The sequence below is a fragment of the Pleurodeles waltl genome, chromosome 7 (assembly GCF_031143425.1).
Source record: "Pleurodeles waltl isolate 20211129_DDA chromosome 7, aPleWal1.hap1.20221129, whole genome shotgun sequence".
Taxonomy (NCBI): Eukaryota; Metazoa; Chordata; class Amphibia; order Caudata; family Salamandridae; genus Pleurodeles; species Pleurodeles waltl.
Genome location: NC_090446.1, coordinates 1,469,184,360 through 1,469,328,538, shown reverse-complemented (window position 1 = coordinate 1,469,328,538; position 144,179 = coordinate 1,469,184,360). Strand labels below are relative to the sequence as shown.

General features: G+C 46.1%; 1 long non-coding RNA gene across 1 annotated transcript; it reads right to left on the bottom strand.

Annotated features, from left to right (window-relative positions):
• Positions 1-72,180: 72,180 nt before the first annotated feature.
• Positions 72,181-121,056, bottom strand: LOC138247439 (uncharacterized). The gene is made up of 2 exons (XR_011194507.1): positions 120,508-121,056; positions 72,181-72,509 (listed from the first exon to the last, which is right to left on the bottom strand). It is a non-coding gene; the product is annotated as an uncharacterized lncRNA (long non-coding RNA).
• Positions 121,057-144,179: the final 23,123 nt, after the last annotated feature.

Sequence of the window (144,179 nt, the reverse complement as noted above, 5' to 3'; positions counted from 1 at the left end):
GCCTAAACTGGTTTCTATTGGGGCCCTTAAAACAATTTTCAAGCTGGTCTGTATCCAGCAGTGTATATTTAGAGACACATGGTCCCAGTAAGAAAGCAACACAGCAGAAGGCAAATGGTGCAATATGTCGATATTTTACAGTATCCACATCTCTATGGCTCTATTTTACATTATTAGTGTTAGTCTACTTAAGGAATAGGTGGACATTTTTGAAAATCATGTAGGGCCTGATTATGACCTTGGTGGAGGGGATTACTCCGCTGCAAATGTGACAGATATCCCATCTACTGTGTTACAAGTTCCATTAAATATATTATGGAAGTTTTGATGCGGCGGGTGGGATAGCCGTCACGTTTGGGATGGAATAATCCCCTCCGCCAAGGTCGTAATCAGGCCCAGAGTTTGAAGCACATTCAACCAATAACTTTGCGCACATCACGATGGGAATTAAAGAAGGGTTAATCACATTTGCAAAGGCAGCTGAACCGTGACTTTGCTCAATTATTATTTTTCAACTATGAACATCGCACAAAATGAACAACTAATTTTACAGAAGGACTTTTAACAGTCCTTCACTCTAGCGAGAAACTGTTCCCACTCTCTTGCCTGAAGTCCCATAATCCTAACTTCCATCAAGCAGCTCCCGTCCAGCCTCACCACTCAACGACCCTCTGCCACTGGATGTCACATGCTCTATGGACAGTAGGAGATCATCACTGCCAGAGCGCCCTTCCAGCTAAACCTCACCCTGGGGGAGTTCAGGAATCTTCAGTTACATTCATAAAGTATTCCCAGTGTTGTGGGTGAATTTATAACTTTGCCTACCAGTATTTTCATGATTTTACAGAGTGTATGTGTATTATGTATTTTTGTATGTATGTCTGCATGTGGTATTTGTATAGCAGAAACCCAACCAAACCAAATCTAATCAAAAAGCACCAGGAGTGCTATGCAGGATCAAAGGCTAACAACAATTAACTCAACAATTCATTCAACGATTAACTGGGGCGGTAGCTGATTTGTCGACTGTCACTGCATCAGGGTTTAGTGTTCTATAAAGAGATGGTTCTTCAACTCTTTCTTGAATTAGAACATGGTGGGGTGATACTGATAGATATAGGAATGTTGGTCCCGAACCTGGGTGAATAGAGAGGTAAAGACACGTTGCCTTGTTTTTTCTCTTTTTTTACACTTCAATGTCTCCATTCTGATGGTAATCTAGTTGCGGGTGTTCTAAGCGCCACCAGAGATGGTGACCTTGTTAGCCAGATAGGTAGGTGTGCAGGTCGTGATGGTTACGTAAATGATGTACCTGGATCGGAGAGCCAGTCAAGTTCCATCAGCATGAGGATGATGTGATTATATTTCTTCTGGCCTTTTAGCTCTTTATGAGACTGCTAAGGCATGTAAGATGCCCTTAACGTGGGCCAGTGTGAAGCCTGGAAGGCCATGGATCTCTGTGTTTCTACCATTCAGATCCAGGAACGGGGCTTGAACAGCAGTACAGATACTGTTTTCTGGTAAGAGTAATTTCACTTTCTTCAAGAGATATAGCTGGTACCAGGCTGTCTTTGCTTTGTTTTTGGCAATGTGTTCTGAGTGAGGTTGCTGCCCAGGAAGAAAACAAGTGGCTTACCTCTAAGTGATGGTTATATTTCGAAGAAGTCGGGGTTTATGTCACTGAGCCATATTTTTTGTAGTCCTGGGTGTAGAACTCTGCTCCATCAGCACATTTTGTGGAATTTGGGCACTTTGTGCTAAAAGGAGTATAGCGGAGTTCCAGAATTCTGCAATCTGGCATGGAGTGGAGTTGGTTCGAGTGCTCAAGATTTGGTTTTAGTGCTCACTCGTCAGCACCACAATACTCTTGGGCCACGAAAATCTCAGCTTCCACGTACCCACCTGCCAGCTCTGCTCCGCCAACCTCGCCCTCGCTACCGTCCCCTGCATCCATCGTACCACAGCCGGCGCCAGATCCTTCTCCCACCTCCCCGCCAAAAACTGGAACTCCCTCCCTGTCAACCTACGTCTAACCCAGGACCTCCTGACCTTCAGAAAAAGACTCAAGACCTGGCTATTGAGACCCTAACGGGGAAGTAGCAAGCTCAACAAGTAATTAATTGATTGATTGATTGACTAGCGAGCACATGCAAGACTTTACATGCGCTGCTTCCAGCCACACGCACTAGACTTCACATTTACCTGCGCTGCTTCTGGCCACGACAGCGGACAAAACAGTTCAGGACATTTGCGCAAAAGCACCTGGAGTAAATTTTCTACTCAAGTGACATCTTAAGATAGTCAAAAAGGTTTTGAGTGCATTTTCTTCACCAATGGACCCTTCAAGTTGTTTTAGTGTGAAAATACTTTTTTCCTTTTTTTTTTTTTTAAAACCCTGCCCAAACAGTGCAGACAGTGTGCATTTCAAGGGTACTTGTGCACCCTGCGTGCCACAGCATTGCGGCTGGAACAATGCTGTGGCACCTTTTCCACTGAGCACCTTGGTTCCCACCCATCATTCCAGTGGGAAAGTTGTAATGAGGCCGGTGGGGTGACTGCCAAGTTCTACAAAGTCTCAGAATCATGTAAGGGGATGATGATGAGGAGGATGATAACGACGAGGCAGTCATTGTGGAAGCTGGCACAGATGAGTCAGATATTACTATTGAACCTACTCCGAGGGATGTGGCACAGAGAGCACCGCCAGCTCCCACATTTGTAAGGCCCCCAGCAGAGACCCGCACCAACCCATAGCTCAGTAAAAGTATGTGCTTCAGGGAAACAATCAACAAACCCACCTAACTTCAGTTCTTCTTCAGGCAATGGCAGTGGCCCAGTAAAAATGTACTTCTCCCCAGTTTGTGACTTTTTTACGATTCAAACAGGAGGAGAACATTATGATATGCTGCATTTGTCACGCAAGTGTTCATCGAGATAAGCCTGGTTCACATTATGCACTGAATGCCAGATGACCCATATGAAGAAATATCACGCAATTTGGTGGGAGGAGTACCTTTAAACATTAGCTGAATGTGGTTGTGGTGGTGAAGGTGAGGAGAGCTGGGAAACATCAGCTACAACTGGTCAAATCATGGAGGAAGGTGAGGAAGAAGAGGGTGACATTCTCACACAAAGCAGCCCTGTCCCCAGCAGTGCATCAGAAACACCACCTCAGCGACCTCACAATGACACAAGAAGACTCAGAGTCAGATGGAGACAACACGGCATACAGTAACTGCATCATTACACACATTGAGTCTACCACCACCTACATCTTAAAAGTCACCTGCATCAGTAGTCTCACAAACAAAGAAAATCCAGGCTACTATTGCAGACGTTTAGACAGGAGGGGCCCTCCGACGGCAACAACTTAATGGCATGTTTGTACGATGGGAAGCTGGCAAAAAGGTCAGCGCTGGTCTACCTCCCTTTTTCTTCTCTGTTTGGACTGGGGTTCTTAGAATTTGTGGCAGCAATCTGCCCGAAATGGAAGGTTCCAAGTGAGACCTATTTTGCCAGAGTTGGTATTCCAACGCTGCATCACAATGTGCTGCAATTGGTTGGACAAGCTTTACAGCAAAGTGTTGTACACAACATCCACCTGACTACAGACCTGTGGACCACTTGTCAGGCTCCTGATTACATGTGCATCACTGCACACTGGATCTCTTTTGCGGGGGTAAAGCAAAAGCTATCTACAAGTCTCGGCTCTGAAGAAATTTATAAGAGTGTTGGGTGGCATGCAATACTAGCTATGTTCACAATGAAGAAATCACATACAGCTGCAAACATCTTGGACAAATTTAATAGCAAGGTGCTGAAATAGTGAATCGCAAAAAAATTGTGATTCGGTATTTGAAAATCGCAAATTGCAAAAACTGCAAATCAGAACAGCCTGATGACATCACATCCAGGAAGTGAGTCAGCCCAGGCTGTTTCCAGGAGCTACACCCACAGGAGCAGGCAGGGAGACACAGCCCAGCACCAGGGAGCCAGCTTTGTGAGCCTGCCAGGATCAAACAGCTACATGGCCAATGATGGGAAGGAGAAGAACAAGGGAGACAGGAAGCACAGGCTCAAATTCAGTGAGCAGGAATTGGAGGTGCTCACTGAGGAGGTTGTCAGGAACCATGACAAACTGTTTGCGAAGAACTCACTACAGGTGCCTGAAAGTGAGAAAAGGAAACTGTGGCTGAAAATCCAGACAAAAATATGCGCAGTGGGTGTTGCACAGTGCCTTGTGGAGGACATACTCAAGAGATGGTATGACCCGCGTTCCTGTGCCAAAGAAAGGGTAGCCAGCAGGCTAAAGGAGGCAAGGAGCACCAGAGGAGGACCACCCACCCAGACATGGTCTACACCACTGGAGGACATGGTGGAGTCCACACTATCCCTGAAGCTGTCAGTGGGGTCACTGACATTGACACATCAGGCACACCCAGCACCAGCAAAGGTAAGGCCAGTAAAGATGTGTGCATCATATGTGCATGTACAAATGCCCCTTAGAAAATAGCTATTAGTACGAAGCATTGTGATAAGTAGTCCATGCCACATCTTGCATACGACGCACCAATGCCTTATGGGAGTGGTAGTCCACAACCCTAACCTGCAAATACCACATATATAGCAAGTAAGTGTACAGCCACAGAGAGGAACAACACACACAACTCACAGTGATACGATGTAAGTGTACATTTATTACTATTGTGCACCAGTGAGTCTTTCAGTATTACACCAACTAGACGCAGGACAAGACTGTTATCTTTCCCAGAGTATAACCTGGACTCAGATGAAATGCCGGATGAAGTCCATACACTACCCCCAGAAGCTATATCCACAGAAAGACAGCAGTCCCTGCCCCAGCGCCAGTCAACTCCTCTCAGGAGGTGTCACAAAGCAGGCAGACAGAGCACAGATGAAGGAGAGGTCCCATCAATCTTTGGCGGCCTTGAAGCTTCCATGCTGAAAGTGCAGCGCCTGCAATGCAAACACATGAGGTCAATGGCAGTTGGTGTCTCACAATGACAATATGGGAGTGCTCCACAAGCAGTTGGAGTCTCTGAATGAGGGACAGCATAAAGCAGCAGGAAACACAAAGCAGTTGACAAATGCCATTAGGGAACGCTGCACTGAGATTCAGCAGGAGCGTGTCAGCCACCGCAGGCGCCATCACCAATTTATGGGAAGGTTTAATGGGTTCTGCAGATCCGTCAATCGGATCAGTTCAACTGCCTTGATATCACAGTGTGCTGTGGCCGTACAGGTGGAGATGGCACATTGCATTCAGGACATTGCACAGGGATTGGTGCAAATAACCAATGTTCTGGATGCAATGCAGACAGCACGCAGTGCTACAACAAGCGAACTTGGTGTTGGGGATAGTGAGAAGCCCTCTAGCCTCAGCAGTCTTACAGCCCCTGTGATGGATCCTAGGCGTCGCAGTACCAGACACAGTACTGCACGTGACCCAGCTACAAGAGGTGCCAGCGAGGGCACTGAGCTCTCAAGTGGAGTGCGTGGACATTAGAAGTGATGTTGAGGGCTACAGGGGACTACCTTAACATGTAGCAATACAGTTATACTATGATGCTAATAGTGTGACACTGTTAATCGTTCATGTCTGCCTATAGTGCATAGCTATGTCCTATTGACACATATGTTACCTGAAGTCAAGGTAATAAAGATGCTAACAACAGAAATACATATTATTGAAGTGGTGTTCTCATTACTTACATCAGAAATGGTTGTGCATGATGTCAGCACGTCTTTGCCTGCCCTCTGCTGCACTGCTCCTGTCTGCTGGTTAAAGGGGTGGTAAGGGATCATCATCCTCATCTGAGTCCGGCTCAGTGATTTCCACTGGTATGCCCCTGGTGGTTGCTATGTTGTGCAAGATAGCACATGTGGCCGCAATTTTGCATGTCGTCTCTGGGCTGTACTGTAGTGCACCTCCACTTTTATGGAAGCACCTGAAGAGGCTCTTCAGCAGCCCGAAAGTGCGCTCCACCACATTGCAGGTTGCCCTGTGTGCAGCATTGTACCTCCTCTCTGCTGGTGTTGCAGGGCTCAGGTAAGGCGTCAGCATATAGGTGTGTACAGCGTAGGCACTGTCTCCTGAATGCACAGAGAGTAAAATGAGTACTTGTGATATCTGACGTCACACTCACATCAATGCAACATTTTAAACTATCAAATTACCTAGTAGATATCCTTCACCAAACTCCCCAGCTAGCAGTCTTGTGTGAATCCCGCTGTGGCGCAAGATGTACGAGTCATGTTTGCTCCCTAGGTATCTGGCCACGAGATCGGTAATGATGTAGGAGGCATTGCATATCACCTGTATGTTCATAGAATAATGGTTTTTACAGTTGCGATACACATCCTCGGTGGCCGCTGGTAGACAGATTGCTAAATGTGTCCCATCAATGGCACCTAGGACATGTGGGAACTGTGCTATCTGGTAGAATTAGATTTTAGTTTGTTGTTATTCCTATGGGGTGTTGGGGAATCTTATGTACTCTGTTGTATTCTGCTCAGCATGGCATTGAGAAATGCGTTGAAAAATCTAGAGAGGGCACTCTGTGATACCCCTCCAGCTGCTGCTGTGACCCCTTGATAGCTCCCTGAGGCTAGTAGGTGCAGGGAGCATAATACGTTTTTTGTGTGTCGCAATCAGCGTATCGCAAATAGCGACCTGATTTTGCGGATCGCTATCTTCGATTCGCAAATCGGTGTCGCAATTTGCGTTTCACAAATAGCGATTCAGTAATTTGTATCGCTAATTTCGATACGCTGTTTGCAACATGCAAAATTATGTTGCATTCGCAAAAAATTGCTATTTTAGCGATTCCTTATTTTTGCACTGCGAACGCCTTTCATACATCGCGAAAGGCATTTTTGCATTCGCAAACGGACGAATTTTGCGATTCGCACCGTTTGCGAATGCAATATCACTTGATACATCTGGCCTATAGTGTCCACACTCAGTGGGTCCAGAGAAAGATCTAAAAGTGTAGACTCTGGAGTTTTAGGCATAGACACAAAATTGTCTCTAGAAGGAGAGGCAAGATACTGAAGATCATGCCCAGAATGACAGATGACTTATAACAAGCGTGTAGTAAACAGATTTACCTAAAAGTTATGTCGGAGGTGGACAGCAAATGATCTTCTGATATGTAACTAGCAGAAATGTGGGAAATAAGGGGAAGATATCTGGGAAAGCTGCATAGCAATTCCCTATGTTAAAAAGTCCTTCCCCCTCAAATCGCTTCCTTTCACCATTTAGAGCAAAGATGTTATGTTTGACTCAAAGATCATTGTTCAATGAACAAATAGCCATTGCTTCCCTGACCGGTGGTTTGGGAGTTGGGTGGTGCACGAACTGGGTTGTCTAAGTCTTGACACCTAATATATATATATAGGGTGTAATGGTGTGGAGATGTTGAAGGTACCAGGTCAAAAGGTATGAGTGGCTTTGTTCTGTGGGACTGAAATCTGAGAATGGGAGCAAGTAGAGAAAACTTAAACAAAAATGTCCATTCTTAAAAAATATAACTCATAACATTGATTGTGAAGGGAATGAGCATGCCCAGAAAAAATGTAAAATTCATGCACACCTACAAGTGAGATGAGCCCTGATTAGGAATAAGCCAGGTATGCATTTTGTAGTCTCAGAGGTCCATATAGACAAGGAGGGTTAGAATGTGATTGCCCTGGGAAAATGTAATGGAAAAGAAACAGTACCAAGTAGTTTATATTCCTCTGGTATAGATTGGCTGAGATATCTAAATGACAGATCCCTGAAACCTGTGAGATGATCGTGCAAACCAGAGGTATTGTAAGGGTATTATAGCTGTCTCTTGGTGACTGATTTAGATAGATCATTTGCACCACTATTCCACATGCAGGGTGAGAGGAATATACAGGGGTACCACATCTGCGGGGAAGAATGGGAGCTTACACATGTTTGGAGACATAGACATTTGGCGGAGATAGAATAGTTATTGTTCGCCCCATTCCATAATTTTCATGTGTGGCTGGACCGATCTTTAAGCTCAAATGGTTCATGTGAATGCAATAAAATACTTGTGAAGGATGCTTTTTGGCCATTATCTGCTCTGAAAAGAGAGCACAAATTCAGAGCCCTCCCTTACCTGGGGTATCTACTGGTCTGGTCACTGGGTCCTCTAATACCACTCGCTCCAAACTACACCTAAAGAAGGAAAAAGAAAACACCAATTACGCTGAGGCCAGGAAGGAAGCAACAACAATATTAATAAGGGACTTCTGATTTCAGGAGCGGGGACGCGTAAGTACTTCCCCACAGAACTACCCACTTTGGAGAGACAAACAGGAAGTGCGGGCCACAAGGGGGACGCTCTGATCAGGGAAAGTAGAGGAGAGGGAGACAAGTGGACCCAAGACATGGAAAGAGACCAGAGACCCCTCTCCAGCTCAACTAGAGACGGCACTGCTGAGCGAGCAAGACGGAGCAGGAGATAGTGACCTGGCTGAGGAGGAGGCCAAAATGTGGATGGAAGAGAGGTGGACTCCGTGGCCACCGGAAGAGACGTGAATGCCCGTCACAACTCATGGAGAGTTGTGGCTGACCCAGTGAGTAGTCAGGTAACTACCTGTTGAACTGTATTTTATTTTTATTTTTTAATTATTTGGAACACTCTTTTTCCCTCGGGTTCCTCACATCCCTACACCGATAAGAAAAGAAAAGAAGGGGGAGGTGAAAAAAGGATGTCACCATTTAAGGTCCTGGAACATAAGTAAATCTCTGGCTGTGGGAAGTATAGTTATCAACCCCGTTTCTCTGTTTTTCATCATATTATTTTTCCCTTCTTCTTTTTTTGTTCTATTGCTCACAGTAAATGGGGGTTTGACCTCTCTGCTCAAAGCAGACCTAAGCCAGACCTAGTTTACATCACAGAGGGTGTCATGGTATTGGCTTAGAAAGAAAAAATAAAAGAATAGAGTACTTACCATGTTGTCTCCTTCATCCGAGGGGGCTGGCGGGTGAAAATCCGTGTGCCTATGAAAATAGAAGAGAACAAGAAGAGTATTACCATCTTATCATCGACCCCCTAGGAAACCTGGCTTCGCACAATAGGGTTGTTTACCCCCCACTGATGTTTGAAGTCTGGAGGAGACAAGGGGCATTCCCAGAACCAGTTGTAACTGGTTGGAACACCCTCTCCTCCTCATTGACAAAGACACTGTAAACTGAGTATAAGTACAGGGGAATTTTCTCCACAATTTGGACATTCATGAGACATTCTTGGAAACTGGACAAAGGACGCTGCTGAATGAACTCACCAGGGACCGCCATGGACTGCTGCTGTTGTGCTGACCTGTGACTTGCTGGGTCACCAGGAGGACTTGCCACTGACCGCATTTTCCTTGTGCTGGCCTGTTGCTGGGCCAAGTCGCCTGTACCTCCCTGTATTGTCCCCAGGGGCTGGGTGCTGTGACCCCTGTTCCCCTGACCCCCTTTACGACTCACGTGCTGGGAGAAGAACTCCTTTTTCCCCCCCAAGCACGAGGACAGTGCTGTGTGGACGAGCCCCTGGGGCTGGGAAATCCTGTTTGTCGTAAGTGGGGGCCCGACTTCACCGCCCCAGTCTGCCCCTGTGCTGTTTGTGCCATGTTCATCACCGCCCCCACCGGGCTGTTGCCAAGGAGAGCGTGCTATCTTTGGTGCCCCCGGATCATCACCAGAAGCACAGACAGGAGCGAGCGTGCTCCTATCGTACCCCCGGGGCGGAGCATGCTTTAAGGAGTGCCCCTGGGGCACCACCAAGCTCCTGTCACGTCACTAGTGCGGCCGGGAAGACTTGTAGACACTCGCGCACCACATCGAGTGTGCGGCAGCGGCCCCAGGAGGGAGAGAGACCTCATCCGAGGTCTCCTCCGGGTCCCAGGGCCGCCCTGAGGAGCAGGACTTGGGGGAGGCAAGGGGAACGTCCCCCCTGCCCCCGGTCACTGCCATAGGAGCGGGACGCTCCTTATATTTATCCAGACATTATTTTCCAGGAACGGGGAAGGGAGGCCTCGCCGGAGGCCCCTTCCTTTCGCCCCCATTGTTTTTGTTGGGTTGCCGTGACCCCTCTCCCCTCTTTGTGGTAGGGCCAGTGGGGGCCCGGGGAGGCCCCACAGAGATCATAGGCCCCATTCTTTTTTTTGTAATGAGACTTTAAAGTACACACTGTCATCGCGCAAACAACGGTGCAAATCTCCAGTCTGGAGAACTGAAGTAAGACCCTGTTTGGGGTCACCTGTGCTCTCTCTGCTTTTAAAATTGTCACTGCAGGCTAGTGACCATTTTTACCAATTCTGATTGGCACACTGGAACACCCTTATGATTCCCTAGTACATGGTACCTAGGTAACCAGGGTATTGGGGTTCCAGGAGATCCCTATGGGCTGCAGCATTTCTTTTGCCACACATAGGGAGTTCAGACCAATATTACACAAGACTGCCATTGCAGCCTGAGTGAAATAATGTCCACGTTATTTCACAGCCATTTTACACTGCACTTAAGTAACTTATAAGTCACCTATATGTCTAACCCTCACTTGGTGAAGGTTAGGTGCAAAGTTACTAAGTGTGAGGGCACCCTCGCACTAGCCAAGGTGCCCCCACATAGTTCAGGGCAAGTTCCCTGAACTTTGTGAGTGCGGGGACACCATTACACATGTGCACTACATATAGGTCAATACCTATATGTAGCTTCACAATGGTAACTCCGAATATGGCCATGTAACATGTCTAAGATCATGGAATTTCCCCCCCATGCCAAATCTGACATTGGGGTACCAATCCCATGCATCCCTGGGGCTCCAGCATGGACCCCAGGTACTGCCAAACTAGCTCTCTGGGGTTTTCACTGCAGCTACTGCTGCTGCCAACCCACAGACAGGCTTCTGCCCTCCTGGGGTCAGGGCAGCCCAGTCCCAGGAAGGCAGAACAAAGGATTTCCTCTGAGAGAGGGTGTTACACCCTCTCCCTTTGGAAATAGGTGTTAAGGGCTGGGGAGGAGTAGCCTCCCCCAGCCTCTGGAAATGCTTTGAAGGGCACAGATGGTGCCCTCCTTGCATAAGCCAGTCTACACTGGTTCAGGGATCCCCCAGCCCCTGCTCTGACGCGATACTGGACAAAGAAAAGGGGAGTGACCACTCCCCTGTCCCTCACCACCCCAGGGGTGGTGCCCAGAGCTCCTCTAGTGTGTCCCAGACCTCTGCCATCTTGAATGCGGAGGTGTGAGGGCACAATGCAGGCCTCTGAGTGGCCAGTGCCAGCAGGTGACGTCAGAGACCCCTCCTGATAGGTGCTTATCTGACTAGGTGGCCAATCCTCCTCTGAGGGCTATTTAGGGTCTCTCCTGTGGGCTTCTCTTCAGATAACGAATGCAAGAGCTCACCAGAGTTCCTCTGCATCTCCCTCTTTGACTTCTGCCAAGGATCGACCGCTGACTGCTCCAGGACGCCTGCAAAACTGCAACAAAGTAGCAAGAAGACTACCAGCGACATTGTAGCACCTAATCCTGCCGGCTTTCTCGACTGTTCCCTCATGGTGCATGCTCTGGGGGCCATCTGCCTTCACCCAGCACTGGAAGCCAAGAAGAAATCTCCTGTGGGTCGACGGACTCTTCCCCCTGCTAACACAGGCACCAAACTTCTGCTTCACCGGTCCTCTGGGTCCCCTCTCATCATGACGAGCGTGGTCCCTGGAACACAGGAGCTGGATCCATGTGACCCCAACAGTCCAGTGGTCCATCTGTCCAAATTTGGTGGAGGTAAGTCCTTGTCTCCCCACGCCAGACAGTAATCCTGTGTACTATGTGAACTATAGCTGCTAGGGCTTTTGTGCACTTTTGCAAGGAATCCTTTATGCACTGCACAGCCCAGGTCCCCAGCAATCCATCCTGCATTGCTCAACTCGCTGAGTTGACCACCGGCTTTGTGGGACCCTCCTTTGTAGTGTTGAGATGATTGCCGTGCTCAGTTTTCTTGAACCCGTGTTCAAGTTCTTCTGCGGGTGCTACCTGCTTCTGCATGGGCTGTCTATGTTGCTGAGCACCCCCTCTGTCTCCGTCTCCAAGGGGGGACCTCCTGGTCCTTCCTGGGCCCGGGCAGCACCCATTTGTTTCATCCGCGACCTTTGCAGCTAGCAAGGCTTGTTTGCAGTCTTTCTGCATGGAAACAACTCTGCATCCTCCAGAACGCCGTGGGACATCTTCTATGCAAAGAAGTTGTTCCTGGTATCTTCCGTTGTTGCAGAATCTTCAGCTTCTTCCACCCAGAGGCAGCCATTTTGCACCTTCATCCGGGGTTTAGTGGGCTCCTGCCCCCCCTAGACACTTTTGTGACTCTTGGACTTGGTCTCCTTCCTTTGCAGGTCCTCAGGTCCAGGAATCCGTCTTCAGTGCCTTGCAGTCAGTTGTGGTCTTTGCAGAATCTCTCTATCAAGACTTTAGTGTGTTTCTGGGGAAGTAGGGTAACTTTACTCCTACATTTCAGCCTAAGCTGCTCTGCTATAGCTATGCTATCAGCCTAAGCTGCTAGAACACTACTAATCTACTAATAAGGGATAACTGGACCTGGCACAAGGTGTAAGTACCATCAGGTACCCACTATAAGTCAGGCCAGCCTCCTACACTTACTCTACTAAATAAGGTACTCTTGAGTACACTGGGAGGGTGGGATGTTCCAGGGTTATCTATCTGCTATAATGTTCCTATTATGGATATTTATGATGTGTTTATGACAAGTGCATACATTTATTCACCGTTATTCCTGACTACTGCTTATGTTACGGAATCCTGAGTACTTACGTGTTCTAATGTGACAACTGCTTATTCATGCAGAGTATTAGTAACTTGTGTAACGTTCTGACAACTGCTAAGGTACCAGGGTATTACTGACGTGTAATGTTTGGTCTAATTATGTTTTGTGCAATACAGTTTATTTTTACATAGCTCAGTGTTGTGTTTACTTTGTGTTGTACATATTGCGTCACATGTGTTGTGTGTGTTGTGCAAACGCTTTACACATTGCCTCCAGGTTAGGCCTGACTGCTCGTGCCAAGCTACCAAGGAGGTGAAAAGTGCTTATCTTGGACGTGGACCTCCCGTGCCCTGACTAGAGTGAGTGGGTTCTGCCTGGCTTAGGTGCATACCCTAGCCAACCAGAAACCCTATTTCTAACAAATGCTTTATCTGTTCTTGTGTTCTTGTGTTTTTTTTCTATTTCTGCTTTACCGTGGCTTTTGATTGGCTGCGTTGTATCCTCCCACTGCTGAGGGCCATGCACTCCGAACTGATGATAGTGTGTGGTCCTTTCTGTTTTCCATGCTCAAGAGTTTACCCTCACTAAGCAAGCAAGAACTCGGAAAATGTAAACCTGGTGCATCCTCCAAATCTGAGTAGCAGAACCACATGTTTGACAGGAAAGGAATACAAACAATTTATGGCATCTCTCCCACTCCATCATACTTTACATTTAGCCCTATATTTGCATATGATCGGATAGTATGAACATGTGGATTATTGCAGATTCAACTACTCAAAAGTGAAATAGAGTCCTGGTTTTATTAAAGATAAAGAAGAAGGAGAATGTTATGCAGTCTCTTTTCCTGTGTTATTTGAGCAGCACATTTAAAGAAACAGTATATTACCCACCTTCCGGCATTTCCAAATCAGGAAACATTACCATAAAAGAAATACAAGATGTGTGTATGTAGAAAGACCTTCTAGCCATAGAGGAAACACTAGCCATGTTTGCAATACTGCTTCCGACACCATTGTAACCATCACTTTAACACATACTTAGAATGGGCTTTGGCTCTGCCCCTTGCACATGACTGGATACCGGTATTAATCATTACAATTCCCTGCTTCTAATTCAATGCTGTTGGACCTGGCATGGTCATTCCCCAGCCTTTTTGCCTTTTGCCTCCTTATTTTTCTGACCTTTGTTGGCTGACGTTATGACTCTGAGCACTACTGACCAGTGCTTAAGCAGTCTCCTTTCCTGTGTTATTTGAGCAGCACATTTAAAGAAACAGTATATTACTCACCTTCCAGCATTCCCAAATCAGGAAACATTACCATAAAAGAAATACAACCAACACTATGAGTAGGCATGGTCTTAAAACAAACTTCTTCTTCTCTTGATGGGCCAACATTACACTCACTGGAGGAATCTAAACATAACAAATAACAACAAAAACCCAGGCAACAGCCAAGGGAACTTCTCCTTCCTTTGCCCCCAATCCTCAGTATAAAAGTCAGGCTTCCAGTTATCATCCTTGTTTATCACTCTGGTCAAGCTTGACCTCTCAGTCTGAGGTTTGATTGGTTAAATCTGGAACTGCAAACAATTCCAGAAACTAAATTAAAACTGGCCACTTAGGGCTTGAAACATATACTCACATATATAATGGCATGACAATATTAGACTCCTTTGTCTTTAATATAATCAGGACTCTTTCACTATTAACCAGAAAAAGTTTTATTTGTATTACAATACACAAGGCTCTTTTATGCAAGTTTAAAGCATCCCTACCACATTCACAGCAACATGCTGAATGGACTGACAGTAAAACCTTTGCCCAATCTGCTGATTTTAGAATATCTTCCAGCCTGGCCCCAGCCAAAAATAAAGGTTTAGAAGCCATAGCCCCCCACATTGAATGTACGCCTAACTGACCTCTGTCTACCCCACCAAAGCTATTACCCCTCCACCCATATACTTACAGAAGTTGAGAAAATGGGAGCAAAAGGTTTTTACAATGCTATAAAGAACCTAGGAGCTGCTGAACACATCCCCTCATTTACCTATCTATACATTTGAAGACATTATCACACATATTTAAAATGTGTAGGGAAAAGCCGGGAACTCAATCAAAATATAATAATGCTTTGCATGCCTTGTAATTGTAAAGCTGGTCCAAAATGCATATCAGTTTAAAGCTATAACTTTAGACATTATTCTAAAAGAAACCACACATAACAATGTCACCAGTTTAGCCGACAGGCACTTGGGTGACAACTTCCCCTTGTCTTCTCGACACTGAAAATGTTGCAAAACCAAACTAGCATCCCATAGCTTACATGGATTCTCATACATAATCCCTTTCAACAATCTACACACCTTAGGATACACACCCACTAGCTTACTCCCAACTTTCTGATGCCCCACTGAAATTGTAGTACTGTAGGTGTTAACCCATCATGAAGGATTTTTTCCCTGCTGACAAGGTTGTCAAGATGTTTAGAACACTTGTGACATATGAACCAGTGGGTTCAATGTTCCTTTCCACACACACCAGATATTCCCGACATCCCAAGCTGATTTATAAGCTCTAGTTGTTCCTTGTGCCCAAGATGCTCTGATGTACTTGGAAGCTGACTCCGAAAGGTCTAGCGTTTCTGCAAATGTGCTGAGATGTTCCAGGCCACCACACTACCTTGTCCTCCAGCACTAGACTGTGGTAGCACCCGTCTAGATCTCTCAATAACCCTGAAAATAATGGTATTAAAAGTGGAAAATCCAATGACAAATCTATAGGGGGGCATGGCTGGGCTCTTCATGGAGGAGTGACGGTTGTCACCCTTGCTAATAAATTTCCAACAGGGCAATCTGCAAAAAAGCATTTATATCCAATGCTTCAAGATCTGACCTCTAACTGTAACATTTGCTCAACTGCATTTTCAATATAGAGGCAAACATATATCTGTCAGGTCATGAAGACCGAAGAGTGCAATTACCAATTGCTACTGTCATATAGACTCCTTGATTATCAGCCCGTCACCATGTTGGACAGTCCACCTTCAATGAAATTCCCTGTTAAAGACGAAATTCCCACAGTGACCTGGCCAGCTCCACCAAAATGTGTGACCTTGTCCCTTCTAGTTTTTTTATATCCCTGCCCATCAGATTGTACATTTTCAAAAGCACTACACCTCGTACCCTGTTCTTTACAAAACTTGTATTGCAAAGGAGCCTGCAAGATCCTATAAACAATTTATGTGCATCAATGACTCGCTCCTGGACCATCTTCCTCCGCTTGAGTACATGGCACATCTTGTGCCACATACCCATAGACTTGTGTCTTTGTGACTCTAATACATGATTTGGTGACGTAGCAAAATTACCATTCTGCACCATGCATCCACAAGTTATAACCACCATTCTATCCCCTGATCCAAATGAAACTCTTTTTGAACATTGCAAACCCCTTCTCAGATGTTTTATCTTTAGTCTCTGAAATGTCCTAAAATAAAGAGCACCTGGAAAAATCTCCTGAATAAATGATGAGAGTAGCCCTACTGGACACAATGTTGAGAGATAACATACTGATTTAAAGCTCTTGGATTTATTACTGACCTGAATTTTTCTTCTTTTTCTGCACTTGAAAAATATTGCTGACAAAACCCTCTGGGTGCAGCACCCAAGGCTCTATTACCCCTTTCCACCACTAACCCTGAGGCTCACCTGAAATCAGATATGCATATTCCTGATAAAACCTCATAGGCAGTATGGCTGTTTCTTGAATTGGAGTAGCAAACTCTGAACTGTCTGGTCTATCGGTGTACCCATAGATCACCTAAAATCATATCCCAACCATTCACAATTTGAACCAATTTGCTTCTCACCTTGACATTGGCAGAGGAAAGTGTTGGGAGAGGAAAGCACTCTTACCTTGCACTCTGTCTCCCCTTGCTTGGCCTCCAATGACATACAAATACCTTCCTCCTCTTCTTTTTGGGGCAACAGTGGACATGGAGTACTGACTTGGTAGATGAAGTTATATGGTTTGTAGATTGTTGCCTGGCTGGCAAAAGGAACCTCCAATCTGTTTGTCCTTGGAGAGGCCCTCACAAAAATCCACCTTGCCAAAGAAGAATGGGCCTTGCACAAAGTTGTGAAAATCTCTACATATCGTCAAATTTCCCTTATTAGCTCACCCCAAAGAGGAATCCCTGATTACTATTAGCCAAATCAGAACTCACAAGATCCCTCAATATTGGGTGTGTGATTAATAACAGACTCCTACACATCTCATAGGGAAATTCTGCTTTAGCATTACCTTAAACACAATTGCTCTTTGATTCCAACCAGATATCACATCAAGATCCAGGGCCTTGTCTGAAGTTTGTTCTTGCTCCGCCAAGCAGAGTACTTTGGCAGCTGGAAGCAAAGCATTCAGTACATTGGACTGGCAGGAGGCCCATTCCTTAATTAATCCTTTTCTGGGATTCATATCCCCTATCAAGGAAGGTCACAGTTTTTAGCTACAGAACTGAAACCATAGCCGCCTTATATGAGATTATTGGTTTAGTACTTTCTGCCCCATTTTCATAGTTTCAGCTCTCTCAACTGAACCCTTAATTGTGATCTTAATGCATTCTTCCCGATAGAGGAGGGGAGGGTGACCTTTCGGAAGAATTCAGATGTTAAATTAGCCCAGGTGCAAACATAGGTGATCTCAATGCATCAAAAATCACAGCCATAGGTTTATCTCTGGGCCTAAACTTCTTCGCAACATTAGTTGCCCATCATCATCATCATCATAGAATGAGTCACTGTAGTGCAACCAAAGTTTTCACTAGCCTAACCCCGGCATGCTGTGTGAGTGTGTCTGAGAGTGGGTGCGTGATAGTCTGACTGGGACTGTGAGTGAGTTCATAAGGGTCTGAGTGGGTCTGTGATAGGGTGTGTCAGTGTCTGAGTGCGTGTGTGAGTGGGAGAAATGGATTGAAAGAGAGACAGAAAGAGAGAAAGTGAGAGGGAGAGAGATAGAGTTTTTTTAGGCGTTGATGTCTGATATATTTAGAATGAGATATCTGTGTCATATTTAAAATAAAAAATGTTATTTATTATTTAAAAAAAATATAATAGTTTGCTTTTGTAAAAAGAAAAAAAAGGAGCTATGGGTTTTCTATGTTTTTTCACCCCTATATGGGCTTTCTGGGACAGCGAGGGAGCCCTCTTGGGCTCCCCCGCGATCCATACACATTTATTTATGAAAATGCCCTATGCAGGCTACCTGGAACCACGAGAGAAGTGTTAAGGTGCCATTATTTCAGCAAGCAGGGAGCTGTGAAAACCCAAAGTGTTTGCCCAGCAAAGAGCTATGTCCTGGGAGTGAGCACCACGGGACATAGCAGGAACCGGCCCTGGAAGGTGGCAGTCCCCAGGGCCATCTGTGGCTCCACAAGAGAGGCTGTGCAGTCCCCCTACAATGTCCACACAGGAGTTGGTGGTTCCCAGGGCTTGGGGGTCCCAAAGGGACCCCCTTTATTTTTTTTCAATATTTCCCCAGGGGGGTTGGTGGTCCCTGCTCATAAGTCAATGTAGCCCCGGGGAGGTGGTGGTCCCCAGGGCTGTGGGGGAGGCCATTAGGCCTCCCCCACTTCCTTAAAACATTTTGTCTCCAGGGGTTGTAGTCCCCAGGGTGCAGAGGGCCATAGGGCCGTAGGGCATCCCCCACTTTAAAAAGCATTTTGAACCAGGGGATGGTGGTCACTGGGACGTGGCCCCCGCTCACATTAGGTCAATCGTCCTGGGGGGGTGGTGGTCCCAGGGACCTATTAAAGCCCAAAGAGGGAAGCCCCAAGTGCCCCCTCCTATATTAACCCCAAATGCCCCCGGGACCTGGCCCATCGGGTGACAAATAAAAAAAATTAAAGCGCTGGAGACTACGTTTTTTTTTAAATCTCAAATAAATCTATGGATCCATCCGTGGATTTTTCCAGTGTTTTTTTTTTTTTATTACTTTTTAGCCTTGGCGTGGCCCTTCAGGGACCCCAGTACAGGGCTAAAGAGTCAGGGTGACTCTACCTGGGCCGCTTTTCTTTTTCTGTCTTTTTTTTTTTTCAGAAGCCAAGTCCCAAAATGGCTGCCATCACTTCCTTGTTGATGTGTTGGCAGCCAAACAGATATCAGCACGGGGACAGTTGGCTCCCTGGGGGATCGGTTTCCCTATATATGTGTATATGTGGGCTTTAAATTACTCTAAATCTACTGAACGGATTCCCACCAAAATACAAAAAGCATAATCTGTGGAACAGCATGTAGCTTCGTGCCTAATTTGATGCAATTGCGTTCAGTGGTTCGGGCTGTAGGCGTGTCTAATGGTCCTATGGAAAAATGAATGGGGAAAAAGCGTTTTGGGATCCCCTTTTTTCTCAGCCCCTGCTTGACAAATCACACTAAAACTTTCAAGACAGAAGCTGAACTGAGCAAAGTATAACCCATACCCATCCTATACTTCAAAAATGCCTTACCACCTAAAAACTCTTACCCTCCCTAAAACCTAAAAATGCCCTTACCACCCAAAACTCCATACCCACCCTAAAAACTACAACCCCCTTATCACCAAAAAACCCACACCCTTCCTATAATTTAAAAATGCCTTACCAACCAAAAACGCATACCCACCCTAAAACCTAAAAATGCCCTTACTGCCTAAAAACCCTATACCCACTCTAAACCCTAAAAATGCCATTACAACCCAAAAACCCATCCCCACCCTAAAACCTAAAAATGCCTTTACCAACCAAAAACCCACGCCCACCCTAAACCCTAAAAATGCCATTACCACCCAAAAACTCTTACCCATCCTAATCCCCCAAAAATACATTTAGCACCAAAACCCTAAATCCTAAAAATGCTGTTGCACCCAAAAACCCATACCCACCCTAAACCCCCAAAAATACATTTACCACCAAAAACCCATACCCACCCTAAATCCTAAAAATACTCTTAACACACAAACCCCTACCCACCCTGAACCCTAAAAAATGACCTTACCACCCAAAACTCACACCCACCCTAAACCCTAAAAATACCTTTTATCACCCAAAAACCCATTCCCATCCTAAACCCTAAAAATGCCTTTGCCACCCAAAACGCCATATCTATTCTAAACCCCAGAAACCCCTTACCACCCTTACCCACCCTAAACCCTAAAAACGACCTTACCACCCAAAACCCATACCCACCCTAAAACATAAAAATGACTTTGCCACTCAAAAACCCATACCTACCCTAAACTCTAGAAAGCTCTTACCACTCAAACAACCTTACCCACCCTAAAACCTAAAAATGGCCTTACCACCCTAAAACCCATACACACCCTAAAACCAAGAAAATGCCCATACCACCTAAAAACCCATACCCACCCTGACACCTCAAAATAGCCATACCACCCAAAAACCAATACCCACCATAAAATCAAAAAATACACTTACCACCCAAAAACCTATACCTACCCTACCCTACCCCCTAAAACCTTAAATATATATATATATATATATATATATTATATTATATTATATTATATACTGGTTGTCTCAGCAGTAGGTAGTTCTAGTTAAGACATAATTTCAATAGAAAAAAGCAGTTTTTTGCTTACCTATATCTGTGGTGTAGCTTGACGAATCTTCATGATATTTTCCCAACAAATTTGACATTCACATGAAAGTTTCAGGGTGATCTGTCAAGCGGGGGCAGAGCTAAAGGGGGCGGGGGGAATTTAGAGCGTTTCCAATGTTTATTCCCGTAAGAAAAGTTGAACAGCGATAGCGCAAAAACCATTAGGCGGAATTACATAAAATTTGGCAGAATGGTAGCTCTTAGTCCCGAAAGAGCCCTTTTTGTTATTTGACATAAATCCCTTCAGTAGTTGTTGAGTAATTTAAGGAAATACAAATTTTTATATATAGGGACGCAAAGGATTCGCGACCCCTCCCGATTTCTTTCTGAAATCTGATTGGCTGTGAACACTTCAAACCAGGAAGTGTTGGCAGCCATCTTGGGAATCGGCTTGAGCAGAGTCCCAGAAAAAAAAAATACAAAAGGGTCTAAAGTATGAACACCCTGACCCCTTAGCTCTGATGCTGGGGTCCCGAAGTGAAGCATTTTTTTAAATTTTACATCCAGAGTCACGATGGATCCATGGATCCACCATAAATACAAAGAAAACAAAGCACAATCTCCTGCACTTCATTATTATAAAGCCTGTGCCACCTCCCTGGGGCTTATGAATATTATGCTTAGGTCTGCGAGCCACCCGTGCCCGGGACCACCACCTCCTGGGGCAAAAATGTTTTTGATATGTGGGGGAAGCTGTCACCCTGGGAACCACCAATCCCCGGGGCTACACTGAATTATGAGCACCCACGCTCCGGGGATCACCACCACCCGGGGGACCCCCTTTAGCCCTGGGATCACTACCTTCTCAGGGCTATGATTGTTGGAGGGGGTCTGCCTGGCCCGCTCGAGAAGCCACTGATGACCATGGGACCTGCTAAGTCCTGGGATGCCTACTCCTGGGACATAGCTGTTTGCTGTGGCTTGGCTGCGAAGCCACAGCAAACAGTCCACTGTGTGACAGTGGGAACCTGTCAAGCAGGTCCCGCTGTCAAACAATGGAGCTTTCATCTCTGTTCCCTGCACGCGTGCAGAGGACAAAGAACGAAATGCTACAGCAAGCACAGAGATGCAGTTAAAACAAGCAATGGAAGCAATGGCACCACAAGGGAAGCCTTAAGAGCGTTTTAAAAAATAAAAAATAAAATAAATAAATAAGGAGTGACTGTGGGGGAACCCTTGAGGGCTCCCTCATGGTCCCAGATAGCCCACAGAGGGCTGAAAAAAAATTGCAGACCTTCACAATGAGCATTCAGGGTTTGAGTTCAGATGAACTTGCTTTTTTGAAATTTTTTAAAGTACACAGTATTTTAAATTTTAAACAACGACAGATGCATGTTTTTATTTTACAATTGTGCAGTAATCTCTCATTCTAAGTATAACATACATCAAAGCCTAAAAATTGCTATCTTTCTCCCTTTCACTTTCTCTCTCTCTGTCAATTTCTCTCACTCACACACCCACTCAAACACTTATGCACCCATTCATAGACCCACTCGGACACTCACGCACCCACTCACAGACCCATTCAGACCCTCGTGCACACAGTCACACCCTAGTCAGACCCTCACACACCCACCCACAGACACAGTCAGACTCTCACACACCCACTGACAGACCCATTGACAGCCTCATGTACCCACTCATAGACCTGCGCACACACTAGCTCACCCACTAAAACATTGATGTACAAACTCTCAGACAGCCACTATCACCCCCATATACACCCTCTCACACCTATACCCACACCTACAGAGGCTGCGGCCAGCTCCCATGGCTCACGCCCAGAGGACCATGCACAGCATGGTGTTGGGTGGTTACAGGGTTGGTCGCAGGGTCTTGCTGCAGACAAGGTCTTGTAGGCAACCTTTGCTGCGCATGGGCGAAGGCTGTGCATGTGCAAGGTTGGGTGCTCATAGGGAGTTGGTTTTTACCACAAATATACCTTTACCTCACATTTCAAATGTACAAAACCATAGAATTTCACCTGTTATAGAGGTGACACTCACGACCTTTGATAACATCATTGATATCAAAATGTAATGTTTGCAGTAACATTTTTGTTGAAAAAACTGTGCATGGTGAGGGCCCAAGTTATAGTTACTTGAGATAACTCTCACTATAACAGGTGCATTTCTATAGTTTTGTACATTTAAAATGTGAGCCTAACTATAACGTTCCTGTAACCTTTGCTTTTTCAGTAAAAAAATAATAATATATATATATATATATATATATATATATAAACATATATATATATATACACACACACATATACAACACATATTACTTACCTAGCTAGAAAATATTTACCACGCATATGCCTTTACCATGCATGCCTTCAGAACAATATTGGTTGTAAAGGCATGTGTGGTAAAGGTATATTTATGGTAAAGGCATGCATGGTAAAGGCATATGCATAGTAATGGCTTCATGGCAACGAACATGCGTGGTTATGACCACATTGTAATGGCTGTTTCCCCCGAGCACCCAGCTCTTGCATTAAAGAAACAAATTAACAATTTAAATGGAGCTGCCCCTTGAACAAAGAGCTAACTCAATCCATATCTTTAACAGTTAAAGAACGCTAATGCTGAAGGGACGTGTACTGCTAAAACCATACAAAGTATCTAACGCAAATGATAGCCAAACACTACAGAACACAAACTCCAAATTAAGCCTACAATATAATCACAGAGTTAAATAATATAAATGCAAAGCACACATATTCAACAGTGACCTAACTTGCAAACAGCTAGAAAAGAGGAAGTTTGTTTGTGACAACACCTATTTATAGTGTTGGTTGTGTTTCATTTCTGCTAGTGTTTCCTGTTTGAGAGTGCAGGATTGTAGGAAACGTACTGTTTCTCTGAATGAGCTGTGTAAATATGTTATGTTATGCTATGTGCTTTTGTATAGTTCACTAATGATCTTGGTCTTGAGCAGGTGTGTAGGTGTTGGTCCCTACGGTGTCACTCGAGGATCCAGGTCTTTAGCTTCTTGCAGAATTCGAGAAGCAAAAGGAACATTCTGATGTGTTGAGGGAGGTTGTTTAGCGCTTAAGGTGTGATGTAGAAGAATGAGTGACCTCTTGCTCTGGTTTTGTGGATGCAGGGGATGTGTGCGAGTGAGAGTGATGTTGAGTGTAGGTGTCTGGTAGTCTGATGAAAGGGTATGTGGCTGTTGAAGTATGCTGGTTACATTTTGAGTAATGTTTTGTATGGATGCATGAGGATTTTGAATTGGCTGCCCTTGTGAATCGGGGGAGGACAGTGGAGTTCCTTGAGGTGCGGTTTGATGTATTAGTGGGAGATCGAGTATGAGTCTTGCTGCAATGTTCTGGATGATCTGGATTCTGTGTAGGAGTTGTTCAGAGATTCCTGTGTAGAGAGAGTTGCCATAGTCCAGTCTGCTAGTAATGAATAGCTGCATGATGGTCATTCTGGTGTTTTGTGGCAACCACTTGAAGTTCTTTCGTGGCAGGTGTAGGAAGTAGAAGCAGGAGGAGCTCACAGTGTTGACTTGTCCCGACTTGTTGAACTTGCCATTGAGGACGATCCCAGGTTAATTGCATGGTCTGTTAGTGTGTGTGTGTGTGTGTTGGTCATAGTTCCGACGGCCACCAGATGGAGCCCCAGGGGAATGTCATGTTTCTGAAGATCATCACTTACATCTTGTCTGTGTTGAGCTTAAGGCAATTGGCAAGCATCCAGTCTTCTACCAGGGTCATTCAGTTAAATAAATTGATTCTGGTGCTGGTTGTTGTGTCCATCAAGGAGAGGATGAGTTGGGTGTCATCAACATAGCAGATGATGGTGATGAGGTTGATTCGGATGATGTTGGCAAGCAGTGTCATATAGACGTTGACAAGGGTGGGGCTGAGACACAATCCTCCGGGGACTCCGCAGATCAGATTCTTGGTCTGTGATATGAAGGGTGACAATTTGACCCTTTAGGATCTTCCTGTGAGGAAAGAGCAGATCCAGTTAAGTCCAGGTCCTTTGTTGCCAGTCTTGTGGAGTCTTCTCATGAGAGTGTTGTGGCAGTGTCAAAGGCTGTGGAGAGGTCGATCAGAATGAGGGCCGCTGTTTCTCCTCGGTCCAGGATGGTTGGGATGCCGTTTGTGGCCATGATGTGCACTTTTCTGGTGCAGTGGTTGTTTCTGAATCTGGATTGTTTGTCATCTAGCAGGTAATGAAGCATTAAGTGGGTTGAGAGTTGTTTGTTGATTGCTTTCTCAATCACTTTAACCAGGTATGGTAGCAGGGAGATAGGCTGAAGTTTGCTGAGTTGGTTAGGGTCACCTCATGATTTCTCTAGGAGAGCATTGCCCTCTGCAATTTCCAGTCATTCAGGAATATGGCAGAGTTAAGGGAGGTATTGATAATGTAGGTAAGGGGGATGCTGATTCTTGATGGTCCTATGTTATAGATGTGGTGGGAACATGGATCCGTTGAGTCCTCTGAGTTGATTGTTCTCATGTTTGCCACTGTGTCTTCTTTGGTGAGGGTTGTTCATTTGGTCAGCTGGCCATCTTGGTTGGTGGTGGGAATGTTGGCAGTGAGTTCGCTAGGTTGAGGTTGGTGTTTGAAGTTACTGTAAATGTTTGAAAGTAAGAGGTTTCCTTAAAGCTGTTGGAGCTTCCATTGATGTGTTCAGTTAGCACTCAAGGAGTGCTATGGCGCAAGAGTCTGTCCTGTCTTCCAGGTGGAAGTTGAGGTCGCCGAGGTGTATGTAAGCTCTGGAGTCAGTGGTGAGAGGGATGAAAAAGTCGGTGATGCGGTTGGTGAAGGTGGTTCACGATCCTGGTGGTTGGTTAGTGAGGGTTTCATTTGGAGTACAATTTGTGAAGAGTTGCATCTTGAATCACAGATGTTCCATGAATATGGTTGCATTTTCTGTGGATGTGGAGCATTTGCTAGATTATTTGCAGATCAGTGTGAGTCCTCCTCATGGACTGTGAAGGCGGTCATTTTGTGTCCATTGTGCTACCAGCCGCGATGTCGGGAGCCGATGCAGGGTTGAGCCAGATTTCCTTGATTAAATGGAGATCCGCTGTGTCGCTATTTAGCAAGTCCCAGATTTCAGTTGCATGCTTGCTGAGTCATCGTATGTTGTGTAGCGTGCATGTGAGTGAGTGTTGTCATGTGAGCTTTCAGTGGTGTGAGGTTGTTTGGGGGGTGTAGTTGGCATTACTGGTGCTTATGTGGGTGAGTGGCCGCAAGAGAACAGCAGTAGGTGCAGCTAAAGGCTCGTACTGTGGCATGCGGTGTGGCCCAGCAGCAGCGGGAGGTCAGAGTCCTGAGTCAAGTAACCTTAGAAGTGCTGTGGAGTATCACTTGAGGTTGTTTGACCAGGATTCCTGGAGCTGCGTGTGGTTCAGGTATAAACAAGTGAAGACAGTCCTACCTTTTCTGTGCCAGTGGCACGCCGCCTGCACACACATAGACTCACACACACACACACACACACTGCACAGACGTCCACACTGCCATTAAGTAGGCCTTGGGAGGGCAGAGGAGCACGGGGAGTTGGGCAGGGCTGCTTGGCACAGGAAAAGATGAGGCAGGAGGTGACTCTAGAGGAACAGGTAGGGAGTGGCAAAAGCAGGATGCAGGAAACTGGGAGGGAGGAGAGGGCTACGTGGGGCATGACAGAAAAGAGAAGGAGGGAGACCCAAAGCGCGAGAACCAAAAACTACAGTGCACAGAGCAAGTGAGAAGGAGTAGAGGGGCAGAAACCCAGAGGAGTGAAAAAGAGATGAACGCAAGAGTGAGAGACAGAAAAACAGGAGCAGAGAGCAGAAAGAAGTGGGAGTAGCGAGAGGATGAAGTTAAGAGAGAGATAGTGTAAAGAGGCTTGGGGGACGCAGTAAAAGTGAGGGCAAAAAGTGGGTGAAGACAAGAATGAGAGAGAGTGAAAGGAGGGTCAGTGCGGGCAGCCATAAATTGATGAAAAGGGGAGAAAAAAAGTAGCAGAGAGTAAATGAAGTGGGGCGAAAGAGTGAAAAATGGCTAAGGGGCTAAAAGCAGGAGAAAAAGAGTGAAGAAAGGAGGGAGATAAGGCAGTCACATGGGAGGCAAGAGGGAGAGACAGAGCAGGTGGCAGGAAGAAGGAGCTAGCAGAGGCTGGGAGAGAGAGAGTGAGTGAGAGCCAGAGACAGGTCAACGTGAGTGATGGTGGGCACCTGCCTTATCGCAAACCTTCCTACCCTGCTTTCCCCCTCCAAACAGAGCAAGCAGCTGCACAAAGGCCAACACAAGAAAAACAAATAAAGCAGGAAAAGAGATTTCAGAACAAAGCCTGCTGTGTTGTAATAAAATTGGGATTTGAGCTGAGGTTTCCTGATTATAAATTGTGCATTTAACACTTTTTGTCTCTCTTATTTGAAACTAAATAACAATGATTGTCACTTAGAGGCTAAATAAGCACACTTCTTCCAATACATTGTTTGTGAGAATTTGGATTATTAATTTTGAGCAAGGTAACTACTACCAATGTTATAAACACAATTTGGTCAAGTCAAAACACAGTTTTGCGAGAACGTCTGATCAACCCCTGATTGTTATGGCATAGGCAGCAGGCAATCCCCAGAGAAGTGTGTGTTAACTTACTGTAGTCCAACCAAAAGAGGGGGAGAGACAACCTATTTCTGCCAAAAGGCATTGGGTCAGTATATCACACAACAGCAAAGATAGAGACTATTTTTTGTACAATTACATTGGGGTTAAATCTCCTTGCTGATGATAAATGAGACTGCACACAAGCAATAATATGAACACTCCCGAACCATATTGGCCCAAGGAGTCTGATATCTTTGTTATGTACAAAAAATATAGCTGTGTTTATTACATCCTAAACCCCTAAATATTTTTGCAATTATTCTTATATGTTGTGTGTAAGAATTATGGTTTTATAGGCCTGAATATATGTATTACAAAGGGAAAGGCATATAGGGCCTCATTAGGGTCACGGTGGGACCGCCGCCAAAGTAGCGGTCCAACCACGACATTACGACAGTGGCAAAAGCACCATGGTCGTACCGCTGGCACTGCCTGGTTGCCACCAGGGGATAGCCTGGCGGTCTCTATGGTTGTAATACGCCAGGGCAGCGCTGCTTACAAGTCCCTTTTCTGCCAGCCTTTGCATGGAGGTAGCCCCGCATTCTAAAAGCTGGCGGGAAGGTGATGCGGGGGCCCAATGGGGGCCCCAGCACTGCATTGCAGGAGCCCCAATGGACAGCCCTGTCGTGCTTTCCACTGCCCGGATTACGGGCAGTGAAAAGCGCGATGGGTCCTGCTGCAGCCGCCTCACCGCCACATTGGCGCTGGCTCAGATACGAGCCGGCGTCAGTGTTAAGGCCCTGTTCACCGCAGGTGCGGTGTACGAGTTTGGCCAAACTGGTTATGGGAGCCATAATGTTTTTAACGTTTTTAACAGCTATGTTGCAGAGTTCATGTCAAATATGTTGAATTCTTCCCTGAATTGTGAGTGGTAGGATGCTCCAGAAGGTCATCTGTGAGCGTATGATGTAATAGCTCTGGTAAGGTAACCATCCATCAAATCATGAGTGGTATGATAAATGCTTATACCTAAATAGCGAAAGGTACGTGGTTCCCAGCGGATCTCACATGAATCTACTAACAGCCGTTGTGGAGGACAATGCAGGTGTAAGGGATTTAGGCAGGATATCGACCAGTTTACTCCAAGTCCTGACGCTGCTCGGAATTCAGATAGGATCCCAGTTATGGCATCTATACCACTTCTAATATCGCAACTATAAATCAGCACATTGTCTGCATACAAGGAGGTGATGTGCAGGGTTCTGTGGCCTGCTGGCATAGTCGCTGTGCTAGCGGTTACATAGCTAGGTCAAAAAGCAGGGGAGACAGGTGACAGCCCTGACGCGCACCTCTGTTCACTGGGAAGGAAGAGGAAATACAATGTCCTACTTTCACTTGGGCTATAGGGTCCACATACAGGAGACATATAAGGCTGTGTAGGTGACACGTGATGCCAAAGGCTGTTAGAGTTGACACCATATAGCTCCAATCTAGTGTATTAAATGCTTGTTTTGGAGGTCTATAACTAGGCATTCAGCATGTGGCCATTGGGCTGGGACCCACTCCATAATTCAATGTAATCTTCAGATATTGAACGTTGTGGACCAGCCAGGAACAAAACCATTCTGGTCAATGTGTACCAGTCGTGGCATCTGGTCCAACATGGAGGCAATAATTTTGCCTAAAATTTTGTAATCAGATCGGAGCATTGAGGGAGGATGGTAGGAAGCTATTTCCTGTGGGTTCTTGTTCGGTTTGGGAAGGGGTATTAATAGGGACTCCCTCAAGGATGGGGGGAGTCTACCTACCTGCAAATGCAGTTTGGAAAACCTCCAATAGTTTAGGGGCTAATAATGGCAGGTAGGTTTTATAGTACTCTATGTGGTATCCATCTAACTGTAGGGTTTTATCCATAGCTGATGCCTTGACAGCCTAGCAGATGTCTTGGGTTGTAATGGGTGTATTAAAGTCCTTTATGCTAGAGGGGTGTAGTGTTGGTATAAAGACCTCCTGGAGGAAGGTCCGTATCCTCTGGGCTCTATCTATTGGTGGGGGTTATACAGGTTAAATAGTGAAGGCATCATGTATGTCTACCTGATTGGTAAGCGGGCATGTGGGGTATATCCTGATTATTGTGTTATAAATGGCCTTTGGGTGGAACTATGCAATAACCACCCTTCAGCATGCATCCTAGCTTGATATGCTTTGAAGTCGAGGCACCTGAGGAGCTCAACTAATCGGGCATGTGCATCAGTGGAAGTAAGTAGCAATTTCCCTCCGGGGAGGCATGTGAACAGAGTTCCAGCTCCCTAAGCTTGGTTTCTAGTTGTGTTAGTTCCCTGTGTATTGTTGCCCTAACTTTCACCATTGTACGGATACAGTGACACCGCATTACTACTTTCAGTGCCTCCCAGTCAATGGCATGTGTGGTTGCCGTGCCACAGTTGTCGGGCAGGTAGTGCGTCAAGGGATCCCGTGTGGTTTCCCTGAACCCCTGGTCTTCCAATGCCACAGGTTGTAACCTGCACAAGGGAACTGGCAGTCGCATCTGCCCCCAGTGAAAGCCCACCAATAGGGGATTATGGGCAGAAAATGTTTTCCCCATCTATTCTGCAGTGGTAGCTAATAATTGTAAGCAGACTAACCGAGTATATAGTCTAGCCTGGTGTGCTGATTATGCAGTGTGGATTACTGTAAGTTCTCCCTGGCAGTTGGGTGAAGTGTGTGCCAACAGTCGGGCAAACCCCACTGCTACAGCCACTGAGCGAAGTAAGTTGCCCTTGACACCACGGGGGAGGTTGGCAGTGGAGGATTTGATCGATCTTGATAGGTGTTGAGTACACTGTTAAAATCCCTGCCCAAAATCCATGGAAGATGTGCCCACTCAACTTAACTAAAACAGTTGATAGTCATGTGAAGAAGGCTGTTTGGGAAATGATGGGGCCATAGGCATTGCCTAGTAATACAGGTCTACCATCCAGGGACCCCTTGATGAATGAATGAAATGGGACACCCGCTCGGACCCACACCATGGCTCCTTTTGCAAACCCAGAATAGGTGGTGCAGTAGCATTGTCCTCGCCATCTATGCTGCAGTTCAGTGTCTTCACCCTGAGCTATGTGAGTTTCCTGTAATAGCGCTATCTGCGCTCCTCTGTGTCTGGTATACTATTGAATTGCAAGTCTCTTACAAGTAGTGCCCAAGCCGTAGATGTTCCAAATCACCACTTTAATTCCTGCCATTTAGCTGCAATGTTGGGAAAGGGAACAGGGGTGGTGACCGCCCAATATTGCTCGATCGATTCTAATCTTGTGCTTTTGCATGCTATGTGACTTCCTTGACCTTGTTTAAAACTACAACTGTTACCCACAACTCCTATCCCAGGGTAATCTCGAAAGTCAGGGTATGCCTAAACCATAAACACCTAGGCCCTCATTACAAGTGTGTCTCTCGCAGTGGTGGTCTTACCGTCACAACGCCACCAGTACCGCCAGGGCAGCCGTAAGACTGCCAGTGGTATTATGAGTTGGCAAACCGCCAGGCTTTCGGTGGTCGTCGCACCACCATGAAAACCCTGGCAGTAACTGACCCGGCGACAGGAATCTCCATTCCTGATTCCTGTCGCCAGCACACGCAACCCCACATGTCCACACACCTTCAGACCTCCCTCATCTGCACACTCGCACACCCCCTACCTCATCCGCAGACTTGTACACAACCCCCCTCATCCGCACACTTGCACCCCCCTCATCCGCACGCTTGCACACACCTTCTCATCCGCATGCATCCACACAGACACCCCTTCACTCGCAGACTTGCACACATGCACTTCCACTCACATGCATTCCAATACACACACCTACTCACTTGCACCCTGACGTCCCCTCCCCTCTGCTTCCATTCATACACACACACCCTCCACGCACACATACATAACCACACGCATTCATGCACACCCATACCACTACACATACACATATACTCCACACACATTCACACAACACCCCACTCCCCTCCCCCCCATTTCAGATGGTCCACCTACCTGTTTCAGTGAAGTGGTCATCCGGGAGGGGATGGGTGTCAGCGTTTCCAATGCCAGCAACGCACCGCAGTTCAGGAAACTACTGCGCCGTATCATGTATCATAATACGGCGGACGGAGTCCTGTTGGCGTGGCAGTGCTGTAGGTTGAAACGCCTGTCTTCCGCTGTCAGCCAGGCAGACGGTGTCGGATTTCGACCCGTAGACGGGTGGAAATCGGACTCAACTTGTAATATGGCAGTCTTCGGTGCGCACAACTTCGCCGGTCTTGTGAAAAGACTGCCAAAGTCGTAATGAGGGCCATAATGTCAAACGATGAGTTCTCTGTTTTGCCGCAGGCACCCAGGAGAAGGGAATGGGGGTGGTTGGTCTGGAAAGGACAAACTTCAAGTGTTTCAGCATCACAGAATGGTACAGGGTGCAGCCGCCGCCTGTCCCACAATGAGCAGAGCTTAGTAGGATACAGTGTCCCATCCAGAATGTGAAGTCCCACCAACCTCACTCGGCAGCAGTGGCAGTCCAAAAGTAAGAGGCAGTGGAAGAGTGATAGCGCATAAGTGTACGTAGCCCTCTTAACTCAGTGAGTCCTCTGTCTGTGGGGTGACATCGGGTAGGATTTCAGAAGGAGTCTTGCTGGCAGAGGGCTCCAATTCAGATTCGGAGAGCCGTCCACCACTATCCTGTGGCATTGTTGGCCCCCGTGGCAGCCATGTATTTTTGCCATATATGTGGGTGGGTTAAATACACACTGGAGCCCATGCATTATTTTTGACTTCCATGCCATTGGTTAATTTTCTTCACCAATCTACAATTGCCTTACAGGAAAGTTAAATCTACCATCGGGTGAAACTAATTTTACCCATACCATTTTTGGGCCAGAAAAAACACAGTGACACTTAATAGCAGTTTCACGGTGCAAAGATTTCTAATAGCAGCAAAAATACAATCAAGAAAAAAATCAAAAATCATGGGTTGACCAAGCAGAAAACACAAGAGGTACATGCGTGTGTGGCATAATTGCCAGCTCTCTGTATTCAGCAGGTTTCATCTTTAGAAAGTTTGGCTGGAAGTGGAAATGGTAACCACTGCAAAGCTGGGCTTTTTCTATCAAGGCTTGCGAGCAATGTAGGGCAGAGCCAAACATTCAGCCCAAGCGAAGGTGAAGGTCAAGTCATCATACATCAATGCATATAGTCAATTTACACAGCTCTCATTGTTATTTAGTTTTATGGAGTGGAACTATATCTCATGCTTCCAAACCTTATAGACTCAGCAGCCTTCACACAGTGGAGCTATGCCTTAGGTTTTGCAGATCTTACAAACATTACCTTTGATACAACAAAGCTATAGAGCTATGACTCATTTGGCACATGGTGTACCAATGTTTCGTTTAGACAGCAAAGTCATTTTTCCGGTTACACAGGTTTTGCTGATTTAGACACAAGGGAATTTTTTTCCAGGTAACACAACTTAAGTCTCATGTTTCACACAGCCATGCTTGCCCATAGGAGACATAGAATCTCGTGAATTTGCCTTTGGGCAGCAATGGTAGATTTTACTGTCACATTCCTGCACAGAACAGTAGAAAGGAGCATATTTACAAGAGGCTTGCACCTCCACACTGTCACTTGTTTTGATGCTCCGATGGCGCAAGCCTCTCAACCACATCTATGGGGCCACGGAAAGCCACTTTCGCATCCCTAGCACAGAGTAAGTCAAAGTAATGCAAATCTCTATGTTGCCTTACTACTCTGTGCTAGGGATGCGTTCCATTTGCTTTGAGATGGGTTTTGCATGGATTTTGATGGTGCCCTGGGTTTACAAAATCACATAAACCTGGGGCAGCACAAATACCTTATGCCTCCCCAGAGCAGGCGTTACGAGGAGAAAATTTTTAATTTCCTCTTGTTTCTTCTTTGCATGTGTGTTGTATTGTGCAGCACACATAGAATGAGGAAACGCCTCTCAGGATTGTTTTTGTGCAGGAAGGCAAGAACAATCCTGCATGCAACTCAGGTATGGCTGCGTTGGTGCTAGGCAACCAATTGTGAACCATTGCAGGGGGAAAGGACAGGAATGCCCCGTACTTCATAAATACAGTGCCTTTCTGTCCTTTCACATTGGCGTAGGGCAGTGCTGCAAGAAGACTTGCAGCACTGTCCTATGCCAAGTTACCATAAATATGGCCAAAGAGTTTACCCAGGCGCATGTGAATCAGACGGGTAAGAAGGGCCTGTTACGCTGCTTCTCATTGGGTCACTGTACTCTGTACTTTCTCTGTCACTGGGCTACCTTGCTTCATCTCTGCCAGACCTGCAGGAAGCAGGAAGGGCTTCTCTTTGTTTGTCTTGTCAGACCTAGGCTAATAATTCAGAGCAGAGCAATGCCATGAATTCCTAAACGAAGATGGAGCTTGGCCTTCTAAAACCCCCTTGCATGATAGCAGTCAGTTAATTGGGAGGTTTTGGATTCTTCCAATCTAAAATAAAGCATAGTTTCTTCCTATGATGTCAGTTCCTGTTTCAAGCGAATAAAAGCAATGCTGGAAAGGGTATGATGCATAGCAATGCATCTCTGTCGCTGATATGTTTGTCAAGTTTTACACCCACTTGTTATTTATTTTTGCCCCTGTTTTTTCCTTGACAGTTTGGATTTTTATCTCAGGGATTAGCCTTCTTTGAGCTGTTGCTTGGTGTTTTTCTACACGTATTTGGAACTTCCTCTTTCTCAGGAGGAATTTATCGCCAACACCACTTGCATTTTCAATCAAGTGCCAAAGATTGCCACAGGAGGATGTTTTCCCCATAGTTGGGATGACCCTGTAGCTGTGATCCACCAACGAGTCACATGTCACGGGGGGGAGCAAAATTCGCGTAATTTGCTTTAGTGTATTTACACGAAATTTCTGCAAAATTACACATGCGTATAATAATTGCAAAACTGCCATTAAGTGCTGTTTTTTAGTGTGAATGGGCCCCCACATCAACTTTGGATGCGAGGATGCATTTCGTGCTAAACAAAAGTGCGAAAAATGAATGGTGAACAACATTTGCTTGTGCTTTGCATTCGTAAGAAATGTCTACTGCGAATGGCACTTTCTGAGTATTTGTTTAATGACAAACGGCATTTAATTACGCAGTGTGACTTAATAGCATAACTTTGAGAATTCTGTGTAATGTGAAATTACGCTAATTATTCAAGCATCAGGCAAATTTCACCCAGGGCTGCTTTTCATGTATATTTTTCTGTGCCGGAGAGGAGTCATCCTTTCCTAGGGCAACTTAGAAGGGCTTCCGACAGACAATCTTTGTTTGCAGTCATTGACACCTACAGGTGTTGGATTTAGGCCGCAGATGAACAATAGCTGCCACTGAGATCCTGCTGTAAAACCACACTTGATTACAAGTTCTGAACTCAGTTTTAATCTCTGCTACGCATCCTCTCTCCTTCCAGCATGCCAGACCCTGACCAGGTCAGAGAAGCTGGACTCCAGCATGCATCAATTACTTCCATCATAAGAAAACCTCTCAAACATCTATGGGCATATTTACAAGCCCCTTGTGCCACCTTGCATCACATTAGCATTATTAGTTTTTCACACTAATGTGGCGGAAAGGCGGCTTTTTCGTCGTACTATATTTACAAAGTGGCACAATGCATGCATTGCGCCACTTTGTAACCCCTTGCTCCACATAATCCTGTGCTAGGCAAAATGTATGCCTGCGGAGCGTTCCCCCATTGGGAGGCCTGTAAAAATGGTGCAGCGAAATTTAAAAGTTTTCACTGTGCCATTTTTAGCGTAAATTTTAACGCCTGCCTCAGGCAGGCGTTAAAATGATCCTCCCATTGTTTTCACAGGTCTCCCTTTACTTTACACAATTAGCGCCATAATTTTTGGCACTAATCCTGTGAAGCGCCACAATAGTGTCAACATTTTTTAACGTATTGTCCTAATGTCTGCCATGGTGCACCGTAGTGTAAATACAGCGCAACCATGGTGTTGTTAGGTGGTGGTAAGGGGACGCAAGAAAAGTGGCGCATCTGGACTGAGGCACCCTGTTCCTGTAAATATGCCCCTTGGTGCATAAAGAGCCCTATTTATGCTTTGCAGAGGGCACAGCAGTCGAAGGAACAATGACTGTACTTCAGCAGACTTCGGGTCACCTTGTGTTCCAAGCATGAGGAGGCTCCTCAGTGATAGCATTGTTGAAGTCGAAAGCCCAGATTTAGTAATGGTTCATGCCAGATTGTGTTACTTTTGTAACGCAAACCCAACACAAAGTTATAAACTGGGTTTAAGGATTATTTTTGTGCAGGAAGGCGCCCTTTCTGCACATAACAATCCTACCTGTAACACCATGGTGGATGGGTGCCTGCAATGGCACTAAGCAGCGCACAGTACACCAGCTCTAGGAGGCAGCAGAAGTGTGCCATAGCTTAGTTGATATGGTGCATGTCTACTGTCTCCTTTTCACGCAGCACAGCAGCTTTGCTTGCTGCTCTATGTTGCATGAAAAATGAGTAAATCTGCCCCTAAGTTTCTTGATTTGCATTGTATGTCAGAAAGAGATACTACTGGGAAGCACACGGCAAGCAAAGTGCAACAACTTTGACTGTAATTTTGTTTCAGTCCATTGGATGTCATTTGTATGAATGCTGGGATGTATATAGGCAGCTATGTCAGCGGAGGCAACCGCCTCTGCCTTCCCAGTAGAAGGCTAACCCTCAAACTAAGTGCATCTGGCCATAAAGGCAGTAAATCATTGCAGAGTGAGTGCCACATTTGACGCACCCACTCGTCATTTCTCTAAGGATAAACTCCCAAAGTTTCAATGAACCTGAGGCACGGGCCTTTTCTCCGTCTGGGTGAAGGCCATTTGTGATTTAGCTACCATGGATTTTTATGCTTTGCATAGCACTCTGAGGCAAGAAATTTAGTGATATACACCTCATTCTAAATAGTACTGGATGCATGTCACTATGACATCAGGTTCCAAAGATTGGGCCAGTAGAGGCTCAACCATTAGAGTCCCGTAATTTTCCCTGGCTGTAACTAGATAGGGGGAACAGTGAGTTCGACCGGTGGCTGCATTGCCACCTTACAGTCATCCACCCCCTCATCCAAGCTCTAAATGACCTCAATAGATGTGGGTGTCATGCTCACTGTGCCACTGGGACAAAGCTGTGTTGGAGTGTGTTTTTCAAAAGCAATATTAACGTGAAAAGCTTGCAATATATTGGGTGATGAAGCTGCATAGAAAATGTGATAACATAGAAATAATGCACACGTTTGAAATGTGACCACGGGGAGTGGCTACCAATGTATACGAAGGCTAATGAAACTTGTTAATGAGGAATTAATTATGTACTAATGTTTTGAATTTGTATTAGCATATCATAATTAGAGTCATGTATTAGAAGTTTGTTTATTAACTTTGAAGGCCTTAGCTTAGCGAGGGTCTGGGCCTAGTTGTCTGGTCTCGTATTAAACTGCATTTTCTAATGTGCAATGTGCTGTTTTCCTGAAGGACACGAAGCTGTACTTTTCCAGAAGTTATGTGTGTGTAGCCGTAGTAAATTCTTTCTCATGGGACTCGACTTGCTCAAAGAGACATTCTTGCTGAATGCAACAGTGTAATTTTCAACAGGTGCAAGGCTGGCTGGAGTAGAGGAAAACAATGGAACCACTGACTGGAGCGTAAAGTGTAACTTTTCTTACCTCACATTCTAACTGATGAAGAAGTCAATAACATGGACCAATCAGCCATGAGAACTGTGGTTTGTGGAAAATTCTGGTAAAATGTGTGGAGAATTATTGGACAGAGATAATGATGCACCAAGTATTATCCAATGAGGAATTATGAGCTAATTAGGTAGATTTGATTTAACGGAGTGACCCAAGGAGGGAGGGAGAGAAATTCCTTTTGAGACGCAGAGAGACAGAGACTTCACTTTTTGCTTGTCCTTTATCTTTTAAAACCATCCTCGATCTATTCCTTACCTGATACTTACTTCTCCTCCATATGAGGGAAGAGTCCTATTCCTTAGCTATACCATATTGAGACTTTGCCCCGTCCTATCTCTGCTGATGGCGAATCGATTGATGTCCTGAGGACGAAGACTGAAACTGTTGCTGACCTGTTGGACTGGTAACTATCTGATGCAGAAATTGTAATTGTCTGTTTGCCTTTTCTCTCTAGGTACCAACTGCTATTTTGATAAGGGCCATAGTTAGATGTTTTCTAAATTCGTGTTTGCTAAAATGTTTTGCATGAAGCCCAGCATGCTGATGCTAATTTGAGGTTAGTTAAGGTGTTCACAAATGTCTTACGCAAATAGACAAATGACTGAATTCTTGCTTTTATTGAATCATGTACTAATGAGACTCTGCTAAGTTGATACATATTAATGATGTGCTTAATACTAAATGATCATAATCTATGCAATGATTAAGTTGGGTCCCGATTGCCAAATAATAGTGGTTTTGATGAGCTTGTTGCTATTGAGACTGATAAACGTGATATTAGATAGTAACAAATAGGGAAATAAATATCCTAACACTTGACTAAACTGGTGTGGTTATTCATGACTGAAAGGTCATGGTGTGTTCAACTTATTGATTCGTATTAAATGTGATTGATTTGTTTGTTGATTAGTTATTGTGATTATTGATTGGGTTATTGATCCATTGATCTGTGATGACAAAAATACATCTCGTCCTGGGAAGTCCCCGAATGTGGTCCAAAGGTTCATCGACCTAGGCATGTCTCCTTGTAAGTTTACTTATCAAGGCTCTGACGCGCTAACAGCTGCACTTGACTGATGAGCCCCAATCAGGGTGAAAATGGTCCTGGGTTGCTTTTGTTCCAGTTCAGGCCAAAACCACAAAAGAAAATGATGGATGGAGTGTTGAAACTTTTCAAACACTCATTCCCAGTCACAGTTCTGGGTTGAATCCATAGTTATTTTGCTTGCCACGTCACCCCAGTTTGGACCCAGCCATATGCAAATCAGTCCTGACCCTGCTGCCCATGGGAACAGTCAAGCCCAAATTGCCAAGCCTTTGTGGTCCTACCTGGACCACAAACAAGCATCCTGGGACCGGTTTTGGGGTATCTCCCCTCATCAGCCAGGCTGGCCTGAATCCAGTGGTGCAGCGAGCAAGGGACCCACGTCTGGGCAAACCCTTGCCAGTTATGGTGCATATAGCAAAACCACAAAATAAAATGATGGATGGAGTGTTGAAACACTGACCCATAGTCACAGATCTGGGTTTATTCCATCATTATTTTCAGGGAGGACCTGGCACGGCAGTTCGGTATGGATTATTCCTACTGCAGCAGGAAAAAGACTGAAATTGGATATGGCTAGGTCCAAAAAACTTTGCCAAGAAACGATGCACTTAGATGCTGCCTGAGTGATTTTCAGTGGCTGCGGTTATTTCAAGCATTCCATTCATCTTTTTTTTGTACGCAACAGCCTTTGATTGACTGGAGCCTGTCTGGAAAGATCCACAACCCAGTGAGTATTATTGGTTGTCGCACACAGCCATTGTTTCTGCATGTGTTTGGGAAGCGACATCACCAAAGGACTGGACACCACACAAAGAATGGCACACTCAGATTAGACTGTCTCTCTCAAAATATGTGGTTGTACCTGAGCATCTGAGTGGTAGGTTGGCTTAATGCCAACTACCACACCTTATGGATAAAAGCTTGCACTTGAGAGCCTTCTAACCATTTCACCTGTGACATCTTTAAAGTTTTTTTCCATCTGGACCGAACCACTACATGCTATCCTGCTTTAGCACCAAGCATGGGATCTAGGACTGAGGAAGCACAATGGTATTGCTATGAGCTGAGGCCAAGAAAATGCAATGAGTCTGGTGAACTGGCCTGAACTCCCAATCAAGAATTCCAAGACTGACATGCTTTGGACCTGCCATGAAGACCTACTGAGACTTTTGGGATGAACTTGGTTAGGCTACTGCTGCCTCTGGTAGTGAACTATACCGTAGTGGGAACTCCTTTGCACCAATGTGTAGGAGAGAGTCCTCACTGTACCTCCCAGCTACATCACGCTTGTGAGCATGCATCACTGTTTGTTTTTTAAGGGACTCTTACTCTATGGCAATCATAGCAGGAAACCCAAGGAGAGTGTGCTCCTCATCTGCCCCCGTTTGCATCATGGTTGATTTGACTGTTGTATTAGGTCATCAACTTCCAAAGAACGACTCTCCCTTGGAACTATGCTTTAGGAAAGTTGCCCTCCAGAACGGCATCATTTGTAAATTATTCTGGATTGTGCTCCACTATTGTTTAGGGGATGGAATGGTAAGGTTTGGCTTTGCTCTTAAGTTATGTCCCAGTGGCTGGAACATCCCTACCCAGCATAGACATGACTATGTCTTGTCTCTTCCATCCCTGTCTGACATGATGGACGACAAGGACTTGACAGCTACCAGGGTGACTATGCATGCGTCTTTCAAGACTGCTTCTGGTTCAGTTGCTAATGCCTACGAATCCAAGAGACCAATTAGACTGAAGAGGACGCTCACAAGCTGCACTCTGATCTCCTTGCAGTCTAACATGACCTGCAACTTAGACCACTTCTGATATGAACACAGAGGTGTTAACTATTTGCCTTAGGCAATGAGCTCAGATGGAAATGATTTAGACCCAGGATTTCTTCACTCGGTGGTATCATTACTTACATATTTGAAACTGCTATTGAACCTTTATGAAAATGCAAGTTGTATTCTTTTTTTTAAAGGTATACAGCATTATTTAGAGTTGCATGACTGCAGGAGATCCGGCAAAACCGTGCCAGATGTCCTTCCTGCCTAATTACGGCTATATAGATGTCAATTACACTCTACACATTTTTTGTCAGATGTCCTGCTGCCCCAAACTCTAAATAAGGCTAATAGTACTGACTGCACCTTACATTTTTTTGTATGTTTTCCAAGTGTTAACTGTATCTGAGGTTCCTGTCTGTTCCTTCAAGAGTAAGTTATTATTCCTTGAATTTAGTAACCCCTGATTGTAAGTCCGTCTGCATTATCCATTTAATGGTCTGTGGTCTGTCTGACCCCAAATGTGAGCCCTAAACAGTTATGGGCTTGATGTCTCCAGTGCCCAGACCACTGCTAATGTTTCCCTTTCAATTGTACTTCACGCCTATTCCCTGGGAAGTAACCTTCTGCGACTGGTTGAACTAGGCCCTCTTTGTTTACTTGTGAGAGCACTGCCCCATGACATGCTCTGAGGCATCTGTATGCACAATGAACTCTTGGGAGAGTTAGGGTCCTTGAGCATGGATGCCATGCACATGACCTTCTTCAAGGTATTAAAAGTGTTCTGGCATGCTTCCGTCCAAATCACATGTCTGATTTCTTCTTAGAAGTCAGCGTTGTCAGTGGAACAAAAATGGTGCCATACCCCTTGACAATTCTCCTGCAGTACCCGATGTGGCCAAGGAAGGCTCTCACCTCTATCTGGGTAATAGGAGGTTCCCAAGCCAGAATGGTTTGAATTTGGGGCTAGAGGTGCTGTACCTTGCCCCCTCGAACCTGCTGACCCAGCTAGACTATAGAACCCTGCTCTATCTGTCACTTACTCTCCTAGATAGTTAGGCCAGCCCTTTGCAGGGCTGTCAGCACTTCCCTACGGTGGCACAGGGAGTCCTCCCAGTTTGAGTTAAAGACTGCAATGACATCTCAGTAGGTGACACTGAAGTTCTCCAACCTGACCAACTTGATTGACCAACCTCTGGAAGGTGGCAGGGGCATGCTTTAACAGGAATGGCATCACCCAAAACTGGAATTAGCCCTCTGGCTTATAGAACACGGATATCTCTTTGGTTCCCTCAGTCAAGGTGATCTGCCATAACCCAGATGTCAGATCAAACATGCTGAGGAACTTGGAAGCCCCCAACTGATCAATGAGCTCATCACCTTGGGGAATGGGATGAGCTCCAGTGTTAGTGACATAAGTTAGCCCTCCCCTGGTAATGCATACAGAACTTGAGTTTCAGGGGTGTTATCTAGAGGGGCAGCCTTGTGAACCAGCATCACTGGACTGGACCAAGGGCTGCTTGAGGGCTCAATTACTCCAAGTTCTGGCTTTTTGAATACTTTTTCCTTGATGCTGGTTGAACAAGAGGTACAGGCTCTGACATTGTTCTTCACAGGCATACTGTCCCCAGTGTCAATATCATGGGTATACCATGTAGTGAACCCTGAGGTTAGGGAGAAGAGGGAGGCAAACTGCCCCCACAGTTGGTGACAGTCCCTCTGTTGCTCAGGGGTCATGTTAGGGGAGAGACTGACACCCTCCAATTACCCATCCTGTTCCTTGGAAGAAAGGAGTTCAGGTAGAGGTTCACTCTCCTCTTCTGCTTCCTCACCCTTTACCAGGAGCATGGTAATCTAAGACCTCTCAAAGTGGGGTTTGAGGTGATTGACATGTAGGACCCGCAAGGGATTCCTGGTTTTCTTGAGGTCTACCAAGTAGGTGATCTGTCCCTTGAGCTCCTTCTCTTTATATGGCCCAGATCATTGAACTTGTAGGGCCCAGGGTTCCAAGTGCTCTATCACCTACACTTTTTGACCAGGCTCAAAATCGATCGACCAGAGTGGTCTTCTCTTCATATCAGAAATTCATAACCTTCTGCCTGACTTCCAGATTCTCCTTCGACTTCTCCCAGAAGTGCTTCATCTGGTGTGCGGCCAGCATATAGCTGATCACACCCTGGCGGGCTTTCTTGGGAGGTTGCGCCCAACCTTCCTTTACCAGGCTGAGAGGTCCTCTGACAGGGTGACCATACAGGACTTCAAAGTGCTAAACCCAACCCCCTTCTGTGGTAGCTCCCACAACCAGTGTAAGCAAACAATAGTCATGGCAAGAGGACATCCAGCTTCCACCGCAAGGGCTCATTATCATGCCTTTCAAGATCTTGTTTAATTTTTCCACAAGCCCATTGGTTTGGGGATGATAAGGCATGGTAAACTTGTATGTTACTCCACATTTATCCCACATGGGTGACATGCCCACTGACATGAAGTTGGTACCTCAGGGGCGTGACTTGGCCACCGGGCAAGATGGCCGTCACTCTGTGAGGCTCTGCCGGGGCCGGGCAATTTATCCGATATAATCCATCCTAAGTGTGGCGGAGAGGGAGCAGACCCCTGGGGCTTCCCCCCGAGGACTCTGACGGCACTGTTTGAGCCGGGTTTGGCTGCTGCTGGGGCCCGGGAGGCGGAGGAACGCCAAGAGGCCTGGCGCCGGCTGTTCTCCGCGCGCGCCGGCTCCCGCGGTGTGCGCGGGGAGAGTGGGGGCTGTGGCAGCTCCCCCCGACCGAGGGGTGAGAGGACGGGAGTACAAGGGACTTCGGGGGAGCCTGATCGGCGGTCGTGTCGGACCGCGGCTCCCCCCCCCTCCCCCTTTTTTTCTTGATGATCGGCTCCTGGTGCGCGCTGCGGCTGGGGGCCCCGACCTCGCGGATCGCTCCCGCCCCTCGGACGGAGCCTCCCTCAGAGCATCCTGATTCCCGGGCCCCCGGCGGGAGAGCTCGGGGCCCCGGTCGATAATAAGCGCATACCGAGCACGCGCTGAGAGCGCCGAGACTGGATGGGGCGTAGGCCGGAATTCTGGACCTGCTGAGGGACTCGGCTGGAGACCTCGGATATTGCCCAGGCTGCCTGCACACAAACTTTTCTGACGCCCTGCGGACCGCATCTGAAATCCTGCACTGCGCTGGTAGCACAGAACCAGGTAAGGGGCGGATTGGGACTGGGGCGGGGGTCGGAGGCCCTGGCTGGCACGGCGCTGTGCTCCTGAGGCCCCCTTGGGCCCGTGGAGCTTAACCATCCTGGATTTGTAATCTGGTGGCCGGCTGACCCCCCCTCCCCCATCTCCCCTGTGCTGTGTCGAGCCCCCCTGATGCCGGTGGAGCTAATGGAACCCACATATAGAAATGGATTGACTTGGGAGAGGAGGAGATCGCTGGGTGCGCCAGGAGGCCGCCTGGTAGCTTGGTGAGGTAAACGAAACAGCTGGCCAGGTGTTTTTTTCCGGCGACAGAGACTTGCAGTCTTGGTTAGGTACACTTGGACCGGGCTAGTTCCACTACAGGGGTAATACTGCAAGATGGGCAAGGCAGACAAGCGACAGGCTAAACTCTCCTTCTCAGGAGGAGAAAAACGTGGCGCCACTTCCGCCTCCCGGTCCGGAGATGCAGACGCCGAGGAGGGGTCCCCAGAGATGTCTGTGAGAGCCATGTTCATGGAACTCAAATCCAGCTTGGCGGGGATAGACGCTAAGCTGGATCATGTAACGGAGCGGCTTGACCGCATTAGAGCCCGGGTGGATGATCACGATGCTAGGTTTGAAACTCTGGAGACTCGCACATCTGAGATAGAGGATGCTCGCAGTGGCGATAGAGAACAGATTGCGCAGATGGAGCGTCTCCTGGAGGTGATACGAAACAAAAATGAGGACCTGGAGGCCCGGTCCCGATGCAATAACATTTGCATCGTGGGGCTGCCGGAGGCAACAGATATGGGTCGCATGGAAGACTTTGTCGAGAACATGCTACAAGAGCTGTTCGCTGGCGAGCTCTCTCGGCTGTTGGTGATTGAGAGGGCACATCGATCCTTGGGCCCTCGACCTCCGCCCGGCACTCCTCCGCGCCCAATCATTGCACGACTATTGAATTACAGGGACCGAGATACTGTGCTCCGGCTAGCTAGGGAGAAAAGCCCTCTAATGTATAAGAACTCTGAAATTAACTTCTTTCCCGATTATACCCCAGGTGTACAAGCTCAGAGGCGGGCTTTCTTGCCGATAAAGCGTTTGCTCAGCCAGGCTGGAATCGGATTTGCCCTGTTATACCCAGCTAAATTGAGGGTGCGACATGAAGGCAAAGTGCTATATTTCTCGGATCCAAAGCAGGCGAATAAGTTTATAAGACGATTGCCGAGGCAGCGGGGGACGGGGGCGCCCGGGGAGGTGAGCCCCGAAGACGCCCCACTCAGTGACAATGATTAAATGTTAGGTTTGGAACTTCGTTGCTTCTGGAACTGTGGGGGCGTGTGGGCCCGCTCCGCGATCTGCCCCTGATGTATAGCTGATGCTTGCCCGTGGCCCCTCTCCCCTAGACCTTCTGGGTGGAGAGTTGTATGGCAGGCCTCTGCCCCCACGGATGATTCCGATTTTTTTCTGTTACATGCCTACAGTTTGGGCTTTAGGGATGGTTGGATGGGACACTACTAGGGTCCGATTGGGGGGCCTGGGTGGGTGGCGGGAGGATGGGGCGAATTGGGAAATGATCCTGGTTACTTTTCTGTTTAGTTTTTGGCAGGTGGAGGGCTGTGTCCATGTACGGAGCTGCATGATTGAGGTTCTGGATGGGGGATGACGTTTCTTCTACTGTGAGATGCTTGACATGGAATGTGCGGGGACTTAATGATAATCGAAAAACCCGGCTGGTGATGGCTTATGTTATACGTCATGGCATTGATATTTGTATGCTCCAAGAAACCCATTTGATGGCATCTACAGTTGGTAGGCTGAAGGCTGGCTGGGTTGGTGAGGCTCACCATTCGGCATACTCTAGCTACGCTCGTGGGGTTGCAATCATCATCCGTAAGGGGCTGCAGTGGCGTACGCGCGAAATTATTACTGACCCCAATGGTAGATATGTAATACTGAGCGGAGTGTTATTAGACAGGGCTTGCCGGCTAGTGGCAGTATATGGGCCAAATGTGGACGATCCAGAATTTTTCTTGGAGGTATGGCGCCAAATAGAGCCGCTGGGAGCTGGGGCTGTGATTTTAATGTTGTGTTAGATGCGTGGCTGGACCGGGAGAGTGTGGCCAGGATGCAACACGTTTCTGCAGCAAGATCATTGGCAGCAGTAATGGATAGTGGCGCGCTGGTAGACTTGTGAAGGCAGAGACACACAGGAGTGCGGGAGGGCACCTGCCTGAATTACTTCCATAGCAGCTGGTCCCGTATTGATCGATGGCTGGGTACTAGAGACGTGGAGGCCTGGACTAGAGCAATTAACCATCTCCCCCGTACGCTGTCAGACCACTCACCGGTGCTATTAGACCTGGCGATGCCTAGTGAGATACAACCGATGGTGATGTGGCGGCTGCCCAGCGGTGCTCTCCGGGACGACACCTTCCGAGCGGAGGTACGAGAGGCTACTAGGTTATTTTTTTAGGAGAACCGAGGGTCGGTGGACTCCCCTGGCATGGTATGGGAAGCATTTAAAGTGGTGATTCGTGGGGTGTGTATGGCAAAGCAGCATGGGATAGTGAAGGCTTTAAGACGGGAGATGGCTGATATTGAAAGGAGGCTTGAGGACCTGGAGCGGCGACTTGAGGCGACATGGTCAAACGAGGTGCTTGCCGAAATCAGACGAGAGGTGTCACTGTATGAAGAGGCCTCTCTTAGAGAGGTTTGCTTTCTTGGGAGATATGCGCGGGCTCGTAGGTATGGCAAAGGTGAAAGAGCCGGGAGGACACTTGCGGGGTTATTGCGCAGCCCCTGGGCCAGCAATTACGTTACTGAGGTGATAGACACCGAGGGCGGCAGGGTAACTGGAACGGGAGGCGTGATGCAGGTATTTACAAAATTTTACTCGCAGCTATACGCGCCTCCGGAGGGTCTTAGGGAAGCAGATATGAAGGAGTACTTTGAGAACATTGCGTTAGTATGGTTTGAAGAGGCACATAGGATGTATTTGGATACGCCGTTCACAGTAGAGGAGGTGGTGGCGGCGATCCAAAGCCTACCTGGGGATAAGTCCCCTGGCACTGATGGTTTAACCCCTGCCTTTTATAAAGAATATGGGGACATCCTTGCCCCCTATTTGCTGGAGGTGTATGAAGAGTCCCTGGTGACGGGCTCCCTCCCGACCTCCCTCCGGGAGGCTTTAATAATAGCTATCTTGAAGCCTGGGAAAGACCCGACGCAATGCGATTCGTATCGCCCACTCTCCATGATAAACATTGATAATAAGATTCTTGCAAAAATGATAGCGACCCGACTACAGCCACTACTCTCTAGAATGGTGCTTCCAGATCAATCGGGCTTTATTCCCGGGAGATCCACGAGCCACAATCTGCGCACCTTCTTTGCGGTGCTGGGATCACTAGAGACAGACGATGATGTGGCTGCAGTGTTTCTCGATGCGGCTAAGGCCTTTGATTCTCTGGCCTGGGAATATATGTTTGCGCTTCTGAACCGAGTGGGCCTCAGCGCCCGTTTTGTGAATTGGATCAGGCTGCTGTACACTCTGCCTACTGCCAGGTTGCGCCTTAACGGGGGTATATCAGCCCCATTCCTGGTGTCGCGGGGTACACGACAGGGTTGCCCGCTGTCTCCGCTTCTTTTCGTGGCTGCTATGGAGCCACTGGCGGCAGGACTGCGACAGAAATACAGCAATAGCGGCCTACAATTCCGGCAACGCCCTGTCTTGATATCTTTATATGCAGATGATATTGCGATATATATGCGCAATCCCGGGCAAAATCTAGATATCTTATTAGATGAAATTGTTCGCTTTGGGAACTTTTCTGGGGTCACTATTAATTGGTCAAAATCAATGATCCTGCCACTAACCCCTAGTGTAGAGAGATTCGACTTGCGATACCCTTTGGTCTGGGCAGATGGGCCAGTGCGCTATTTAGGCATACATCTATGCCGCGACGCGGAAATGCTTCGGCTTGCTAACTACGGGACAGCGATGACATGGCTAGAGGGTAAGGTGGAGGCCTGTAGAGCCCTGCCCCTCTCGCTGACTGGACGCATTGCTATTGCTAAGATGGTGGTACTCAATAAATTTTTGTATTTATTCGTGAATCTCCCCCTGCCACTTACCAAGGCTTATTTCCGGCGCCTGAGATCCGCGTTAGTGCGGCTGGCGTGGGCGGGGCGTCAACCCCGCATCGCTTGGGAGAAACTGACGCTGCCATTTGAGCGAGGCGGATTGGCAGCCCCAGACCTGGAGTTATATTATCATAGTGCTCAAGCACATTTCGGGTATTATTGGTTGAATCCGACCCGTTATATGCCACACCTTGCACCGGAGAGTGATTCTGTCTGGCCTGACGGCCTGGTATGTGCGCTCGGCGGGCGGGTTCTCCCCCGTTCTAGAGATATAGACACGGTCTCCTGCACTGCGGGAGCATGGAAAGAGCTGATGTGGCGGGCTGGGGTGTCGGCTCCCTTTGCGCCATCGCTGCCTGTTATGGCGGTGGCGGATGGTCAGATGTTTCGGGATGGAGGGGTGCGCAGGTTTCTACGAGACGCTGACTTGCTGGTGCTGGGAGACTGGGTGGTGGATGGCCGGCTGTTGGATGTTCCTGACGCACTCTCGAACTGTGATGGCACCCCGTTGCAGCGCTTTTGTGCTCTCCGCGTCCGCGCTTTGCTGCGGGATCGGTTCTTTGAAGAGCCGGACGCTCCCTCTGAGTTTCGGGCTTTGGAGGCACTCTGTAGCGCGAGATCCCCCTCCAGGCTGATAACCAAACTGTATAATGCTGCGCAGGAGCAGGGCGGTGGCTTCGCGATGCCCGCTCGGGCTGCATGGGAGAGAGATATGGGGGAGCCTATCCCGGAAGCGATGTGGCGCAGCTGTTGTGCTCATATGAGGACATTGTCCCCGAATTATAGACTACGCTTGCTGCACTTCAAGTTTCTGCACCGAATATATTATGGCCCGTATTTACACTTTTTTTGCACCGCATTTGCGTCATTTTTTTACGCAAAAACAGCGCAAACTTGCAAAATACCATTGTATTTTGTAGGTTTGCGCCGTTTTGCGTCAAAAAGCGGCGCAAATGCGGCGCTAAAAAAAGTATAAATACGGGCCTATACGCCTAGGAAGCTACACTCCATGGGACTGCTAGCGGACACACGCTGCGCCCGCTGCGGTGCTCCGGACGCGGGCTTCTTACATCTGGCATGGGAGTGTGTGGAAGTATATAAGTTTTGGGAGGAGGTACGACGGGCGATTGCTGAAATGATAGGGGAGGAAATACCCCTCTCTCCTAAGTTAGCGCTGTTGGGATATATGGACGAGGTGCAGAGCCCGCATAGACGTTTAGTAGGCCTGCTCATGCTGCTGGCCAAGCGAAGAGTAGCGATGTGTTGGGGCAGAGGGAGAGCTCCGCGCAGATCGGACTGGCTACGAGATGCGGCTTTTTGCCATGACCAGCTGCTAGTATTCTGGGAACTCATGCCAGAGAGATCTCGTCTCAAAGATATTTAGAGCCCTTTAAATGAATACCTGGCTATGCAGACTGTGAGCGCTGTGTGACTGACGTCCCCTACCTGAGCGTTTCAATCCCCCCCCCCCGAGACATGCTAGTTACCTTGATGTGCGATAGCCCTGCGTGATGTGGCTGTGTCCTCCACCTGCCTGTTCTTAGAGGTTTTTTGCAATTGGCACCTTGTTGCAGTTCTCCCTGTTCGGTGGTGGTTGATTAATATAAATGGGTGTTTCTGTCGTTTCCCTTCTACGGGATGGCGGAATGTTGCATTCCTCCGATATGGAGGGCTTTTTTCTTTGATTTCCTGTTTCTGGAACGGACCCCTGGACATTGGCAGATGGTGAGAGACACTGGCGGAGTCATATTTGAGACATGGGATACCACTGTAGTTATATGATGTGTAAAGACTCTCACATATCCTTATCCACTCGTCGGGAGCTCTGCTGAATTAATGTATGTTTCTTTGGTTTGTGCTTAACTGAATAAAACAATTAAAAAAAAAAAAAAAAGTTGGTATCTCGGGCAGATAATACCTCCTTAGGGAACACCAGATGGGTAAATATCCCCATCAGTGTTCTGGCTACAGCAGGCACAATCACTCTCCACAGAGGTGTAGCCTCCAGGTACCAGGTGGCCTGATTCACCAAGACCAGGATGAATCGGTTACCTGGGGTTGTCTTGGAGTCCAGTGGTCAAACAATGTTCATGCACACCACTTCAAACAGGGTGCCAATGATTGGAAGGGGAGCCAGGGAAGCCTTGTTCTTCCCTCCTGACTTGTCACTGTCCTGGAAGGTGGGACATGACCTGCACAATGCATCAGAGGTCACCTTCATCTGGGCCCAATAAAAGTGGGTGATAAGCCTGCCAAAGATCTTGTCTTGCCATAGATGACCTGCCCGAGGTACATTGTGAGCCAGGTCCAGTAGGAAAGTTATGTAGCACTGGAGGACCATCAACAGACAGGTTGCGCCAGGCTCAGGACCGCTAGCCTCGCTGTACAGGAAACTAGTCTCCAAGTAAATCATGTGATCCCCAGAGGTGTCACCAGCTGCCTGTGCCTCGTCCTACTGCTGTAAGCCCTCTAGAAACCTCTGCCGAACTCCTCCCTGGACAGTCCTCCTTCCATCCACCAAATGCTCCATTCAGGTAAGTTCTCCAGGGTTGCAATGTCCTCCCCTTTAGGTTCCAAGGTTCCAAGGCTTCGTCGCCAGCCTCCTCACAGATCATGGGAGTTTCAGGAGCTAGTTTCCCCATACACCACACCCCTTGCCCTTCCTTTTCTTGGCAAGTACCTGGGCCATTACGCTCCAAGGTCTCTTGACTACTCTCTAGGGTGGTGATGGACCTTTTGGTCAGGTCCAACCACTTAGGCAACCTCAACACCTACAGGTGGGACCGGAGCACCACCTCTTTCCAGATGGTGTGCTCCAGGTCATTACCGAGCAGACAATCCACAGACATGAATGGGCCCAAAGTTACTTTCAAGGAACCTGACCCCGCCCCTCCATTCAATGGGAACCAGAGCCACTGGATAGTGACTCTTATGGTTGACAGGTACTATAACCTGGTAGAGTACATTATGAATGACCTTCTTTGAGGACTCCAGATGATACCTGACAGTAGTCATCCTGGCCTCTGTGTCTCTCAGAGTCTTGACCCGCTGCTCATTGCTGGTGACTCTCTGCCTGTACTATCGAGTATTGCTAGGCATGTGTGACCTTGGCACCATCTCTCCAACCCCCTTTCTACTCAGAGGCTATGCTAGCCCACCCTAGTGTCTGACCACCAGTGGGGGTGGTGTTGTCTTAGGACACTTGGCATCACCCTTGAAGTGCCCATGCTTATGGCACTCAGAGCACTTAGGGGTGAACTTCCCCGATGACTTATTATCAGGGAACCCATTTTCTTCTGCTAAAGTGTGGATTGGAATCCACAGCTGCCCTGTCCTGTAGAACTGTTTTGGGACCTTCAAAGCACTACTTGTTTTTATTTTTACCCCCCCCCCCCCCTCCATCTAGTGGGGACCCAGTCCTTTGCAAGGTATCTGGGGTCAGTGAGGGTGCTGTCAATGCTGGCACAGCTCCACAAAGCATGTACTGAGCATGTGCTCCTTCAAAACAAGATTGTACAACCCAATAAAATTATTCACTTTGTTGCCCCACACCCAACCACCTGGTCTCTTAATGGAATAATCAAGGAAATTCACCCAAGATTTGTTTGCCAGTTTCTGACTGTCCCTAAAGCTCATGTGGTGCTTCTCTGGGGTGACTCCAAACGTGATGACAAGGACGACTTTCATGGGGGCATGCTTTATCTGGGCTCCTATCTCTAGTGTGAGCCTGGTGTCCCTACCTCCTGTAAGCATATGCTTCCAGAGACCTGCCCCCTGTACTCTTCTAAGGCCCTGTGCATCCTTAGGGCTACAATATAGGCTGAGAACATCCTTTCCAATATCCTCCCCCACCACATAGCTAGGCACCACGTCTTTAGGAATGAGGACCTTCTTATCCCCTATGGACACTACAATATCACTGCTACCATTACTGTTGGACTCTGTCTGCCTGACTCTGATGTCCAGCTCTCTGGGCCTTCTTTCATGAGCCAGACACTTCAAAGAAAGTTTTTATTCTATGGTCGGTTTCTTTACAGCTGAGACTCTCTCAGCCTCAGCCTTTCTCTCCTCTGCCTCCAATTTGAGTTTGGCCAGCTGCAGCTCTCCCTCAGCCTTCCTGTCTCTCATCCTAGATCCTCTATTGCTCCCTGGCCTGGCAGGGGGCACTACTCTTGTGGGCATGTTGTCCCCTCCCTTCTGGGTGCTGAAACTCAAGGCCTTTGCCTTGTGCATCCTTTTGCTCCTCCACATCAAACTCCCCCTACTGGACCTCTGCTGCTGTCACCAAAACAACAAACTTCTAATAAGTACAGTCATAGATATGCAGTTTTAAATATTTTAAAGGTTTTGTGGCACTCAAACGCTAAAAAGTAAAATGTGCCATCCACGCTTTTCTGATCCCAGTAGATAAGGTTAAAGTCTCTAGTTCAGGCTGACCATGATGGAACACAGGCCAGATGCAAGGCTGAGTTCATCGCGCTGAAACATACCTTGTGGCCTGCATGTTGAAATGCAAAGTCCTTATTTTGACCTGTGCAGGCTGGTGTTGAAGAGCCATCGATGAGCTGTGATGCGAAGTCTGATGTTGAGATGAGTTGCACAGAGGTAGTGTCAATGACCATTGACAAAGAGCTGCAATGCAAGGTCCTGCGCCATTGTCAAGGAAGCCAGTGGGGCTTGTGAAAACCTGTGGTGCGTGCTTCGACGCAGAGGATGTGATTTGTTGCACTGGACATTTGTAGGATTCGGGCTGCATAGAAGAAGCCATTGTGGCATGCGAAGACTTGCCCTGAGATGCGTTGGCGGTGCGAATGAGCTGCGCCACCCCAGACCGAGTCGATGGCAGGCTGCATCGCACCTGTGTCGATATGTGTAGAGATGCTTCTACATAGATGATTCCTAGACAGGGAGCTAGCTGATTGACCTTTGGAGATTTCTTGGAGTCCTGGGTCCAGACAATTAGGCTGGGCTCAGCAGGGCAGCTTAGCTCACAAGAAGAGTCCTGGTGCATCAACAGCAGTCTTTGGACAGCCAGCAGGTCAGCAGGGCAGACTTCACAGATGGGCATTCCTTTTTATTGGCAGACTCCACAGGTTTGAGGAGAGGCCTCTTTTTGACATGGTTAGCCCCCACATTTTGCCTGGTATGTGATGTAGCCTAGACGTGGTTAGTGCCCAGGACCCCTGCTAACCAGGATCCCTGGGCCAGGGCTCTTTCCCTAAACTTTTGTGATTCATTAGCACAACTGGCAATACCTTTAGCTGCCACTATGAGACCCTAGAAATGGTACCTAGATACTCATGGCATGGCGATGGAGTACTACAGATAGGCCCCTGAAGGCAGCAGCACTGATTGTGACAACCCTTAGGGCCATGCACCCAGATGCACCCAGTCCCACCATTGTAGACTGAGTGCTCTGGTGCAAACCAGAAACACAAACCCGACATGGCACACTGCCTGTGTGCCCTGTACACTACCCACTGCATGCAGTATGGATAAGACACTCCTGTGTCAAGCCTTCCAGCCCTATGGCAGCGTGCACCATACTGTATGTGAGGGCATAGCTGCTTGAGCAATATGCCCCCATTGTGTCCTTGCCAAACTTGGGACACAGTGAGTGAACAATGTAGCCATTTTAATATACTGGTCAATACGAGTTTCACAGCTACATGTTGGCCACTCTGAACCCTGAGTTGTTTGGTATCAAACAACTCAGAATGATAAATCAAAACTGTTACCAGTGTTGGATTTATGATAAAATGTACCCAGGGGTCACCTTACAGGTGCCCCCTGCAAAAGCTAACTACCCTGGCATGGTTGCTGACTGATCCTGACCAGCCTGCCACTTTCAGACACAAATCTGTACCCCTGGGGTGAGGGCTTCAGCCCTTTGGGAAACAGAACAAAGCCCTTCCTGGGTGGAGGTGCTAATACCCCTCCCTCAGGAATGTGCACTGCCCTGTTGGCGAGCTTCAAAGGGTTTACAGCCTTTGAAACTTGACCTACAGGTCTGATGCTAGCAGCAGATGACTGCCCTGTAGCAAACCCCTACTTTTGGCGGGAGAAACGGCGGGAAATTCAAACAAAGTACAGGAGGAGTGGCCTTACCTACCATGCACCACCCCTAAGGTGTTGCATGCGAGGTGGACTCTCCATTTCATTTTCCTCCATCTTAGATGGAAGGAAAACAGCCAATCAGGTGTAGGAATGTGACCTCTGCCCACATAAGTGGTCACTTAGTGGGTGTAGCCACCCTAAAGTAGATGACTATTTATCTCTACCAAGTTTCCCCATAAAACACCCACAAAATACAGTATTTAGTGGGCCTCCCTAGACCAAGATTCCAGATTTAACAGACAGAAGAAGACCAGCACCAAGAAGATCCTAGGCACAAGAACTGTAGACCTGCTGCATCAAAGAAAAGTCACCAAACCCTAGCTGCTGTATCCAGAACCCGACGATCACCGCTGAGGAGCTGCTGGACAACTGGACAACTCTAAAAGAACCCCGGGGGACCTACAGGCTTTGCAAATTACCAGAGAACTCCCTTCAGAGTGGAGGTACCACTCTAAAACCAAGGAGAATCAACAAGTCAATGAGGTCCACGTCACTGACTGGATCCTGACTCCAGAACCAGATGCCACAACCAGACCACACCAGACTTCACACTGACACCCGCTAGGATAAACCCTGCCAGTGTGCCAAGATTAGTGGCACTGCACCCTCTAACAGCTGAACCACACCAATACCCTGGGTTTTGGTCACCTAGCTTCAGTCATCCCGAAAAACAATCCACCCGGGACTGAAAAAGGACCAAGAGGAAGCCCCAGCTGAGAGTCTTCAGAAACAATCTGGACCTCCCACCAGAGTGCTCCCATTGTCCTGCAAACAACCCTTGAACCAACTTACCTTCTACTTCTAAGGGCATCCTTGCGCACAGCTCCTTGATCACCGATTCGCTCTGCACCCGGCTGCCCTGTGCCCTGCACCGAAGAACCTCCTGTGCCCCAAGGGTCCCCAACCTCTTGCAACCTTGACACTCCAAGGGGAAGACCAGAATTCACCTTTAAACTTACCTATACAGTGCTTTTCCAAGTGGTCCCTCACAGTGACCCTGCACTAGCTCCAGAGATCTTTTACCGCTGTTCCTGCCATAACCGGGAGCTGCTTGAACTTCTCTTGCTGGCACAGTGTGCCCACCAATGACCTCAACTAACCTGCAAAAGAAGAACTTGCTAAACCTACTGTGTCATTTTATATGTAGCTTTAAAGGTTATCCTCCATTGATTTCTATGGTGCGTAACTACGCACAGAAAGACTATTTTTATTAAACTTCAAAAATTCATATCTTGAAAAGTACTTAACCAATTCTGATGATCTTGGTCTTACAATTTATTTAAAAAATCTGGAATAGTTTTATAAATTTGTCTCGAGTTAATCCTTTGACCGTGCGAGTTGCAAGATTGATGCTGTGAGTACAACAAATGCTTTGCACTTCTCCAAGATTGGCGTAACAGCTGGACCAAGTAACCATAAAAATTGGACCATTAGGTGGTCTAGTTTTTACCCCTTAAACCAATGGTTGCCTGGACCCCCTGCACAGTGTGCCTAGTTTTGCACACTACATAGAGGGCCAGCCTCCTACTCAGATGGTCTGAAGAGTTGGGTCTGTTCGTCCGCTCAGGGGTGTAGATGGGGGGGGGTAGGTTGAACCACCCCCCTAACATTCACTGTCTGTCAGGTAACATGCCCCAGATGGCTGACTGGTCTGGTATATGCAGGGTTACTGTTTAACTGTTGTAGAATGCAACATTGTGAAAGGGCTCGGGCATGGTGAAGGTGTCGTCTGAAATCAGTGTGCACTGACAGGCCCTGTCACACTGACTCTACATAATTCCCCTCAGCAAATTCCTCCACCTCTCACTGAAATATAATGTATTCAGCAGTGCTTAATTTGTAAATAAAAATGTGCCAGTGCCCAAAGCTCTCCTCTTAAAAATGCGGCTGCTGCAATTAAATATGCAAACACGGAATACTGAGGCAGCGTAATCCTGAAGCCATCTCGGGCCTCTTCAATCCATTTACAGCCACTCCCTGCCCCTTCAGTTCACTCTTGCAGCTTTCTGCTTTCTCTCATTGAGACGCTTTTTCATTTTTCTCTTCCTCCGTCTTCCCGATATGTGTCTTTTGCTCGTAGTAAATGCTTGAGGCAGAAAAATAAATGCCGGCCCTCAAAATTAAGTGCTGGTGCCCGCACGGGAAACAACAAGCACAAATTAAGCACTGGTCTTCAGACAAAAAACAGGCAGACTTTTATCTGAGCCCAATCTATTGAGTAATTGTTTGAGTCATCCATCCTGCTCTATGCTCTATTCTTCTTACAGCCCCTGGTTTAAAATTCGGTCGGGTCTCCACATCCCAAGTGAACTGCTGCTTTCAAGCCGTGGGATGAAGGGCCTGCCTGGTGGTGCCTGGGGATGATGGTGAAGGCTTCTACTGCACTTCCAAAGAAAAGCTCATCATTAAACAAAAAAGTATTTAATGCTTGTATGTGTGTGAATGTGAGTGCGTGTTTATGAATGTGAGTGTGCACAAGTGAGTGCTTCCACATATGTGTCTGCATGTGTCTGTGTGATTTTGTGGGCCCTTGAGTGTGTGTGCAGAATTGTTTGTTCATGTGTGCTTGCTCACACGAGCCTATGTATGTATGTCTGCACATGAAGGTATCGGTGCCTACGTGAGCTATCACACATTAAAGCCTGTGTGAGCAGGTGAGTGTGCACTTGAATTTGTGAGTGTGTGTGCTTTAGAGTGTACTTACGAGTATGTGTGCACAAGGGTGTGTATACATTCGATTGGGTCTCTGCATCCTTAAGTAGCCTGCTGCTTCCAAACACTTTACATGATATTTTGTATCTGAGTGTGTATGCACTTATGAGTGTGTGTGTGTGTGCGAGTATACACATGAGTATGTGTGTGTTGAAACCTGTGTTCGAATATCACCAGCTTTACTCAGGCTTTCAAGCCTGGAGGTTGATAAAATGAGTATCACTGAGTTGAGGTAAATGTTATATGTGTGGAAAGAGTGAGTGTACACGAGTGAGTGTACACAAGTGTTCGTGCTCACGAGCGTGTGCGCATGTGAGTGTGTACATGTGAGGGTATGTGCATGTGTGTGCTGAAATATGTGTTTGAATCTCTGCAACTTCAATCACCTCTCATCCTTCTGAAGTTGAAAACATGAGTTTTATTAAGTTGGGAAACAATAAACATAGTGCATTCTGTGCCAGGATACCCCAAGGGGTTCATTGTGCCCTTTTGCAGATACACATTATGTGAGTGTGCAAAGAGTCTGTGCGTGTGTCAGTGCACATGAGTGTGTGTGCGCACACGTGTGCTAGTGATAGTATCTTTTACAATGGCTGGTGCAGCACCTAGAAGTTCAAAAATGAGTGCATTAGCAAAACTATTGTTTTGTAAGTGATGAATGGCTAAGTAAATGGCTTCTCCAAGTGGAGAGCGAGATGCATTACCATCTGTATCTCCCATTGTATGTCAATCATAATATGGGGCAACAGTATGGGGCTGTGCATATCAAAATACTTTTGGCAGAGCTCCTTGTGAGTCACTGAGGCATGGCATGGAGTCCTTCCCAAGGGGCTGGTTGTCTGACTGCAGTGACAGAAGCATCCTCACCGACAGACTGGACAAAAACAGCCACAACAGCAAAGAACTCTTCAGCATCGTCAAGGAGTTCTCCAACCCCAACGCCAACGCCGTCACGCCCTCACAGGATTTGTGCGAATCCCTCGCCACTTTCTTCCATCGCAAGATCAGCGACCTCCACAACAGCATCGGACACCAGACCCAACATAACACCACCGAACCCGCACCCCCTGCCATTACCCTCAACAACTGGACCCACATCAACACTGAAGAAACCAAATCCATCATGAACTCTATCCACTCCGGCGCCCCTTCGGACCCCTACCCTCACTTCATCTTTAACAAAGCCGACGACATCATCGCCCTGCACCTCCAGACCGTCATCAACTCTTCTTTTTCTTCTGCTACCTTCCCCAAATGCTGGAAACACGCCGAAGTCAACGCCCTACTAAAAAAACCTACGGCTGACCCGAGCGACCTGAAAAACTTCCGCCCCATCTCTCTTCTGCCTTTCCCAGCCAAGGTAATAGAGAAGACCGTCAACAAACAGCTGACCACCTTCCTGGAAAACAACAACCTGCTCACCCTTCACAAACCGGATTCCGAACCAACCACAGCACGGAAACCGCCCTCATCTCAGTCACTGACGACATCAGAACCCTGATGGACAACGGTGAAACAGTCGCCCTCATTCTCCTCGACCTCTCGGCTGCCTTCGACACCGTCTGTCATCGCACCCTAATCACCCGCCTCCGCTCCACCGGGATCCAAGGCCAGGCCCTGGACTGGATCGCCTCCTTCCTCTCAAACCGTTCCCAAAGAGTTTACCTCCCTCCGTTTCGCTCAGAACCCACCAAGATCATCTGCGGCGTACCTCAAGGCTCATCGCTCAGCCCGACACTCTTCAATGTCTACATGAGCCCCCTCGCCAACATCGTTCGCAAGCACAACATCATCATCACCTCCTACGCCGAAGACACCCAACTTATACTCTCCCTCACCAAGGACCCCGCCAGCGCCAAGACCAACCTACAAGAGGGTATGAAGGACGTCGCAGATTGGATGAGGCTCAGCCGCCTAAAGCTGAACTCTGAAAAAACGGAAGTCCTCATCCTCGGCAACACCCCGTCCGCCTGGGACAACTCCTGGTGGCCCACGGCCCTCGGCACCGCACCGACCCCCACAGACCACGCCCGCAACCTCGGCTTCATCTTGGACCCTCTTCTCACCATGACCAAGCAAGTCAACGCCGTGTCCTCCGCCTGCTTCCTCACCCTCCGCATGCTCCGCAAGATCTTCCGCTGGATCCCCGCCGACACTAGAAAAACCGTGACCCACGCCCTCGTCACGAGCCGCCTGGACTACGGCAACACCCTCTACGCCAGGACCACAGCCAAACTCCAAAATCGCCTGCAACGCATTCAAAACGCATCGGCATGCCTCATCCTCGACGTACCCCGCAACAGCCACATCTCCGCACACCTGAGACACCTGCATTGGCTCCCAGTCAGCAAAAGGATCACCTTTCGACTTCTCACCCACGCACACAAAGCCCTCCACAACAAGGGACCGGAATACCTCAACCGACGCCGCAGCTTCTACGTCCCCACCCGCCTCCTCCGTTCCTCTGGTCTCGCACTCGCTGCCGTCCCTCCCATCCGCCGCTCCACGGCGGGTGGGAGATCTTTCTCCTTCCTGGCGGCCAAGACCTGGAACTCCCTCCCCCCAGCCTCAGGACCACCCAGGACCACTCCGCTTTCCTGAGACTCCTAAAAACCTGGCTATTCGAGCAGCAGTAACCCCCCCTTTCCCCTAGCACCTTGAGACCTGCACAGGTGAGTAGCGCGCTTTATAAATGTTAATGATTTGATTTGATCCTCTATTTTTTTGATAGCCAAATTTTATTGAGTTTACATAGCAGGTATCATCCAGTGCAATACAATAATCAATAGCAACGCGACACTGAAATACAGTAAAATATGAAGCAATTATTTCAAACAATAATCCCATTATGATAAACCCATCACTTTCTGCATATTTTACCATATTTCTGGGGATAGCCACATGTCTCATATACTGGTTTCTCTTTGTGAGCGCACCAGTCAACTCCTTTGCGCCATAATTGCATTGAGGGGGTGAGGGATGTTTCCACAGGCGGGTAATATCTTTTAAAAAACCCTCTCAGAGCCTGGTCCCCCCAGTTTCTCCAGAATACCCAGCAGAGTCGTCTGGGGGCCCAGGTCAACTGAGCGACCCAGAACTTCTAATGGCTCACGGCCCACCCCATCCCAGAAGGAGCACAACGCCGGGCAGCCTATGTGGTAGAAGTCCACTGCAGGGAGAGCGCTGCATGCACATGCAGTTTGTGCTGATGGAGACATCCATTGTATGCGGTGTGGGGACAGGTAAATCGCATGTAGGTAGTTGATCTGGACCATGAGCAGGTGTGAAGTGATTGCCAGTTCCCTGGGGGGCCCGCATGCTTCCCTCCAATCATCATCATACAGTTCGCCCACCTAGCCCTCCCATCTCTGCCTCAATGAAGAGAAGGCAACAGGAGCATTAATAACCAAGGAGCAATGAATCATCGAGGCCGCTCCCTTAGCCAAGAGACCCATGAGGATTTTGGCTTCAAGCAGAAGATGTAGGTCTAGGCGGTAGGCAGGGTCATTCCATCTCCCTGCGAACCATTCATTTATGGGCACTAAATGTGCCTCTTGATAGTAACGTTTATGTCGGACATACCAGAACCACCATCGAAGGGGGACTTTCGTGCTCAGTTAAATGCCGCACAATGGCACTAACTGGCCCTATTTAAAGGAAGTAAGTCTGGAGGTCAGAGAACGGAACCACCTCTGGGGAATTGGCTAAGTAATGTTTGCCAAAATGAGGTATGCCCATATTTTTGAAGAGAGCCATGCATACCATGGGATTAAGAGGTAGTCAGCTTCACCAGCAGAGATCTTGGTTCAGGGACAAAACCAAGGGTTGAAATTAAGGGTCCAGGCCAAGTCGAAGAGTGGGGGGTACATGAATTCCTGGATATATTAAGGAGTTCCACCCGAGAGTTATGTCGGAGTACCAGTACTGCACCGCCGTGTCTCCAGTCACTTCCACCAGCAAGGATTCACGCATGTTGACATGTAGACCAAAGACACAAAGGATCTCCAGACAGCTGGGATCAGAGGACAAGGGATCACTAGGAAAAAGGAGAATATCATTGGAATACAGAGCTATTTGATCCTCAAATCCATCTCCCCACTTCCAGCCCGAGATTTGAGCATCACAGCATATCAGATGGGCTAACAGTTCGATAGCCAAAGCAAACAGTAGTGGGAAGAGGTGACAGCCTTGGTGTATCAAACAGGCCAACAGTTCAATAGCCAAAGCAAATAGTAGTGGGGAGGGGACAGCCTTGGTGTGTGCCCCTAAGGATTGGGAAGGAGGAGGATCAAACTCCATTGACACAGACTGGAGCATTATATAGGAGATGCACCATTCTGTGAAATAATAGGCCCAGTCCTGCTCATAGGAGGACAGTGTCCAGGAAAGACCAGTAGACCATGGCAAAGGCCTCACAAAACTCTACTAGGAGAACGGCTAAGTTATGGCCTAGGTGATGGGCCTGAGAGAGCGCCAATTGCACTTGACAGATACAGTGGTGGGTACATCTACCCAGCATAAAGCCACATTGGTCTGGATGAATAAAATAGGACAGTGTACAGCCTAATCTGGCCACCAGGATTTTTGTGAAGATATTAATATCTGCATTGATGAGCGAGATCGGGAGGTGTGAAGACCACCTGTCCATAGGAAGTCCCGTTTCTGGAATTACAACAATAGTGGTGCAGTCGAGGTCTAGGGGGCCCGATCCCTGTTGCAATGCCTCTGCATAAAGGGCCAATAGGTGAGGTGCGAAACCTTTTATAGTATTACATGGGGAAGCCATCTGGGCCGGGTGTTGTACCAGATCGGAGTCCTGAGATGGCCTGGTCGACCTCTTCAGTAATTAAAGGTTGGTTGAGATTGTGGGCTAGAGAACATGGGATTGAGAGTAAATGGATGTCGCAGAAAAGGGACCTTTCAGCCTCTGGTAGTGGGATGGGCCCACCTCATAGAGGCCTTGATAAAATGCAGTGAAAGTTTGGGCAATCATCGACAGCTCTTCTTGGAGGTTGCCCGCCAAGTCTCTCATGGCTGACACTATTCTGGTAGAGACACTACGGGTTGCCAGGCAGTATAAACATTTGACGGGTTTGTCTCCTGATTCATGAGCCCATTGGGTTGAGGCCCTACAGCACTGCTTTGCCTCTCCAAGGGAGACAGGTAGCACTGTAGACCATGTTATTGCCAGTATACACTTCTCATCTCCAGTGTCGGGTCTACGAACCTGGCACTCCAAGAAGAGAATTTGTGCCTCTAGATCTGTCACCTGTGCTTGTTGTAGAGATTTCCATAGTCAGACGTAGTCTTTCAGTATTCCCCTCAGGGTAGGTGTACCTGCTGCTCAAAGCATCACTGCCGAGGACATGGAGCCCAGGCTGGTTTGAAAATAACACCAGTAGTTCCTTCTCTACAAAGGTAGCACATTTGGCGTCTGTTGGGTGCTACGTATTAAATCTCCAAATCAGACGCCTAGTCTGCGTTTAGTACCCCATTCAGTAAGGAGGGGGCGTGATCAGATATGCCTCAGGGGAGAATCTGGATGGACCATAGCAACAGGAAGTCAGATGCCAGCAACCAGAGCATGTCAATGACCATCTGCAATTTAAGGCACCAAGTGAAGACTTCAGGGGTGCCTGCCCATTGTACCTTACAAGCAGGAGACTGTGATAACAGACAGTGATGAGTTTAAAGCTGATTCAGTGGTCCAGGTGCTGAGCTCTAGAATAGATAGTCGCTCTGGATAGCTTGCTCTCCTAAATTAACAAAAGAAATGTTTAAAATTTCGAATTTGGAGGATTCAAGATATTCACCAAACATTGATGTCCCAGCTGCCCAATTTAGGTGCATACAAATGTATAGTTAGAGTATTTACATTTTTATGTAATCTAAATAGGGTGGACAGGACATCTACCAATTTTCGGTGGTTGTCTCTAATCCCAGAATTATGAATAACTTCATTTATTTTTCCTCTCCAATATAGCTTCCTATAGTGATCCACTGTCTCCTTATCTGTCTCCAATATATAGGGTATCATGTCAGGGGATTGAGGTTTTCTCCATGGAGGACTGTGAGAATGTTTGAATACATGTATGATTTTTTTAAGACTTAGGAATGGTAAAGAGTACAACTCTGGGGACTCCCTGCAATTCCTAAACAAGACATGTATGATTCCTTTCTAGTGAGTCCACGTTCTCCTGCTTTGAAAACTAGTGCAACTTCCAAGAAGTGTGCCATAAACAACCCCTGGTATCTCGCAGACAAAATAACATTCATTCGTAAGCACTGGTTCTCAAAATATCAGGCTTTGAAGTTTCACCAGTGTGCGAACCACCATCAGCAACTGGCCAACTGGGATTGCAGGACCCCAGGGGGAATACAATATTGTGACCAAACCTCACCCTTTCAAATATGATTTAGTGAATGTCCCAGTACTGCTAATTGCCACTTTCTAGCTGCTGGCCTTGATTTCTAACTGGTATAAAATGCAGCATGAAAGTAAACATCCCACCTACCTTGCAAACAGCCTTCCAAAGTAAGGGGCCAGATTACCTGCAAAGGTTGTCCTGTTTTACATAATGATCACGAACCTCAGTGTATACAACACCCTAGTAAACAGTCAACCAATGTCACAAAAAGATGGGTACATGTTCATCAAGAGTACAGGGCTCAAGGCTTTGGGATGCTCTTCAGCCATCCTGAGAGGACAGTCAGGATGTCCTGGTGTTCAAGGACTTGTCTGGAGTGGACAGCATCATCCACCACCCAGACTATTTCACTGGGACCTTGTGCAAACTAAGCAGTCTAGGAGCAGCCTGGGATCATGGAGGTGGACTTTCAATGAGGTATAGGAAACAGAAGACTTCACTATCCAGCCAGCAAATAGCTCTAAAGTGGACCGAATCAGGAGGATGGAATGCCTGGCTCAATCCCTAGTATTTGTAAAGTGGGTGGTGGTGGCAGTGTATGGGCATCAGAGAAAAAGCCCCAACGTGCAATAATTTAACTTTGCCCTCGTACACATCTGAAGCCTACAAATGCCACATATACGTTTTTTGACCTGTGATCTTGCATTGGTCATTTTTAACAATATGATATTTGTATAGAAAGTAGTTAAAATGCTAAATTCAATCACTCAAGCCAAGCATTTGACATAGGACAGTTGTGGCATAATGCCCTGCTTTGTGTGCCTACCTGCTAGTCTATTCCATAGGACTATAGAGTTGCATTATGCCACTTTGTGAAAGGGGCACGGTGTTGTGCTTGGCGTATGCAACTGTCAAGCATTGATTTATTATTCAATTGGTTGTGGTAGCATATTCTGGGGCACAAAGGTGTTTTTCCAGCTTATGGTTCTATGCATTTATTAAATGCTGCCAAGAATGTTCCTTACTTCGCCTAACATCAGACAAATTCCACAAACTCAGCCCCAGGCCAACCACTGTCTTATTCAGTTGAGTACACTACATGCTGGTTTGGAAGTCTCAGTCTCACACCCACTAATATTATTGACGAAGCTACTCCCCAAGGTCAACTATTTAAACTTGGTGCCCTCCTTGAAGTGAGAGAAGCTTCCAAAGTCCTCCCCCTGCAGAGGTGTCTAGGATTAACTACCTCTCTGCCCTGGCCCCGGCTTGACTGGGGGCACAACAGACTAGTGTGAAACCCTTTGTGAGTGTGCTGAGGCAGAGCCTTTGTTATGTGCAAGCGTGGTAGGTGACAGCTCCCCCCCATCATCCTGACAGAGATGGCCCATTCTGCCAACACATATTCCCCTTTTGTCTCACTATCTGGGAGAAATACACAAAGACCATCTGCCATCGACATCTAGTCACGTGACCCAGGATACAGGCTTCAGGCACCACATGGTTAGGACAAGAAAATGTCAACTTCCTAAAAGTGGCATTTTCAGAATTGTCACTTAAAATCCAACTATACCATTCAAGAGGGATCTAATTCTGTAGAGACCAAACTCAGCGCTCCTACCTAGCAAAATATATATTTCGCCAGGAAGAAATGGCAGTATTGGCAGGACTAAGACATGTTTTTAGGGACCAGGATGAGACCCGATGTTGAAGCATGACTCTAGTAGAGTGTGTAAGGTTGTTTAACAACAGCAAACAAGGTTGTCCTGGGGGTACCTGTCATTGGTTTCCATTTCTAATTATCTCTGCATCATAGGTTGCTGGACACCCATTTGTGCTAAATAAAAATTATTGCCCAGGGTTACACATAGTTTGGTCAAGCTGGAAAGCCAGAAATGAAACACGTTCCCTTGGTCTGGGTCTCACAACTAGTTTTAAACGTATGCCTCACAAAAGCTTGTGACTGGCATGTTTACTGATTGTAACATGGACTTGTGATTATATAAGTGTTTTCTTCTGCCCTTGAAGAAAAACTTGTATTAGTTTATCATTCTTTGGGAATAAGGGGATTGCAATAGTCATCTGTGGTATTTTTCTGTTTTTAAGTGGTACAATTACTATTATTTAAGAAAGATGATAAAATGTTTTCCTCCCTCCTTGCAATTTTTTGGATTTGTAAAAGTGTAAAAGTAAATAGTGAGCTCACAATGTGCAAATCGATGGAACCTTTTCGGCCTAATTGCCTCAAATGTCCCCATTTTCCACGTTTAGATACCGGTGGTCATATTTTCTTGTTGCTAGAAAATGAGACTTGGAGCACGTTAAACACCCCCAAACCAACGGTATCCATAACCCTTCTATAAAAGTTGTAAATAGTAGGTAATCCAAAGATCTTCTTTTCCGAACCCAAAGCAGATAAATAGTTTGTTGTTCTTCTCCTTACAATGTAAACACAGATCTCTGCAGCAGGCAAAGGAACCGTGATCTACTTTGCTGGCCTCATACCGGGCCCCACGGGCCCCTGAGTTAGGTCACTGGGCTTGGGGTGTTCTGCAGGTTACATCTAGAGGGCTGTGGCAGCCATCTTCCTGGGAGTGGAGCCTGAGAACTGCAGGCTACATACTCATTTCTGCATCCCGTTTTATCCTCTAAGCCAGTGGTCTCCAAACTTGTTAATGCTACGCCCCACTCCCCAGTTGAAAAATAAAAATTATTGGGCTCCCCATCAGAGTTTTTCACAATTATTTTATAAAGATGGCAATGTTTGAATATATCTAGAACTACTTAAACATTGCAGTTAAGTACTGGTACCTTTTTAAAAATGCAATAACATGCGTCTGCTTAAAACAAAGCCCTCTTATCTGTATAATGCTTCTTTTGGCCAGAGCCTGGCATCCCCCCACGGATCACTTGAGCCCCCCCTAAGGGTACCCACCCCCCAGTTTGAAGAGCTCTGATTTAAGCTATTTCACTGGGACACTTCACTGCTGCAGCAAGCTCGTTAACCCTCTGATGTGTCTATCTGCCCCTGAAACGCTTTACCTGAACGTGGCACCCAAAGATCTCTGATGTTGGTGCACAACCCCCTGAGTTATCTTCGAACCATTGAAACATGCGACTTCCAGTTTACATTATATGTACGTCCGTATATGTACCTTATTAAGCGTGACACTAGAATGAATGAACACAGTGCTCTGCAGGAGCTGAGTGGGAATGTAGTGCCAATGGGGTTAAAAGTACAAAGTGTTTGTTGAGTCTCTGTTCGAATTGTGTTGTCGTCAAGTCCCCGCATGACCAATATCATTACAGCACGTGCACAGTTAAGGATGGGTAGGCCCTCATTATAAATGACCTGGAAAGATATTCCTGGGATGATACACAGGGTCACTGAATTATGTGGCAGAAGAGCACCAAACTTTACAGCTGGGTTAACTAAATTATGCGGCAAGGGAAGGCAAATAATGTGGCATAAATCACCACTTTTTTTATAGCAGTACTTCTTTATTTTGTCATTTTTACACATGGTATACTGCCTGGGCAAAGATTTCACCTCATTTTTGCCTGTTTATCAACCAAATGCACAAATAAGCAACTGAAAGGTGAGAAGTTAAGCTTTGTGAAGGGCCTTTCACTGTGCGCAAACACACGTCGCCACGTTTTAGTAACCTCAGATCAGTTTGAGCTAGAAACAACACTTGTTTTTTTTTAAATCTGCAGATTATGTAGCAGATGATGGGATATATAATAAATGCCGCAAATCCATAACTGTGCAAAAAAAGCTGCGGCTGCAGGGTCCCATAACTCCAGTGGCCCTGGCAATACCTCTCCAGTCCACTGAGTACACGGAAGTACCCAGGGCCTGTGGATCCAAGGTCCAGCCTGGTGCAGTGCTGTGGATGACTACTGCACCCAGCCTGCACCTGCTCGTCTCCTGCAGACCTGGAAGAGAGGCAAATGCTCGTCCCTGCTTTCCCCTCACCCACTGGGTCCTCCCTGCCCCCTCCACGATGCCTTTGAAAGTAGCTCCCACATACATTTACCCTTTGGTACAGGTAGGTGGTAAAAGGGTGAAGATTTGGGCCCAGATTTATATTAAAGTGGTGCAGCGTAATGCTGAACCAAAAATAGCAGTGCCGCGCTGCGCTACTTTAGAAATGCAGAGGTGCAACATATTTAGAGGAATACGTGGTACCCCTGTGTTCCACCCTGCTCTGGTGCTCAATTAAGCTGCCTGCGCCAAAGCAGGCATCCTTGCACCATAGTGAAAGGGTGTCTTCGTTAAGGGGATCGATTGTTTATGTGCAGGAAGCTGTCCCTTCCTGCACATAATCTATAATGGCGATTTGGCACTTCTATGTGTGCTGCAAAATACAGCACACATAGAAGTACCAAAGGGTCATTTTGAATGATTTTTTATGTGCAGAAAGGTGTCCCTTCCTGCACGTAAAAAGTCGTCTATGCCATTTTGCTTCTTCTATGTGTACTGCAGAATGCAGAACACATAGAAAAAGCAAAAAACAAGGAGGAATAAAAGCATTCCTCCTCGTTTTGCCATGCTAACACCACCGTTGGGGTGGTGTTAGTTTTTGGTGCTGCCTCAGGTTTATGACAATTCATAAATCTGAAGCAGTGTCAAAAGCATTGGGTGTTGTGGTGGATCGCCCACAGCAACACCCATTGCATGCCCCTCTGACACAGAAAAGTGCATTGGAGGAGCCCATATTTACAAGGAGGCGTAACGCCTGGAGCAATGCTTAGCACCACTGGAGCGTCACAAAAACTGATGCTTCGGTGGAGCTAAGGGCGTTTAAATACTCCCCTTGATCTGTAATTTCCCATAGAAGGAGAGAAACATGCTGGACTGGACCCAGTGTTCCCTGATCTTCCCGTTATTCCCCATTACAAGGAAATAATATATAATCTTTATATTTAGGTGAAAGATTTGGAGATTGCACCACCCCCCTCACATCTACATCTAGGGAACTCGTAATGAGCAATCTACAGCTGCCCAGCTCGGTTGCATTCACTCTATCAACCTTGGAACAATTAATCAATGCCATTGACCATTTGTGAATTAAATATGTGAATTTACAGGATGTAGAGACCAGTGAAGAAGGTTCAATGACAGTCTGTGTTACTTAACGAGAAAGAGGGACATCATGATTGAAACCTCCACCCTCATTGAAATGTATTGTGCCTAATGCATCTTGACAATGCTGTGAGCATCTCAGTACCGAGGTACCCCTGCACACTGCAACTCTGGAGAGAAATTAACTGAGAGAGCTCTGTGCTAGATCTTCTCTTAAGCCAGTGGCTCTGTCCATCAAGTGAGGAGAGGGACCACTAAATTAAGACTTAGGGCCGTATTTAGAGTTAGGCAGATGGCTTACTGGTGGAAGATTTCATGTCTGCCTTTTAACAATTGCCATAGGATATAGTGCTCTTTTATTAAGTGGGTAAGTTATTCGCCACTTTTGTTGCAGAGTAACCCCTCAGTGAAAATCTAAATCGGGGCCACAGTGGTTGAAGAGCTGGGACAGCTATTTCACCTCCTTAAACAGTAGTAAATGGTTGCTTGTCACAGGAACTTTCAAGGGTTGTGTTGCATTTCCCTGGAAATGCATCAGCATTTGTTGACATAGGTGAATAACAGAACATAAGAAAATAGCATACATTCCGTAACATAGCACAATTGAAACTTAAGAGGGCACACCACTACAAAACGGTCAAAACAGGATACAGCACAATCACCGCACTACAACACAACAAATTCACACTGGCATAATGGAGCAAAAATGCACTACATCAGAGAAAAAGCAACAAAACACATGGCCACCACAACACAATCCACGCAACAGACGTGAACAAAATCTAAAGATTGTTTTCATAATATCGTGGCACAAGGTGTTTGCAGCAGGCACTGCCTTACCACCAAGGACATGAAATAGCACAAGCATCCAACCTCAGCAGCTTGAGAGTGATCCGGGAGTGACTGTTACTACAGAGATAGTGGTGCATTGTGAATGTCTAGATACACGTCAACATTATTAATTCCCCAAGTATTTTTAGGACGGGTTGAAAAGTAGTAATTTTGAATTCCACAAACTTCTGCTGAGGGCAAAACACTATGAATACCTCTATTGGAGGGGGTGTTCTGATAGTTCAATATTGGGAGAGCAGGGATTGGAGCAGTTTAGGACAGAGGTTCATTTTTAGACCTTTGCCTGTGTCCAGGCCAAGGCCGGCTTTAGGGCGGTGCGACTAGTGTAGTCACATTGAGCGCTGACCTGGGGGTGGGGTTCAATGACCTCGGGGTGGGGGTGGGGGTTGGAGGGGAGCTGGGTGGATAAACGGATATAAGGGGAACGCTGCGTTTAGCAATAGTTTGCCATTTAAAAACACCTGCTGCAGAGTTCTTTGTGTATCCAGCTTTCAGGCAGCAATAAATATGTCAAGATAACTCTTGTGATTAATGCTTCTGCGAGAGAGAGAGATTTTGTGTAGTGGCAGTTTGACTCACCTTGAAGTAGCACAGAGTGTTAATATGCCTGCTGCGAAGAACACAGCTGTAGTCTATGTGGGTAGCAGAGTGGATTAGTAAAGCCAGCCTTCACCATCGCTGTAAAACAAATTAAGGGGCAGATTTATTGAAAGTGGTGCCACTTTACCTGTGCCCCTTAGTGCCCCCTGCCGCAACCATGTGTGCACCATATTTAAAATCCGGCGCACCATCGCGCAGGGTAGGGGGCAATAGCGTCATTTTTCATGACACTATTGATGTGTTCTGCAGGAGTAGCTCCAAAATATTGGCGCTACTCCTGCAGAGTGCATGGGGACCCGTTATGAATAATGCCTGCTCTGAGCAGGTGTTGAAAGTGCAGTACAAAATGATGCAACGAAATCTCATGGATTTCCTTGTGCCATTTTTTCAGCCCACCTAACACGTGAACGCCCCCTTTGCATACATTATGCCTACCGGAGGCACAATGTAGCGCAAAGCATTACAAAGTGGCGCAATGCTGGCATTGCTCCACTTTGAAAATATGGCGCTTGGATTTCGGCATCGTTGGGCCACATTAGCATCAAAATAAACGATGCTAATGTGGCACAAGGTGGCGATAGGGGCTTATAGATATGCCCCTAAATGTATGTGAGAGTTGGGCTATGGAGAGATGAGGGGCACTTTTGCTGAGTGATAGAGAACCCGAGGAGAAGGTCATGGGGTGAATGCCAAAAAAATATTTTTCTACCAGGCACCACCAGCGCTAAAGCTAGCCCTGATCCCAGCACCAGGATAAATGTTCTCTGGACATTTCTGGGTGATAGGATACCAGGGTGCAACTAAAATCAGTGTAAAGGGGTATTATTAGGGTGCTGTGAGTGTTACAGTAAGCGAATACAAGGGAATGGGCTCTGTGATTCTCTGTACTAGCTGGGATGATGGTGCTGGAAAGCCCAGGATTACAGGGTAGGATGCCAACTTCTTGGGGGTTTCAGTGCTCAGGCTGTACAGCATGTCAGGACAGAGGAGCATGGAGAAAAACAACAGAAAAAAAAATACTGCAGTGGTGTTGTAATAAGGTGTGGTTCTGCTTTAAACAGATCATATTTTCAAATTACCCTACACTTCACCTGTGGTTGCTTCTCTGTTGTTTTGCGAGGGGCGCTGAGACTGCACAGATAGAACCAAACTCAGTGTTCCTTCAGTGAAGGACTGCTCTGCAGGGCCTGATTAGAAAACCCCTTGCAGGGGATGCGAAAAAAGAAAACATCATCTGTTGCCTCTACATCCTTCCCCACTATGGCAGGAATCATCACTGGCACGGTGCCCTAAGTCTCCAGGGTGCCATGGTCTAGCTTTGTATTTAACTTAAGCTTTTCAGAAAGTTAACTGCTGCACCACCAGCCGAGCACTTGTGGAGTTTCCCTTTTAATCTTGATTTTGTTCCTTATCCCTTGAGGTCAGATGTGCTGATGCAGCAGTTTCAGTTTCCCTTTTGAATCCTGCAGTTTTTCCCTGCATTTTATGGATATAGTGTGCACCGTAAGTGTATCCAAACCCGACCCTCAGGTAAGGGTGCAACCACCCACTCGGACAGGGTATGGTGTGGATGATGTTTGGTGGCTCTTACCTTTAGACTCAAGGCATAATACATTTGCATCTGTGCCCTTGGAGGGAAGATGGCCCACCAACTTTTCCCCTGTATAATCTACACAGCCCTGGTGGCACTATAAATAATACTGTGGGGTAAAAAGGTGAACCCTTCCTTCCTTGCACCCCACAGTGTGCAGTCGGTTATGGCTCTGTGGTGTGTTTCAAATGTGTGAGGTACAGAGACAAGGGGGCTTAGGGTGAATGGTGTACAGAAAGGATAGAGTGAGCAATGGGCAAAAATGATCCCCAGCCCCCTGTCTTAAAACTGGAAAGTTGCCTGCTGTACTGTGAGCAGGTCCCTCCGGAGGTGGCGGGGACATCATTCCGCAAGCCCTGTACTTTTCAGGGCCCATGCACCCGCTGCAGAATTTCTATAGCATTTTAAAGCAACACCTCTCTGCAGAAATCTGACATGGTGACTACAGCAGATGGCTCGTGCTGCACTGAGTTTGATGACACAGGCTCCGCAGAAACGTCTGACGTGAGAGACTGCGAAAATCTATCAGTTCGTTGTCAGCCCTGCAGTGCATTCACTACCTGAGTTACCATCCCGGTTCCTAGGCTGTACTGCGTGAAGCCAAGTAACCCGAAGAAGGGGGCTCAACCTGTCTGATATTGGTCACAGGGGATACACAGAACGTTGATTGGCTGATACCTGCTGCACCCTCTGTCAGGCAGAGGATGCAGTCTGCCCTGACTGCTCCCCAAGCGGTGGAACAGGTGAAGTGCAACTTCATTTCACAAGGACTGAAGGAATTATATGGAGTTACTGAAACGTAAAGGATGGTCTTTACCTTTTTCTACCTGGTCTACAAGCCTCCAGGCCATCAAAATGTGTCAACCTACAATCTTGGCACCTTAGCCACTACCCACCTTTCTCTATAAGCAGAAGGAAGACCATCGGTTGCCTATTCAGCATCCGCAACTTTAGAGAACCTCCTAATCCATATTAAAATGTTTCCAGAGCTCATAACCTAAAAGTAAAGCTATTTTGATTCACAGTTCAACTCTAGAGAGAACCCAGCCATATTCAAATTAGGTGGGTTGTGCTCTAATAGGAACAGTCCTACCTGGACTTCCAGGCTATGATCCCTCAAAACTTGAGTAAAAGCACCCCCAGACCAATTTCAGCATACTTGTAGCTCATCAGTGAGATAAAACTCAAGGTCTAACGTCATCTGCAACAAGCATCATTGTGATGGAAGGAATGCGTGAAATAATCTAATTTACTGATCATCGCGCAGGTTACATTCAGTACATCGTTTTCACCCACTATGCCAGCTGTATGCAAATCAGTCTTGGTCCTGCTCCAATAGCAGCATTGCAATAGTGACGTGAGATGGGGCATCGTGCAGCGTAAGGCGGGATACTGAGGGATGCGGGCTAGGATGCTTTGGGGTGTGGTACAGGATACTGCGGGATGTGCGATGACATATTGTGGGTCTCTGCGCACCACACGGAAGTAGGATAGGCCACTGTGGTGTGGATGTGTGACAGGATGCTCAGTAGTGAGGGATAGGCCACTAAGGTGTAGGGAAAGACACTGTGGGGGGGCGAGGTGTGTGGCTGTGGGGTGCAGGGCAGGATTCCGAGTGATGTGGGATTAGCCAGCGTGTGATGTGGTGAAGGATGCTGAGTGACACAGATTGTATTATTTTTGATATTCGGACGGATATTGGGTGATGTGGACTAGGTACAGAATGATGTGTGTGGGGGACAGTACAGTGTGTGGCGCGGGCACCCCTTCACGCTTCGCCCAGTGCTCCGCCTTCACAAACCGCTTTGGCTACACACACTATGCCCAACGAGCTGAAGAGAAGTTATTTTGGACGGTCTTAGCATTCAAACACCTTTGACAGAAAAGCGTGCTTCAGGCCGTAGACAGATTCTCCCTTTCATTTAATAGGGCATTGCAGATAAAAACTGTGTATCCTTAGCAAAGAAAGGCGTGCCTTCCTTGGAAGGTGGGATCTGAACATTCTGCTGTGACGGCAACTCCTGTCCTGATTTATAACAGTTTTATCCGTAACAACCAGTGCCGTAGCAGCCGCTGCTGTGGGTGTTCCACGTCGCCCAGTAGTAGATCAGGAAACTGACGTAAGCTATGGTAACCAGAATTCCAATGCCTATGGAGATGTGGTTCAGGGTCAGGGAGGTCCTTGAATTCTTCCGGGCACCGGCCGCATCCCCTCGTCGGTTACAGCTGCGGGTCTGTAGGGAGGAAGACGTACCTGTTAATGACCTGCAGCAGAAACTGCAAAGGTGTGGCTTGAAGAGCTATATAAAGCAAGTTATGATTATTAATGTTGTTATTATTATTATTATCATTATTATAAAAAAAATTAATATTATCATTTTAATACTACTAATAATAATGCGAATATAATTATAACAATAATCACAATATCACCATTATTAATATGCTGTAATAATAATGATGACTACTATTATTATTATTATGATATACATGGCCAACAATAATAATAATAATAATAACAAAAACAACAACAATAATAATAATACTATTAATAATATTGTTAGGACTTTAAGTTCCATAGAAGACAAGAAAGTGACTTAGGGCTAAGGTGTCTCCAACGAGTAGCTCGTGAGCTACCCATAAGTAGCTCTCCTGTGTGCAGTCTAGCCTACAAAAACTAAAAACTGTATATGCAGTACAAAAGTGTAAACTTATCTGATGTGGTCAGTATTAACATTCTAATATTTGTAGCTCTGGATGATTTTTATTGAACACAAATAGTTTTTACTATAGAAAAGATTGGAGAACCCCTCACTCTGAGACCTTCTGCTCCAACATTCCTGTGCCCATCTTTCTGATTCTCGCTGTTTATTTTAGAAAAGTCTATCTTCAGTGGGTAGAATATTTTAATGGCTTTATAACCCTTTGGCCTCTCTCTGTAACTGTTGCTGAAGGTTCTTTCCTTTGTTATAGGCCTTCACCTGTGTCTTGGGCCTATAAACTGGGAATAGGGCCTTTAACAACCATTATAGCCCTCAGCAGCAGGCTATAATGCTATGTTATTGTAATTGTTAATTTCTGCCTCCTTTTTATCAGGAGAAACCCTCTGTGTAAAGTTTAAAACAATCTAGAGAATGTGCCAAATATGACATGTGCTTGCTCTCGTTCCACAGGTAGTTAATGGTGCCCCTTTATTTGAGTTTCTTTTGTAGCAATATCTGTCCTAAGCTGAACACTCCAATTATGTCTGTGTTATGGGAAGTATTGATTTTTTTAGTGCATTTATTATTATTTAATTTTCCGACCTTTGCTCTGTGGCGGTGACATTTGATTTGTTATTGTATTTCCGGGTATAACCCATTGAAATGTCTCTTCTGCCATGGCACCTCACAATTAGCACAACGAGGGTCTGCAGCTAGGTTGAAGCAAAGAGGTATTTCTTTTATTTAAATAAGTAGTTAATGTTTGTACCATCAATGCAGGTCCTCATCCCCTGACATCCTACAATACCTATATTCTAAAACAAACTATGTAGTGATGTGATACTAGGTTCCCCAAGATACTGACTTCCCCATGCAAAGCATTGGTAAAATATGAGTAAAATTGAATGATAAAAATACATGTGTCACATGTTTTAGCTTTTTCTTGCCCTTTTTCTTTGCCAGAGAAAATATTAACCAATTTGAATGTGAGGCTGCAGCAAAAAATAAGCATTGGCAAGAGTTAGAGCTTTTGGCATTGTAAATGGCAATGTTTTTTACTCGTGTTTTGGTTTGGAGTGTAGTGGATGTATGTGGTGTGGAGTGGAATTATGTGGGTTGGATTGGAATTGTTAGTTGTTCAATTGTGTGGATTGGAATTGGGTGGTGTTGAGTAGATTTGTGTAGTGGAATTATGTGGCATGGTGGATAGATAGGGAAGAAAGCTGCACAGAATAGCTAGTCAGGGAGGGCCAGGTAGTTTGTTAAAAAAGTGTTGAATGAACTCCAGGCAGAGGAGCAGAAGAAACAGTGTGAGGAGAGAAAGGAGGCGAGCGCAGGCAACAGACGAGGGAGCACCTGTTTACGCAGAAGACACCGCAAGAAGAGGAGGAGAGCATGGAATTGAGAGACAGAAACCTTGGGAAGGCACAGGAAAGAAACTGTGCTCGACGACCTGAAGCCAACCATATGAGAGCGGCGGGAAGAGTGCATGAGAGAGCAGTAAAGAAGGGTGAGAGAGCATGAGAGCGAGAGGGACTGGTTGCTCTTCCTAAAGAAACGTTATTAACTCAAAGTTGGACAGGTGTTCAGAGAGGCAATATCCACCCAGCAGCCGATGGTGGAGCACGGAGGATGGGCAATTCATTGAGGGAGGTGTGTGAGCCGACAGAGTGAGCAAGGAAAGAGACGGGCTGTGCACATCTTCCAGTTTCCGAGTGTGAGAGCCGCGCCAATACGAGTGGGAGGGGCAGCCAAAGAAGGGTGGGACGAGAGGTGGATGAGTACCCAGCGCAAGGAGATACAGGAAGGCAGCATGTGTGGGCAGGCAGTACAGAGATGAGACAGCGAGTGTGAGAGGGGCATGAGAGGGAGCAGAGGGTGTGCGTGATGAGGGGCAGTGGGAGTGTTCGGGAGAATTGAGGGGCAAAGGGTGAGGTGGGAGAGATGACAGGGTTGGTGGAGGTGCGAATGAGAGATGAGAGGGGCAGTGGGATTGCTAGTGAGAAATGACAGAGTTGGTGGGAGCGTTTTGAATGTCCTTAATGGATGCATGTTCCTTGTGTACCTAAACATGATTTCTAGCCACACCCATATTTACAGATCACATCAGGCCGGGTAATTCCTTTGTGCACTGTGCCCAGCCAGACATACAGTCAGTCTGGTACAAGTCAGGTTTCATAAAATGGATAATGAATGGCCTGTGCCTGGTTGAGCACATTGCAATTATTCCAGGAATTGCTAAACACCTACAGAAACAAGTATCGGGTCTCTTTTAAATAGCAGCAACAACAACGGGTCCAAAATGTGAGATGGAAACCTTTTGGATCTTATAAGCGTGTAGCCATGCAGCACAATATTCCGGGTACGATTGAAGAGCTATACAATTACCACACTTGGGCCCATATTTATACTTTTTGACGCAAACCAGCGCTGGCGCTGGTTTGCGTCAAACCTTTCACCGCCGGCTAACGCCATTCCTACGTGCCATGTGGGCGCCTTATTTAAGAAATGACGTTAGCCGGTGCTGCGGACTGGTCTGAGTAAAAAAAAATGACTCAAACCAGGCAGCGCCGGCGTAGGGGAAAATGGGGGTTGTGCGAAAAAAAATGGTGCAAGTCAGGTTTGAGGCAAAAATCATGCCTCAAACCGGACTTGCGCCATTTTTTGACGAACAACCCCCATTGAAATGACTCCTGTCTTAGCAAAGACAGGAGTCATGCCCCCTTGTCCAATGGCCATGCCCAGGGGACTTCTGTCCCCTAGGCATGGCCATTGGGCACAGTGGCATGTAGGGGGCCCCAGATTAGGCCCCCCTATGCCACTTAAAAAAAAAAAAAAGAAAATACTTACCTCAACTTATCTGTACTTACCTGGGATGGGTCCCCCTATCCATGGGTGTCCTCCAGGGGTGGGTGAGGGTGGCAGGGGGTGTCCCTGGGGACAGGGAAGGGCACCTCTGGACTCCTTCCATGGTCAGAGACCATGGAAGTGAGCCCACAGGTCCCTTAACGCCTGCCATGACCCAGGCGTTAAAAAACGGTGCACATCAGGCTGTGCGCCGTTTTTTAAGGCCTGTCCCCTCCTGTGCGTCAAAATGATGCTGGACTATAAATAAGGCGCACAGGCCTTAAAGTCATTTTTTGGACGGGAACGCCTACCTTGCATGTCATTAACGCAAGGCAGTTTCCCGCATCCAAAAAATGACGCACACGGAGGAATTTTGACGTCCTTGGGCGTCAAAGTTTAAATATAGTGCATGGTTTGCGCCGAATGTGCGGCAAAAATTTTGACGCATATTCAGCGCAAACAGAGTATAAATATGCCCTTTGTTTTATATTGGGTGTGTGTGTGATCCGTGGTAATCTGGAATTTGGGAGCATATGGGCAGTCTCCGGACAAGCCCAAAAAACAGAGTCATCCCTGAGTGCAGAGTTATATTTCTTAACAGCGGGAAAAAAAAGGGCAATGGTGAAATTGTGAGACGAGAGACGCGATATGAAATGAGAGACCCCGAGAGTGTGCTAGACCCAGGCGTGGGACAGATGCAGTGTAAGTTAGAGAAAGTGGGGGGAACGACAACGGCTGTGGTGATATCCGGTGGTGGGCACGTAATGCCAAGGTGACAGAGTGAACAACAGATAGAGCCTGGCAGGCGCGATAAATAACCCACACAGTGGTGGTGAGGGGAACGGAGGGACTGACAAAGAAAGCTCATCGATTTTTAGCAGATATAAAGGGCTGACAAATAAAGTGAGAAAGTGGCAGAGTGGTTTTGACAAACAATGGGGGAACTGTGGTGTGACAGACAGTAAATACTGTTGCTAAATTGTGGAAGATGGAGAGACATGAAAACCATGGTGGGTGACACACAATGGAGGTTTGACAGGTACAGTTGCAGTGACACATAGTATCACTTGAAAGAGAAAGGGGAGCCAGGTCAATGCCAGGTACATGAAAGTGCTGTTAGGTGACAGTTAAAGCAGAGGCAAACAATGGTGGGAGACAGAAGCTGTCGGGGGAGTTATATGTGGGGATGAGCTATTATGCCAGTTAAATAAGGTAAGTATTAAGCCAGGACGGACAAGATACATGTGTCGGGCACTGAAGGGTTTAAGCTAAGGCAGGTGTTTTATAGGTTAGGTGAGTTGACAGAGCAGAGAATAAAAAACAAGGTGGAACGAAAATTGGGTGCCATAATGTGGAGGAAACATTGGGGATTATGCAGGTATTGCAGTATGCAATTTTGTGGGGAGGTGGGTGTGCAACCTTCGATGTGCTCCTTTGGCCGTTTGGTGAGATTGGTGAGTAATGGTGGGCAGTTCCTGAAGTATGCAGGATGTCTGAGGTCTAGCTACCGATAACTTTAGGTGGTGTCCATCCGAACCCATGTCAACACAACAACTACAGTACAACAAACAATGTATAAGGTGGCTTTGGGTGAGCTCTCTCTCTCTGCAGCCACAAGCTAATATATTTTATGTTTTGTTTTACAAAAATTCCACAAAATTTTAATTGATGCATCTGATCACTCCAATTTAAACATCTTTCCTGGCAAGTGATTAAAGTTTCATTTACACTAAGAAGCATTTGTCAAAATAGTAAATTACAATTACTTTTGAGTTCATAACTGTTTCTTAAAATGCAACTTTTGAGCAAGTTGTCATACAAGAATCTTTCAATGGTTAAACAACTGAACATGTGCCTGTTAGAAATGGGGTCTCTAGTTGGCAGAGGAATACACCCTTGTCCAAGTAGGGGCCACAATCCTAGTCAGGGTAGGTCACACACAATCCAAATTATCCAGTGCCCACCCTCTGGTAACTTGGCACTGAGCAGTCAGGCTTAACTTAGAAGGCAATGTGTAAAGTATTTGTGCAATAAATCATGCACTAACACAGTGAGAACACCACAAAAAGACACCACACAGGTTTAGAAGAAAATATGATATTTATCTGATTAAATTAAGGTCAAAACTATCAAGATTTGATAGTCACAAGTTGAAATATTACTTTTGTAATGATAAGAAGAGTCTTAACTTCTTAAAAGCAGCAATTGTCTCTTGCAAGCACAAAGTACCTGGTTTGCGTCAAAATTACACGCACGAAGACCGCAGAGGAGGAGATGTGTGGAAAATGGTAAGCGTGCGTTGGATTTCTGGGCGCACACCGATGATGTGTCGATTCTCTTCCATGCAGCAAGGGCTTTGCGTCGAATTCTGGCGTGCAGGCTTGTATCCTCTTTGTGATGCATGGTCTTTTGACACCCAGGCACGATGCGTGGAAATCCTGGGTGTGTGGTATGAAGTCACCATTGTTGCATCGATCCGGTGGACGATGCAGCACAGTTTCTGTTGCATTGCTGGCACTGCCTCGATTCCTCTCACAGGAAGTCGGGCTGCGTCATCCTGGCTCGGCGATGCATCAATCCAGTGGGCTGTGCATCGAAGTTCCGGTTGCAATGCTGGTGCTGTGTCGATCTCCACTCGGGGAGCCAGGCTGCATCGTTCTGGTTCGGCAATGCAGTGATTTTCTCACCACTGGACAGGCTGGGCGCCAATTTTCACCGCACAAGGAGTTTCTTTGCAGAGATGAAGTCTTTATGGCCCTGAGACTTCAGGAAACAGGCGGCAAGCTGAATCCAAGCCCATGGAGAGCACTTCTCAGCAGAGCCAGAGGTCAGCAAGGCAGCAGGTCAACAGAAAGGCAGCAGTCCTTTATAGCAAAGCAGTCCAGGTGAGTCCTTTGGGCAGCCAGGCAGCTTCCCTTGGCAGGTTGTAGGTTCTAGTGCAGAATGTCTTCCCAAGAAGTGTCTCAATTGGTAGGGTCAGGGACCCAGTTTATATACCCAAAGTGCCTTTGAAGTGGGGGAGACTTCAAAGGGTGGTTTTGAAGTGCACAAGGTCCTCTTTTCAGTACAGCACAGTCTGACTGGGTCCCCGTAGGGGGTTTGGCCTTCCTTTGTGTGAGAGCAGGCCACTGTCCTTTGAAATGTAAGTGTCAGGCCCTCCACCCTTCCAGCCCAGGAAGACCCATTCAGTGTGCGGATGTGTGCAGGTGCGACTGAGCATCCTGTGTTTTTGGTTGTCTGGGTGAAATGCACAACTAGCCCAGCCCAGACGTGGATTAGAGGCAGGCTGTAAGACACAGACTTTCTAAAAGTGCCATTTCTTAAATTAGTAATATACAATCCAACCTCACCAGTCAGCAGGATTTTGTATTACCATTCTGGCCATACTAAATATGACCTGTCTATCCCTTTCTGATCAGAATCTACCACTCAAACAATATTTGAGGAGGGTAGCCCTAATATTAGCCTACAAAAGGAGCAGGCCTCACAGCAATGGAAAACGAATGTAGGAGTTTTTCACTGCCAGGACATATAAAACACATAGGTATATGTCCTGCCTTTTACCTACACAGCACCCTGCCCTATGGGGTACCTAGGGCCTATCTTAGGGGTGACATGTGTAAAAAAAAAAGGGGAGTTCAAGGCTTGGCAAGTACTTTTAAATGTCAAGTCGAAGTGGCAGTAAAACTGCACACGCAGGTCTTGCAATGGCAGGCCTGAGACAAGGTTAAGGGGCTACTTATGTGGGTGGCACACTCAGTGCTGCAGGCCTACTAGTAGCATTTAATTTACAGGCCCTGGGTACATGTAGTGCACTTTACTAGGAACTTGCAAGTAAATTAAATATGCCAATTGGGTATGAGCCAATGTTACCATGTTTTAAGGGAGAGAGCATATGCACTTTGGCACTGACTAGCAGTGGTAAAGTGCACAAAGTCCTAAAGCCAGCAAAAAGGAGGTCAGAAAAAAAGGAGGAGGAAGGCAAAAGGTTTGGGGGTGACCCTGCAGAAAAGCCATTTCCAACAGTGCATTTTTAACTTTGTTTTTTTTATGGATTCCTTGGGCAGCATTGTTGTTTCCCTTTGACCTATTGTAAAATATATATTTAGTACAATGTGTTTGGTAGGCGGCGTAAGCCTTTTAAATTTACAAATATCAATGAGCGGAACAAAAAGTTGTGCACCTTTTATTGATTTCTTTCAGTGCACGCGCCAATTCACCAGCCTAGATGCAGTTAGTAGTGAGAACACAAGCACACGTTACAAATAAGCAGCAGTTCAGAAGTCAACTGAATATTACCTGTGAGTGGCAGGCGTTTCTGCCATTTCTAGCGGCTTCAGAATGCGAACTATAGAATTTGAACCATTAGAACAAAGTACGCCTTGTTCCTATAGCATGCCTCCTCTTCTACCATCTACACCCCAGCCCCTTCCCCCTCTCTCCATGGACTATAAAATGCTTTAGGCGAAAGATTCCCGACTTTTTGACTCCTGAGGACTCCCACTGAATCACTACTGGAAAACCGGGGACCCCCAAGCAATTTGTATGATTTAAATTTCAAACATTGATACCGTAATTCATAAAAAATACCCAAACAAGTACATGCCAAATACTCGAATTACTAAAGACAGAATTATTTTATGTTGAAAAAATCCTCAAAAATTGAAAAAGTTTAATGGGAAGGTTGGTGCTGCATCTTCCCAACTAGCTTTTCAATGTTTGGTTTTATTTAGGAAAGTGGAATCCCCAGGTTAGATTCTACATTCCCCAAATGATTTTTGTTTTTATTTTTTAGGTACATAAGATCTGATAACGATTTTCCACATAAATATGGACCATAAGGGCCTCTCAACTCTCCATAGACCCTCTGTCACATGTGATTCATTTGTTTTACAGCACCTCTCATACTAGTGTGACGTGTCAGAGCACATTACATGGGACTACCAGGTGTAGGGTTCACATGTCAGTCATACCGGTCGGCATTTTCTATGAGTGCTTGGTCTGTACAAGCACAAACTCAGGATCCAGAACATAACACAGTAGCTAGTGTTGACTTTAATAATAACGTATTTCTACGCATGCAAAACGTTTTTTAGCAGCATAAGTATAATGAAAGACTGGGAAAAAAACATAACTTCCTAATTTGTTCCATGCAGTTTGCATGTAGCTCTTTGATGGCATTTCATAGCTCACTGTGCTAGATTACAATTGTAATTTATGAACTGCACAGTAACAAAATATGTGACAAAAGCACTGTGCTATTCACATAAAATATTTTTCTTTGCATGATACACTCTCGTTACAGTAGGTATATTAACCATCTCTGCTACCTTAGATGAGTCAAAACTGTCACTAGACAAAACTCCCATCTCTCTCCAGCAAGTACAATAATCCCCAAAGTTATTGTGCCACTTTTATTTTTTTCCAGGAAGCTGCTGGATGTACAAGGAACTTTGCAGAGCTTTTAAAGTTGCTGCACAAATGACGTAAAAAATATACAAATATGCACTGTTTCTGTAGAGGCCCCAGCTGGAGAAGTGCCTTCCTGCTAGCCCAGGCCTGTGGATCCCCTGGTAATGTTTCAAAGACCCCTGGGGGTCCGCAGACCACATGTTGGGAACCGCTGCTTTAGACACAATCCTTTTAGCTGTTTTTGGTGCTACATCGACAACAGTGAGGTACTCGCTGTGTACCTCGCTGTAACCAATAATTTTTGTTCCATCCCACTATTATTACATGACCTCAATACTACAGTGCCTCGACCAAGGGACCCCTGTGAGTGCTGGATAAGTACTTGTAATTAATGTAGTTATTTCTTGAGGTGTTTCAAACAGTGCCAAAGGTGTTCATTTGACTGTTTCACAGAACTTTGCTTCGGTATGTGTTTACTGAACAGATATCTCTGGAGATGCACCGGTGGGAATACCGTGTAACAAAGTGCCTGTACTTGAGTAATTGGAATCAAAGGGTTTGTGCCTTTTACTATCCCAAATAGCGCTTGTTAGACAGCTTTTGGAGCAGATTTAAGAAAAGAGGCACTGCACCCACTTCAGAGCCACTTTTCTTGCCCCACTTAGCACCTACTACCGCCACCATTTGTGCGCCGTATTTCAAATACTGCACACCATGGCGTAGGGTATGGGGCAATAAAGTCAGAATATTTGATGCTATTTATGTACTATTCAGGGTTAGCGCTAAAGTTTGGCGCTAACCTTGAACAGTACACATGAGCCCATTGTAAATAATGGTGTGCCCCCTTTTAACGCCTTTTAACGTCTGCTCTGAGCAAACATTAAAAATGCCACAAAAACGGTGCAAAGAAATCTTGCATAACTTACACCTGGCGCTTGATTAATGTGGCGCAAGAGGTTACCAAGTGGCGCAACATTGTGCTGTGAGAGGATGGTGCATGTGTGACTGTCGGGCCACTTTGCTAAGGAAAGGCTGCTGTTGCACAACAAGAGTAGGAGGCTCTGGGCTAGTTACACAAGATCATGTGTGCACACGCGTGTGCACCCATGTAAGGGCTGCAAGAGAAGGGTTCCGAGCGTGAGCAGCCCAAGAACTGTGCTTAGGGACTCTGGTGCAGAAATAACTATGCAGAGTGAGTGGTGACCTGGAGTAGGCCTCATGAGATGGGTATCCACCAAGGAGGGATAGTCAGTGTGCTTACTGTATTTTTACTGTAGGAACACCCAGTACATGTCAACATCAGTGTGCTTACTGTCTTTTCACTGTACGGACACTCCATTCAATGTCAATGAGAAAGACTGGCCCAGGGCATAACTCAGGTTCCCTAGTGCCCACAGAGACCAGAGTCACACCAATGTACACTGTAACCTGTATGAAAAGAATGATGCAGTAGGTTACAAAAGCATAGCTGTACAAGTTATGGGCCATCCAGGAATGACATCTTTCTCTGGCTCAGCTCAGGATTAGGGTCAATTACTGCTAAATCCAGCTGCGTGAGCAGAGCCTTTCATCAATTAGCCAGCTGTCAGCCCCTGCCAGGAAATGGGCAGAGAAGCCCTGAAAGGAATGTTAGGAAGGAGGGGCTGAGATTCAGAGTACATGTGGTCCAAGCTCCTGGACGACACCATTTTGGAGCTACCCCAGACGACTGTTTGGGAAGGAGGAGACAGGGGAAAGGAAGTGATGTGGCACATCTGAATTGGCCACAGGTGCAGGCCTGCTGGACACTTCAGTGCACACTTAAAAGGTCCTGCACAGGAGAGAGCTCTCTCTCTTGGCTGTGCTTCACTGCTGGACACTGAGACTGCAGATGGGCGTCATGGACAACTAGAAATGGACTCTGCCCCTGAAGGACTTCAGGCCCAGCGAGGCGCAGGCCAGGGCGAGGTAAGCTGGCCCCCCTACTCCCCTTGAGGCCTAGTTGGGGTAAAGACTGGGCCAGCCAAGGAAAACGCGGTGCCAGAAGAAAAGGAGGGCACCCAGAGGAAAGGCTGGTACAGGGAGTCAGTGGGACTCACTCCCTATAATCTGGGACCCTTCTAGGACAGGACGCCTAAGGAGAGTGCTCCTGGTGGCAAGGTCTTGTCACCAGGAGTGAAAGAACACCAGAACCATCCAAATCAGCCCTTGGGGGCCCAAGATATCCAAAGGAGAAGGTCTGCTACCTTTGACCTACTTCAAAGTGAGTTGCGAAGCGCATGGGGCTCCATCGCTGCGAAGAGGCCAAAGGTGGGGAGTGCGACGATAATGAGGAGGGGCCCCAGACCCCATCCCGGGGTCCCAATGCTGTAGAGGAGGTGGGAGGAGTGCCATTGCACTCCCCCAGGTGGCCCCGATGGCTGCTGCAGCAGCACGTGTCTGCCTGCAGGAATGGGCAGACACCAGAGGAAAGGCTGGCTTCCACAGCAGCACCTGGAGGTGCTGCCCTTACAGGAAGCCAGCGGGACAGGCCGAGGGTGGGCTTCCCAAGCCACTCCCAAACATCACTCACCTGACTGGGGTGCCCAGGTGGGACCAGACACCACTCAACCTTGAGGGCAGCTTCACGTGTCTGCCTGCAGGAATGGGCAGACACCAGAGGAAAGGCTGGCTTCCACAGCAGCACCTGGCGGTGCTGCCTTTGCAGGAAGCCAGCGGGACAGGCCGGGGGTGAGCTTCCCAAGCCACTCCCAAACATCACTCACCTGACTGGGGTGCCCAGGTGGGACCAGATACCCCTCAATATTGAAGACATCTGTGGGTGGGCTCCCCGCAATGCCCTCCACAAAGGAGGCAGGATGACAGAGGTGTCTGGGTGGGTCCAGACACCCCCCAACCATGAGGGCAGCTGGTGGGGTGGGATCCCCACGCTACCCTCCAACTAGGACACCTGGTAATGCAGCGCAAGGCCGCAAGAAAGGAATAATGACCAAAAAACACGAAGCGGCTCTCCCCGGCACAGCAGGAGAGCCACTCATTTCTTATAAGGGCACACGAGGCACAAGTCTTCCTGAAGGCTGTGCCGAGCTCGTTGTGACCCCAGGAAGATGGGGTCACTACCAACCAAGTGCCCATTGTCAACGGGAGGTGCCATAACAGTGGAGCGTCTCCCCAATGCAATGTTTATGTCCCCACCCTAGGTTGGTTGGGACAAAGGAAATATAACCCCCCACGGGTAACCACCAAATGCGGAGCACTAGCATCTTGGAACTTTTGTTCTTGGATTGTGTGATTTCACCCTCCAGAGGTGTAAAATGGCATTACACCAGATTAATCAAGGGTATGATGTTACCCCAGGATAATCAAGAAGTAATCTAAAAGTAATCTAAATATAATCCAACAGTAATATTTACTGTTTAAAGTATTTAAACATGTCTCTATGTGTTTCTTGTAATGCTGATTTGCGTAATGAGCCTGATAACAACTCTCTTGCACAGTAGATGTGCTTATTTGCCAGATTTTGGTGCTTTCATTCTACATTACAGGCAAATGATGCATTGGGATATCAGGGATTGTTTTACTATATGGGTTATTGGATTATATTTTCCCTGGGGGAGACATGAGAGATTACACAGTGTTACCCAAGGGTAATTCCATCAATTTGTGTATATTTGTAAATTGGTGCATGGTACTGAGCAGTGTGTGTGAGTGTAATAAATGTACTTTTACCTTATCAAAAGAAAAGCACAGACTGGACAATCATTTATTGAGTGCCATGTTTGTGTGCTTGTGAATGGGGATTACTAGTCCACACCACCTCCCTTGAGTATGTCGTGGACTGTTCTGCAACACTACCCTATGAGAGTCAAGCACTACAATGGGGTGTTTGGTTCCCAGTGGTGGTCATGGGTGGTTGCTTGTGCAGGCCACACAGCTAATGACCCACCTCCTCACATCTGGCGGAGCGATTTTGGCCTTGTTGGGCCACATTAGCATAAAAAGGGGCACAAAGAGCTGCTAGGCCCTTTTAAATCCGAGCCTTTGTGCGGATGGCACTCAGTCACTGGTTTCACTAACCCACTTCCACCTATGACCACAATGGAAGGTAACAAGTTATTTTCCTCAGAAAAAAAGTGTCATGCGTGTGTGGGAGCGCGCTGGTGATTTAATTGGCATTTAAGCCTCAGACAGAATAATGCACCACAGATCTCGAGTGACTGGAAGCCGCCCCCTCCTCTTGATGTCCGCCCACTGAATGCTGCACACTGCCAAGGCCCTGCCTGTACATGTACAGACTTGTTTAGATCATTCACTTCTGCTAAAAGCGCATACCCTACCCAGCAGACACAATCAAATGCAGATTTTGTGCTGCACATTTCAAACGCTGCTCGTTAAAATGAAAGAAAAAAAGCAATGGCAGAGTCAACACTCTGAAAGTCGAGTTACACTGCCTTTGTCAATGCTTGTTGAGTCAGGCAAAAATGCAGAAAAACTGGATGGGTCTCACTGCAAGTGTTTTTACATCATTTGAACTGTGCTACAGTGTCCCTTTGCCCAGAATAACAAAGACACTGAAAACGAAGTAAGCGGGTCCTTTCGAAAACATAATTTATTATGGTTTTCTACACAGCACCAACCGGTCGCCTGTGTGTCACTTGAAACTGCTTTTTGATACCAAACAAGCACGCCGGTGTTAGCGCACACACAGATGGGTTCAGAAACGTGTTCAGGTGCAGTACACAAATGTGTCCAGGTTAGCGTGCAGAGGGAGATCCCTGCACGACACCTCCATCACCTGCGGTGCACGTGCAGCAGATGTCCCACCGCCACGCTAACCAGGGGGGCGGCTGACAGGCCTGTGCCTGCAAAATAGTTCAATGGGTTCAGCACCTGCTGCGTAGAGATCACTCTTTCTAACCCTGGCTGGGTCTAACAAAGACGTTCATCACCACAAGACGTCAGGCACAACCCCGCCCGACACCTTGTACATCCAAGGGCTGCTGTTCAGCACGAGTGCTGCAAGGGGTCTGTTATTTTTAACAAGCATTTGCAATGCAATAGGTCTCACATTTGCTTAAGTTAGAGCTATTGGCACTGTAAATTCATAACAAGACTTTTCTTGCCACATAAATTGGTCAACCCTGCCTCATAATTTCTTTTTTTCCTTGCATATAATTCCAGTGGCCCTGAATATAACTAAAGAACTTCATTTTAACTTCTTCCTGGAACAAACGTAAAGCATTTACCACTGAAATCAATGGATTTTTGAAGGGTGAGCCCATGAACAAATGAACTTAATGGGCATGAGGTGTGCATGGTTAAAAGCCCACAACCCTTCAACTGGTCAAAGCACTTGCACGCTCGACCTAAAAACACACCAGAGTAAATGTGGGCTGCTGCTTAACGGCGACTGTATAGCCTTCTGCACATGTTTTTCAATTGGAATGCCTTATGCAATTTAATTTAAAGTACACTATAGGTTGACATATTTCATAAAGAAAAAATAAATACTATGATTATCTATAGACACAAGATGCAGATGATGATCTATGCAAATTGATAAGAAGGTATGTACCAATGCGTTAATGCTAGCGCTCAACAGCACTTCATGTAAATGAGCAGCGACCTACATCTCACCGTGTTCGACGTATAACTTTGAACCTCACCCAACATCGTCCATATAGTACTTACTACATCCCACACCTTTCAATCACAAACTACGTCCAGGGCATCCAGGAAACCAATTAAAATTAGAGCACTTGACGGTCTTTACAGGATTATAAAAAAACTACACAAAAGCTGTAATACGGTGCAAGACTATGTGGATCACACTGGGCAAATAATGTCAAATGTCTGATTTTAATTAGAGGGAAGCAACAAGCATGGTACATTATAGTCAGGGCCACTTGAATTATGCCCAAGAGAGCCCCAAATAATGCAGCAGGATTGCCTAATTTATACAGCAAGAAAAGGCAAACTATGTGCAGCAGCGGCCACTACAAATCACAAAGTGAGGGGCGGGGTGGTGGCTGACACAGATGGGAGAAAATAAAAAAAGAAAAGAAATTGAACTTATCTTCAGGGAGGCCGCAGCTTGTCGTCCTCTTTCGTCGGTATCTCAGCATTCGTCTGGACACCAGCACAGGCTCTCAAGCAATCGCGGTGCTGCTTACATGACAAACATAACATGTAAGCAGCATCAGGATTGGTCTGAGCAGCAGTCATTGCCACTAAGACACAAGTTCGGGTCCATGATGTTTCTAAAGCTCAGCTGTGTATACAGCCAGGCTGGTGAAACCTAAGTGCGAATGTGTGTTTGGCCGGCCTCAGACAGACGGCCACAGACGGCCGGCCAAACACACATGCGCACTCAGGTGCACTCTCCCCTCCTCCACCCCCCCCCCCCACCTCCATGGCCCAGCCCCACCCCTCCCTGCTGTGCCAGAAGCAGAAAAAAAAATGATAGAAAACGATCTTTTAATTTTCCTGCTTCTGGCTCAGCTGGTGGGGCGACGCTCCTTCGCCATAGTGAAGGAGCCACCCCTGACTCTGTTGCATAATGCAGGACCATTTTTGATAGTGTTACTTCATTAGTTTGCAACTATTACATGCGGTAATACTGTCTGGACAAAGATCTCCCCTTATTAGTACGAGTTTAATAACCAAGTATAGAAAAAAAGCAACTGAAAGATGACCAGTTAACCTTTGTGAAAGCTATCTACTGTGCACTAAAGCCACCTTTTTTTATAGTAACTTTTGATCAGTTTCAGCTATAATCAAATGTTTTGTTAAAATCTGCAATTTATGCAGAAGATGGTAGAATATGTGGCAATTGTGGCAAACCCATAACTGTGTGAAAAAGCTGTACCGAAGAATTGCATAATTCCTGTGGTCCTGATTGATGACATTAGCACATTCTGCTGTTGTAACATTTGGCACATGCTCCAGAAACTGTATTTTTTCCCTTAATAGCAATTTTCCCTGGCAAAGAAATCCTTTAGGAGCCTAGGGCCACATGTACAAAGCATTTTTCTATTCTATTCCATTTGCGACTAGAAAAATGCTTCTTGGGATGTACAAAGCCCAAACTGCGATTCGTTAACTTGTTACCAAATTTCAATATGGGTTTTGCGATTCGGTATTAGAAAGGGGCGTGTTCAGGGCGTCCCTTCCTAATACTGAATCTAAATTGTATGTATGATTGCTTTGTAACTGTGAATGTAGTCGCAAAACATTCGCAGTTAGCACCAATTTCAAATTGGTGCTAACCCATTCGCAAAGGGGAAGGGGTATGCAGGCAAAAACATTTTTTAAGAGCAGGCAGTGGTCACTGCCTACTTTTCAAAATTGAAACGTTTCATTTGTTTTCTTTTTAACGCAGCCTGTTTTCCTTTAAAGTTACTGAGTGTTAAATGTGTATACTAAGGTATGTTGCTGTGGCAGTGCCTCAGTGGGTGAGTGAGTGGATGTGTAAGTGTTGTATCGAAGAATGAGTAGGTATGTTAAAAACTGTGTACATGTGTGTACGTTTTTACATGGATGAGTGAGTGGGTGTGTTAGTGGGTATATGAGTAAGTGAGTGGTAGTGTGAGTATCTGTATGGGTGAGTAAGTGGGTGTGTAAGTGGCTGTAATTGTGAATGAGAGGGTGAATGTCTGGCTGTACGGGTGAATGTGTGGGTGTGTCAGTGTTGGACCTGGCTTTTTGACAGGGACATCCCCAAACTTTTTGCCTCCTTCCTCCTATTTTTTCTGACCTGTTGTTGTTGGCTTTTGACCTCTGGGTACTTTACCACTGCTAACCAGTGCTAAAGTGCATATGCTCTCTGTGTAAATTGTACTATTGATTGGTTTATCCATGATTGACTATTTAATTTACTTGTAAGTCCCTAGTAGAGTGCACTACATGTGCCTAGGGCATGTAGATTAAGTGCTACTAGCGGGCCTGCAGCACTGGTTGTGCCACCCACTTCAGTAGCCCCTTAACCTTGTCTCAGGCCTGCCATTGCAAGGCCTGTGTGTGCAGTTTCACTGCCACTTCGACTTGGCATTTAAAGGTACTTGCCAAGCCTAGAACTCCCCTTTTTCTATACATAAGTCACCCCTAAAGTGTGCCCTAGGTAACCCCTAGAGCAGGGTGCTGTGTGGGTAAAAGGCAGGACATGTACTTGTGTGGTTATATGTCCTGGTAGTGTAAAACTCCTAAATTCGTTTTTACACTACTGTGAGGCCTGCTCCCTTCATAGGCTAACATTGGGGCTGCCCTCATACATTGTTCAATTGGCAGCTGCTGATCTGAAAGGAGCAGGAAGGTCATATTTAGTATGGCCAGAATGGTAATATAAAATCCTGCTGACTGGTGAAGTCTGATTTAATATTACTATTCTAGAAATGCCACTTTTAGAAAGTGAGCATTTCTTTGCACTAAAACCTTGTTGTGCCCTTCAATCCACGTCTGGCTAGGTTTAGTTGACAGCTCCTTGTGCATTCACTCAGACACACCCCAAACACAGGGTACTCAGCCTCACTTGCATACATCTGCATTTTGAATGGGTCTTCCTGGGCTGGGAGGGTGGAGGGCCTGCCCTCACACAAAGGACTGCCACACAACCTACTGGGACTCTGGCAGACAGGATTGAACTGAAAGGGGGCTTGGTGCATTTCTTAGACACTCTTTGAAGTCACCCCCACTTCAAAGGCACAACTTAGTATAAAACAGGGCCTCTGCCCTACCTCATCAGACACTTGCTGGAGAAGAAACCTGAACCAGAAACTACATCCTGCCAAGAAGAACTGCCTGGCTGCTCAAAGGACTCACCTGTCTGCTTTTCTACAAAGGACTGCTGCCTTGCTGTTGGCCTGCTGCCTTGCTGAACTCTTGTCTGGCTGTAAAAGTGCTCTCCAAGGGCTTGGATAGAGCTTGTCTCCTGTTCCCTGAAGTCTCAGGACCAAAAAGACTTCTCACTTTCACTTGGATGCTCCGTGCGCCGAAATTTTCGACACACAGCTTGCTCCGCGGCAAGAAAAACGCCGCACACCGACGCTGATCGACGCGACGCCTTCGGGACGACCGAACCTTTGACGCACGGCCTCGCAAGGACAACGCCACCCGACTTCTAATGAGAAATCGACGCAACGCCTACCGTGAGCTCGAAACTTTGACGCACGGCCTCGCATGGACAACGCCGCACGACTTCCAAGGAGAAATCGACGCGACGCCTGCCGTGAGACCAAAACTTCGACGCACGGCCTCGCAAGGACAACGCCGCCCGACTTCTAAGGAGAAATCGACACGACGCCTGCCGTGAGATCGAAACTTCGACGCGCAGCCCCGCAGAACGACGCGCAGCCGGAAAACAAGCAGGAAAATTCACGCACAGACCCGGGCCATCTGGTAATCCCCGCGATCCACAGAAAGAGACTGTCCGCACGCCGGAAAACGACGCACGACTTCCCCGCATGAAAAAAAACGACGCAAGTCTGTGTGTGCTGAGGAGAAATCAACGCACACACCATTTTTCCACGTATCTCTTCTCCTGTGGCCCTCTGAGGAGATTTCCCACCAGAAACCAGGTACTTTGTGCTTGAAAGACACTTTATTTGCTCTTTAAAGACTTAAGACACTTCATATCACTTTTCAGTGATATCCTTACAAATTCATATTGCAACTTTGATTGTTTTGACCTGCAACTACCCAGATAAATATTATATATTTTTCTAAACACTGTGTGGTGTATTTTTGTGGTGTTATATTATGGTATTGTATGATTTATTGCACAAATGCTTTACACATTGCCTTCTAAGTTAAGCCTGACTGCTCGTGCCAAGCTACCGGAGGGTGAGCACAGGCTGATTTTGAATTGTGTGTGACTTACCCTGACTAGAGTGAGGGTTCTTGCTTGGACAGAGGGCAACCTGACTGCCAACCAAAAACCCCATTTCTAACAGTCAGGGACTCTAAATGGTGATTGAGAGGGTGTGTGAGTGGCTAAATGAATGATTGAGCAGTTACACAAGTGACTGTCTGGGTGATTGATAGGGTAGATAAGTGTCTGTTTCAGTGCATGAATGAGTGTGTGACTGTATGACTGTGCGATTCTGTAACTGGTTGTATGGGTGAGTGATTGGTTGTGTGAGTGACTCTATGAGCAAGTAAGTTACTGTGAGAGTGGTTGCATGGAAGAGCATGTACGTGGTCTTACTGACTGTACATGAGCGAGTAATGTTAGTATATGTATGAGTAAGTGTGTGGATGTGTGAGTAACTGTATGGGTGAGTGAGTGGCTGTATGAGTGACTGTATGAGTGAGTGACTAGATGTGTGAGTGGCTGTATGGATGACTGATTCAGTGTGTCAATGGCTGTATGGGTGTATGAGTGGGTGTGTAAGTGTCTGTATTTCTGTGTGACTGGTTGTGTGAGTGGCTGTATTGATGAGTGAGTAGGTGCATGAGTGGGTGTATATGTGAGTTAGTGGTTGTGTTAGTGGCTGTATGGCTGAGGTCATCTGTGAGTGGCTCTATGGTTCAGTGGTAGGGGTGTGACTGTGAAGCTCTTTGAATCGGTATTTCATTGGTTATGTGGGAGTGGGTGAATGAGTTATTATGGGGTATAAATGGGTGTATGAGTTGTTTTTGGGGATGATGTAATCAGTGATGTAATCGGTGATATCATTTGAAATGTCATCATTCATGTCATCAGTGATGTCATTTGAGATGCCATCAGCGATGTAATCAGTGATGTCTCTGACCATGTCATGAGTGATGTAGTATGTGAGGTCCTAAGCAGTGCATTACGGGAGCATCAGTTATAGTTAGCTCAGGTACATATAACTGCTGTATTTCTTTGGTTTTGTACAAATGAAATGTGAGCCTAACTATAATGTCCCTGTAACCCTTCTTTTTTTAGTGATTTTCTAAGGTTTTTTAACTTCTATTTCATAACTATAACGCCCCTGTAACCTTTGTTTTTTTCAGTGACTTTCTTAGCTTTTTATAATTCTATTTCCTAGCTATGTCGTCTCTGTAACCTATAGTTTTTCCAGTGAACTTCTAAGGTTTTTTAACATAAAGTAATGGTGTTTCAATATGATAATCAAACCAAAATAAAGATTGTGAATTGTATTTTGTACGCAGGGATGTAGCTTAGTAAGTATGAGTGAAGACGTGTTAGCTAGAGATTTTTCACCAATCACGCTGGCCATGATGTTAAAATATATTATACAACAAGTAAGGTGCATGTGAGCAGCTTAACAGGTAGTACAAAGGGAAAGGAATGAGTATTCGTAGGTGTACTAAGTGGGAGAATTGTTTTTATTTTCTACAATAGCCATCATTTTTTAACTCTTTTAAACAGAGAGAGGGAGAGTGTGTGGTTTTGTTTTTGTCTGTGTATGTACACATTCTTGGTGAATTCCGAGAGATACCTCAGCACATCCTATTATAAGGCCAGCTTTAGTGCTGATAGCACTCAGTGTGACAATGATTGTAGGTGCCCCCAAATGACCACCTCTCTATAGATTCCCTCACTACCACCTTTTAACAGACCTACTGAAGTGTCCATGACCACTCTCTCTAAAATGCATTTTATTAGATTTATAGCATCACTCATACTATTGATAGGTAGTGTGTCAGAGCACAGAGATAATCAATCCTATGTGTGTAAATATTTATATAGGAAACATTACATAAGGAAAGGGACAATATGGCATAGGAGTCAGAGGTTTCCATACTGGTAGACAGTATTTTTTAAGAGTGCTTGTTCTGCAGACGTACAAACTCAGAATTGAAAATCTAACACTATGGTTGAAGGTTTTGTACAATATTAAGAATTGATGTCTATCCAAGTAAAACCTCTTTGCAACAGTAAAATAATGAATGAATGAGTGGGGAAAGCAAAAGAATCTCTCTGACAAAAGCAATAATACTTTTTTATGTTATATGCACTTTGGATCTGTATGGTACACGTTCTTTTCAGCAGACATAGTAACCTTTTGCATCACCTTATTACAGAGGCAAAAGTTCCAATAGACAGAACTCCAATATCTGTTCAGAAAGAACATTTATCATGGGAGTTATCCCCACATTTTTATTGTTGCAAGAGAATAGACAGAGGCAAGGAACACCGGCAGCAGGTGCTTTTAAAAACATACTTCACTTGCAATCACGGCACCCCACCCAAAGTGAGTACCGAGTGAGGTTGTTCTAGTTACAATGCCATAAATAAATACTGTATATAGTGGGCGTTTTAGGGGGTACTTAGTAGTGACCAATGAGTCATCTACCTGAGGGTGGCTACACCCACTATGTGACCATTTCCTGTGGGCAGAGGTCACTGCCCTACACCTGATTGGCTGTTTTCCTTCCATCCAAGATGGAGAAAAATGAAATGGAGCGGTCACCTTGCAACCTTACCAGCTTGCGCCCTATTACTTATCATAACAATTAATTACTAGGGAGGTTTGTATTTTACTTTCTTTATTTTTTCATTATTCGCAATTACGTGGTGAAATGTAGCAATATGCATGTTCTGCTTTCAGGATTAATCATGGATTTGGCATGTTTTGTACAAATTGTAAATAGCATATATTAATACTTGAACTTAGTAATTTACTATATAAAGTTAAATATAGAAATATTTCTGCTTAAATATAATTTGCAAAACTTTTTAACTACGTTTTTTGTCATCACGACGGCATCAGTATCCATGATGACATCCGTATTCGCAGAGATCACATGACGATGGAATGAAATGATTTGACTGGGCAAGCCAGTTCTCTGTCTCTTGAACAGGAAGACCACAGACAGTTTTCTTTTCTTTTCACCTGCAGTGCTGTGTCCAGGGAGTTCGTTTGGAGCTGCAGCTAAATCAAAATGTTGTGCTTATTTTGTTGCTTGAAAATATAAAATGGCATCTGGTGGTACTGGCGATGAAGGTGCACACCACCATGAAGATGAACCCTCTGCAAAAAAAAAAAAGCTATCAATTGCATGAGAGTTCTTTACCATACCCTCAGGGGAAAGTAAAATAGTTGCTAAATTGGTCCAGTGCAGACTTTGTGACAAAATCTTATCAAGGGGCACTTAAAAAAAGTATTCATGTGGAACCACCTGCATGCTTTACCATCTGAAAATGTGCCACAGTAGGCGGCTAGCAAGGGCCAGCGAGAACAGACTGCAGGGGAGCCCAGTATGTCTCCAGCTCCAGTTATGGTACCTGGCGACCCTCTCCCTGCTGCCATGTAGGAACAGTTTACAGACAAGGCACCCGAATTGAAGGAGGTTGCAGTTTTTGTCTACAATGCCAAAAGGTGCTAACAGTGGGAGAGGAGTCTACTGAGGTTCTTCGTCAGGCTGCGAAAGATCATCGGTGCTGATTGGTTTTTTTTTTGAGTTAAAGGTTATTATCCCAGTTTCAGTTACTGATTGAAATCAGTTTTCCCACTTGCCATTTTATTTTTGCAAAAAAACTACAACATTTATTAAAATTGAATTTAAAAAAAAGTTCCAGAAAGAAAAGGTTCTTCTTTAAACTGCATGATCAAAAAAAGAAGATAAACTGTGAGAGTGAATGGTTGGATCAGCGAATGAGTGCATGTGTATACGTATTGGTCAGTGATTGAGTGCATGAGTGGTGTATGAGTGATTGAGTGTATAAAAACACATATATAGGTGAGTAAGTGAGTGTATGAGTGCATGTCTGGGTGAGTGAGTGGGTGCATGAATGTCTCTATGGGTGAGTGAGTGAATGAGTGAGTAAATGAGTAAATGTATGGTTGAGTGAGTGTGTGAGTGGTGCATGGGTGACTGAAAGAGTGTATGAGTGCGTGTATGGGTGAGTGATTGAGTGTATCAAGTGAGTGAGTGCATGAGTGTTGCATGGTTGATTGCCTGAGTGTAGCAGTGTGTGTGTGTGTTTATGAGTGAGTGTATAAGTGGTGTATGGGTGATTGACTGAGTTCATTAGTGTTATATGGGTGAGTGATTGTGTGATTGGCATATGGGTCATTCAGTGAGTGCATGAGTGTGTGTATGAGTGAGTACGTAAGTGCATGAGTAGTGTATGGGTGACTGACTGAGTGTATGAGTGCATCTATAGGTGAGGAGGTGAGTACATGAGTGCATGTATGGGTGAGTGAGTGGGTGGAGGAATGTCTCTATGAGTGAGTGAGCGGGTACATGGCTGCATTTATGGGTGAATGAGTGAGTGCATGAGTGACAGAAAGAGTGGATGAGTGCATGTATGGGTGAGTGATAAAGAGCATGAGTGCATGTATGAGTACGTAAGTGAGTGGTGTATGGGCGATTGACTAAGCACATTAGTGCATGCATGGGTAAGTGAGTGTGTGGCATATAGGTGATTGAGTGAGTGTATGAGTGTGTGTATAAGTGATTAAGTGCATGAATGTATATATAGGTGAGTTAGTGACTGTATGAGTGGTGTATGTGTGAGTGAGTGAACAGATGACTTGTGTATGACTGCATTTATGTGTAAGTGAGTGCATGAGTGTGTATTCGGGTGTTTGAGTGACTGCATGAGTGCATGTATGGGTGTGTGAGTGAGTGTATGAGGTGTGTATGGTCGGTTGACTGAGTGCATGACTAAATGTATGGGTACATGAGTGGGTGCATGAGTGTCCATATGAGTCAGTGAGTGGAAGAGTGAGTGGTGCATGGGTAACTGAGTGTATGAGTGTGTTTATGAGTGAGTGGGTGCATGACTGCATGTATAGGGGAGTGAGTGAGTGCAAGAGTGCATAAGTGAGTAAGTGAGTATATGAGTGGAGTATGGGTGATTGACTGAGTGCATGTATGAGTGAATGAATGAGTGTATGAGTGACGAATTGAGTGTATGACTGTATGGGTGACTGATTGAGTGTATAAGTGTACATACGGATAAGTGATTGAGTGTATGAGTGCTTGTATGAGGAAGGAAATGAGTGCATGTGTGGGTGAGTGAATGAGTGCATGAGTGGTGTATGGGTGATTGACTGAGTGTATGAGTGCATTCATGGGTGACTGAGTGAGTGCAGGAGTGGTGTATGTGGGATTGACCGAATGTATAAGTGCATGTATATGTGAAAAAGTGAGTGCATAGGTGCATGTAAGGGTGAGTGAGTGGCTGCATGAATGGCTGAATAGGTCAGTTCATCGGTCCATGAGTGCATGTATGAGTGAGTGTGTGAGTGGTGCATGGGCAACAAAAAGAGTGGATGAGTGTATGTATGGGTGAGTAAGGGAGTGCATGAGTGTATGTATGGGGAGTGAGTGAGTGCAAGAGTGTGTGTATGAGTGAGTGTATGAGTGGTGTATGGGTGATTGAGTGAGTGCATCTATGGGTGATTGACTGAGTGTATGACTGCATGTATGTGTGAGTAAGTGAGTGCATGAGGGGTGTATGGATGATTTAGTGTATGAGTGCATGTATGGGCAAGTTAGTGAGTGCATGAGTGCTGTTTGGGTGATTGAGTGTATGAGTGCATGTATTGGTGATTAAGTGAGTGCATGAGTGCATATATGAGTGAAAGAGTGTTTGTATGAATGGCTCTGTGGGTGAGTGTGTGGGTACATGTGTGGCTGTATGGGTGAGTTAGTGTGTGAGTGGTGCATGGGTGGCTGAAAGAGTGTATGAGTGTTTGTATTGGTGAGTGAGTGACTGAGTGCACGAATGCAGGCATGGGTGAGTGAGTGAGTGCAAGAGTACATGCATAGGTAGTTGACAGAGTTATGAGTGCATGTATGTGTGAGTGCATGAGTGCATGTATGGGTGAGTGAGTGGGTACATGAATGCCTCTATGGGTAAGTGAGTCGCGCATGAGTGCTGCACGTGTGACTGACTGAGTGCATGTATGGGGGATTGAGTTAGTGCATGAGCTCATGTATGGGTGAGTGAGTGCATGAGTGGTGTATGGATGATTGACTGAGTGTATGAGTGTGTGTATGGGTGAGTGAGTGAGTGCATGAATGGTGTATGGGTGATTGACTGAATGCATAAGTGGTGTATGTGTGATTGAGTCAGTGTATGTATAGGTGAGTGAGTGCATGACTGGTGTAAAGACGATTCCTTGAGTTTATAAGTACATGTATGGCTGACTGAGTGAATGCCTGAGTGCATGTATGGATGAGTGATTGAGTGCATGAATGCCTCTATGGGTAAGTGAGGCAGCGCATGACTGCTGCATGTGACTGACTGAGTGCATGTATGGGTGAGTGACAGTACAAGAGTGGTGTATGGGGGATTCAGTTAGTGCATGAGTTCATGTATGGGTGAGTGAGTGCATGAGTGGTGTATGGATGACTGACTGAGTGTATGAGTGTATGAATGGGTGAGTGAGTGAGTGAGTGCATGAATGGTGTATGGGTGATTGAGTGAATGCATAAGTGGTGTATGTGTGATTGAGTGAGTGCATGAGTGTATGTATAGGTGAGTGAGTGCATGACTGGTGTATAGGTGATTCCCTGAGTTTATAAGTACATGTATGGCTGACTGAGTGAGTGCCTGAGTGCATGTATGGATGAGTGATTGAGTGCATGAGTGCATGTATGGGGCGTGTGTGAGTGCTGTATGAGTGACTGAATGCATGAGTGTATGTATGGGTAAGTGAGTAAGTGCATGAGTGGTGTATGGGCGAGTGAGTGACTGTGTGAAGGTATGAATAGGTGAGTGACTGCCTGCACGAGAATGTCTGCAAAGTACATTATAGCTGCCCAATTATGAATACGAGAGCACCAAGTAGTAATTTCTTTCTAGCTGTGTGGCGTTTTTTTCTTCTTTTCTTGTTCTCCCCTCAGGATGGCAGGGCGACGCCCATTTTGCCCATTAACACCAGCTGCCCCTGTGAGCTATGCATGCATAAACTGCTATAGTGAGGGTAGGAAAACAACTCCATGCTCAGGCAGTGTCAGTCACACATAGAATGAAGCACTATCATAGTGGATATCATATGAGAGCCCTGTGTTCACAATGGCCACTCTTCACAATAACCCGTATGAACTCATAGGGTCATACAACTATGTAAGGAGGCAGTAGATAAACCACTCAGAATATTAACAGAAAATAGTAAATTTTTCCCATATAATCATCTTATTGATCAACACCAGAGCGAGTGTGAATAATATCAACACGGGGAGGCTGTTGGCGGGCGCAAACAGTATATACATGCTATCTTCAAGAATGCTCAGCCTGGCTCTAAACTTCGCTGTCTGTTTCTCTTGACCAAAACTACTTAAGAAAAAGTAGATAAGGTCTGTCGATTTCATGTGAGTGATATTAAAAATTCCAAGAGGTTTGAGGGCGGACGAAGGCAGTTAGGTGAACACCCGTCCTGAGCTTAGAAGGACTGCCCCGTCCTATCCAAAACACCTTCAGCATTGATTATTTCTCCAACTAATTCCATCATCATGTTCAGACATTCCTATCAGCATGAGATTCCCTCAAAGCTCCTAGAAGCCCTTCAAAGCACATATAAGTGAACACCACTGTTGGGACAGAAAAGTCCTCTGCTGCTAAGGGACACATACTCCTGCCCTCAATGTCCAACTGAACTTTTGTCTAGATCACTAATGCTGATTTTTTTATTCTAGGCGAACGCAGATCATGCATGTGCACCATGACATAGGCCTGTCTCACAGATTGCGGGTTTATTGCACCAGGAGAGCTGCCCAAAGAGCTGTCCTCAATGTAGTGGAAAGCTACAGCCTTCACCAAGAGCTAAGCAGCAAAACCACATTGGTGGCAGTATACCGTGATGTGATCAGTAGAAGTGAACAAGTTCTTTTTGCCTGTGTCACTAAAGTGAGGCCTACACGTTCACGTCCTTTTTCACTGTGTGCTTAACTGAGCCCTGGCCTAAATCATCTACATGTGAAATGACATGCGTGATGGAAACGTGCTGAGTGATTGGGTGCTTGCAAGAAGTACACCACAGGAGGGGTGAAGTGTGTTACAGTGCATACATGGTAAATGTGTGTTTGTCAGCAGTGTGTGTTTTTTAAAATAACACACTATGGTTCAAAACAGAAAGGCTGCAGTTGTAGAGTGTGTGCAGATTGAATGCACTTGCTGCATGTAGTTATGCTTGTGGTGGCATAATACACAAGGATAACAGGGCTGTGCAGTGAATGTGCTTTGTATGTACACTGAGTGCAAGTGTGCGTGCACTGGTATAGTACATGAAGGACCTTGGGTTCCATTTGAGGAAGCCCAGGCCTGCCTGGTGGAAAAAGCTGACAGGCAGATTTGTGTATTGCTGTATTCCTGTAAGCTGATAGGAACATACACTGGCGGAACGGAAATCCGTGTTATCTCAGTTCATTTCAAAGGGCTCATTGAATCGATGAAAGATTGCAAGGAAGGATTCTGGACACATTTTAGGAATATAGAGATGGGGCTGATAAGGGAATCATAAACAGTAGGGCTGAGAGCCCAGGTTTAACCTTTTGATGCACATATCACTGTGGCTGACATCCAGATGTGAACTCTGGTCAGTCCCATGAATCTTCTTGTGGGATAATCAGCTTTGGAGTCCTAAGTCTGTGACTGACATCCTTCAGGCGAAAGAAGAAAGGAGAAATATACCCATTTCAAAGAAGCAGAGCCCCAACATAAAACTTCAAAGATACATATAGTAAATTACATTTTGTGTATGACAAAAGACTGTAAGCCCCCAACTTGGTCATCTGCTGAACAGCCAGACAGACGGTGTGAGGAGAAGAAGCTCAGCAAGATTGCTCCCTGTGTTCAGGACTGAGGGCCCAGGCATGCTAGTCTCCCTGCTGGATAAGGGGATATCACCAAAGGAAACCAAGAACACCTGTCCTGGAGCCAGGAGCACCAGGCAAAACCAGTGTGCCCTGTAAATAAGAGAAGAGCATTGGAAAGACCAAGGTCCAGGAGGAGCCCTATTATGAGGACTCCCTGTGCAAGGTGTGAGGAATTTGTTCTTGCACCGATCGGGCCGTCGCCCATGTGCTGGATTGATTCGGCAACACTTGTGTGCCAGGAGGGGCTGTTGTGGACTGGGCTGACGAGTGGGGGTTGTGTGGAGGCACAAGGCCTGCACAATCTTTATTGGTCAGATCACCCCAAAACTTTCCATGAAGAAACTAAAAAAAGCTCTTATCTGGAATGTTTCATGAAGATTCAACAAACGGCGCCAAAGTTATAAGCAAACCAAAAAATCCTCTGGAATTGCAGAACTAACTATAACTATCCAGTGGTGGCCGGCACTAGTTAATATCTACCTCTCCCTGCCCCAGAATCCTAAAAACTCCTTACCGCCCTTACCTCTACCCACACTTGAACACTTACCTCCCTTTACTTTTACCTGCCACTGAACCCTACAGCCCAATGCCCTCTTTATCTCTGCCTGACACTAAACCCTAAAAAACCCTTACAACCCTTTATGTCTACCTACCCATAAACCCTAAAAAAAACTATATTGTCCTTTACCTCTAGTCACACCTGAACCCTAAAAACCTTCACCTCATTTACCTCTACCAGCCCCTTACCCCTTCAAGCCCCATCTCCTAACCCCGCAAGCTCCTTTTTTAAGAAATGTAAAAGTTATGAAATTAAAAAAATATATACTTTCTTGCATTGTAAAGTCCAGTGTTGTAAACAGCTTAGGAAAGGCCCTTGCTCTGCTTACTTGCATTGTAAAGACTTATAATGTCAATCATGGTAAATGTTAAATACCAGAAATACAGGTTTTTTCTTCGAAGTACGTGGACGTTTAGAAGAAATGAAGCCTACTTCAAAGGCCAAAATGTGTATAAGAAGAGCACCCAAATCCACAGACTTTAGATCACTTCTGGAAATCAAGAGGAACCTCTGCCTGGAGAAGAGCTGAGGAGAGGTGCTGCCCTGCATGTGCCTGTGCTTTGTGGAGCTATCCTGCAGTTGCTGCTTCTGCCTGTGCAAAGGGACAAAGACTGAACTTTGTTGTGCATTCCTGCTTGTGCAGATATCTCCATGGGCTTGTCCTGAGCTTGCCTCCTGTTGTTGAAGTCTCAGGGCCATCAAAGACTTCCCCTGCCAGCACCTGAAATCTCTACTGAGACTCCTGCCCTGTTAAGTGGTGCCCTATCCAGTTCCTAGGGCCTTGAAAGGTGAAGCTGGCAGACCAAGACTGGAAATCCACGCAAAAAGCACTGTGCGGGGAAATTTTCAAGGCACCTTCCAAGACGCGGCTGAGAAATGATGCGCCACAGGGTTCGCTGCTGAAATGTTCGCTCCACATGCATTGCGGCTGGAAGATCGATGCACGTGGCTGGAGAAACGACGCACAACACCCGCTGACGGAGGCTGATAATGTCACAGTCCACATAGCGCGGTTTTTCTGATACCGTGCGGAAGGATTTTCAACGCAAACCTCCCAGGGTGGGGAAAACAACACAAAATCTGCTGGGACCCGAGGTGCCTGTCCGGATCGACGCATCGCTCTCCTGCGGAGAGGAAAAATGACGCACACCAACCTGACTGGAGGAGGAATGACGCACAGTCTCGCTTGCGAGTGAGAAATCGACTCATCGCTGACCTTTTCCCACACAAACTCGTCTGTGTGGTGTTATTTTGATGCAACCCAGGTACTTTTTCTCGCAAAACTCTTTTTGCTTTTTAATTCATAATTTGACTTGTGTATGGTGGATTTTTGTCTTTTAGGTCTTGTTTTGTTTAGATAAATATTACCTATTTTTCTAAAACTGTGTCATGTCATTTTGTATTGTTTTCACAGAGTTACTGTGTGTGTTGGTACAAATACTTTACACCTAGACTCTGAAGTTAAGCCTGCCTGCTTGTGCCAAGCTACCAAGGGGGTGGGTGGGGGTTAACTTAGGGTGATTCTCCTTTTCCCTGACTAGAATGAGGGTCTTTGCTTGGACAGGGGGTAACCTGACTGCCAACCAAAGACCCCATTTCTAACATGTACTGACTAGCCTACTATTATTATTTCAGGTAGTTCCTTCTCCCTACCTGAACACCCCATTTTCCACATCTCATTTATGTCCAGGGCTACCCAAGCCTTTAAATGCACATTATAGACAAAGTACACACCACATCTCTGCTTCTGGTTCAAGTGTGTTGTCTTTGAGGCCATCAGCCTCCACCTATAGGTGGAATGTGCTCCGATATCACCGATAATCTACATTATTGTTTGTATGTAAAGAAACTTTCTAATTTTATGTCTCCGTATGTGACTATGCCTATTTGGGAATGAATACTTATTTAGGCGTTTGTGATTAGATGTGTGTGTGGAATACTTTGTCTAATGCATATGTAGTCTTTGATTGTGCCTGTCGGTGCACGCTTGTAAGCATGGCTGTGCATGCACTCATCAATTGCACCAATTCTTCTGCCTTCAACATACAAACCCATTGCCTTGCCAACGCTTGTTCTTTGTGTAACAGAAAAGCTGGCACTAAAACAATTTAGCTGCAATGAAATGGTTCCCCTGTATAAAAAGCTTTTGCTGCACCCTAGGTCTTGCCATTCTAGGCTAAGGTTATAGTACAGGTTCTGTGGCAGACAGTATAAACCTTAACACTTCACCCTACTCCGGTGAAATTATTTTTAATTCAGATCACTAATGTTTTTTTTCGGTCCAGTGCACTTGAACTGGAATTTCATTGTCAGACGCACCTGTGCAGCATTGTCTATGACTGTAATGCAGTTGTATCTAATGTAATACCATTTTACCTTTTTACCTAACTCCTAAATGGACTCTTCTAAAGGGCGATTCCATTGGTCAGATGCGCCCTTTTAGTCTACACTAATGTGCATAATGGGACATGTAAGGTTGTTTTTAACAATATTGTTGAGGGCTTCAAATCCTCAGCGTACTAAGTAAAAAACAGACAGGACTGGCTGAAGGTGTGTGAGAGTGTGAATTTTCTAATATGTTTTATTAATAATTTCAATGTATTAACTATATAGTGAATTGACATGCAAAAATGGCTGACTTTTGAAAATGGTTGCCATAATTAATTTATTTTCATTGGCTGAGCAAAATTCGAACCAAAGTTGTTTTTAGTTTCCGTGGTTCAGAGCTTACATAAAAGTGTGTTAAATCACTTAATAGATGTGTACACAGCTACCCCTAATGGGTTGCTGCATTATGTCTTACAAGGTCAAGTTTGATAAAGTTCTTGCACTAGTTGAATGTTCTATTGTTTGAAATTGTCACTAATACGTGGTTTCTTCCTCGAGGATGAAAGTAAATGTTTCGGTTTGAAGAGTCCTGAGAAGAGATGGAACAATGGATTCACAGACGAGACGGAAGAGGAAAAGTTACTTTTATGAATGTGTCTTGATTATCACTGATGTCATAGCAATTTGGGTTGTCAATTAGAGCTACTATTGGTTGATTCGTAACCACCCCATGTACTGACCAATCATAAACTTTTTGAAGATTAGTATCACAATCTGGGTGGGAGTTTCTATGAGAGAGATTCTGAGAGATTCTACTAGAGGAGAAGACAGTGAGACTCTAGAGAGGGATTCCGCGATTCTTAGTTCGAGTTCCTGATGGTTCGAGTCATACTAATAGTGTGGGTTTAGCTGTCAATAGGCCCGATCTTCCGAAGACTTACCTGATGGTGTCCCGTTGCTGAAGTAGACTACATGTTGTTGTTGTATGGGTAATGCATGAAATTGTATTGTTATATGTGTCTCTTTTGCTTTGCAGGTACCAGCTACCACATACAGTTTAAATGCTGCATATTAACAATAATATTTTTTTTATAATAACCCGAGTAAGTATGTTTTTCTAAATTTGCATTTCTAAATTCTTTTACATGAAGTCCAACATGTTGATGCTAATTTATGGTTAGTGAGGGAATTAACTTTCAAATGCTCAAGATTCATATTGACACTCTTTGATTGTTTGTACAAATGTATACATTACCATTATTAACAATTCTGGTGTTAGTAATCAGTGTTATGATTTTGGAGATTATTTGCTTGATTTTTTTGATTAAACTCAGATACATAAGACGTTCTAATCAGCCACTATTGATTCTATATGCTTATCACTTGTGTTTGAGAGTCATTTTCGTGATATTAGCAGTGTTAATCTAGGGAAATAAATTCATAATTCTTCTTGATAAACTGGTGTCGTTATTGTTTGAGGTTCAGAATTCTAAATATGTTGTTTACTGTTGATAATCACATTGCTCATTGATGACATCCCCTCAATCCTTTGTCGCTTCGATCCATTGACCTCTTGCACAAAATCCACTATTCAGCTTAAGTAATAGCTAGGCTGCAGCAGGTTTTGGTAGCAGATTATGGTTACGTCATCGATTGATGATGTCATAATGGGACTAATGTGATTTGTGGAAATTTTCTTTTTCAAAGAAAAATAGATTTGCTGTTTTTCTGAAATGTTATATGGATTTGATGAGATGAGTTGCTAGTTGCCTTAAGTTACTACCCCCAGTTCTTGGAGACCCTCTAGGTTGAAGGGTATGTTTCTAGCAGTGTTTGGTTGAATGGAGTGAGGTGATTTGCGCTTGCACAGCTTACGCTAATTTGCAGATGATGGAGGTGTATAATGGTTTAAAGGAGTGAAGATACTCCAGTAGAGTTTAGAAGGAGCGGGCGTACTCCGAAGGTATGAGAGCAGGGAAGCAACATTCTTCATTTGAGTGTGGCGCTTAATGCAGAAAAAAGTATCCCCGTGGTTGTTGATGACAGACCTAAGGAGAGAGGTCTGGGACTCGGAGTATATTGACAAGTGTAGTGAGACACTTGATATATGTTTTAATTTTTCCATTTGATAGACTGGTCCGGCGTGATTGGTAAGTCGAGGATGTGAGATAATTGGTGTGATTGAAATTATACTGAGATTTGGTGAGTATTAAGTGCACTAGGACGACAGTCCAGTGATCAGTTGAAAAGTGAAATTTGCAGGTCAGATTTTACTCGCGAATGAGGGGAACTGTGAAAAAGAGTAGACGAAAGCTGAAGGTTACTTTGGAAGGTTCCCGAAGCAATTGTATTACCCTACCTGTAGTAAATGGGCAAATTTGTTTTCTTAATTTGGTTTTAAGTTTTGCCCGCAAATTAATATTGCGTTGATTTAATATGTGAGTTAGGAAAGAAATCAGAACAACAGACTTTGTCAGTGTCTCAGCAATTGCACTGAGAAGGGGTGTGTGTGTTAGTGTGACATAAGTGGTGCAGTGCTGGGATTGGTTGATTAGTGAGGGTCGTGCACGGATTCGCCAATCAGTCCGATAATAAAATAACGCAATTGGAAGGTGAGAGGGTCGAAGAGAATTGTGGGATTGTATTCACTTTTTCTGATTGATTGTTTTTGAACAGATTTCACTATTAGTTTTGTTTAGTTTGTAAATAATAACTTTTGTTGTGGACATCAGGTTTGAATAAAAAAGATTTTGAAAATGAAGTTTTTCAAGGCTTTGAGAAGTGTACTGAGAGGTGATGAATATATTTCGGCACCCAAAGAAGATATTTGCCCACCAGAAAATGCTCCGGCATATATTGTATTCGAGGAGAAAGGTGCGGAGTGTGTCTTTGATTGAAACATTGGGTTAAGATTACAAGGAAGAAAGGTTGCTTGGCTTTTCCAGAAAATTGAACATTTAATTTGAGGATTTTGGAGAATCTGAGATTGAAGATGTACAGTTTAAAACCTCCACCGAGGCCAGCACATATGAAGCCCTAGCGATTTGGGAGCTAGTAGCTAGACAGCAACAAGCATTGAAATTTGAAAATAAAATGAGGAGAGTAGAAAAAACGCTAGCAGAGGCTAGATGGGATGAAGAGCAGAAAAGGTGGAGAGTAGCAACACTACAGGGAATCATATTATTTCCTGCAAGGACAAAGGAGGATGAGGATGAGTCAAAATATGGAAAGAAAAAGAAAAATAGTTCTTCAGTGACTAAAGAGCAAAAATTGAAAGACTTAAATATAATCATGTTTAATGATAATAATGAGATAAGTGAAGATAAAATAGTTTCTGAGATTTTAGAGACTTATCCTCCACCAAACATGAATCAGAGAGATCAGAGGTCAAGAGAGAGTGAATCAAATGGGAGTGAAATTAATAATATGATTCCTACTGCACCATCCACATCAGGAATATCACGGACACCCTGAACAATAAAAGAGTTCAGATGCAGAGTAGTTGCAATGATTCACTGAACAATAGACAGCAGTTGGAAATAAATATTCCTGATTTACAGCCAGAGGCTCAGATCATAAGGATGGCTACTAATTTAGTGTTATCTCTAGGTCAACAAGGACTGGGTGTGATTCAAGGAGAGCCTGTTCAAATACAGACTCCACAAATGCAGAGCATGGGTGCAGGACAGATACAGAGGGTTGGATCTCTAGCTGGTCCAGATGAAATTTCTGTACCTATTACAAAGGGTCCGGTAACTCCATTATATGCATGTATAAACAATAGAGGAGTGAATTCTCTGATCCAAGTTCAGAATGGGGTTTTAGAAAAATCAACTCTTAGACAAGGACAAACACTGAATGAGACTAATTATTTAATAGATTTGTCTCCTTTTGAAAATACTGTGATCAGAGGGGAGAGATTAATGATTCCACAACAATGTGCAAGCACAGCACAAGAGCAAGATTTGGATGCATAATATAATGAAGTTTCTTTGAAAGGTTTATCTGCACAAGAAATAACGAAGTGATTGGAAGATGTAAGTAATTCAAAGACCATGGAAAAGAAAGACAGGGAAGAACACACAATAAACAGAGTGAGGTTGTCAATGGAAGGAAATGAACTTTTGGAAGGGGCCATGGGTGTGAACAGGCTTGAGCCTATACTGAAGCTCAATTGAGATATTTGTGTAAAATAATTACCAGAGGAGCAGATAAGGTATACCAGCAGTTACAAGAAATAGCAGATGAGTATGATATTGAATTATCTAAAATTAAAAGTCTGAAAAGAAGTTACAGATTAAACATGGATGAGGAAGATTTTATACACATGAGGTCTGCAGGGATGAAAACACATCTAAGAGAATTACTTGAAAGAGTGCAGGTTTTGAGAGCATTATATAAGTGGGAAGGCAGATGGGTCAAGAAAAGAGAAAGACCAAAGAAGGATGACACGACACAGGCAGGAGATTCAGTGAACATTTTACCAATGAGGGAAACGCCAGGAGGGAATTTTGTACATGTACCTTGGAGTAGGGGTGATATCTTAAGTTTTACGAATAATTACCCAAGTTTGAGAGAAAAACCAGTAGAGTGGCATCAGCAGACAGATAGGTTTGTGAAGCTTGCAAAATGTCTGTGTGAAGACCAGAATGCACTTTTTGATATTGTTGTTCCGGCAGATTTGTGGATTGAATGCAAAAGGAGTGTGGATTGGCCAACAAGTGAGCTGCAAAGGGATTTGAAAACAGGTGTACAATCTCCAGAAGTAATGAAATATTACTATAAAGTTATTGAGTTTCTGAAAACAAGAGTTTCGCTGAAACATTTTGATTGGAAGTGCATAGACAGGACAGCACAGGAAGGGAAAGAATCGGTTCATGCATATTATGAAAGGTTGTTGAAGGCGTTCAAACAATTTAGTGGTGTGGAAACAATTGAGAAAGAGAGCATGAGTCATTTGGGCCCGTATTTATACTTTTTTTGCGCCGCATTTGCGTCGTTTTTTGACACAAAAACGGCGCAAACTTGCAAAATACCATTGTATTTTGTAGGTTTGCGCCGTTTTGCGTCAAAAGGCGGCGCAAATGCGGCGCTAAAAAAAGTATAAATACGGGCCTTGGTGTTTAGGTTTGTTGAAGGGTTAAAACCAGAAATTAGTCAGATGATTAAGAATCTTTTAATCTGCTGGCAAGCAAAACCGATTGATGAAGTATTGTAGTATGCCAAATACTGTAGTGATGAGATTGAGTTGAAGCCGAAAAAGTTGAAAGAACAAGCAATGGTGATGGAGATTAAGGCTGCACAGACAGGATTACAGGGAACATTTTTGCAACTGCCATAAGCGAATGGTTTGTTTAAGAGCCAAGGTAGAGGCAGAGGTCCAGGTGGAAAGATGCTTCCGGGGGGCAATAGAAATGTGGATTTGAGTTCAGTGGTAATGCAAGATGAGCAGCAAAGGTGAAAGGTGTTACCTTGTCATAATTGCGGGGTAATTGGACATTAGAAAAGACAGTGCTTGATTTTAAATCAAGGTGGTGTTGTACAACAGACAAACAGTGTTGATTCATATCAGAGCTTGAGAGGACCTACAATGGGGGGTTAAAATCAGACTTTCCAGAATAATATGAATAATATGCAAGGTTTTCAGCTTTTACAACCAATACAACAGGTACAGAATGCACAACCACAGGTACATCAAATACAAATGCCACAAATACAACAAATGCAGCCACAGGTGCAGATGGTGCCTGTACAGCAAATACACATGCCAAGACAGGTTAAAATGATAGAGTCCTATGGCACAACAACAGGTAATGCTTTCGCAAGTGGTCACAAATCAGAAAAAGAACAAAAGTGAAAAAACAGCTGAACAGTTTCCTTTACACAGTGAGGATGAAATAAAAGATGAATGGCAGTTGGATAGTTCAGATGAGGAAGAGTATGTGATGGCAGCATCATTAGAAGTGGATCAAAGGGGTCCTTATGTGAAGGGTGAAATACATGGTCATGAAGTTAAGTTTCTTGACGATACAGGAGCAACACGTTCGACATTAAGAAATGTAGAAGTTCCAGACATACCAATTTCAGAGAGGACAGTTCAAATAGTAGGAGCTGTGAACAAACATTTGACTAACACTCTTACACAACCAGTTCTTGTGAAGGTTGGTATTTTTAGAGATTTTCACAGTTATGTCATTTGTGATTCTAGTCCAGTGTCATTACGAGGAAGAGATTTGCTTTGTCAGATAAATTGTTCAATTTCATGTTCAATTGAAGGGATTCAGACAAATAATGATTCCACAATTACTCTTGAAAAGGAATTGGTGTCCAAGAAGTTTCCTTTGATCAATTTTGATGATCAGACTGATGAAAATGAGCAGACAAATGAAGATAACAATTCAGTAGAATTAATTAATTTCTTTCCAGTTTTCAAAAAAAAAGATCTACCAATTGATTTACAGGAAAGAGTCAAGTGAAAGGTTTGGGATTTATCAGGAAAAGACATTGATTAAAGGAGTTGAAGGAGTCAGAGTGGCAGAGAAAGAGAATGCAGTGTTTCCACAAACTGCACAAAATCCAATGACAAATGAGGCAATTGAAGGGATAAGACCTTTAATAGAACATTTTTTGGAACAGGGAGTTTTGAAGGAAGTGATGAGTAGTTTGTGCAATTCACCAATAATGGGTTTGAAAAGGCCAAGTGGGAAAATGTGTCTTGTTCCGGATTTGAGGAAAATAAATGATATTGTGGTGAAATGTTGTCATGTTGTGCCAAATCCAGCTGTGATAATGTTTCAGATTCCATGTGATGCAGAATGATTCTTAGTGATTGATTTGTCCCAAGCATTCTTTTCTGTGCCTCTACATGAGGACAGTAGATATCTCTATTGTTTCAAATTTCTGACCAGAGACTATTGTTGGTGTAGAATTCCTCAATGGTTTTCGGAGTCACCATTAATTTTCAATCACATTTTGAAAAAGAACCTGGAGTCATTGGTAATGCCTTACCAATCGACATTGGTGCAATATCTTGATGATTTGTTAATTGCATGAAAGACAAAGGAAGGTTTTAAAGAGGATACAATTGCATTGTTGAACGTTTTGGGAGACAATGGACATAAGGTATCTCCTACCAAATTACAGTATTGTCAGAGAGAAGTAAAATACTTGGGTCATTTGATTGAAAAAGGATCTAGAAGAATCTCAAGGGAAAGAGTAGCGACATTTATAAAAATGAAAATACCAAGTTCACAGATAGAGTTGAGAATGTTTCTAGAAATAGTAGGATATTGTCATCAGTGGATTCCAAATTTTTCAGCCATTTCTAAACCTTTGTAGAGGCTAACGCATAAGGGTGCTTCAGATCCCATAATAATGGATGAAGAATGCATGAGAGCATTTACTGATTTGAGAGAGAGTTTGTGTCAAGCTCCAGCTTTAGCTATGCCTGATTACACAAAAACGTTCCTGTTGTTTTGTCATGAGCGTGATGGATTTTCTTTGTCTGTCTTGACACAGACACATGGTGGTGTCAATCGTCCAGTAGCATATTTTTAAGCTACTTTGGATCCCGTTGCAGCAGCCTTACCAGAATGCTTATGGGCAGGTGCAGCAGTTGAGCAGATTATAACTCAAAGTGAAAATATTGTGATGGGTTATCCTTTGACAGTAATGCTACCTCATTCAATAGAAATTCTATTGACCAGATCAAAGACATAATACCTAACCAATGCAAGACTGACATGTTATGAAACAGTGGTTCTTGGGGCACCAAATGTGACAGTAAAAAGGTGTACAATACTTAACCCGGCAACATTGTTACCAGATGAGAGAGATGATCCAGAAAAAATATATGACATTGAGCATGATTATTTAGAAGTGACAGAATTATGCACAAAACCAAGAGATGATATTAAAGATACTCGTCTGGAAGAGAATGATCAAATTATCTTTGTTGATGGTTCCTGTCTAAGAGACAATAGAGATGCATTAAGAGCAGGCTACACAGTATGCACAGTTACTGGCATACTAGAAGCTTCATGGCTTAAAGGAGTGATTTCTGCTCAGGTTGCGGAACTGGTGGCTCTTACTATAGCATGCCAACTATCAGACCAGATGAAAGTAACGATCTATACTGATAGTCAGTATGGATTTGGTATCGTACATGATTTTGGGCAAATTTGGTCACATAGAGGTTTTCTAACGTCATCGGGCTCACCTTTAAGGAATAATGAAAAGATACACGATTTACCACAGGCTGTACAGAAACCTGAGAAAATTGCCTTGGTTAAATGCTGTGCACACCAGAAAGGACAAGATTATGGCCCTCGTTAGAACCTTGGTGGTTGATGTTAAAGCGGCTGTAATGCCGCCAACAGGCCGGTGGTAAAAAAAATTGGATCACGACCACAGCGGAAACCGCCAACACAGACAACCACTTTAACATTCCGACCGCCATGGCGGTAGCAACAAACACCGTGGTGGTAACCGCCAACAGACAGGCGGAAGACAATGTACCGCCCACCCCATCACAACTTGCCAATCTGCCAGCTTTTCCGGGGCAGTACCAATGCCATAAAAAGCACAGCAGAAATAGAACACAGAAGGGAAACCACTCACCTCTCGACACCAACAAAGAACCAGGACGCCATGGAGCCTGAGTTACAGGTCCTGCCCATGCTGGTCTACCTCCTCATCTACCAGGAATACCAAAGGCGGCGGCGACGACCCGGTGAGTACTGCACCTAGTACACAGTGGAGGGGGGCAGGAAAAAGAGAGTGACACACACACGCAACACGCCACACCCCGACCCTCCCTCACAACACCATACACACAAACACATGCAACAACTTTACATCTACACCCCGTAATCCCCGGGAAGAACACAAGGACAAAATGAAGTGAGTCAAATCAGTGATATATTAGAAATAGGCAGATATACGTAATGAATAGAAAAACAGTATTTACAAAAATATACAATATGTACATAAGGCTGTACATTGTCCTTCCCAAATGGAGAGAATACGGAGAGAACACTGCAGGGGCGTCAGGTCGAAAACACACAGGCACCTCAGGGGGACAGGCAAGGGGGTCACCTCAGCCGGAAGTTGGGACAACGCCACTGCTCCTGGAGGGTGCTCCATGCCTACAGCGATGTCCTGGGGAGTGCAAAGCCACAGTCTCTCAAGTGGGTGGTTTGCCCACTGCTTGGTCCTGGGGAGTGCAAAGCCACAGTCTCCCAAGTGGGTGGTTTGCCCACTGCTTGGTCCTGGGGAGTGCCAAGCCACAGTCTCTCTAGTGGGTGGTTTGCCCACTGCTTGGTCCTGGGAAGTGCAAAGCCACAGTCCCTCTAGTGGATGGCTTCTCCGCTGGTTCTGGAGAGAGCCTTGTGCCCAGTGTGCTTCATCCTGCCAGGGAGGGGGTGAGTGGATGCATATCCCCACTGGTTCTGTAGGAGGCCTTGTGCCCAGTGTGCTTCATCCTGCCAAGGAGGGGGTGAGTGGATGCAGATCTCCACTTGTTCTGGAGGGGGCCTTGTGCCCAGTGATGCAGCACTTGGGGTGTGGCAGTTCACATTCCCTCCCCTGGGTGTCTGAGGCATGAGATTTGCAGGGACCAGGTTGCATGATAGTCCATGGAGGCAGGGCTAGACTCCATCCGGCGGTGGCTAAGGCTGCAAACTGGTGGTAGTGCCGGTGCTGGTGGGGGTGCTGCCAGTGGTGGTGGGAGGCTCCAGCCCGTCTCCTGCAGCCTCAGACGGCTGCCCACTGGGGCTGCTGCTGCTGGTAGTGGTCCTACTGTCAGCGGTGCAGGTGGTGGTGCTTGCGGCAGTGCTTGCGGCGGGGCTGCTGGTGGTGCTGGCCGTGGTGCAGGTGCCAGTGCTGCCAGTGGTTGAGGGAGGCTCCAGCCCTTTTCCTCCAGCCTCAGATGGCTGCCCACTGGGGATGCTGCTGCTGACAGTAGTGGTGCTAGCTGCGTTGCAGGTGCGGTGCTTGCGGCGGTGCTTGCAGCGGGGCTGCTGGCGGTGCTGCTCGCAGTGCAGGTGGAGGGGCTGGCAGTTGTGCTGGTGGGCACCAGGCGCTCACCTGCAGCCTCCAACGGCTGAAGTGCCTTGCTTGGGTTTTGTGCCCCTTCCTCACTTTGGCAGATACTGTTGTGACCTTGACTCTGGCAGCTGGAGTTTTGGAGGAGGCCTTGCTGGGTAGGTCGTGCTCCTTGCCCTTGCTGCATGCTGTCCCCTTCTTCACCTTGGCAGGTGGCAGAATGGTTTTGTTCTTTGCAGGGGTTGTTGGCACACTGGCTGGGCTGACGGTTGCCCCCTTTGAGCCTCTGTGAGTTGCAGGTACCACAGCGGACACCGACTTGGTGGCTGAGGTGCTGGCCTGGTGTCTGGACACCCTGGCCCGAGGGGAAGGATGGGTGGGAGGGGTAGGGAAGAGATCAATGTTTGCCAGGAAAAGCTTTTTAGACACACTGGGGGGGGAGAGGGAGAGGGAGAGGGTTTGGGAGTGGAGGAGGAAGAGGGAGTGGTTGTAGGAGGTGTCTGTCTGCTGAGTTTGGGTGAAGGTGCATGGGCTGGATGCTGTTGTGAGGTGGATGGTGGTTGGGTGGGTGGGTGCTTGCGTTTGTGTACTTTGGGAGGAGGGGTCACAGACACACTGGGAGAGGACACAGGGGACTTGTGCATGGATGTGGGGGTGGTGACTGCCAGTGAGGGGTGAGTAGTGATGGGCGTGCTGGTGATGGAGGTTGTGGATGAGGATGTAGTGCATGCAGGTGTGAGTGGAGATGTTACTGGGAGGGAGGTGGATGAGGAGGAGGAGGGGACACAGTGGAGGCAGTGGATGTTGGTGTGTCTGCATGGGGATGGTGCTTGTGCGAGTGCCTGTGGGATGATGTGTGGTGCTTGTGTTTGCCTAAGCCACTTCTGTGTGTTGATTTGGGTGAATTCTGGTCTGAAGGTGTGCTTGGGATAGGCTGGGGTTAAGGGGACTGGGACTGGGCAGAGGAAGTTGGAGGGGGGAGGCTAGAGACAGGGACAATGGCTGCCATCAGTGCGGAGGCCAGAGCCTGAAATGCTCTCTGTTGGGCCACCAGAGTGAATGCCCTCCAGGTATGCATTTGTTTGTTACAAATGCCTCTCAACACCCTGGATGGCATTCAGAATGGTTGACTGCCCAACAGTGAGGGATCTCAGGAGGTCAATAGCCTCCTCACTGAGGGCAGCAGGGCTGGCTGTGGCAGGGCCTGAGGTGCCTGGGGCAAAGGAGATGCCCACTCTCCTGGGTGAGCAGGCACGGGAAACACGCTGAGGGGCTGCTGGGAGGGCGGTGCTGGTAGGGGGAGCTGGCGGCTGTACCTGTTGTTGGGGTGGGCACAGAGGTGTCCGCCACTGCCAGTGACCTTCCATCAGAGGAGGAGTCGCTGTCAGTGTGCTCCCCCCCCCTGTCCCTGTTGTGGTGCTCCCGTTGCCCTCCATCCCACTAATGCCCTCACTGTCGGTGGATTCGGCCTCCAGGCCCATGTGGGATGCAGCTCCCTCCATCGCCGGTGCCTCTGCTCCTCCGCCAGATGATGCTAATGCACACAAGGACAGGGTGACAAAACAAAAAGGGTGGGGAGAGACAGAGGATACACTTGGTCAATGCAGGCAATAACACTACCGTTGGCGTACACAACACACAGGGAGCAGCACTATGCACTAGGCCATGCCCAACCATTTACTAAGATAGTCACCAGCCCATGGGGTAGAATGCCTAATGCCATTAGCTGCAAACTCAAAACCCACAGGACCCTGCCCAGTAGTAGATGCCCACTAACACTATTGGGGTAGGAGTGCTTCAGAGCCTGCCAAACAAGGGATCTACCCTGCCATCTTCGCCCTGGCCTAGGGGCACCCATAGCCCACATCCCCCACCCAGGTACCTCTTAACATGCGCAAAGTCAGGATTCAGAATCTGTACTCACCCCCTTGTGGCTGCTGTGATGCCTTCAAGCACCCATCCAACTCCGGATAGGCCACTGCTAGGATGCGGAACATCAGGGGTGTCATGGTGCGACGGGCAACCCTTCCTTCTTGGGAGGCCAGCCCCAGCTGGGCCTCCGCCGTATTCTTTGCCCAGCGGCACAGGTCCTCCCACCTCTTGCGGCAGTGGGTGCTCCGCCTGTCAAAGACCCCCAGGGTCCACACCTCCTTGGCGATGGCACGCCAAATACCATTTTTCTGGTGGGTGCTGCCCTGCATGGCAAAGACAGCAGAAAAGGAAATTAGTCAACTGTCCGGGCCGTCACACTCATGGCCCACCATATCCCTCCCATCCCCTGACGCACATATATTGACCACCTTACATGCAGCACTCTGGCCAGGACGCTGCTGCCACCCTCCACATGTGGCTTACATACACAGCACTCCATACATTCATGGCCCACGCATCATGCTCACAGTGTACTCACCTGTTTGTCTGGAGGACCGTAGAGTAACGTGTACTGGGGTAGGACCCCATCCACCAGTTTCTCCAACTCCTCCGCAGTGAAGGCAGGGGCCCTTTCCCCAGACACATGAGCCATTGTCGCTTCCAGACACAGGTCACAGCAGCACTTGCAGTGTAGGTCCTCTCCTGTTGAAGGTCAGGTAGCAAGTGAATGAACAGATAGAAAATGGCGGTGACGTTCATGGCGGTGCGTACCATCATTGCCGGCATACATCGCCATTGGCTCCTGGAACCCATAGGGCCTACTGATAATCAAAGCGAAGTTGCGCTGCGGTCTTCGACCGCCTACCACGATGGCGCACAACGCCAGCTCAGTTACCTCATTTTCACTTGTCCCTCCTCACAGGTCAGGCAGCCGCCATTTCAGGGGGGCACAGGGCATGGCACCTAACTGCGTCACAGCAGACATTGGCACCGCAACTGATTTTCGGATTCACATCTTGTTTCTGTAAAGTAAACAAATCATCATTAGGGCAATAGATGTGGGAATATGACCCTCTGCTCACCGTTTTCTTCCATAGGCTTTAACCGCTGAGGCTGAATATGAGATTGGGGTATCCTCCCGTGTACAGACCCCTGGTGGGCCTTGCACCAATGGAGGACATACACATTATCATAACCTACAGACTTGATCGTTCCACAATCCAAGAACTGTGTGCACAATTGGAGCCAGACCTGATGTCAGCTATCCGCCAGCCCACAGGTATCCCCCCTCTAGTGCAGGTCCTGTCAGTGCTCCATTTCCTGGCTAGTGGTTCTTCCAAACAACAGTGGCTATGGCATCAGGGATGTCCCAGCCAATGTTCTCCAACATGGTGTCCAGAGAGTTGTCTGCCCTGCTGAAACACATGCGGAGCTACATCGTTTTCCCTCAGGTGAAGGATTTGCCTACAGTGAAAGCTGACTTTTAAGCCCTGGGACATATCCCCAACATAATTGGTGCCATTGATGGTACACATTAGGCACTTGTCCTCCCCTCAGAGAAATGGACAAGTTTTCAGGAATAGAAAAAGCTAACACTCCATGAATGTGCAGATGGTATGTTTGGTGGACCAGTACATCTCCCTTGTGAATGCCAAATATCCTGGCTCTGTGCATGACGCCCTTATCTTGAGGATTAGCAGCATCCCATATGTGATGGGCCAACTTCAGAGGCACCAGGTGTGGCTAATATGTGAGCCCAAGGTCCCACACACTATGAGTAGGTATCTGGGTATGGGGTTGTCCCTAAGGGTTAGTGTGTGTCTAACAGTTGTCCCTCAATATTTGCAGGTGACTCTGGTTACCCCAACCTCTCATGGCTACAGACCCCAGTGAGGAAGGCCAGGACAAGGGCAGAGGAACGTTACAATGAGGCACATGGGCATACAAGGAGGATTATTGAAAGGACCTTCGGCCTCCTGAAGGCCAGGTTCCGGTGCCTCCACCTGATAGGTGGGTCCCTGTACCACTCACCCAAGAAGGTGTGCCAGATCATCGTTGCATGTTGCACAACGTAGCCTTGAGACGCCATGTGCCTTTTCTGCAGGAGGATGTGCGTGGGGATGGTCTTGTGGCAGCGGAAGAGCCTGTGGACAGTGAGGAAGAGGAGGCAGAGGAAGAAGATGTTGACAACAGAAGCAATATAATTCAGCAGTACTTCCAGTGACACACAGGTAAGACACTGTAAGTTCACTTTACATTTCAGTTTTAAGTTGGACATTGTACATGGCAGCCTGTTTCCCTATGTCTATGGCCACTGACTGTACCCTTTGGCATCTTTATTTTCAGATCTCTGTGCCCCACTCTGGCTCCTGCTATGTGTACTGCTGCCCACCAAAGGTCATTCCCAAGTATATTTCACTGTACATTTGGGTTGCAATGCTTTGATAATGTTGTACTAATACATATGTGAATCATTTGACAGACTCCAGATTAGTATTGGTTCCAAGGGTATTTAACAGCTCATAAGTAGAGGGGGATGTGCAATGGGCTAGGCTGATGGCGGAGGAAAGTCCATAACAAGATGAGACAGAAGAGGAAATGTTACTTTTATGAATGTGTCTTGATTATCACTGATGTCATAACAACTTAGGTTGTCAATTAGAGCTACTATTGGTTGATTCGTAACCGCCCCATGTACTGACCAACCATAAACCTTTTGAAGATTAGTATAACAATTGGGGTAGGATTTTCTATGAGAGAGATTCTGAGAGATTCTAATAGAGGAGGAGAAGACAGTGAGAGTCGAGAGAGGGATTCTAAGATTCTTAGTTTGAATTCCTGATGGTTCGAGTCATACTAGCAATGCGGGTTTACCTGTCAATAGGCCCGATCTTCCGAAGACTTACCTGATGGTGTCCCTTTGCTGAAGTAGACTACATGTTGTTGTTCTATGGGCAATGTATGAAATCGCATTGTTATATGTGTCTCTTTTGCTTTGCAGGTGCCAGCTGCAACATACAGTTTAAATGCTGTATATTAACAATAATGTTTTTTTCTAGAATAACCCGAGTTTGTATGTTTTTCTAAATTTATGTTTCTAAATTCTTTTACATGAAGTCCAACATGTTGATGCTAATTTGTGATTAGTGAGGGAATTAACTTTTAAATGCTCAAGATTCATATTGACACTCTTTGTTTGTACTAATGTATTCATTACCATTATTACCAATTCTGGAGTTATTAATCAGTGTTATGATTTTGGAGATTATTTCTTTGATTGTTTTGATTAAACTCAGATACATAAGACGTTCTAATCAGCCACTATTGATTCTATATGTTTATCACTTGTGTTTGAGAGTTATTTTCGTGGTATTAGCATTGTTAATCTAGGGAAATAAATTCATAATTCTTCTTAATAAACTGGTGTGGTTATTGTTTGAGGTTTAGAATTCTAAATATGTTGTGTACTGTTGATAATCGCATTGCTCATTGATGACATCACCTCAATCCTTTGTCACTTCGATCCATTGACCTCTTGCGCAAGATCCACTATTCAGTTTAAGGAATAGCTAGGATTGCGTGGCGCTGCAGCAGGTGTTACATGTGACACGAGTCTTACCAGGAACGTGTTGACGCCATCAGATGCGGCAAAAAACAAAAGCTGTGGTACAGGTTTATTGAGAGACACTACAGGTGAATTTTGCGAAGATGCAAAATATCACCTGTCACACTAATGACAGTAATAAAAGATTATGCCTATGCAGCTCAATATTCTGGGTTCTATAGCTCAGAACAGAATGAAACATGTAGCATTACACCATTACAGGCTACAGAAATCAAACTTGGAGGTAACACCACACCAGAAAGCAAGTATTAGCAAAGCCAATAGGTCTTGTCTATGCAAGAGCTATTGGCTTTACCAATGTGTTCTAGCAACGTTGTACACCAGGGTGGCTGCTGTTCAGCACGGTTAAAATTTAGTGGTGTAGAGGAGATTGGTGTGGAGTGGAGAGTCGTAGAGTGGAGTGGAGTGTTGTGACGTGGGATGTCCTAAGGTGGAGTTGCGTAGAGTGCAGTGGTGTGGAGATGAGTCGAGTAAAGTGGAGTAGAGTCGAATGGGTGGAGTAGAGTGTTGTAAAGTGGTGTGACATAGAGTCAAGTACAGTGGAGCGGCATAGAGTGGAGTAGACTGGAGTGTAATGGTTTAGAATGGTGTAAAGTGGCGTAGAGGAAGTTGTGCAGAGTGGAGTAGAGTGGAGTGGTGTAGAGTGCCATAGAGTAGCATATAGTGGAGTGGCATAGAGTGGAATAGATTGTTGTAAAGTGGAGTGATGTAAAATGAAGTGGTGTAGAGGGAGGTGATGTAGCATAGAGTGGAGTAATGTGTTACAGAGTGGAGTGGTGCGGGATGGAGTGGCATGGCGTAAAGTGAAGTGGAATAGAGTAGTGTAAAGTGTCATAGAGTGGAGGAGAGTAGAGTGGAGTGGCATAAAGTGGCATACAGTGGAGTACCATGCAGTGGTATCCAGTGGAGTAGTGTGATGGAGTGGCATATAGTGGAGTAGAGTGTGGTACAGTAGTGGAGTTTTGCAGAGTAGATGTCATACAGTAGAGTAAAATAGCATGGAGTGTAAAAGAAGGAATTACATTGGAAGGTGTAGAGGGCAGTGGCATAGAGTAGTGTAGAGTGTTGTATAGTGTTGTATAGTATTGTAGAGTAGACTGTTGTAGAGTGGGGCATCATAAAGTGGACGGTCATAGAATGGAGGTTTGTAGAGTCGTGTAGAGTGTGGTTGAGTGGAGGGTTGTAGTGGAGTGAAGGGTCATAGATTGTAAGGTCGTAGAGTGGAGTAAAGTGTTGTAGAGTGAAGTGGCATGGAGTGGCATAGACTATAGAAAAGTGGAGTGAGGTGTTTTGTCATAGAGTGGAGTGGGATGGAGTGGAGTAGCAGAGAATGGAGTTGAATAGGGTTGCCTAGAGTCAAGTGGCAGAGAGTGTCATAGAGCGGAGTGTTGGAGAGTGGCATAGTGTGGATTAGAGTGTCATTGAATGGTGTAGAGAGTCATACAGTGGCGTGGAGTAGAGTGTTATATAATGGAGTAGAGTGGAGTAGAGTAGAGTGGTGTAGAGTGAAGTGGCAGAGAGTGGAGTAGAGCACAATGGCGTAGCGCAGAGTGGAATAAAGTGTTGTAGAGTGGCATGGAGTAAAGTGGAGTGAAGTAGCATGTCATAGAGTGGAGTTGTGTAGAGGGGAGTAAAGTGGCATGGACTTCCACAGAGTGAAGTGTCATGAGGTGTCATAGAGTGGAGTGTCATAGAGTGGAGTGCCATGGGCTTGAGTGAAGTGGAGTAGAGTGTCATGGATTGGCATATCATAGAGTGGCATATCATAGAGTTGAGGAGAGTGCCACAGAGTGGAGTAGAGTGTCATAGAGTGGAGTTGCGTTGAGTGGTAGTGAGCTGCCATTACAGACAACACATCCCAGGGAAGCTTGCCTGCAGTGCGCTCTCTGGTAGGCTTTGACCTATAAACTGACTCTGCAGTATCGAAACTTAGCTGCCCATTGTCATGGATCCTGTAATGAGGGCCACATGCTATCTGCTCGCACCAGTAGATATATGTGAGGTGGGTGGGGTGGACGGTGGGAGAATTCTTTGCCTGATCATTCAACCTTCAGAGAGATGGCTTCTTTAGAGACATAGAGAATGGCCAAGGCCAATGAAGTTACCTTAAAGGAGAAGATGAGAGCTGCCAGCCCCAAAGGCAAGAAGCACCAAATCATGGTGAAGATGGAGTAGCCGATATGTTCTGGCTCGTAGAGCTGCTGAGGCATTGGTATCACGGTTGTGTGTGTGGTCACCACGGGCACAGCACCATGAATGAGCACAGCATTGTTTTGTGGGTATTGGTAGGTTGGGTGACCAGAAACCACCGTCTCATACGCTGGCGGCTGCCTTGGTATCGTTGAAGGATAGGGGTTGTACGCGGGAGGGCTGTATGCTGGAGGATGCTGGTGCTTTTCCGTTGTGTACATTCTTCAGATTTGTACTTCTTTTCTTCTTCCTCTAAGTCAATGTATAGATCTCTTGTCCGAGGTTGTACCACAAAGTCCTCTCTTCATTTCCTCCAGGTTTCTATGTAGCCAGTTTTAGTCGAATGCCTGGCCTCCTTCCACTGCCTCGCGTCCCACACACTCTGGTTGTATTCACTGGGAGTCTCTACAACAGAAACGAAAGGAAGTATTCTGTTTTCTGTGTTTACAACGGTTGCCCCTGGTGCAAAGTGCACAGTGAAGCACCTGTGTATAATTGTTTGGCAACTGTTTGACAGTATAAGTGCAGTCTCTAGTTCACAACGCTGCCATCGCAGCTATTGTTCAATACAGCCGTGCATACTCGTTTGTTGTTTTGTTCCTGCGCATGCTGCACAGATTGATTTCCTTTGGAGGGGATTTGAGACGTTTGCCTTCTTATGTTCTCTAGACACAATGCAGCAGGCTCTCCTCGAGGTTAAGTGGGGGTCTGGCCCCACATCTACTCACTGGACCCCTGACCTCCCGCCCCACTGACCTCCAACTAGTAGATTTACTCTGGGTGAAGCATGTCAGCTGTACACAGACCAAATTAATTCACTTTACCATGTTATCGGTTCCTACACCCGACTACAGCGCATGGAGCAAATGCTACTGGAATTCTAGTACCTTGTAAATACACATTAGAGTTCCTTGCAGTCCAACCAGGTTTTGCTCAGTTATTAATCTCCTCCCCCCCGCCACCCCCCCCTAGTAAAAGTTGAAACAGAAAGCTGAATTAATAAAAAACATACTGGGTCTCTTCGGGGGCAAAAGGTAGTAATGCTTTAGGTAACATTACTTCCCTTCTGGCCACAAAGCATCGTAAATGCGAATAAAATTACAATTGTCAAACCCACAGTACCAGTACCTCCTTGGGTGGTCCTGTGCCCTTTGAGGACCGCAGAGCCTTAAGATGGGCATAGATTGGGCAGTGGCATCGACCATGTGAAAAGAAGGTCTGCGTGCTGGAGCTGACGTTTAGTTATGACGAGCAGGTACACAGACACGTCCAGCCCCTCGCCCAAGCAGCAGCTACCAGACTTGCAACACTGACAGTCAAAATCCTACATATTCCCACAAGGAATGCAGGGATGGGGTCAGACATCAGCACTGGACTAGCAGCAGTCTCTTATGGAGGGCCCAAACCTTACTTTACACTCATTTTATTAAGACAAATGCCCCCTTTTCTGGTCTGACCACTCAGTGCAAACCAGAGACGTTTAAGTATGAAAAGATTTCTACTCTCAGTGTCACTGACTTAAAGGTTAGACGATGCTATACGAGTGCACTTGTTTTAACAAAAAAAGTAAAAAAGATCATGAGCAGCTTGGTTAATTTATTAATACGAGTCAAGAAGCTCAAATACATTTCATTTCACAGCTATAAAAATGACAACACTGGAGAGTGGTTTGGCCCCAAACTGGATTTTTTGAGTGTTATTTATGCAGGTTGCAGGACCCCCAACTTGAGTTGTGCCACAATATATTTTCTTCCCAAGTGCCATGAGAGCATTGTAGAATGATTATTTGTAGTACAGCGATTTATGCAATTTCAAAGAACAAATAAAGTGACCTTATCTGTTCTCCCGATACACCAGGGCGACTCCTCCGCAGTGGCAAAGGAGGGTCGCCCTCCTGGCTAAGACCCAGCAGCAGAAAAATAAAAGGATGCTTCAATATCATTTTAATTTTCTGCTTCTGGCTCAGCCAGCTGTGAAGGGAGGGGCAAGGCTGGGCCATGGGAGGTGGGATGAGGAATCAAGTGCACTAAGTGCGCATGTGTGATTGGCTGGCCTAAGACGGCTGTGTAGTACACCGGGCTGGAGAAACTGAACAGGCCCCAGGGTTGTGTCTGAGCGGGAGTACAATCCACTCAGATCAATCCTGATGCTGCTTCCATGCAAGGTTTAGCATGAAGCAGCACCAGGATTGCTGGGGAGCCTGTTCTTGTGTCCCAGTAAAAGCTGGGACATCAGACCAGGAAAGGAGTGTTGGAAAATGGGTTATTGGTAAGGGCAGGTAAGTACCTACACTTAGCAATAGGCCACTAACCTCCACTTAAGTCCAGTTAGGTCTCAGTAAATTAAACCTAGCTCAACCCATGGTAGCTTGGCAACGAACGACAAGGCTTAACATAGGAGACAACGCGTAAAGCATTCAAATATCCAAAAAACAGTAATTAAATAAAACAGGAAACTGATTAAAAATCAATGTATAAAAATAGAAAATATTTTTAGCTTTAAAATGACACCAAAACAAATAAAATCGGATAAGGGGAACCGGAGATGTGAATTTTTAAAGAATTAATGCTTTCTAACGCCTAGAAACAAAAAGCGTCAATCTGATCATCTGGTCGCACATCGACCGGGGCAAAGTCAAAGTTTAAGGTCGACCGCGATGGAGCCCGGCTCTGCTACAGCCCGCGGGAGGCTTTGATCAAAAGTTTACCTCAGGACTTAGTCGTTTTTCTGGAGATTTTCTTCAGCGCAATGAACCTGCCAGTCCAATCCGACTTCCTGGAACTCTTCCTCGGAAATGAGTCACGGGAGCCCTCAGTGGAGATTTTTACCTTCGTACTTAGTCGTTTTTTCGAGATGAAAATCCTTCGACGGGGCAAACCTGAATCTTGATCTGACGCCCTTGGAGCCCTCTTCGGATACACTGCCTGGGAGGTCCCGGTCAATTTCCTGCGTTCGGACTTAGTCACTTTTTGGGAGATTTTCTTCACCAAGACGAACCTGCAAGTCAGGCTGGGTTGCGGTTGAGGCAAGCCGGCTAGAGTTGCCGCGGCGGGTCGGTCCCTCTATGGAGCTTTTTTCCAAAAGTTCTCCAAACTTCTCCAAACTTCTGGATCTTCCTCCAGATGTTGTTTTAAGGTTCTTTTGACGTCCAGAGTTCACCCCAAGGTTCCAGAAGCTCTGAGATGCTCCTTGAGGGTCCGGACTACAACTCCCAGAATACACCTGGCGCAAACTCCTTTCTGGCCACTGGACAGTGGTCAGCTGGTTGGTTTCTTCAGGAGTTGGTGCAGGGGACTCTGGTTAGCTAATTGTCACCTGTAGCAAACAGGGAGTCCCTCCTTGAACCGGTTGAAGCCAGGCAAAGTCCTTCTTGTGGTGAAGCCCAAGTGTGCAGCTGGTGCAGTCCTCCAGAGTGCAGTGTCCAGGTGCAGGCCAGGGGTCCAGCAGGGCAGTCCTTCTTCTGTAGTTCCTCCTTGTTGGAATCTGATAGGGATCTGGTAGGGAACTGAGGTGTGGGTGCAGGTCTGCCAGTTTTATCCTTGCTCCTGGGTGAAAAACAGGGGGGGACTGGTTCTCCAATCAGGGACAGGGTCCTTCCCCCTGTGATGACCACTTCCTGGGAAGTATGGCAAAAATCAATCCCATGGAGCAACATTCCTCAAAAATCCATCATGGCTGAAAGTGATTTTTGGAGGTTACATCTGGATGAGCCCACCCACTGGTGTTGCTAAAAATCCTAAACACACCCTTCTCCTGCCCTCTCCTAATCTTATCTAGGGGGCACCTAATTGTCTGGGTTTGGAGGATGTGAGGGTGTTACTGGGTTGCTCCAAATGTCCTTCCCTACATTTCAAGACCAGTTTGGCAGCCCTCACCCCTTCCTGTTTCCCCATCTGCTGAGGGAAGATCTCCTCCCCCAGGCACATCTCTTGGTGCTTGCTTCCCCTGCTCCGCTCTGGTCCTCACTGAAACTGGCATCTGACGTCAGAAGGCGTCTGTAATTCTAGACTGGCAACACAGAAGGAAATTATGTGTGAGTAGAGACAAGTCTTCTCTTAACACTAAATTCATGAGTAGAATAATCTTTGTATACAATAATATGTAGTATATAATAATATGTAGGACTTTGGCTTCCGTTCTTAGGAGGACAAGATCCTGTAATTCCTGGAGTTTATTTTGTTTGTGGGGATCATGCATATTTCAAGTTGCCCAAAAGATAGTATGGTACATATTATTTAGGTGTAGTTTTCCCAAAGATTTATCATGTGGAACTTTGTAATGATCCTGTGTTGAAAATGAAACCCAGAATGAAATGAGGCACTAGTGGTGCTGAAATTGTGGGAGCCATTTTTGGTGCAGTGATTTCAACTGTAGGTGTAATCTTAAATGATGTCAAGTTTAGAAAATTGTCCACCATAGTGGGTACGTCATCCACAAGTACAGCTGTAGATACTGAGAAGATAGATATGAGATCTATGGCTTTGCAGAATCCTCTTGCACTAGACATCCTCCTTACAAAAAAGGCAAAGCCTGCAAAATTTTAAAGGTCCAGCAATGCTGCACTTATATCCCAGACAAGAGTGAGGACTTGAAGAAATACTGTCAGGCCAGATACCTTTTCACAAGAGTGAAATGGACACAACGTAATTCCCTACTTTCCAGCAAATCAAACGCACTCTAGAGAAGTCAAGCCTGACCCACCAGAACGAAGGGATGGATCTTGACCAAGACTAGCACCAAAGTTCCACCTTAGGATGTAGGTCATCTATTTTAGTTTCTAAAAACATAAATAACAAACCCGTGAACTTAGAACATTTAAATTGTGTTTTCTTTTCAATTATAATAACGTAACTCACTTTAGATTACCTTATCCCTTGTAGGTACTGGTTTCTGTAGGCTGGACTGCGCTATCCTAAGCAACTAGAAGACAGAACTCAAGATCATTAATTTAATAGATACATTTCACATATTATGTATAAGAATATAACGTTAATCTCTAACATCTACCTAAATGTTTAGGCTCTATAAATCTAGTTAGACAAATAACATGAGTCCTTTTGATAGTGAATCAAACTTCATATAAGGTTCATATACTTAAGTCACGTTTTGTCTCCTATAAAAGAATGTACATAATAAAACATTGCCCTTGCTGTGAATCACTCTTCATTAATCAATGTCATATGCAAGTAATAATGACCTTAATATATGTCTCATTGTAGCGAAAATAAATATAGGTATTTCTTTTCCTTTTTGTAAAGTGGTTGACTTCACCAGTCCTTTCAACAAGACTCCAAAGATGAGTATTTTTATCCTTTGAAATGTATACAATTCTTAAAAGTTACCAGATTGCATAGATTGCTGCTTCAACAGCACCTTTGTTTGTCTTTTGCAGGATTTCAGTGGATGCAGAGGTTCAGAAGCAAGTGAACCAATGCTTCGGATGCCAAGGAGGGACCCGCCACTATTCAAGGCGAGGCCGCCGGGCTCTTGAGAACTGATAAAAGGAAGCAGGAGGATTACGCCCAAACAGGTGAGTACAGGAGGGGATGGGAACTCGGACAATGAGCAGTCGTCATGGTTGTCAAGGTGCAGCATATAGCCTTAAAGGCTATGTGCTCCACTCTTAAAAGGGCCACTCACTGGGACGCATACGATGCGTTCGAAAAATACATTAATAACTTTACTGATCTGAACGGAGACTTACAGGAACTAGAAGCTTCCGATGTTTGGGAAGGAAATGGAGATGGGTTTCATAGATTTGGCAGATGGTTTGGAAATCTAGGAAGTGGAATAGTGGGTTCAATCTTGAGGCCTTTTATCATTATTGCCATCTGTGTGACATATCTGTTCATTATTTTCAAGGGATATAAATAGGTAAAGGGAAGGAAGGGAAAGCAACATTTGAAGGTACTGAAAAGAACTAGAAGAGATATGGATATAGAGGAGGGTCAGTGTAGATTTTATGATGACATGAAACACATGGAAAATACTAGATGAAAGCTGGTGAAAATGTTGCTTCTTTGACTTGATCTCACCTGATATGGATTCATATGTGTGTTATTGTGATGGCTAACCTCGCCATCAAAGGGGGTATTGGAGCAGCGCAATTTAAACTTCATCCTTTACATGTCATCATTGTGCAAATACACATTCACATTTGACATTATATTTACTGTGTGCTTTAAATAAGAGTAATGTGTGTACACACCACCTAAAAGCATTAATGAAGAGTAGCCTCTGAGGACTGAGACCCTGATTTAGAGTTTGGTGGCTGGGGTTACTCTGTCAAAAATGTGACGGGTATCCTGTCCACTGTATTATGATTCCATTATATGCTATGGAAACAATGATACTGTGGCCGGCATATCTATCATGTTTGTGATGGATTAACCTGTCTGTCAAGCTCTAAATCAGGGCCTAGATACTTATAAACGTGTGCACTAATATTCATATAAGATTCTTATATGTATTCATTATTCATGTACATATTTACACTTTAGGTTGTATTTGCAGGATGAAACACGCATTCTTTTATCTATGTTCTGCATTTACTTTGAGAGTTATATGTGTACATATGTTAGAAATGGGGTCTTTGGATGGCAATCGAATTTCCCCCTGTCCAAGCAAGGACACTCACTCTAATCAGGGTAAAAGAGAATCACCCTCAGCTAACCTCTGCTTACCCCCTTGGTAGCTTGGAACGAGCAGTAGGCTTAACTTCAGAGTGCTAGGTGTAAAGTATTTGTACCAGCACACACAGTAACTCAATGAAAACACTACAAAATTACCCAACCCAGGTTTAGAAAAATAGGAAATATTTATCTAAACAAAACAAGACCAAAATGACAAAAATCCACAATACACAAGTCAAGTTATCAATTAAAAAGCAAAAAGAGTCTTCAAGTAGTTTTAAACACAACACTAGCGCTGCTAGCATGAAAATGTACCTGGTGCATGTCAAAAATAACCCCGCACTGACGGGTGTGCGTCAAAAAGGGCTTACGATGCGTCGATATCACTCATGAGCGAGACCTTGCGTTGTTTCCCCCTTCTGTCGAGTTGGCGTGCGTTGGTTCTTCTCCCTGCAGGTCAGCGATGCGTCGATTCGGCCCGCACATGGGTCTGGGCAGGCTTGCATTGTATTTGCACGCCCAGCGATGGTTTGCGTCAGTAATTCAGCCGCACAATGATGTGAAAAACACACAGCCTCCGTCTGTGATGCTGTACATCGTTTCTCCAGCTCCGTGCATCGATTCTTCGGTTGCGTTGCAGGCGAGCGTCGATTTACAGCCGCAAAGCTGGCGGCTCGTCGATTTCCTAGCCCCAGATCAGAGTCGTGTTGACCTTTTCCCCGCACTGCATCCTGTGCGTGGATTTCTATCTCTTAGGCTGCCAGCTTCTCCTTTCAGGGTCCCAGGAGCTAGATGGGCACCACAGGCCAGAGTAGGAGTCTCTCCAGAGACTCCAGGTGCTGGCAGAGAGAAATCTTTGCTGTCCCTGAGACTTTAAACAACAGGAGGCAAGCTCTAAATCAAGCCCTTGGAGATCTTCACAAGATGGAAGGCACACAAAGTCTTTGCCCTCTTACTCTGGCAGAAGCAGCAACTGCAGGATAGCTCCACAAAGCACAGTCACAGGCAGGGTGGTTCTTCTTCCTCAGCTCTTCTCCAGGCAGAGGTTCCTCTTGGTTTCCAGAAGTGTTCTAAAGTCTGTGGTTTTGGGGGCCCTTCTTATACCCAATTTCTCCTTTGAAGTAGTCCTACTTCAAAGCAAAGTCTCTTTTGAATGTGAAATCCTGCCATGCCCAGGCCAGGCCCCAGACACTCACCAGAGGGTTGGAGACTGCATTATGTGAGGGCAGGCACAGCCCTTTCAGGTGTGAGTGACTACTCCTCCCCTCCGCCCTAGCACAGATGGCTCATCAGGAAATGCAGACTACACCTCAGCTCCCTTTGTGTCACTGTCTAGTGTGAGGTGCAACCAGCCCAACTGCCAAACTGACCCAGACAGGGAATCCACAAACAGGCAGAGTCACAGAAATGGTATAAGCAAGAAAATGCTCACTTTCTAAAAGTGGCATTTTCAAACACACAATCTTAAAATCAACTTTACTAAAAGATGTATTTTTAAATTGTGAACTCAGAGATCCCAAACTCCACTTGTCCATCCGCTCCCAAAGGGAATATACACTTTAATCATATTTAAAGGTAGCCCCCATGTTAACCTATGAGAGGGACAGGCCTTGCAACAGTGAAAAACAAATTTAGCAGTATTTCACTGTCAGGTCATATAAAACACATTACTATATGTCCTACCTTAACCATACACTGCACCCTGCCCTTGGGGCTACCTAGGGCCTACCTTAGGGGTGTCTTACATGTAAGAAAAGGGAAGGTTTATGCCTGGCAAGCAGGTACATTTGCCAAGTCGAATTTACAGTTAAAACTGCACACACAGACACTGCAGTGGCAGGTCTGAGACATGATTACAGAGCTACTAATGTGGGTGACACAACCAGTGCTGCAGGCCCAATAGTAGCATTTGATTTACAGGCCCTGGCACCTCTAGTGCACTTTCCTAGGGACTTACTAGTAAATCAAATATGCCAATCATGGATAAACCAATTACATACACATTTTGTAAAGGAGCACTCGCACTTTAGCAATGGTTAGCAGTGGTAAAGTGCCCAGAGTAACAAAAACAGCAAAAACAGCGTCCAGCACACATCAACAACCTGGGAAACAAAGGCAAAAAGTTAAGGGAGACCACGTCAAGGATAGAAATCTAACAACATGTATAATCATTCATTCAAAATGCACATTAAGGGCCAGATGTACAAAGCCCTTTTACATTTCTTAACGGTCCCAATCGGCCATTAAGAAATGCAAAACTGCCTTTTCTGCTGTACAAAGGCGTTAAGGGAATTGCAGACAAGGAAATTGCAAATAGGGATTACCTATTTGCAATTCCTATTCTGATGTAGAAAGTATTTCCTAAATGTGATGTGGGAATTTAGGAAATGCACTTACCATCTGCTTAAAGTCAATGGTAACCATGTGCAATTTACAAAAAACACCCCAAAATGCTTTTTCTAAATTTCAATCGAGCACACACATGCCCCTTGGGCATGTGTGTGCTCTACTTGTGCACTGCTGTTTTTAGGGTGCACCAAGGGGGACCTTTTTCCCATTGCCATCCTTGGTAATTTGTAAGAATCACTATTAGGAAATTGGTATCTCTGTATATAGCATTTTGCATTTCCTAAATAGTGATTTCTATGAAGATGCTATTTACGAAATGCAAAATTGCATTTTAGTACACCTGGCCCTAAATGTTTAGATAAAGTGAGCCTAACTGAATGTCTTAATTTTAAAATGTATTTTGCTTGGTAAGTGTTTTCTTTCTTTTGCAGATGTGTTGCAAGATTTCATTAGCTAGAGAGAAGGAGTATTATTCTATGTATTAGTTATGTTAATAGTAGTACTTAAGGACCTAATGAGCAGCTGACGCCTCCTATTCATCATGTGTCAGAAACGGGGGGTGATCACGGTTGTTGTAAATGTCCAAGTTCTGTGGGATGAGAAATTCTGATGATGTTGCAAATGCACAGGCCAGAAATAGAGATGATTGGTTCCTGGTGGGGTGTGAAGATATACATGCTGAACCTTCACACTGAATGTTCTGTTTGTTTTAAGTAAGGCTTATGTTGTTAGAAGTTGTGGCAGATTCCCTCAGACGTTCAGCGGTACAGACCTCTCTGCTTCCTTGATTCTTGCAAGTGTAAAGCTTCATGCTAAACACTTATTCTTTTTTCTGGAAGACTTCTACTGGTGTCTTCACTGTGCTGACACCTCCTCGCATTTCTAAATTACCATAATCAATCTATCCTCATTCCTTACCTAGAACTCTGATCAGATAATTGTAGAACCATTTTATGTTTAGGGGAGAGAGCAGGGGTTTCTTTATGGAACACCTATTTCTAATTCTCAGTTTCTGTACTGGAGTGGCTGTTATTGCCTTGTATCTTAATCTGTTGAGACTGAATAAATTGAGATATTTCAGCTTGCCAGCTGTAATTCTGTATCTTTTTAATATTTTCATGACATACATATATATTATAATAATGGATAGAAATAAAATTACTTAACTTCAATCACCGATTCCTGATCCTTGTTGTGGGGCAAGCAGGGTGTCACGGAATCTGAACTGTTTATTATTGTGAACTCCCTCTGCATCTCAGGTAACCTAAAAAGATCCATCACATAAGAGATTGTAATCATACTCCTGCGTGCTCTCAGAACGGAATTCTTTTACGCCTTTATCTCTGTTGCCCCGCTGCAAAAAAACAATGTAACCCAGATATGCAGTTATTTGGTTGTGAAAATATAGGTCATCATTACAACCCTGGCGGTCAGAGACCACCAGGGCTGTTTCGTCGGAAGCACCGCCAACAGGCTGGCAGTGCTTCCCATGGAATTACGCTCCGCCACGGTCGCACCGCCGGGACCGGCGGTTTCCCGCCACTTTGGTCCCGGCGGCTGTAATCCCCCAGGGGATTACGAGTCCCCCTCCCGCAAGCCTTTTCATGGCAGTCTGAACTGCCATGAAAAGGCTGGTGGAAAGGGGAGTGCAGGGGCCCCCTGCCACAGCCCCATGGAGCTTTTCACTGTCTGCATAGCAGACAGTGAAAAGTGTGACGGGTGCAACTGCACCCGTCGCACAGCCGCAACACCGCCAGCTCCATTTGGAGCCAGCTCCTGTGTTGCGGCTGACATCCCCGCTGGGCCGGCGGACGCCGCTTGCTGCTCGCCAAGGTTGTAATGAGGGCCATAATCTCTTGTTTGGTTGGGAAAATATAATATCTGTTTTGAGGAGCTGCAGCTTTTGTACTTTGTAGCTGTCAAGACTCTCTTATGTTTTTTCTTTGTCTTGCAAGTTATGGCATTTCGTCCACCTTTTTGTGACCTCGCTATGCAGTGGATTTGATATGCCAAGCTTTTGTGGTGCCTGAAATACAGTCTGAATATGCAGCCCTTCCTACCTTAGCATTGGCTTAAGCCTGGTATAACTGCTCTAGGTCAACCACACCCCATGCCATTTAGGCAGTACGAACAGAGTGAAGGATCATTGTGAATGTCGCCCCTGGCCTAAATAAAATACATTTACTTTGTCATGTGAGCATTTCAGCACTGTACTGCACTGCACAGTGCAAACACTAGTGAAGAAAGTCCCTTTCATCTGTAGGATTTCAGAAGTATATCTGATTTCTTTCCATTCCACTCAGGTCTCGTTCATAACTGAAGTTCCTTCCCACTGAGGAAAATTAGAAACAGGAAGCTGAATTAAAGAAAAAAAGGCTGTTTTGAAATTACAAGACATATAGCTCATTAGTGTGCGGTCGTGCACTCATCGGGCTCTGGTGATAAAGAGTGCCTGTGAGCAGATGTTGCTGCAGGCTCCAGGATTGTGGGTTCTTCAAGTTTTCAGAATCAATTAATTGTGTGCATGTTTTTCTTAATTTCTATCTGCTAATCATTTCAGCCTTTCCACGTCCCTATATAACTTCTTATAAATTTTTTAATCACGAAAGCACTGTCTGATAAAGCACATCAATCCCTTACCATGGTTAGTAAGCGCTATATAAATGCATTTTCAATTCAATGAATTGATACCTTCGCCATACAATTACTCAGGTGCCATGTTTTAAAAATTGTTTCACTGCCACCTTTCCCCATTCTCCAACATTTGCCATAAATTTCCTAAATCTTTAATTTCTCTGAACTGGACTACCATCCTTTGTAATGATTTTCTTCCATTTCAAACTCACTTTCAATTTCTTCCTCCCCCATTTCAGGAAAACAGTGTAGTGAGAAAGATCTGAATCTGCCTCTGACAATTGTCCCCTAAATGGTCTTTTGAGTGGGCAGCAGCCGAGTTAACCCTTCTAGTAGCTACTTCAATTGTGCAACATACAGTGTGTTTGTGACGTGCAAGTAGGGTAGGTGACAGCTCTACCCGCTCGTTAAGTCGACATAGCCCATCATGCCAACACCTCCCCCTTTGTCTCACTTTCTGGGAAGAATAGACAAAGACCAACTGCCAGCTGCACTATGGGCCTGATTATGAGTTCGGCGGAAGGTTTACACCATCCGATGAACTTCTGACGGGGAAGTTGCCGCCATACTGGCAGCCTCCCTGCCGGGCCCATTAAGAGTTTCCCACTAGGTCAGCAGGTGGAAACCTGAGTTTCCGCTCGCTGGTCTAGCAGGAAACAGTTGCAGACAGTGAACACTGCGAGGGTGCTGGCCAGGGGGGCCCCTGCACTACCCATGCCAAGTGCATGGGCAGTGCAGGGGCCCCGCTGGGGCCTCCTGCACCCATTCTCCACCAGCCTTTTTATGGCAGTGCTACCCCCCTAAAATGGGTGGCGGAGGATAAGCTCGTAATCCTCTGGCAGATTAGGACCGCCACCTACCACCAGCCTACCGGTATCGCTGATCCTCGAGGAGCTGGCGGTCACCTTGCGGCCGGATCACCAGGGTTGAAATATGGCGCTCGGACTGCCGCATTGGCGGTGATCCGACCGGCATCCACAAACCTGGCGGTATGGTGACAGTTAGGTTCGTAATGAGGCCCTTAGTCATGTGTCCCAGGATACAGTTTACAGGCACCAAATGGTTGGGGCAGAAAAGTGCCAACTTTTCAGAACTCTCACTTAAGATACAACTTTACCATTAAAGAGGATTTTAAATTACAGTTCCTTAGACACCAAACTCAGACTTCCTACCTGCTCCCAATTTAAAGCTTTCAGACCTGATAGCCTTGGGGTGGTCATCCCCAACTTTTTCCCTCCCTCTGTTTTTCTGAACCTGTTTTTGCTGGTTTTAGAACTCTGCGCACATTACCACTGCTGACCAGGGCTAAAGTGCATGTGCTCTCTCCCCTAAACATGGTAACAGTGGCTCCTACCCAATTAGCATATTCAATGTACCTGTGGGTCCCTAGTAAAGTGCACTAGAGGTGCCCAGGGCCTGCAAATTAAATGCTACTAGTGGGCCTGCAGCACTTATTGTACACAAAAGTATCCCCTTATCCATGTCTCAGGCCTCCCATTGCAAGTCCTGTGTGTGCAGTTCCACAGCCACTTTGACTTGGCATTTAAAACTACTTGCCAAGCCTTAAACTCCCCTTTTTCTACATATAAGTCACCCCTAAGTTAGTCCCTATGTAACCCATAGGGCAGGGTGCTATGTCAGTAAAAGGCAGGACATGTACTTATGTGTTTTACCTGTCCTGGCAGTGAAAAACTCACAAATGTGTTTTCCACTACTGTGAGGCCTGCTCCTCTCATAGTCTAGCATTAGAACTACCCTCATATACTTTTAAGTGGTATATTCTGATCTGAAAGGAGTAGCCCTTTATGTTTGGTATGACCAGAATGGTAATACAAAATCCTGCTTACTTGTGAAGTTGGATTTAATATTTCTATTTTAGAAATGCCACTTTTAGAAAGTGGGCATTTCTCTGCACTTACTGACTTCTGTGCCTTACAGCCTGTCCCCAATCCATGTCTGGGAAGTGCAGGTTGACAGCTCCTCTTGTGCATTTCACCCAGACAGCCATAAACACTGGACACTCACACACATCTACATCTGCTTACTGAATCAGTCTCCCTGGAAAGGATGGGTGGTGAGGCTCTTACTTACACTTCATAGGCCAGTGGCTTGATCCCACACAAAGGACTGATAACCCCCACAGGTATCCTGGCAGAGAGACCTGGGTGAAAGGGGACTTTGTGCACTTCAAAACCACTCTTTGAAGTTTCCCCCACTTCAAAAGCATTTTTTGGTATATATACTGGGTCTGTGACCCTCCAAAATCAGACATTCTGGATCTACAACTGGACTGCATCAGAGGGACCGCCTGGCTGCCCAAAGGACTCATCTGGACTGCTTTGCTGGAAGAACTGCTGCCCTGCTTGTTGCGCTGCTGCCTGCTGGCCCCTGCCTCTGCTGGAAGGACTTTGCCTTCTGCACCAGTGCTTTCTAAGGGCTTAGATTGAGTTTGCCTCCTGTTCTGAAGTCTCAGGGCCCCAAAGACTTCACCAAAGAGAAGAAAATCCCTGTGCGTCGGAACATTGACGCAACGCTTGCAGACATCGATGCAGCGCTTACCTCGCATCTGAAAAATCACCACATCACCTACCGGATTGGCGCAGCGACTGCTCCTTCTTACCATCACATCAAGGATTTTCAACGCATCGTCCCTGGGTGTCAAAATATCCCTGCATCGCAGTGAGGAACCAAAACTGCCTCCTGGAAATCCACACATTACCTTGCAGCTTGGAAAGATACGACAAATCATCTGTGCTACGCCCAAAAATTAGGCACAGCACCTTATTTTTTAATGCATCTTCTCCTCTGTGGCCCCTGTTGGTTGTTATTTTTTACGCATCCCAGGTACTGTGTGTTAAAGGGATACAACCACTGATTGTTAAGGATTAAAACTCATTTTAACTTTTAAAAAGTGATATCTTGACTTGTGCATACTAGATTTTTGTCATTTTGGTCTCCTTTTATTCAGATAAATATTATCTTTTTTACTCAATTGGTGCTGAGTACTTTTTGTAGTGTTTTCACTGTGTTACTGTATGAGTTCTTGCACAAATACTTTACACATTGCCTTCTAAGTTCAGCCTGCCTGCTCTGTGCCACGCTACCAAAGGGTGATCGCACGATAATTTGAATTGTGTTGTGACTTATCCTGACTAGTGTTGTGGTCCCTACTTGGACAGGGTGCATACCTCTGCCAACTAGAGACCCAATTTCTAATACTGGTTTTCAGCAGTGAGGATAGGACTTGTGCTTGTGCAGTGCCATACAATAACTACGTGTACACTGCCTACCCACATTTTAAGACCATTTTGATTTTTTCTACAATTTCCCCTGCTTTGCATCTTTAGTCCTATACATCATGTCTCTGGCTGGGTCCACAAGTGGAGCTGGGGAGTTTGACCTAGGTAAGCTGGAGGAATACACATTTACCCAGCTGAAGGAGTTCTTCAAAGAAATGGGGGTACCTGCCCATGGAGCTTCCAAGAAGGGAGAGTACCAAAAGGAGCTGAGGGCCTGGGCAGAATCCCACTCCCTAGTGCATGGTGAGTTGGGGAGCCTGAAAATGGCTCTTCCGGGGAAAAGCAGTTGAGGATGATACCCATACATTTGTGCATCCTGTGAAGGCAGGAAACAGTGTCTCAAGTCATGGCCTGACTGCAGAGGAAATGACAGAGAATTCAGGTTGCAGTTGGGAAAAGCAAAAATGGAGGCAGAGGAGAGGAAAACTAAGGTTGAAAGGGCCTTAACTGGGAAGAAACTTCTATTGGCTCATGAACTGAGACTGAAAGAGCTGGAACTCAAGGCTAGGCAGGCTGAATCCAGCAGTAATTGTGGCAGCATACATGAAGGACCTGCTGTAGGCAAGAAGGTTCGTATACTCAAGGACTTGGTGCCTAGTTATGTGGTGGGAGATTGCAATGATATGTGGTTTTCTGGTTATGAAGTTGCACTAAGGGCCCATGAGTTTCCTGAAGAGCACTAGTTTTGGGTCTGTGGAAACACATGCAAAGCCATTTCACTTGCCAAATTTGGACTGACTGCTGAGAAGTATCACCAAAGTTTCAGGAACAGTAACAAGCTCGCCAACCAATCCTGGGTAGATTTAATTGATTTCTCCAGTAAGGCACTGAATGGCTGGGTGCAGGGGAGCAAAGTCAGTGATTATGTTGGGTTGTACAATTTCATCCTGAAAGAGCACATGCTCAGTATTTGTCTTTCAGAGGTGCACCAGCACCTAGTTGACAGTAAGCTGACAGATCCTAGGGAGCTTGCTGAAGAGGCGGACCTCTGGGCTAGCACCAGATTGTCCAATAGGGTATCTGGGGTGGGGGGGGGGCACCCATAATGGTGATCAGGGTTCCCAACAGAAGAAAGAGGGGGGAGAAAAACATAAAGGTAAGGAGTTCTCAAGCCCCCCACCCCCAAAATAATTCCCAAGTGAGTAGTGGTATCCAGTCCCAGTCTGATCCTACGTAGAAAGGGTTCTATGATTACAAGACAGGGAGGTTTGTACCCCAATGTCCTGAAATCTCCAAGTATGCTCACTTTAATGGCGACTACAAATGCCCACTGGTGGGCAGACACCTGGGTTGTATAGTGTAGCACTCTGGGAGGAGATAGCCCCAGATAGTTTTGGGGGGCAGAAGGAGGTAACCCCAGTGTCCCTGGGGGAAGCAGATATGGTGCCAAAAGCCCACATTTCTGCCAATACTTCTAAGTATAGGCAGTGGGTCACTATTAATGGGCAACGGGTGGAGGCTCTGCGTGACACAGAAGCCAGCACGACAACTGTCAAGTGTCAGTTGGTGTCAGCAGAGCAGGTCCTACCGAACACATTCCACCAAGTCATAGTTGCTGACAATTGTGAGAGCCATCTACCGGTGGCTATGGTTCCCTTTTAGAGGTTGGGGGGTGGTCTTTGGTACTCTGAAAGTAGCTGTAAGCCCTGCCAAGCCTGTAGAGTGTCTGTTAGGCTATGACTTAGAGGGAGGGACTGGAGGGAGGTAGAGCTCAGGTCTTACCTGGAGATGATGGGATTGCCTGAGTGGGTCTGTATGACCACACAGTCCATGGCTGTCCGGGAGGGGAGTCAAGGGCGTCTGGGGCCTGGAACAAGGGCCCAGACAGCTGTCAAGGAGAGGGGCAAGTGGCGCGGGAAACCAGAACTTTGGTTCTGTGTGGACTACAGAGGTCTCAATTCCATCACCAAGACTGACACCCACCCCATTTCTAGAGCTGATGAGCTCACTGACAGGCTAGGTGCTGCCAAATTCCTCAGTACGTTTGATTTAAAATCAGGGTACTGGCAGATCGCCTTACCTGAGGGAGCAAAAGATAGGTCAGCATTTTCCACCCCTCAGGACAATTACCAATTCTGGGTGATGTCCTTTAGCTTGAAAAATGCCCCTGCTACCTTCCAACGGTTGGTTAACAGGGTCCTGGTAGGCAAGGAGGCTTTCTGTGCCACCTACTCAGACGACATTGCCGTCTATAGTGCCAGCTGGGAGGAGCACCTGCATCACTTCTAAGAGGTGCTTCAGGCCCTGTAACAGACAAGCCTGACAATCAAGGCCAGCAAGTGTCAGATTGGGCAGGATTCCGTGGTGTCTTTTGGACACCTGGTAGGTGGTGGCAAAGTGCACCCCTCCAGGCAAAGATTGAAACCATTATGGCCTGGCAACCTCCTAAAACCCAAACAGAAGTGAGAACCTCCCTGGGCCTCACTGGCTATTACAGAAGATTTATTAAGGGATATGGCTCCATTGTTGACCTCTTCTAACAAGTAGCACTGTACAGATGCTTGTCAAAAAGCCTTTGAATCTCTCAAGGAAGCCATGCGCACAGCACCTGTGCTCACTCCCCTGATCACTTCAAAGAATTCCATGTGCAGGCGGATGCTTCAGAGCATGGCATAGGGGCAGTCTTAGCAAAGCCTAATGAGGAGGGTCTAAACCAACTAGTAGCCTTCATTAACAGGAGGTTACTTCCACAGGAACAGAGGTGGAGTGCCATTGAAAGAGAAGCAAGTGCTGTGGTCTGGGAACTGAAGAAGCTGAGAGACCATACTTGTTTGGGAATCACTTCCGGGTTCAGACAGACCACAGACCCATCAGATGACTCATGAAGATGAGGGGGGGAAATCGTAAACTCTTGAGGTGGTCCATCTCCCTACAGGGAATGGACTTTATGGTGGAACTCCGCCCGGGGACTGACCACACCAATGCTGATGGTCTCTCCAGAGTCTTCTGCCTTAGTAATGAGCGCTCCCAAGGGATTGGTTAGCTGTCTCCACTTTCATGTGGGTGGAGGCACATGATAGACATGTCAGCCTTGGGGTGGTCATCTACCAACGTTTTGCCTCCCTCCCTCCATTTTTCTGACCCACCATGTTTTTGCTGGTTTTAGGATTCTGTGAACTTCACCACTGCTGGCCAATGCTAAAGTGCATGTGCTCTCTTCCCTAAACATGGTAGAATTGGCTCTTACCCAATTGTCATATTTAATTTACCTGTACGTCTCAAGTAAAGTACACTAGAGGTGGCCAGGGCCTGTAAATTAAATGCTACTAGTGGGCCTGCAGCATTGATTGTGCCACCCACATATGTAGGCCCTTAACCATGTCTCTGGCCTGCCATTGCAAGGCCTGTGTGTGCAGTTTCACAGCCACATCGACTTGGGATTTGAAACTACTGATCAAGCCTTATTTTACACATTGCCTTCTAAGTTAGGCCTGCCTGCTCTGTGCCAAGCTACCAGAGGATGTGCACAGGATAATTTGGATAGTGTTGTTTCTTACCCTGACTAGGGTTGTGGTCCCTACTTGGACATGGTGCATACCTCTGAGAACTAGAGACCCAATTTCTAACATAAACTACTACTAATTAAATGTAATAAGGTAACCCAATGTTATCCTATAGGAGAAACAGGCCTTTCTGTAGTGAAAATGAACTTAAGAGTTCTTTACTATCAGGACATGTAAAACTCAAAAGTACATGTCCAACTATATACATACACCGTCCCATAAAAAAGAAGATTTAGGCCTGGCAAAAGGTTTATTTTGCCAAGTCAAAATGACAGTAAACTGCACACACAGGCTGCAGCAACAGTTCTGAGACATGCTTTAAGGGCTAAGTAAGTGGATGGCACAATAAGTGCTATGGGCCCACAAGCAGCAATTTATTTACAGGCCCTGGGTACATGGAGTATCACTTTACTAGGGACTTACAAATAAGTTAAATGTAGCAATTAAATAGAGGCCAATTTTACCATGATTTAGGGGAGAGAGCAAAAGCACCTTAGCACTGGTTTACAATGGTAAAGTACACAGAGACCTAAGAGCCAAAACAAATGGGGTCAAAAAACAGGAGGGTGAAGGCAAAAGGTTTGGAGATGACCTGGCAGAAAGGGCCAAGTCCAACACTTATTAATACAATCATTCTCATTATAAGCAGCTTTGATAGCAGCCTCAGAAATCTGGCCCGATAGATGTTCATAACATCAGTCATGCCTTAGAATATTTCTCACCATCGGTGGCTCAGGCTAGCAGTATATTCATTAATTACGGAGTCACTAGCAATTTCATAAAAAGATATTGAACTCATTGGTGGTTTAGGGCTGGATTTAAATCTTGACGGTATTACCATCAATCCACCGGAGCAGCAGGCCTGAGTACCCCTTCAAGTAGACAGCATTCCATCTGCCGCATTTAGATGTATTGTGGCTGACCCACCTACTGCCACGACGAAGTGTTCTTCCCAGCCGTCAGGCTGACAAGTTCCCTCCAACCATATTTAGATGCTAGAGACCTACAGGTGGCTTACTGGTGGCGGATTGCTGATGGAGGTAGGGCGTTGCAGGACCCAATGGACATCGTACAATAGCAGTGGCTGTGGAGTAGAGGTAAGTCACACACACATACACTGTACCTTAGCCATATGTGTCCCTTTGTATGACACCGCATAACACACCTCATACACACTAGTAGCCATTGCCAGCTTGATAGCACAACATTACAGGTACAGGTTCCCTTGCAAAGTTCACACATGGACATAGTTGACAAGTGCGATTGTGACGTTATTGTGGTGCCACCATTCATTTGCCCATTGATACTGACACCATAATGACAGTTGTGTATGTGTGCGATATGTGTATTGTACCTTTGTGTCCTCGTTCATGTCTGACACAATGGGTTTCCGAAATGTGCATGCCACAATCATTTTAAAAATTACTGTGACATATATATATGCCTGCAGTGGTATCGAGCCCATGTGCAGGAAACCCACAACATACACAGGCAATGCGGGATCCCTATCTTTGAGTGCAGTGATGGGGGGGACATGTTACCTCCATGGTTCAGTGGCAGCAGCGACGGAAGGGCTTGTCCAGTCTTGTCCAGTCAAAAACAGAAGTGGATTCTGGAAAAAAGTAAGCATTTACCTCATTTTCCCCAGTCCGCCAGCTCAGATGTGAAGGCTGGACCGCCACAGTTGGCTTGGCAGTAAAGCAAATCCAAATCTGCTCGGAGGTCAGAGTGGCTGGAGTCCTGCTGCCGGCCAATATTTCCATTTGCGCTGTCACAGCGGATAAAGTTTCCTGTTGGAGACAGCGGGACGCGAGCAGTCTATAGCCTATGGGGCTGCCAACATCTAAATCGGGCAAGGGGACCACCAAGCCAGCAGGCGGGCATTCAATCGAAAAAACAGCAAGATCTAAATCAGTCTCTTGGGGCCATATTTATACTTTTTGACGCACAACTGCGGCAACAAAGTTGTGCGTCAAAAATTTTAACGCCGGCTAACGCCATTCCAAAGCGCCATGCGGGCGCCTTATTTATTGAATGACGTTAGCCGGCGGAGCTGACTGGTGTGCGTAAAAAAAAATGACTCACACCAGGCAGCGCCGGCGTAGGGGAAAATGGAGCTTGGGCGTCAAAAAATGGGGCAAGTCAGGTCTGAGGCAAAATTTTCGCCTCAACCCGATTTGCGCCATTTGTTTTGACTCCCAACCCCCATTGAAATGACTCCTGTCTTAGCAAAGACAGGAGTCATGCCCCCTTGCCCAATGGCCGTGCCCAGGGGACTTATGTCCCCTGGGCATGGTCATTGGGCATAGTGGCATGTAGGGGGGCACAAATCAGGCCCCCCTATGCCACACAAAAAAAACCAAAAAAAATACTTACCTGAACTTACCTTAAGTTCCCTGGGATGGGTCCCTCCATCCTTGGGCATCCTTCTGGGGTGGGCAAGGGTGGCAGGGGGTGTCCCTGGGGGCATGGGAGGGCACCTCTGGGCTCCTTCCGAGCCCACAGGTCCCTTAACGCCTGCCCTGACCAGGAGTTAAAAAATGACGCAAAAGCGGCAGGACGTCATTTTTTTTGACCCGCCCACTCCCGTGCGTCACAGGAGTTTAAATAAGGCGCACATGCCTTAGAGTCATTTTTTAGAAGGGAACGCCTACCTTGCATCTCATTAACGCAAGGTAGGTGTCCACGCTAAAAAATGACGCAAACTCCAAGATCTTTGGCGCTAGACGGGTCTAACGCCAAAGTATAAATATGGAGTTAGCTTTGCGTCAGATTTGCGTAAAAAAAAACGACGCAAATCTGGCGCAAACAGAGTATAAATATGCCCCTGGGTCTCTATCAGGTCAAGCTACACCATCAACACCAATTTCAGAAGTATAGATCTTACAAATTCAGTCGCATTTGGGGGCATATTTATACTCCGTTTGCGCCGGAATTGCGTCGGTTTTTTTGACGCAATTCCGACGCAAAACTAACTCCATATTTATACTTTGGCGTTGGACGCGTCTAGCGCCAAAGTCCATGGAGTTAGCGTCATTTTTTAGCGTGGACACCTACTTTGCGTTAATGAGATGCAAGGTAGGCGTTCACGTCTAAAAAATTGACTCCGAGGCCTGTGCGTCGTATTTATACTCCCGGGCAAAATTCACGCCCGGGAGTGGGCGGGTCAAAAAAAATGACGTACGGCCGCTTTTGCGCCGTTTTTTAGCGCCTGCAAAAGGCAGGCGTTAAGGGACCTGTGGGCTCTGAAGGAGCCCAGAGGTGCCCTCCCATGCCCCCAGGGACACCCCCTGTCACCCTTGCCCACCCCAGGAGGACACCCAAGGCTGGAGGGACCCATCCCAGGGACATTAAGGTAAGTTCAGGTAAGTAATTATTTATTTATTTTTGTGTGGCATAGGGGGGCCTGATTTGTGCCCCCCTACATGCCACTATGCCCAATGACCATGCCCAGGGGACATAAGTCCCCTGGGCATGGCCATTGGGCAAGGGGGCATGACTCCTGTCTTTGCTAAGACAGGAGTCATTTCAATGGGGGTTGGGAGTGGAAAAAAATCACGCAAATCGGGTTGAGGCGAAAAATTTGCCTCAGCCTGACTTGCCCCATTTTTGCACGCCCAAACTCCATTTTCCCCTACGCCGGCGCTGCCTGGTGTACGTCGTTTTTTTCTACACTCATACAAGGCAGCGCCGGCGGCTAACGCCGGCTAACGTCATTGATTAAATACGGCGCCCGCATGGCGCTTCAGAATGGCGTTAGCCGGCGCTAATTTTTTTGACGCAAAACTGCATTAGCGCAGTTTTGCGTCTGTGAGAAAACAGGGCTGATTGCAGAGGCCCCATATCTTTTTGCCCCCATTTTCCTCTTTTTGCTGGTGTTTTCCTGACTTTGATGGTGCCCTGGGTACTGCTAACCAGTCCCAGGGCCTGTGCTCTGTGTAAAATGGATATGCAAATTAGGCTAATTATAATTGGCTAAGTTAACCTACCTATAAGTCCCTAGTATATGGTAGTGCATGTAGGTTTAGGGACCACAGCATAGGTGGTGCACACCTAGGTGCAATGCTGAAGTGCCCAGTGTCATTTTAAAGGCAGGCCTGCCTTGCTGGCTGCTTTTAAATTAAAGTTATATGCAAATTCGACTTTGGAATTAAAGGTACTTCCAAAGTCTTAAACTACCTTATTTTTACATATAAGTCACCCCTAAGGTGTGCCCTATGTGCCCCTAGGGCTGGGTGCCATGTAACTATAAGCAGGGACTTTATAAAAATAGATTTATAAGCCCTGGTGAGGTAAAAACAGCCAAATTAGTTTTTCCCTCATTGAAGTAAATGGCCTTCATAGGCTAGAATGGGCAGACTTTATTTTAAATTTTAAAGTCTCCTTAAATGTTACATACCAAGAATTTGGTATCAAATTGATTGTTATAATAAATCCCACAACTTCCAGTTGTTGGATTTAATATAACTAGTTCAGGTAAAAAGTTTAGACTTTACCTAAAAAGTTGCCAATTTCAGCTCTGCATTGTTTTTGCTGCTGTGCTCTGATTGGCCAGCCTGCAGCAGCTTCTGCCAGGCTACCTTGATGAGGTGTGAAGTGGCCTGACTTCACACAAAGGAATGTGCTTGGGGGAGAGAATCTCCCCTCAGCAGATGGTGAGGCAGGAAGGGGGAGGGCTGCCAAACTGGTCTTCAAAGGCAGAGAAGGACATTTGCAGCACCCAGCAACACCCCCACATCCTGCAACCCCAGACAATTAGGTGCCCCCTTGATTAGATTAGGAGAGGGCAGGAGAGGGGTGTGTTTATGATTTTTAGCCACACCAGTGGGTGGGCTCAGCCAGATGTAACCTCCAAAAATCAGATTCATCCATGTTGGATTTTTAGAGACTGTTGCCTTCTGGGATGGATTTTTGCCACACTTCCCAGGAAGTGGTCATCACAGGGGGACGACCCTGTCCCTGATTGGAGAACCAGGGCCCCCCTGCTTTTCACCCAGGAGCAAGGATAAAACTGGCAGACCTGTACCCACACCTCAGATCCCCTCCAGAATTCAACAAGAAAGGAACTAAAGAAGAAGAAGGACTGCCCTGCTGGACCCCTGGCCTGCACCTGGACCCTGCACTCAGAAGGACTGCACCAGCTGCACACTTGGGCTTCACCACAAGAAGG